We start from the raw sequence: 144179 nt of genomic DNA, 5'->3' as shown, positions 1-144179 counted from the left end.
AGACAAGTGGTTTGAGATTTGAACCAGAGCACCTCAAAAAAAAAAACCAAAGTGTAGTTAGGTAGTTAGCCAATCGTTCAACTTAATTATTATCAAGAATGATTATCCTTCTTAACAAAGCAGCATTACTGATGATCTCAGTGGGTGCTGAATGAAACAATGCCTGATGTCTTATCATACTCAGCTTTTCTTGCACCTTTCATTGGCCTCTTTTATAAAACGAATAATTCATTTCATATATAAGCATCTTCCTTCAGAGGAGGTTTGGTTCTGTGGGTCGGTGCTTGAGAACAATGCCGTCTCTGCTCTTTCAGAATCTGATTTCACTGTTCTTTTAAAACAAAAGGGTTGCAAACACTGTTGGAAACGTGGACACTTCTTAGTGTCATAATCAACTCATTTATACCACAGTTCAATTTTATTCATATTTTTGTAGCAATGAGGCTTTCTTCATGGGATCTGTGAATATGCTAAGAAGATGCACATGGAAATGCTAATTACAAGGCAGCATAACTGACACTGTGGTTAAGAGCAAACACCTTCTCTGAGGGCAACAACAACGGCTGTAGAAGCACCAGCCTCTCAATGAGATATGACTGGTTTGGCAGATGAAAAGGAGCTCAGTGGACTCTGTCCAAATATGCCCAGCTTGAGATGAGCAAATTTCTCCTTGGGAGATAAGCTATGATAATTATACAGATTAATCTTCTGTTACCCATCTGCTCCAAAATCAGTTTGTCACATCCATCTAGGATTGTGCTCTTCCAGCAGCGCTTTTAGCCATCATTGCTCTTCCCCTCCTTCAGGGCTTGGTGGGGTGTCTTTGTAGACCTCAAAGAAAGAAAGTCGCTTGCCCGATTGAAAGCAGGATTGACATTTCAACTACTGGACAGCCTGAAGGGGAAGTGTGTGAGGTCCAGAGAGCCCTGGTGCTACTCTTCCTGCTCTAGAACCGTGCCAAATAACGCTCAAGTACAAGGCTGAACTCACATCAGTTCATCAATATGTAATTGACTGGCACTGGTACAGGTCCCTGTTGAGTGCAGGCTCTGGGCAGAGAGCCCTGCATCCAGCAGCGACCGAGTTCGCAGTGCCAAGTGGAGAGCTTTGTGCGAAAGAAACTTTTGTCATTCATTTGCATTGTGGCGGTAGAAGCACCCGCTCGCTATACAATTCAGTTTGAAATGCTGGAACATTGTTTGCTGTCCTCTGCCTGGGTCTTTGAAAAGACTCAGGCAAGAAAATGAAATGTGTTTGGGAAAATGTGGGGGGGGGGGAAACACGAGATGAAAAAGAAAAAAAAAACAGACATCTACAAATACAATAATTACAAACTGTTAATTAAGTCAAACATACGTCTATCTGAACCTCCTTACAATCACTGTCTCTCTAAGGTCTCTATTTATAATTGCCTTGGCAGCTATATAAAGCAAATTTACAACCAGAGAAACTGATGCATAAAAAGTAACAGTGACACAGCCAGCAGTGCAGAACTTTTAAAAGACCCTTGGCAACCTTCAGTTGTATTTTGATGACTGGATGATAGGAGTGATTTCAGAGGAATATCATTGTCTTAAGAAAAAAGATTACAACTGGCTATTTAAGTTGAGTGGGGGAGCAGGAATGTACAGTTTTCTGAAGATGCACGTCATCAGAATGCATCTGACACCACCAAACAACAGAGTTCAATGGCTCCAGGCTTGTAGGGTTTATATAGAAACACTTGTTCATTATGCTATTCAGAGCCCAATACTAAAGTAAGCATGATTGTTCCTTTACACATTCCACACAGTCTAAAATTGTTTCCTGACAGGGTAAAGAGGTTATTTGGACTTTCAATCTTTCCTCTCTCGTTATTTGCATTGTTGAATGGAAAATTTGGTATTGTGCTGATGGACATAGGGAGAAAAGAGAAGGGTAGACGGAGTTTCAAAAGATGATTCAGAAGCACAATAGCACTGACCTAGAAATGCATCAGCTATTGTTGTTTATGGATGCTGTTCTACGAATCACAATGTGTATGGTAACTTAAAAAGCCAACACAACAACACAAAGCACTATTAGTGTTTATTAGTGTTTAACAATAAAGGTTAAAAATTTGGAAACAGACAGACAGACAGACAGACAGACAGACAGATGATTGTATGAATGGATGGATGGGTGGATGGATGGATGAATGGTTGATGGATAGATAGACAGACAAAATGCAAATAAAAGCAGAAAGCAATGATGTGTAAATGTACTTTAACCTGCAAATAAATGAAAAACAGTACAAAGACAAGATATTTAACCTTTATTTTATTTTTCAAATGTTTTCCATAATTTTTTTGCAAATATACATTCATTTTGAAACTGCAGCACATTCAAAAAACATTGGGACATGGCAATTTAAGACAAGAAATGTTAAAGCGATCATGCTTGGGTATAAAAGGAGCAACCAGAGAAGGCTGAATCCTTTATGAGTGAGGATGGGCAGAGGGTCCACCTTTTTTCCTTTTTTTTTTTTTTTAACAATGATTCCTGTTCATCAACAAGCATTTGCAAGGATTTTAGCTATTTCAGAATATTTTCAAAAGATTCAGGGAATCCAGAAAAATTACTGTGTATGAAGGGCAAGGCCACAAAACCAAAACTGAATGCCCATGACCTTCAATCCCTCAGGCAGCACCGCTTTAAAAACTGAAACAAAAACCACATGGGCTTGGAAATATTTTGGGAAATACTGTCAACAACCACTGTCAGTCGTTACTCCACAAATGCAAATTAAGACCATCAACAACATCCCGAAATGCTGCTGACTTCTGTGGACCCATTTTTTTGTAAATAATGAACATTGTGTTCTCCGGGCAAAAGAGGGAATGGACTGACTGTTGAGCTGCTAACAAACCTCTGTCCCAACTACTGTGGAACGTTGCAGACAATTTTGAATAAGCGTATACACAAAAACAATAAAGTTAATTAGTTGCAACATTAAATACCTTGTCTTCTTATTTTCAACTGAATATAGCTCACAAAAGGATTTTCAGATCATTGTGGTCTGCTTTTATCTACATTATATCTTCTGTCTCAACTTTTTGGAATTGGGTTTGTAGGACTGTAAAATTGTAGGTTGGTAGTTTTGTAGGTAGACAGGATAGAAAAAAATCGAATCAGTCTGAAAATATGTAACTTTACAGGAGAAGGAAAATGTCCATTTGTAATGGCACTCAAAGAAAAAAGGATATTATGAAATAATTCTGGACCATTTCAAATTATCGTGAAATTTTCACACAATGTAAAGGAGCGGCTGGTGTATACAAAAAAGAAAAAAAACAAATAAGACATGGGGACACAAAGTTTTGTCCCAGAAAAGATGATATGTTAGTTCAGCTAAGAAGAATACATATTACAATATGGATTAGAGCTGTTTTTCAGTACATGTTCTTGTGTGTTCTTGCTTAACGTCATGTTCCACTGCTCAAGCGCCACTACACAAGAACCAAGGACAGTTAAAGTATCTAGATGTGTTCTTGATCCATCCAGAATATTGAGGATGAATCGCTTTATGACTTGCCAACGAGAATGACACAAAAAGTCCCTTCATTTACTGAAGCATCATCACACCTGGCAGAGGATATTGACCCACAGCTGTATGCTTATTAATTTGCTTTTTTAAGTAAATGGTGCACTTAATTCTGCATTATGTTAAAAAAAAAGGATGAGAAATAGACAAAGTTGTCAAATCACATAGATATATTGAAAATAAATTGAAAGTCTTTTTGGCATATTTACAGTTCATAACACTTCACATCATCCATCAATAGTGAAATAATAATATTTAAAATGTTTTTGATGATTATGAACTTGATAATGCGTTGGTGTCTGAGACATACACATTACGGATGGAGGTCGACTCTGGAGGTGTTTATTCTTAAGAAAAAAAGAACATTTTACACTAATATATTTATTAATTAGGTTGTTCCTTATACATTTATTCTTTGAAATTACTCTTCAGAATTTCAGTCTGTTAGCCTCTTAATCATATTTCCAACATCTTAAACACAGCCGAATATAAATGTCACTTCAGCAGGTCATCTGTCCTTCATCTTTCTCCTTAGCCTGGCTCTCCTTTGGATCAGCTCCTTGGCTCAGGAGTGATAGCAATTGCACCTTTTCCCTCTCTGTTTCTTGACTTTTACTCTGTTTATCCCAGACCACGCAGTTATCTATTAAAAATCCCAGGTTTTAATCAGTTTATCCAGCTGTTGGCTTGTCAACATTTAAACAAAATGAATGCCGTCATCATGGTCATAGCTGAACTTTGGCTTTGTTCTAGCAAAGACAAAGAGCACACATGTGGCTGCATCAGATCCTGTTTTGTCATTTGTATTGTACAAAAGCAATTTTGTATTGCACGTGTAATATTCTGAATTTATAGGTTACCAATTGATAGCTTCATCAGCTGGGCTCACTGGAGTGAGCTATCACACAATAGCAAGTACACAGCACATCTCAAACTCCTATGTGCATTGTCTGTCCTTGTGTTATTGTAAGTGCATTCGTGCAAGGTCATTTTTTAAAAACATTCTTCCCAAGAACAAAAATCCATTCTGCATATTCTGTGTATTGAGAAACACCCTACAGCATAGCTTTTCCTAGTGCATAATAGAGGTCTAGACAATATACAATATAATATACAAGCCTTATACAATAATAATAAAAAACCTGAACTGGTTGAAACAAAATCTTATATAGCATGTCTCAGTGCATGTCACCACACCTAACCTGATTATCAAAATGTAACAAACATGTAACATGTCCAGTTAAAATATGTGTAATACTTCCCAAGCCTCACCATAAATATGAAATAAAATTAATTTATTATTCAACTTTTCATATTTCCAAGAAAGACAGCAAATGTAAGATTGCCAGTTCTGTATTGAGATTGTTTGACTTTTATGAAACTGATACATGGATAGAATAGATAGAATGTTTAAAGTAAATGACATTAATTGATGTAGGGTTTTGTTTATGAATATGTAATTTTTATACATGTTTATTTATTTTTAGATTTATCATTATTCTTTACCATTCTAATTCATATATTAATTGACAGTCATTTATTTTTATTTTTTTGGCAGATCTGGTCCTGCATTTTGTCCGGGCAATTTGTAATAGAGAACATTTTGCCAATAACACATACCACATACAACTGCCAAACCATAGCCTTCAAGTATGCAGCACTGTGTAAAAGCTATTTTAAATAGTAGCACACATCTTTCTGAACAGAATGGCAGTATGGAGCACAGTGCGTTCTTTTTCATATAACTTCTTTAATAACATTCAGCGACAGTAAGACAATTCTCAACCACGACAAAAATGTAGTAATTAATAAATACTTTTATAACTCACTCACTTTCTCACTCACAATTAGTGAGCTAAAAATTGTCCAACAATAATATTTTAGGGCTCAAGTAGTTTTTGTATGCATCACTGAAGGTGAAAAAAAAACTGGTATGAACCCCAGCAGGGTCTCACGAAGGCAGTGTCAGTCAGTTACACATTCATTTTGGACATGTGTGAAGGAAAAGACTTATACACCCTTGATGTTAGCATGTGTATATTTGAAGCTGCTGCCACTGAAGTACAACACCTGTTCACTGCAATTAAATATACAGTAACTACCTGAACAAATGAGTATTAAGTCAACTAGTTTGGCAACAGGAACTACATTTACATTCACACCAATGCTACAAGACTGCTAGTCATACGTGACAATGTAAACAGCACTGTTAGTTATGGTCTTAGTCAATCTAAGCTTAGTCCTATATAACATGTAGTCCAGGCCAATACTGACCAAACTATAGATAGATTTGAACATGTAAATGCTTAGATCGCTCCACTGACTCGTGACCTTTTCCAGTAATACCACACATGTGATGACAGTGTTTTGACACCATAACACTAGTCACAAATGTGAAGGGGAAGAGACGCCTCTCATGTTAGTGTTAGTCAGAAATAGACATAATTAGATATTTAAATAGAAGGAGGGAAAAAAATAAAGCAGCAGTGGAAAACTTGCACATGAATAGACGTCAGTGCGTCATGCAGGGTGAGTATAAAGTTAGATTATGCCGGTGTGCATATAAACAGGGTAATAAATAGTCTAGCATTTTATAGAGCTCTTATAAATATCTTCATTCTGCCCAGTTTCTTAGACTAACTAGGAACTCAAGCAGGCTATTTTGTGCATGCAAATGCATTTACTTATGCAACATGTTTTTATTTTTAAAATGACTTTTTAATTCGCATAGTTACCTAACCATCCCTCCAGCCTCTTCTTAAGAACTGGGCCTGGATGACATATATGCAATGACAACTTTTCATGCAAATTCTCCCAAAAAACTCCCACCTCCTCACACAAAGATATTTTACACTATATAATTAATAAATGCTTATTCCCCCTTAACAGTTTATTTTACAGATTTCTGTGAGAAAATATAATGTAACGTGTCGTGAAATGCCCTTTGAAAAACTCAAGTACTACCAAATGTATTTATGACAATATTTTTATGTTTTGTCTCTCTGGTCCTCGGCACGCCACAAAGATTACACTTTGGTCCCTCAGGACAAAAAGTTTGGGGACACCTGCTATAGACTGTTACTGTTTTCACAACTTTGCGGATATGTAGGTACAGATTCTAAGCCAGCAAGATGTTCCATGATGCTGCTTAACTGATTAAATTTGAAATAGCCTTAATCTGAAAATTTTTTTTTTTTGGGGGGGGGGTCACCCTTATCACATTTAAATTAAAATTGAATTAATTCAGTTGACTTCTCTGTGTCTGAGGTGTCACAACTATAACAAATCCTTCATTATTCTATATAATTACTTATATTTGTGACACTAAGCGATGACATTTGGCAAAATTATTTATGTAATCAATTACTGAACTGATTAACAATTGATTGGTGCCTCGACCAACCCTGCAACCTTAGTGATACGGTAACTTCAATTAGAGGTAGAGGGTTGTGTCGAATATATACATTTCTCAAATAAGCATCTGAAACCTTAACTGGCTAATCATACATGATTCATTGAGCCTATTTGAATAGACAGTTCAGAGGAATACCAGTGCCGCCTGAATGCCAGATTTTTGCAGCAGCTGCCTAATAGTCAGCCAATATCATTTATCATTGTAGCTTTAAGGATGTCTAAAGAAATATGCAGTAGCAGAATAAAGCGAGATTAAAAGATGCATACTTAAAAAGGCAGCGTTTATAGTCATGGAATGCACTCCATAAACTGAGCTCTTTTTTGCATGAGGGTAAAAGATTAAATAAATGTCTGGGTTCTTCACAGTGACAGAGGCTAAGAAGTGCCACACTTCGTTTTGCAGTGACAAAACTACTGATCATTCACTATCATAAGAGAACATCAAGTGCTTTTAAGTATAAATCCATCATTTGGTTAACGTCAGGGGTGGTGGATGATGGCCAGCTTCCTGGTTGTACCCCCCAGACATGTGGCTGGTCTGGTTTTGTTAAGTTTACCAAGAAAAGTACAATGCCATCCTTATATTGCTGCCATTCACATCATAAAAAGAAAAAAATCTGCTACTCTGTGATGGCTGTGAAGAACTCTAAATAAAGGACATGTTAAAAAAGCACTATGGCACATTTTCCTCTGGGACTGGGTTTTGTGTTTCTGACTCACATTACACCCACATACAAAGCTGTAAATAACTCAGCAAGCAGGTGGGCCTGGTCTTTAAACAATCCAGAAGATCCTATTATCAGCTGGGTAGCTCATAGTTAATCCAATAAGACCTAGCTAATATGCCCTTGTTCTTCTATACAGCAGAATGCATACAGCAAACATCAGGGGCCAGGCTGTCATGAAGAGCAACCACAAACCGACATATGTCAAAAAAACACGCCCGCCAATCACAATGTGTTCACACCTGCTCTGGCAGACTGGAGCGATCACCCTCCCCTGCCCACCTGATACCCACTCTCCCTCATCAACACAAATGAGTTTGGATAATTGAATTGCAAGTGCAAAATTAAATCAGCCTTTTATAATTCATGACTCCAGGATCCTTCATAAAACGATCCCACCTGTTTATTTTGGTGATGTCCAACCATATGGGGAGCTGAGCTTACGGAGTCAAACAAGTGATGTCTCATTTATCAATATGGAGGTACAAAGATACCAGGTGCTACACAGATTCAAGATGTACTTAATATAAGCAAAAGGACTTTTCATTAACTCAAAGGCATTATATTTCCAAATTAAAATACCTGAGCTGGTGTGTTAGCTGTGTTCAGGCCATGTAATGGTGTGTTTCACATTACCAAACCATAACTACTAGCTTTTGTTTGGGTTGGTATTTAAAACTAGTAGATACCTTACATGACCAACGGTAAAGGTTGATCTGCAGGGATGGACCACTGTTACCTTTGTCTATAGTGATTCTAAGGTATCAGAGAATGTACTGGTGTTACTCTTCTTGTCCAAAAGTATCCAAATACTCTTCTCATTAGTGAATTTAGCTACTGTAAAAGGCAGCCACACTGCAAAATTCGATATATAAGCTAGTAAAGTTTTATATTTAGATTATTTAACCTATTTCTATGCATTTTTGCTTGTTTTGAATAATTTTATATGATAAAAGTGTTTTACTCAATTTGAAGATAATGACTAGATTTAACTTCAATCAATTACTTCAACTATCACTTTTGGTACTCAAACAGCTTGTATAGTCTCCATTGAAAAGCAGTGAAAATAAATGAAGCAGTTGCACATAAGTCTAAGATTATCATGCTCAATGGTAAGCATCAGCTAGAAGGGTACTAAGTCCCCAGCACAAGGCTATGGTGCAGAAGAACTGTTCTCTGGAGTGATAAAGCATCTTCAAATATTTTCAGGATAGTGGTATTTCTGATCCAGAAGTAATCATCCAGCATCAGCACCTGACCTCACAATTGTTCTTTCTCTGAACGTAATCAAATTCTCACAGCAGTGTTCCAACATTAAGTGTACAATCTTCTCAGAGGAGTAGCAGCTATTGCTGCTGGAAGCTCTCTGTCAATACCCTTCATTTCCAAAGAAAGACTGTATGAACGAGTGTCTATACATTTCTGGGTATATAGTGTAGGACACAAATCCTAAATTCAGCTAAGATAGTTTTTGCCACTTCATCACTTGTATTTATGACTTCATCCCTCATTTAAAATAAATGTCTTCATGGTAACCCCTGAAAATTGGAAGTTTACAATTTGATTAAACACACTATTACCAGTGAATAACAATGTTTTTCACCTAATGACTCATCACCAGTAACACATCTTTTCTGCTTCTATTAGCTCTTAGCAAAGTCTCAGTGTTATCTGCAATTCTAAGCCTTGTTTTTGTGATTCATTGGGTTTTGGTTTTGTTTTCACTGTTCTTTTTGACACGTCTCTGGCTTATATTTATGGAATTGCTCATGATGGACTTGCTTACCTGTGTTTTGACCTCTGCTGCTTGAAATGACAATGATTCTTAGATTAGCCCAAATTAACTCACTTGGTGCATGCATCCTGCTGCCTGTGCCTTCTGTTCATTACAACTATTATTGTTCTTGCTCAAATGCCACATCCAAAATAAACATAATAAATAATAATAAAATAAATTATTACCACAGGCGATCTCACATCATGCCACTGACTGTCATAATTTATTTGAATAAAAATAGTCTTAGATAGTTTCTTTATTTAAACAAGTGTGGACTACTTGAATTTCCATAATACCCCATGCTGCCACTGAACTGAGCATGAAGGGTACACACCCATGACCACATGGAGAGAGTCACACACATGGGCTACTGTAAATTGGAGAATTTTTAGAAAATCTGAACATTGGCAAAGGCTAGACATATGGGTTTCCTTCAAAATGTTCCTGGAATGAGATGAAGTCTCTCTAACTTACTTTAAGACAATGCGTCTCTCTTCCGGTGGGCATGCTGTCTGAGTTATTTGACGTGTAAATGGGGTGGCTCCAAGACGTCTAGTTCAAAAATGCTTTCAGATTTGCTACTGAAATTGGCTCATAGGTAACAGTGACTGTGCTTTGACTGATAAAACAGTGACTGTGCTTTGACTGATGAAAAAAGAAAGTAGCAAATAAAAAGAACAAAATGAAGACCTACAATATGAACCAAATAATGTATTCTTGTATTAGAATTATGGAGTTGCATTGCAAAATTAGCAACAAAAGATTCTACGTGGGAAATGGTTGTTAGACATTCTGACTGCATGTACAAGCCAGCAGTGAAGGTACTTGGCAAGTAGACTTCAGTGCTTAGGAATATATAATGATAAGTGACGTTGAGAGACTGTCCTTCCATGGAAGGCCTAGAATTTACTGCAGATAGAGGATATAAATGGTTATTATACTAGGTATTGTTAGGATTTTATTGATACCAATATCAATACTGATACTTTTCAATACTGGCTTCCTATCCACTTTTTGTTCCATTTTTACCATTCCACCTTAAATGGTGCAGCAGTTATTAAGCAATTATTATAGTGTCTGAGGTGCCAGCATGTAACTGCTGCATCACTTTAGGTGGAGCAGGGAAATTAGAACAAGAAGCTGGCAGATAGGAAGCTGAATTGAGCTTCATAGTTTTAGTGCTGATAGCATTTTGATAAGGTGATTTCAAAATATATCAAATATCCTACCTAGGGTTTTATGTAGGGGGCTACCTATAAATATGCATTACAGAAGGACATTGACAAAGTAGCACAATTCATCCGAACAACAGGAGGCTGCCCGTTCTCAATACCCATCCCTTTGTATTAATATTATAATTGTGATATTTAATCACAAAGGTAGTTATCACATTGGCTTTGGATTCACATTCTGTATCCACAGAGTCTACATGTTCAATGCTTTCTGTTTGTTTCCACGTCACAATTTGCCAAAGGAAAAGGAAAATCATTTTTTTTCTCTTGCAAGACAAGAGTGTAAGACTGCATCAAATTCAGTATCATATCATAAACTGTCTTCTTTTCTATTTACAAACACAATTGCAGTGTTGATTTAAAGTTTAGAACACTTTTAAGACACTTGTTTGAATTACATATGAGAGAGAAATAACTAATCCTGAATTACAGCATTTATTAATTGTTAAGTTGGAAAAAATCTAATTAAGCACGGGCGCTACATAATTTCAGGTGTGTGAATTAGAAAAGCACAGTAATCAGCGCATCAGAGGTCTGAACTTTGCTGGGTGTGCTTGTACAGTGTCAATGCCTGCAGACAGCAGGCTAGACAGAGACTGGTGCTGACTGTCAACAGTCTGTTGTATTCAACATTTGCTGGTAGCAGCTTATGCAACAGATTGTTTCTTGATAATGTGAGCACATAAAAGAAGGAACAGTGCCAAGGTAGAGCAAATGGGAGACTATTTTGAGAGAGAAGTCAGTGAAGTACAAGCCTGGAAGTTGGGAAAGTGTTAGTAGTAAGCAGATGCAATTATTTTAGGTGTTTAAAGTTAAATTGTAATTACTTCTGCTACACAGATTTAATGGCAAATAGCAATGGCACAGAGATCAGTGCACTGGAGTTCAAAACTCTGCATGGCATGAATTTATGTTCTAGCTAATGTTAAATTCACATACAGTTCACGTATAGTTCACATATTTACATGAGTCGATACGCATTATTTTGTTTAGGCTACACATTTAAAAGTTTCTCTTCCCTAAAAAAAATACTGGTGGTATAATAAAACAGACCTGTTTGACCATGAAGTACACCGAGTCATGTCAGACTGCCTTCGACACTAAGAAGCCTGAATATATTCGACTAATCCCGACCAATGGAGTGTAAGAGCACAATCTGGAATGGAGTACATCACTGCTGCATGTGAAGCAAATCGACAAATTGTCAGCACCTAAAACCCCACATAAAATACCATCTATCAGTCAAATCCCCTCTGATAGGTAAAGAGGAAAATCCGCCTCAGTGGTATATCTGCAATTCAATTGTTATTTGTCTAAGATGAAAACTAGACTGGGCTAGGCTGGCACTGGCTAAATGGATCATTTTAACATTTGGGATTATCAGCTTTTGCATTCGTGAAAAAACATCTCACGGATGAGACATCATACCTGTAATCATTTCATGTAATAGTTTTCTGTGAGGTAGCTCTTAGAGGCATTATTCACTTTGGACATCTGGTTCCTATCAGCACTATTGTGAATGATCCTGTCTTATCAGGTTTCTCTATAATGGTGCATTTCTAAATCAAACCACTCTAAATTAACTTACATCTTAACTACTTATGCTGACATTCTAATTTGAGTGTAAGCATTCATTCAACATGAGGTGGGTGGTGCACAGTAAGCCAACTGTGTTCGATTCCTTTTGATATTCTCAAAGAATATTATACCAATATCTGCTTACAGCTTATTTTATTTGAATGTGAACAAATTCTAAGCCACACTATTAGAAATAAGATCAAAATTGACTGGTATAGAAGTAAACTGTCACTGTCACAAGAGAACCTTGTATATTTTACATGAGAGGAAAACATGTCCTTAGCTTTTAATGGAAGGTAAAGAAAAGTTATCTTGCTCCATTCATCATGAAATTGTAACACTTTATAAAGAACATATGGCATTTTCAAAAATCATTAGCAGATCTTTGTGCTTCAGAACATTTTGTACATGGTGTAAAGTGGATATGTTACAGAACTCGCCTCACCACTATCACACACACATGCAAATTCTTTTCAATGTATGCTAAACTATTTTTGCTGAAAAATGGATGAGTAACAGTCTTTTATCACTACTTTAACGAGTCTTTTCATTTGAGACTAGTTCCTGCTTGTTGCACTTTACTCATTTCTTTTTTTAAAAGAGCATCTCATGCCTTCTCTTTAAATCAATTCCTCATTTGATTCTAAGCCTTCATATTTTAGCAAAAGGTCACCCCAATCACTGCATGCTGACGAGTATGATTTAAGATGTCAGTCTCAAAGCCTAATCTGGCTCTGTGTAGCCGGACACATCACATAAATTACTACTTGATATCTTGCCCTATCCTCTCTGACATTAGTGTACTGAATATTCTTATAATTATTATGCAGAGATTAAAAATCTTCTAAAGATATCTGATCTGTGTTATTTTGTAAGGTATTATTACAAGTTCATTATTTTTGCATTCATACATAGAGTTCAAACTACACCCCTTAAAAAAGGTTCTTGAAAGGTTCTTCAGTAAAGGTAACGTCTATATTTAGAACTGTGACAACCATCTGAATGCATATTCTGCGTTCAACTCTGTTTCTTTTTCTCTTGGTGTCTGCAGTGACATATTTGTCTCTAGCAGTATCTGAGCTCAGGACTGTCTTTTTCTCTAAGCTATTGGTAACTAGCAAAAATACTTTCTCTAGCTTGACAAAGCACTTCTTGTAAGTCGCTCTGGATAAGAGCGTCTGCTAAATGCTGTAAATGTAAATGTAAATGTAATGTGGTTAAATGGATCTTCTCTATGAAGGAAAACCTGCTGTATGCTGATCTTTAAAGAGCCTTTTTTAAAAAGTACCAAAACCTTCTTATAAATACCTTTTTTATTGGCACTATATCAACAATCATATGTATAACTCATGACTATACTATTTTGATATTTTGTTAGATTCAATAACATAAAAATACTCAAATTCAAGGTAGAACTGAGAAAATTCCAAAATTGGGAATTGCATTTTACTGCTACTGCATTAAGAGTGAGTTACTAATTTGAAATGTGACAGTACATTATACCCATGGCATAATACCTCACATTACTGAGTTACTAAGCTGGTGAGCTGAAATAGATTTAAGGCTGAACTAATGAGATTAAGAGTAAGTAGTTTTAAAGAATGATACGATCAATGAAATAATTTGATATCTTAAAATTATTAGCTATGCAAGAAACAACTTGCATCTTTTACAGCAGGATTTGAAAGATGTGATGAAAAGTAGAGCAAATTCATCTCCTATAAAAAGTTTCAAGTCAATGCTGTGAGGTGTGTGTTCAGAGTTGATCTCCCCTGATATGCAGCAGTGATGGATGTGGGAATGAGTGAAAGACTGGCCTAAGGCTTCTTAAATTGGACTGGGAGAGATTTTCCACCACACCTGCTCACAGCACACTGTGCTATTAATGAAAGTCTTCTGCTCTAACTAGATTTTCTCTGACTCTATCAGCACAGTGTGACTGACCCCAGACAGCATTCAATAGTAACTGGACAGTGACACAGTCTACAGTCATAGAAAATCTCAGACCTGGCAGGATCTTTGCAAACTCTGGCTTCTTCGTGTTACAAATTCTACAGCATACTACGGCCACGGTTTTCATGTAGCAGTATTGCCTGCATATATTGCACTAGTGAACTGGAATTAACTGCCCCATTTTGGGGAAAGGCAGTCCATATTTCAAGTGTAAGTCAGTCATTTTTATACAGTGAATCACACAACCTCAAATGCTGTCACACAAACCTACTGGTGTACAAGGAGAATGGCACCAATCAGATTTACAGCAGTGGGTTCTAGAGTGAATATATCGTAAGAACGTTGCTTTCATGCAATTTCTTTTGATTGTACAGCTTATAAGTGCACAGCAGACAGAGAGACCGAGAGATGCTTAAAATAAGGCAGCTTTTATGATGAAACTGTGCTCTCCTACTCCATCAGGCCTAATTAGACTCCTAATCAAATTCCACTTAAACACAGGAAGATGAGCTGACCAAGCCTTTTGGCCTCAAACCGAAAGTCTTTCCTCAGTAATCTACGCACATAACAATGAAGCAGGAGCTGTGGAGGAGGCTGACCCACAGCCTTGTGTATATAATTAAATCCACTAAACAAGCAGGAACTCCACTGCATCCTGAGCACAGTACACAACTTTAATGATGGAAGAGGAAGGAGAGGCACGACTCAGAAGAATGAAAGAATGAATACATTACAAAATCATTAGGAATTTCTGCCTTTGTAATTTGTCTCTTTTCAAAGCATCCGCGCACAAAAAGGCGAGGGACCAGCAGGTGGCTAAGTCTTAGCGGTTTTCATGGAAATACTTCTATAATGAAGACCAATTAAAGTTTTTTGGGGGGGGATGAGATTACAGCAGGGGTGGATGGAAGAGGCGTAGCGTTAGTCATGCATCATGGCACCTGCATAATTAGGTAACAGTCAGCTTAAAGGAAGACTAGATTGTGACTGAGGAATGAAGGGCTATCCTGACATTTTCAATGCTCTACTGCTAGAGGAGGAAGCTCTGTGGGGAATCAGGTGTCAGACAGGTGGCTCCCTAAGGCACAGACCCACAGGAGCAGAAATGCTACTTTCAGGTGCAAAACAATGGTGCAGTAGAGTCCTCTGTCATTGTCTCACTTGCCATTGGGCAGATTAAACTCTTATGCAGTAGATAAGGCCTTGAGTGTCAGGGTGAATTGAGATCAGGACCATGCTTAAACTGCTTCTTTTACAGTAGCTTCCAAGTTAAATAGTTCACTTTAGTTGTTTCTAACTGCAAATCTGCAGTATTAAATCTAGTCAATATATCTAATACTGCAAGAATATTATAAGTTCTATGAGTCTATTTCTAGGCTTTTACTTTTTTTTACACTTTTTACTTGTTTTAAGCAAATACAGTGAAAGTTTCATTTCGTTGGCAGATCATTTCTTGAAATGAGAAACTAGCTGCCAATGGAACAATCAATTCATTAGAAAAGAGCATTTTATTTACCAACACACGTTTTACAATGCAAAAAAGTCCTTGGCCAAAGGTCAACCATGGTATCTACACTCTATCCGAAACCCTGAATGATTGATTAGCTGACTGACTCAGACATTTGCAAAAAACATCCCACTTAGTCTAACAGCATTTTTCTTCCTGGCTTGATAACAGGAAAAAAAACCCAAAAAACAAGCAAAAAAAACATTGCTCTTTAGTATTCTGAAGAGCGAGCTGACCGGCCCAATATTTCACACTCTTATTAACAGTTGGTTTAACTTGGTATTAACCAGAGGTTGCGCAATGAATTAGAAGCGTAAGAAAGACAAAATGTGTTGCATCTGCCCTCATTCTGTTCTAAAAAAAAAAATGAATAACTATCACTGAACACCATTAATTGTAATTGTGCTTTTTTGGCTGGAACACATTCTCATATTTTAGAGATAATTAGCCGGTCATTGTATCACTATAATAAATCAAAAATACTCGTTTCTTCTTCGCAGCTGTTATCTGCAGTAAAAGCTTCATTAAAAATGGCCTGAATCAATAACCTTTAAAGATGTCATGTGATCTCATGGCACAGTGCAAAAACAAAGTGTTCTATTATATTCATCTATTGATTTATCTCCATCTTAGGCTTAAACTGTCCACTTATTATTTAGTCTTAAAGGTCCCGTATCATTAATATCTCACATTTCCAATATAGTACACGAACCTATTTCAAAATACACCATTCACCCCCAGTTCATAAAGTCCATATAAATGATGCAGCCAAAAGTATGTGGATACACGACCATCACACTATTGGCACTGTGAATTGGAGTAGTGGGTTATATACCGGTTCATACATTTTTGAAGTACTTTTTAAGGTATTAGTTTGGTCAATGTACCAGTATGCAAAAAAATACTCTTCCTCACTTGTTGTGTAGTGAGTTGCAATCTGATGTAAGTTAGTCAATTTATTGTAAAAAGAGCGGACATCAGATTCTAATGAATTAATTAGTTAATTTGGGGAGGGTTAGAAATGTAGTCTCTTAGGGTAAGCTTTTAGCTATTAGCCAAGAATAGAGACTAGCCATTTCTTGGTGTGAGAATCTTGCGCAGCCAGCTGTTGTAGGCAATGCGGCAGTCTCAGCCTACAAGTCAGGAGGCCCCACAGCTTTTCAGCTAAAACGGAGAGTGTGAACGGCTTGTAATATTTAATAAATTCCAGCAGCGTCTGAAGGTCTTAGATTAAAGCTTGAGTGTAAGAGATGCACATAACAGACAACCTCCGGATGCAAAACAACATTCTTTACATCCACTCACCTTTACATTGATGTCAAAGCAATATTATTTTGTTTTTACTATTTCACCCAATAAAGACATCTTAAATTAATTTTTTTTAGTTGCTAAACATCGCTCTTATTAAAAGCGAAGAGACATCCAGAACAATACACAGTTGTTAAACCTTGTTTCGAAAAATAAAAAACAGATTGCAATGATGTGCAACAACCTACTTTATCAGGGAAGTCCTTGCTCATTTCAATTGTGACGATGTGACGATGCCGTTCAGCATGTTTTACAACAGCATGGCTCGTAGTAAGAGTCTGGGTGCTAAACTGGCCTGCATGCATTTTTTTTTAAAATGTGATTGCACTTAAGTATCCAAAATGGTTAAATCATAATTCAATCCATAAGCACACAAGACCAGGGGTCGGCAACCCAATTGTTAAGTATAGCCATTTGGTCCTTTCAACAAAACTCAAACCACTTTGGGAGCCACAACATTTTATGTCCATGTTACCATCTTGGCTGTAAATATGTCTCAGTATGTGTTATATTACTAGTATAGGCTAAAAAATATAAACAAAAATGCAGCCTTCTTTGCTCTGCAAAATCGAATCATCCACTTGCTGTGGAACCACAAGACACTAAAAGAGTTCAGTGTTGCCGACCTCGCACTATACCATGATATGTAGTAAAACATCAGTAATCTTAATAATACTGTGATATAAATGTTTGCCCAGTACCGCCAACAACTAGTACAAAGTGATCTTAGGCTGGTGTGCTTTAGGTACACCTGCTTGGTCATAGAAATGCATTTCATGAAGCTCCTGATGCACAGTTCTTGTGCTGATGCTCCTTCCAGAGGTAGTTTGGGACTTTGTCACGAGTGCAAAAGAGGATAGGTGACTTTTACATGCTACACACTTCAGCACTTGGCTGCCCGACTCTGTAGGTTTGTGTGGTCTACCACTTCATGGCTGAAATGTTGTTGCTCATAGACACATTTCACAATGTTTCAGCTCAGACTGCTTTTTAAAAATGATGCACAATACAGAGCAGCCAGTCAGAACAGAGATCATTTAAATGTATCAGAAAGGCAGAGAAACAAAAGGAGTCTGTGTAAGTCTAACATATAAATGAAATTAAATTACTGTTTTTAAAACATAAAACTACACAAATATCAAAGTAGATATCAGGGGGGAAAATACAACAAAATTCAGTTTAATCAGGTTAATGTTATTCTGCATCATTAAACCAAAAATCTAGAGAGCACTACAGACTGATTTTGTGCCAGTCTGGCTGCTAGTAATTGTTTGTTGATTTTGTCATGCAATTTGTGCCATTATTACTTATGATTAATGGGAACCATTAGCTTCTACCTCTTGCCTTGTGACGCTGCAGCTCCAGCATACAAAACTAAAGACGCCACACAAAACATCCTAGCTGATCAACTCAATGTCTTAGCTGATCAGCTACACTTGGAATAAGTGGGAAATCATTTTAAAAATTGTATTTTTTCTCCTAACCTTGATTAATCATGGAACAGCCATCAAGTCCTTGTTTCATCTTTGTAAGGTGACCCTGACTGAACAGAGCCATATTGTGGTTGCATCTCTTGGAGTCAAGTGCCTTGTTCAAAGCCACCGAGGCAGTGCTCATTGCAAGAATGATGACTTCAGAGCCAGCAACCCACTGTTTTACCTCCTTTACCCTTACGTTGAATTAGCTCTGATATTATCACAGCATATTAAGTTTTAAGCAGCCACTGCAAATGACTCCTAATTGCAATAGTTGTCTCCCACAGAGCTTGTGAAGGGCAAGAAAAGAGAGTGAAATGCTCATTCCCTGAGGAGAGAGGGCACTGCTACAAACCAGCCTGGGAAAAACACCAAGGGACCCTCAGGTCCCACAGGACATATCTCCACCACAAGGAGATATCAGGAAAGAAAAGGGAGAGAGAAAAAGAACACTGTCACCTGAGCTAAAGGGCCAATATGAGGCGCGTGTAGAAAACTGACTTCCTATAGAGAAACACAATGTGAATAAACAGTAATAGTGGGCGCTGGTGAGGCATTATGACTACTGCTGTATCAGATTCTATACTGAACTGCCTCATAATGTGGAATTGGGTTTTCATATGAGACTCAATGCAACAAGTCATTATCAGTGCAGGAGCAGATACAAAGTTATAAAGCAATTTTTGATACAATTCAACAGCCTCAGCAGAGCACAAATCTCAAAGCTTAAAATGTTAAACTGTTGGCTGTCAACAGATTTAACTTAGTGGTGTGAAAAAGTGTTTGGCCCCTTCCTGATTTCTTATTCTTCTGCATGCTTGTCACACTTAAATGTTTCAGATCACCAAACAAATTTAAATATTAGACAAAGATAACACAAGTAAACACAACATGCAGTTTATAAATGAAAATCTTTATATAATTTGTATATTTGATGGGCTTTTTTCATTGCTCTGTTTTTACTGGATTTACACTTAGACATGCCTTTAAAGAGGTTATTTCAAATCTTCTATCAAAAGTTCACATAACATCTTTCACTTAATCAAATGAGTGCATTTACATGTACAAAATATTCTGAGAAAAAAAATCTGGGGGCACCCAAACGTTTGCAGACAAATGTGGATATTGTAAAAAATACAGTTTTGGTATTTCTATTATTTTTATCAGGGCCTAAAATTCATTTTTCAAAATGGGGGAATTCCCTTCTTAAATGTCTCACATAGGGGGGGATTCATACACTTTGAAGGGGATACTACTTGTGAGCTCAGCTATAGGTCTTACCTTGTCTTGGTCTTTTTGATAGCGTTTTAAACCCTGCATCTCTTTCATTAAGTTAACCAGACCAAATTTTGAATTAAACAACTGGTTTTCTGCTAAAAAGTAGGCAGATTTGAGAAGCCACTTCGTTTCCACTTCACACTGCAACACAATGCATTAGCCATTATATTCTTTGTTGAATCTGCCTCACGCTTTCTTTTCAGGGCTGCAACATGAGAAACACCTGTTTGGCGCACTAATGTTGACATTTTCTAACATCGGCTGGTAAATAAAAATAAAATCGAGCAGTTTATTTCACCATTGTTAATCCAGTTAGTCTGAAACCTGTCTTTGGACTGCTACTTCTCCTTGCTAACATCAGTGTTACCAGACTGAGGATCCTGAGGATTAAAATTGTTAATGTTAACATCGGTAGCATTGCTGTTTGCGCTAGCCCTTGTGGGTTGTGGTGTTTTTTATGAGTGGGTTCCACTTTAGATGATGTAGATTTATGTTTCAGCTAGCAGTCCACATTATCGAACCCTGTCTGTAAATGTTAGCGAGAGTGTGCTTCTTCTTAGGCTTGTATATAGTGGGAGAGAGAGCGCGCCAAGTGTGTTGTCCAGAAGAGAAGTTGGTCCGTTCAGCCAGTCTTCCTGCATTGCACACTGGTGCACATGTTAGCTGAACACTACTGAACATTGCTGTAAATGTCTGCAGGAAGTTCCTGCATTGTAAGTGTTTGAATGGGGGGAATCAATTAAATTAGGCACAATACCCACAATTCCACACTGAAATTCAGGTCCTGTTCATATGTTGGTGAAGGCATACAAGTGTTACAGTAAATTCAGTCTGTGATGTTTACTGCTTCTTGGGCAGCTCCATTTCTACATTACGCACATTCAAATGTAGAAAAATTAAGGATACCAGTTTAACATACATGCACTGAATAACCTGATAGCCAACTAAACTCTTTAATATGTCACAGTATGATGACCCTAGGCTACCTGAGCAATACAGTAACTGTTGGAATTGGATCTTATTCTTAGTGTGCATGTAAATATGCCTACTGATGTGGAGTGATTTAGCATTTCAGCCAAAAAAAAGAATATATGTTACACAGTAGATGAGACAAGAGAAAGAAAGGACAAAAGAGAAATAAAGAAAGAAAGAAAGAAAGAAAGAAAGAAAGAAAGAAAGAAAGAAAGAAAGAAAGGACAAAAGAAAGAAAGAACGGACAAAAGAAAGAAAGGACGAAAGAAAGAAAGAAGAGATGAAAGAAAGAAAGAAAGAAAGAAAGAAAGAAAGAAAGAGAAAGGAAAGGATGAAAGAAAGAAAGAAAGAAAGAAAGAAAGAAAGAAAGAAAGAAAGAAAGAAAGAAAGAAAGAAAGGACAAAAGAAAGAAAGAACGGACAAAAGAAAGAAAGGACAAAAGAAAGAAAGAAGAGATGAAAGAAAGAAAGAAAGAAAGAAAGAAAGAAAGAAAGAAAGAGAAAGGAAAGGATGAAAGAAAGAAAGAAAGAAAGAAAGAAAGAAAGAAAGAAAGAAAGAAAGAAAGAAAGAAAGAAAAAAGAAAATAACGAATAATTTAAAAATATGGACAGTATGCCAAATGTTAAAAAAGGCACTTTATCTTACAGCAGCATAAGATAAGAGCAATAACTTACGAGCTGTGACAAAGATTACAACATAACTTCACGGTATCATACCACAGTGTGGTGCAACACAGCATCATTGCAGATTTGATCACATCAACCTGCTTCCCTAGTTTAGGCTACTGTTCCAAAGTAGTTTAGCAGTATTAATGTAGGTGTCTATCCCGCAGTACATGTTGTCTCAATTCTGAGTGTCAGTGAGCAGACCGGAGTCGACCAGAGTTGATGGAGGGGTCTGACGCAATTGCAAAGGATCCATCAATGGACTATAACAGAACTCTCCAAAGCTTCAGGTAAAATCATCAAGACTCAAAGTGAAAAGGACACAACACTGGTCTGGATGGAAATGGTAGAAAAAGCTACCTAGTGTCCAACTTGTGGATCATTCGGTATCACACGCAAACAGTAATTCTTATTTACTGGACCTTCATTTCTTCACTTGTGTATATAGGAAAGCTTAGTGTGTAAATAGGAGATTAGTTCTTAGTTAATTTATGCTTACGCCTGTATAGTTAACCGTGGCTCTAATCTGTTATTTAATTTGTTTATATTTTAAAACTTTTCTATTTTATATTTAAACTTTTCTATTTCTATTGCACCAAGAGGGGGGGGGGCTGTAAACCAATTTCGTTGCGCAAATGTACAAGTACAATGTGTAATGACAATAAAGGTTCATTTCATTTCATTTTCATTTCATTTCATTTCATTTCACAGTAAAATCCCCACTGTGGCATTACATGCAGTACTGTGCAAATCATCCTTTCTACAACAAAAACAACCAAAGAAAAAAGGAAGAACAAAAAGTAAATAAATAAATAAACAACGAAAATGTATTACAATTTCCAGGAGATTGACTTCAGTTTTTCAAAGAAATCTGCAGGGACATTTTTTTCCTCATTTCCAAAGTTCAGTCTTGATTTAGGTAATCCAAAACACATTCAGTGATATTGAGGAATGGGCTCTGGGCTGGTCAGTCCATTGTTCTGTGAACACCACCAATTGTGTGTGATTTGTATTTTTTTGTATTTTCTCAGCTTTTTGACAGCTACATACCCTTTCAGAACCACAGTGTCATCTACAGCAGAGGGATGGACAGAAACAGCTCTCCAGAGGGGAGTTTTTTCCCACTCTCTCAAAAATTAAAGCCTCATGGACTGTTTATCTAATGGCCACAGGCTTGGTGGTCCACTAGGTCAGGTCTGTGCAAATTTGTAAGGAGTTCAATTTTTTTTCCCATTTTTGATCATTTTTAAACTCTTCTTTTGGAAACTCTTGTTTTTTTTTTAACTTGCTTTCCTTTAGCTCTTCTTTATTTAAGGCGATCATCATGTGGAATATCTAATCTCCACAGAAATTTCTGCTAAAAAATGAAAAGCTTGTATTCATTGGCCATTTTGACTGGAAATAAAATGAAAAAAGGGCGACCTCTGACTTTTACACAGTACTGTATATTCAGTTAGACACAAATGAGCACAAGGAGAGTTCAGTCAATGTTTGCAAAGGTCAATCTTGTCTGGGATTCTAGGTTTCAATTGAACTACAGAATCATGTTGAGAGGGCAGAGCTCAGGAACTGTGGTAAAATTTTTGAGAGAATAACATTTGCCCAGTGATATTAGAGGAATCTGTACATTTACATAAAGCTTTGTGATCAGCCCACAAAAAGCACAGCTCATCAAATATGAATGCCAGACACTGGAAAATTCAAGAGAAGCTGTGATTACTCTTCTGTCTGCTTAATGAGACTAAACACATGTTCCTTTCTGGTGCCCAGCCACACAAACGCCCAACAGTATGCTGCATAAAGTCAAAGGAATACATAATGAATGCAATGCTTTACAGTACTTCACAGTTGGACATGACCATGTAGCTGGTCTTACAATACAATTTCATGACCAGTCCATCCAAAATCCCAGTTAACGCTTTATTAAAACAACATAGGTTACTTATTGTGTTTCATATGTATTTATGAATGATGCCTAATATTCCAGACTTTCTGTTCAAAAATCAAGGAGCAGGTTGTTGAAATTCAATGTTTTTGATTTACTTGTAGACCATATGTTATCCTCAAAAGAAGAAAAAAAAACACCCTGCATCATCTGACTGCTGATGTCAGTCAGCTGACTGCAGCCATTACAAATGTACAATGTAAAATCTACATACTGTCCTGATGTTAGACTTGTTTACATGTTTCTTAGTTCATGACCTGCTACAATTTGTTCATATACATTGTCCTCCACACTGGTAATAATGAACATAATGAGCTGTAAAAAATATTTTGATCTTTCATTTAAAATATTAGCAAAAAATATCTAAACTTTATTGAAGGTATAATAATTATAAACTAAATCCTGTCATGAAATAAATAAAAGCTATCTGTGCCTCGAGTGTTGGCATCCAAGAAGCTCTTAAAGAGTTGTATCTAACAGTTAAAAATGCCCATTTTAACCATCAGTTAAAAATTAAGAAGCATAAAACAACCGGAGATGTTAAGAAGCTGCTGAGAAGAGGACGTATCTACTATAGTCTACGTAACTATAGTCTACTATAGTATCTATAGTAGTGCCACATACAGTTAGAAGGATGGTTCAAGTGGACATATAATCTTCAAGGATCACAGATGGAGAACTGCAGACATGAATTAGGTCTTGGGGTCAGAATGTCCCCTAAACTACAATCAGACACCAGGTACCTAACCACAAGTTGTTTGGGGAGGGGGTGGGGGGGTGTCAGAAGAAAGCCTCTGTTATCAAGGACCAACAAACTCCACAGTTTGCCAAATGTTACTGGAACTTTCAGTGGGATAGTGTTTGGTCAGTGTCACGGTTGGCTCCTCCCAGTCCTGTCCATGTGCTCATGTTTTGGTCTTGTAACTCCGCCCCTGATTGTATTCACCTGTCCCTCATTGTTCCGTGTATTTAAGCCCTGTGTTTGCCCTTTCCGTTTGCCAGTCTTTGTACCTTTGTATCGTGTCTTTGTACCTGGTCTTCGTTTGTGTTGATTCTTGAGATGTCTTACCCTAAGTCTGTACGTGTCGGCTCACTGACCCTGGAATGTTCTGACTACGACCCTGGATTTGCCCCTAATAAATCTCGCTTATCTCAGCGTGTGCGTCCGCCTCCTCGCTCCTCGTTACAGTCAGATGAGATCAAAATAGAGATCTTTGGCAACAAACACCAGAAGTGAGTTAGGTCGTCACCAAAAGACCGCCATGCAGAAAGAAAAAAAAACATCCCTAACATGAATTATGATGGTGGATCTGTAATACTGCAGGGCTTTTTTCTTCTTCCCTGGACTATGTATTTTGATACAGGGTATCACAGACTCCATCAAGAACCAGCAGAAAAAAAAATCTAACCCTGACTGCCTCAACCTAGAAGCTTAAAGTAGGCCATAGTTTGGAATTTGGCAGAGATGAACCGAATACCATTCACCAAACGTATAGTCTCATCTTCAGAGTCTGACCAAATCGGACTGAGCCATATAACTGCTACAATATCAAGTTTAGCTCAGTTTTGTCAATCTTTGCTAGATCAATATTACTGTTTTGTTCCAGCCAGTCCGTAAAGCATTTTAAAGCCCATTTTGTTTGACAAATGGTATTCGGTTAATTTCCGGCTAATTCCAGGTTGTTTAGGTGTTCTTCTGTCAGAGCTGCCAACTGAAAAACTAGCTCAGTGGTAATGACAGTTTGGTAATTTAGTGTAGTCTCATCTTCAGAGTCTGACCAAATCGGATGCAGGTCAAATGTAATCTTGTGAACAAAACAGCTTGTGTGGCTATAACTAACCTCTGTATAATAACAAATAAATTGTAGACATGTTTGGGTGATGTCAGCATAAATTAGTTAGCACATCTGCGGTATTAGCACAGATATTTGATGCTCACATTGAGAAATGTTGGCACACTGTCACTGTTTGATCCACTACTCTTTGCCCATCATTATTGTATTTAACTGAGACACCAAAGCGTTTTCAGCTCAAACTCACTCTCACCATTTTGCCATTTTGAACAGTTGCTAGTCAACCCTCCAAGGTAGGTTAATCAAACTAAAAGTATAGTGCCTTTTTTCAGTTGAGGACAGCTGCATAGCAGTAATGGTTTTCACTTCTAGGAACATCATGGATTGTGTTACCTAGATCTATAGAAACCACATCAATTATTTTAGTGTCTGGTGTCTTACACTTTTAGGAGAGATTTCCAGAGCTTTGGCTCTTAGTAAAATGCTAGCTACCCACTTTCAACCCTGTTTTGGGGGCTACCACCAGATTGCAATGTGATTGGAAAATATTTAACAATCAATTCATTAAGATAAAGTCAAGCAAGACCACGGAGACATTTTAAAAATAAACACAAGAATCTTTAAAATCAATTCTAAAAGACACAGGTAGCCAGTGGAGTGACTGGAATGTGACTGGAACCCTTCTTTTTCTTACAAGACAGAACCCTAGCGGTCAATGTAATGTATGCAATAGATTTATTGGGTGGAACAGATGAAAGAGTATTATAGTAGTCTAATCTTAACATCCCAAAGGCTTGGACAAGTTTCTAAGCTGTCTCCTAATTCATGGTTACTTGACAATGACACCATGTTCTAAAGGAACTACATTTCTTGGTAGAATACCTGTTTACATCGATTATGAATGGTAATAATTCACTGAATGATTATCGACCGGTTGCGCTGACATCCTACTCAATGAAGACATTGGAAAGGCTGTTGCTAGCTCATCTGAGACCTCTGGTCAAAACAGCTCTTGGCCCTCTGCAGTTTGCATACCAGGATGGCACTGGAGTAGATGATGCAGTTATCTACCTGCTGGACAGAATGTACTCTCACCTGGACACATCAGGCAGCACTGTGAGGATCATGTTCTTTGATTTCTCCAGTGCATTCAACACTAAACAGCCTGTGCCATTAGGGGAGAAACTACGGCTGATGCGATGCAGGTGGATGAATCCACCATCTCAGACAGTGGACTATCTGACTGGATGACCTTAGTATGTGCGACTGCAGGGCTGTGTCTCAGACAAGGCTGTGTGCAGTGTTGGGGCACCTCAGGGGACTGTATTAGCCTCATTCCTGTTCAACCTGTACAGGAAGCTGGTGAAGGACTTTGTTGACTAGTGTAAGCTGAACCAGCTTCAGCTAAACATCAGTAAGACTAAGGAGATGGTGCTGGACTTTAGGAAGTCCAAACCTGCCTTGTCACCAGTCTCTATTGATGGTGTTGATGTGGAGGTCCTCTCCTTACTGCAGACATGGTACTGATCTCCTGCTGTCTGAACTGTGCTGAACCACATCGCTGTATCTCCTCTCTGATCAATACACAATGTGCAATATATCACAACTATTACTGTAATGACACTTTTACTATGCAGTTTACACTATAATATTGATGCAACTCAGTTAGTTATGTCTATAATATGTGCTTTTAGTTTACCTCATACCACACAGTGCCTACTGTCTGTAAATACAACAAATCTGTCTCATATGCCATGCAAATATGTAAATGGATATACTTTTACTTTTATTTCTCTGGTTCCTTCCTTCCTTCCTTCCTTCCTTCCTTCCTTCTACTGAGGTTACAGGTTTACAATAGCTGTGGAAGGAAAAAGCACTTCTAAAATAAACAGATATGTCATAGTGCAGATACTTTCCATTTAATGAAATCAAAAGTGAACCAAAACTAATGGAAGGTAGCTGCTCTCTATCTTGATGCATAGCTTGGAGGCACTTGCAGCATTATGGCTGCCTCCAATCATCAGTACTTTAGCTGTGTGCAGGGTGCTGCATTAATCCCATTTAACATGATTAAGATCCCTGCAGAGTGAAGCACAAAAGCTAAAGTCAGAGGTGATTAACTGACAAAAAAATAATACAGAGACAAGACTTGGCTCTATATTGTTCTTCTCAGGGAAACTTTAGAAAAATGCAGAGCTACAGCAAAATCACCCGTTTCAAAAGCAAGAATAAGTTGCAATTTTCCCCCCAGTTATAGAGTAATAGTTGCATATAAATAAATGACAACTGAACAAAACTTGTGAATAGATCAGTCACAAGCTGATAGTGAACGCATTGCATCTTACATTTTTCATACCCTACAGCATACAGGCATAATTTCAGGGAGGGGATGGGGTAGTTACAACATCTCCAACAATAATTACTGGAGAATTATTATTATAATACTTATTAAACCTCTGGAGATCAATAGTGATGTTAAGTTTGCATGTGTTCTTATAGTAGACATCAAAAAAGAAAGGAGGAAGATGCAAGGCAAAGGCTGACACACATGGGGTGAGAATGCATGTGTTACGGGCAGGGGTTCAGGCTTGGGTGCTAAAAAAGTCTCTCTCATTAATTGTGATGTTTATTCTCATTTCACTCTCATTTCACTCTCATTCACTCAATGTGATATTTAGATAAGGTAAAAAATCATGAGGTTTTATGTATGTCTCAGTAGGAAAAGATCTGGACCAAAGAAATATATATTTTAGTCATTTTTAAATACATGCAACTTGTCACTGTCTATCCTGGTTGAAATAATTGCCCACAGCTGGACAACTAATGTTAATATACCCTCTAATATCACCCCCTGAACCCCAACCCAAAGTTATAACCTTGCCAACAGAACTATGATGGCAAGTCTTCATAGATTTATGCAACCCCATTTCCAAAAAAGTTGGGATGCTGTGCAAAATGTAAATAAAAACAAAATGCAATGATGTGCAATCATTTAAACAGTATATTCCATTGAAAATAGTACAAAGAGAATATATCAAATGTTGAAACTGGTAGCTAATTGGCAACAGATCAGCAACATGACTGGGTTTAAAAAGCGCATCCCAGAGATGCTCAGAGTTTCAGATTTTAAGATGGGGAGGGATTCACCACTCTGTGAAAGAGTGAGCAAATAGTACAACAATTCAATAATAACATTTCTCAATGTAAAATACCAAAGAATTTTTGCTTTTCGTCATCTACATAATAACATTAAAAGATTCAAAGAAACTCTGCATGCAAGGGATAAGGCCAAAAAGAAGCGTTTTCTGACCATGATCTTTGGACCCTCAGGTGACACTGCATTAAAAACTTTCTGTAAAACTTTCTGTAATGGAAGTCCTTTTGTGGACTCAGAAAGGACTAAAAACCAAATCTGTGAAAACAGTTTGTCACTGCATCCACAAATGCAAGTTAAAACTCTAAAATGCAAAGAAGAAACAATATATAAACAGGATCCAGAAATGTTGCCATCTTCTCTGAGCCCAAGCTCATTTAAAATGGACTGAGATGAAGTGCAAAAGTGTCCTGGGGGCCGACAAATCAACACTTGGAACGCTTTTTGGAAATTATGGACACTGTCCCCTTGGGGCTAAAGGCTAAAAGCTTTTTATCAATGCACAGTTCAAAAGGCAGTATTCATCAAGGTATAGGGGGGCATTAGCACACATGGCATGGGTGATGTGCAGATCTGTGAAGGCACCATTATTGCTGAATGATATATACAGGTTTTGGAAACATATCCTGCCATCCAGACAATGTCTTTTACAGGGAAGGCCTAGATTGTTTCAGCAAGATGATGCCAAACCACATTCTGCATATAATACATCATCATTGCTCCGTATTATAAGAGTCTGCAATAACATTTGGTGCATTTTGAAATGACTGAGCAGCTGAAATCCTATATCAAGCAAGAATGGGAAAACATTTCACTTTCAAAACTACAGCAGTTGGTCTTCTCAGCTTCCAAACACTTAGAGTGTTGTTAACGGAAGAGGTGATGAAACACAGTGGTAAACATGCCCCCATCCCAACTGTTTTAGAATGTGTTGTTAGCATAAAATTCAAAATGGGCATACATTTTTCAAAAAACAATTTTTTTCAGTTTCAACATTTGACATATTGTCTTTGTGGTATTGTATAGTACATGATTTGCATATCTGCACATTGTCTCAACTTTTTGGGAAATGAGGTTGTACCACACACACACGCACACACACAGTGTTCACAGATATGCACTGAACCGTCCGTCTTTCAGGAGGCCTATATTATACTGTAGAGTTTTGGAGGAACATGGAACAGATATTGGAATCTAGGCATATTCTTTTGCTAGATAAAATACAAAGAATTTCATGACTTGAAATACAGAAGATTTAAACAGTGGTGTCCTCATAATCTCTCTACTTTGAAGTAGGTAGGCACAACAGAGTCGGTGCAGAAATCCTAAAACAGCCAGGCATGCATGTTTATCGCTCATTGTGTCCCTGGTATTAGTGGTATTTCCCCACACAATACTAAACTTTCTTCAGTTTTTAAGCTTTGCTGAAGTTCTTCTATCTCAAAATGGACCATGAAAATAATGAGATTTCACATTATTTTACACCACAAGACCCAGGAAGGTAAATTATCACTTCCTCTGGTTAAAAAAAAAAAAACAGTGCAGTTAGGAAAAAATAACTACAGGGAAATTGTTCATATTCTGTGTCTATTAGGCCTTGACTGCACTTGGGAAGTTATTAACAGAGAGCAGACCTTCATGTTTGCCTAGAATGAGGAAGAGAAAAAAAAACACATTTTCTATTCAAAGCTTTAATGTAAATCAGCCACATTCTCACAGTGATGAAGGAGAGAGCAAAGCTAAAATCTGCATCTCATTGCATGAAGAAAATGGCATTTGCAATTGGCTTTTTTAATAACTGTATGTCCATGGCATTTTCAATCAGTGCAGTTTGTTTGTCTATTAGTCTGCTCTTAGTGTCTCAGTATTAGTAAAGCACTGACTGAATCTTCTAAAATGATACATCTTCTATAAAAGGAATGATGAACGATAAATGATAAAAAGAAATGCCATTCGGGAATACGAGGCAATCATCAGTGTGCAAATTTCACATGGTGGATTTCTCCAATGTGTCAACTAGAAACGTCACCTGATGTGACCGCATGTGTCACAGCACTGCAATTTTTCATATATGATTCATTCCTCTCTCAACAGTAAAGCAAGACGTCTCAAATGTGTGTTATTATCTGCACATCAGATTCTGAAATGTGTGGGGAAGTTCACTGACGTGGGGGTGGAGTGTAAGAGAGAACAAAAACCTCAATACTACACATCCCCACCATTGTTAAATAACTGCACTTTAATTCATTATTAACATTTTCACAGACTTTAAAAGACATTCATTCTACTTTTGGTTCCAGGGTAATTATCTAACACCTTATTATTCTGATGATTTCAAAACTATCAAGAAGACTCACGCTTCTAGTTAGCCTTACGCAAAATCTTGTTTGGAGTTTCAAAACGAATGAAGCAAACCTCATAACAGCAGCATAGTCAGAAAAATACTCTGATCAATTCCACAGCTTATGCACAAAACCCAAAACTGAAAGAAACCATTTTAAATGCTTCCCAGTACGTTGTATGATCATGTCTGAATTCAAGTACTAAAAATTTTGGCCAAAGAAAGAGCCAAAAATGCAGAAACTGCATTGAGGCTACTGGGAAGTATGTAAATAAAAGCAGGTGATGTGGCAAAAATACAACATTGCAACATTTTCAAAGAGCATTATATTTAAGTTTTCTGAGGTTTGATATATTTTTATTCAACATTTAACTACTGGACTACACTAAATCTAATTAACAGGACCAATTGTGCCCTCTTTTTAATGAAACATGGTGTTCTTTGAGCACTGTCAATATCTACAGTATGCACAGAAATGATTTTTGTGACATATTTTAATCACCAAACAATACAAAATTGTCATCCTGTCCATCTCTTCCTGTTAGACCTGCCCTAACACACTCACCTCAACCCAATGAGGGCTGTGTTAGCTGGCTGATTGGTTGGATCGGGTGTTTTAGAACAGGGAAAACACTGCCACATGCAAAGCAGGGGAGGTGTAGGACCAGAGAGGGAGCCACATCTTATTTACTAGTCTTACCATTGAAAGGTTATTTAGAAATTCAGATTGGTTCTTCATTAAATGAACCATTTCTAAAGAGCACACTGTTCTATGTGCTTCACAGACTGACTACTGAGCCCAAGGCAAACTTTTACAGACAACGACTGTAAGGTAAGTTTGCCTGTGGAGCATTGAATGGTGGATACAAATGGAAACCAAAGGAAAGAGTGAAACGATAAAATAACTTTAGGCATATTTTACAGGTTCAGTATATACAGAGTCCCAAGTTTAGCTCATTTAGGTTTGTTTAAGGACAAAAAAACAAGCTAAGCTGAAGCTTCAAATGACCGAGAGTGCTCAGCTGCTATCTAGTGATAATTACAGTACTTTGTAATTATTAATAATTACAGAACAGCACTATGTAGCTGAAACTGCATTGTATAGGTGTTACTGACGTTAACAGATGTAAATTCATATAATAAGAATAACTTCCAGACTGGAAAACGTTCCATATAAGACAAAAATGTAACAAAACCACTTTAAACAAGAAGTTTAAGGCCAGTATGCTGGCTGGTCTTGAAACAAACAATTTTGGACCTATCTCTGGCATAAACCATACACAAACACTAGGCTGGGGGGGTTAAATAAATGAAAAAATCTACAAAAAGTGGACATTCAAACGATAACAAGTCAAATGCCCAAACATTAGCAATTAAAAGAAAAAAGCTCTTTTTCTACTGGTTTTGGGAGCCAAAGTAGAGATGATGAATCAGCGTGCAGATGGCCTGGGTCAGCAGGGCTCAGTCTCTTCACAGCTAAGCAGCCCTCTCAGTGGCTTGGAAAGCAGTGCTGTTTGATCCCTCTACGCTAATAACATGATGCCAAAGTAACTCAGTGAAGTTAATGTTGATGCCTTTGTTTAACCCCAGTATGTGAGCATGTATGTCACATACAAATATCTACCCTGTGTAGATATTTATCCAATTTTATTTTCAAGCGGTTTCCATTACTCATGTCTACTTGATTTCTTTTTCATTTACCCTTATTATGAGTTTCAGTTAACCCCTTAACTAGTGGGTCACCAGATGGTCCAGGCTTCCATTCCACTTCTCACTGCTATGACTTAACACTAGGCATATACAGTTATTCATTTTAAGTAGGCATGCATTAATACCAGTACTGGTATCAGTCAAATACTGCGCTTACTTACTTGTACTTGTAAAATATGCACCAATACCAACATCCGATGCCACCTGATACCATTTGACGTAAGTCTAGTGTACACTGCCATGCTAATTAACAAACAACTCAAGCTGGCAGTGAACAAGGGTATGCTGCACAACAAAGAGTTGCTGACATTGTGGCATTCGGATGCAAAGCTGTTGGTTGTTTTAAACTCTTGGTATATTACCGCCACACACACTGAGATTTTAGCCTGTTTTAGCCTCACAATCACAACCATTTCTCCAATATGGATGGAGGGATGTAGGCAAGCAAAATGGAGGCAAAAAACATGCTTCCTAACATGTTTGCTCAGTTCTTGGATGGGCAGCATGATATTTTGAATGAGGCAGCTTTATTGGAAATATTTAACAGTCAGAGCTGTCTGTACGGACTGCGTTACACACAGCATGTCAATCTGACCGATGACTTTTGTACAGTGTGAGCATACAAATCACAGGCTTTGGTCATAGTTGATGGTCTATTAAAACATATACATTGTGAATCACCAAAGACCTGGGTAGCAAGTAGTAGTAACTGACCAAGATAAAAAATAATAATAATAATAATATTAATAATAATAAATGAATACAAAAAGAAAAAAAAAAAAAAAAACATGGTTCAATACTTTGAAAAAGTGACATGAATACTGCAAATCTTCAACTGTGCATCCAGGACATCTATTTTTATAGAGCTGTAAAAATCCCCTGCCATGCTTATTCGCCAGCTTCTTATTTGTATTTTCCATTCCACCTTAAAAGGTGCAGTAGTTAGGTTTAATAACGCTGTTAATCAGTTTCAGTACCATTTACAATAGAATAAAAAAGAATAAGAAGCTAAGCAATCATGTGTTTAATATTCAAAATGTTTTATCTGATTATGCTAATGAGCTAAGCAATTTTGTAACAATTTAGCTACAACAAAGTTGGCTAATTGGTAAAAGTTATCCTCACTATAGTGAAGCTTGATAACTTGCCCCTGAATCTGTTTCCAGGCTACTAAAATGAAACTGTGGCTAATCCACTGCTCTGATGGTGCTTTAGAGTTTAAGGGGTTAATGAATGTTAGCTAAATAGCTTTAAACTAACTACATTATGAATCACATGTGAAACGTTCAGCACGTTTTTTCTTCCAAGTTAGATACATACCACTACCACTATACCACAGCTGCTCCTGTCTGTTACTGTCCACATCAACAGCCTCATACTTCATACTGATGAGCACACAGAAACAGTAAGAATATCAGCAACTGCGATCTCTCTCTCTCCCTCTCGCTCAGAGAATATCAAATATAGCTGAGGGAGAGATGGAGCCAAATTACATGAGCATACGCTCGCACGCACGCGCACTCACACACACACACACACACACACACACACACACACACACACACACACACACACACATACGTGCGCACACACGCGCACACACTATTGAATTTCCCATTTCCCCTATACCAGAACACAGGGAATCAATCTCAGATAAATAATTCACCTCTGAACATGAGGTACCTAATTGTTTTCAGTCTGACTTTTGGTTTGGGGTCCAGACATCGATGTTTCTCTGCTTTGATTCTGGCTTTACTTGGACTACAGGCTCTGTAAACAAATGTGGCCTCTAGAGATTCAGTGCAGTTTTACTGTCACCCATCTTGCCAGATGATTAAATTTCATCTACAGTTATCAAAGTGCATCACCGATTGAATTTTGCTAAATAATTCATCTTGTTATTTGAGAGCATTTCACAAAATGACTTGTATTACAATGACAGAGGTCATTTAAACCTCAAATAGATCACCAGGGCAAAACAATATGACTGTAATCAAATATGATAAAGTTTGGACTCCTGAAGTTGTCAATTAAAGCATCAGGTGTCAGTGTTATTTTTGTTCTGTCAATCATCCTAATAAATATCCACTATCACAGCCTCAGTTCTTCCCTCAGCTTCATTCGAACTGTCACTCATCGCGTGAACCAGAGGACGTTTGAAGGTGGATGGATCGTGAGTGCCCTGGACTTTAATTACAGAATTTTGGGCTCTGTATTAAACCACACATAACCCACCCACTGCTTTGCACTGCTTTATAATTCCATAATATAAAGATTAAAAAAATGATCATCTTGTCTTTCAGGTAATGCTCCCAGGGCATTGTGGTCAAAGATCAGTCACAAAGTAAAATGTATTGCCATGACAAATATGTACCCTTGCATAGTAGATTTTCCAAAATTAAAATAACTAGGGGTGATGAGGAAAAGCGTATTTTTTTCTGTATTGAAAACAAATGAGCCTTACTTGTTGGGGGGTTGGGGGGCTGTAGAGGAGGGGTAAGCATGGCTCTTATGCGTCTGTCAGTCGCTCTAATCAAATCTGAGGAGCTGTTTAGAATTACCTTCACCCACGGTGGTGTGCAGTCAAATCAAATAAGCACGCTAGAGTGGATGTTGAAATTTTCCCACACAAGCTACAGGCATAATTAGCACAAAGGTAGTTTAGGGGAAACAAAGCTCTGCTTGGTGATTCTTACTGTGTAAAATTCTGGGAAAAGGGTTCCTTAGGTTCTATATAGAACCATATCTAAAAACAATTTGAATTCTTAAAGGCTAAAATCTTTATACACAGTACATGTAATGTTTATTTACATGCATAAAAAACACAGATATTGCTTATTAATTTTTTTAGTACATTTTTAGTCATGCACACCCAAAAAATTTCCCAAAAACAGGTGTGATATAATAGAAGAACTACTTTTGGTTCCCTAAACAATCTTTCATTTGATGGCTCTTTCCAGAACCATTTTGCAAATGCTATTGGGAGTGAGAGTGTGAGGAGTCTTTTTAAAGTTTAAAGGACCTCCGCAAAATGTAAAAGTTACACACTGTCAGATAAAGAGGTACAGTACAGGTAGAGATACATTTTTGTTCAGTGACAAACTATGCAAATGTACCCTTAAAGGTTTTGCAACAATGGTCAGGTCCAACTGTGTATTTATAAGGTCAATGATGGACGAGAGAGCCTAGATTACAATCTCCAGTCTAGTTCATCCCAAAGTGTTCAATGGGGTTGAGTTCAGGGCTCTGTGAGGGCCGGTCAAGTTCTTCCACACCAAACTCAACCAGCCATGCATTTATAGACCTTGTTGGGTGCACTGGGTCACAATCACAGGCTGGGACAGAAAAGGGTCATCCCCAAACTGTTCCCACAAAGTTGGAAGCACACAATTGTTCAAAATGTCTTGGTCTGCTGAAGCATTAGGATTTCCCTTCACTGTAACTAAGAGGTCTAGGCCGACCCCTGAAAAATAACCCCATAGCATTATCCCTCCTCCACCAATCGTTAAAGTTGGCACAGTACAGTTAAGCAGGTAACATTCTCCTGGCATTCGCCAAAACCAGACTCGTCCATCAGACTGGCAGTTAGAGAAGTGTGATTCATCACGCTGCAGAATATGTTTCTACTGCTTCAGATTTCAGTGGTTGCATGCATTACACCACTCCATCTGACATTTGGCATTGTGCATTTTGATCTTAGGCTTGTGTGTATTAGCCTGCTTGGCCATGGAAACCCATTTTGTGAAGCTCCTAATGCACAGTTCTTTTGCAGATGTTGCTTCCAGAGGCAATCTGGAACTCTTTAATGAGTGATTTAACAGAGGACAGGCACAGCATGCTGCAGTCCTTGACAGCGCCGCTCTGAGTTTATGTGGTCTATTGCTTCATGGCTAAGCTGCTGTTGCTCCTAGGTGCTTCCATTGCACAATAATAGCACTTACAGTTGTCAGGGGCAGATCTAGCAGGACAGACATTTCACCAACTGACTTGTGGCAGAGGTGGAATCTAATGACAGTGCCATGTTTAAAGTCAGTGAGCTCATCAGTATGACCCATACTACTGCCAGACTACAAGGCTATGTGCCGAAAGCTCAAAGAATCCTTAGCATCCCCCTGCTTGGAAGAGTGTTTATACCAAACTATTTGCTGCTAAGAGTTAAAGCTTATGGGAGCAGAGCAGAGGGTAGCAATATATTGAATGAATTTTTGATACTTATTTTAAAGACTGCACCCAGGGGCATTCTGTCAACACATTAGGTCACAGAGGACAGGTGCAGATTGGATGTCAACATCCCTTGGATGCCCTCCTACGCCTCTTTCCTGTCTCCCTGCTGTCCTGCAGTCTGGCTTTGTCAGAAGCAGATTGCACACTCTTTGGCATAAACAGTCACACTGCTGAAAACCACGTTGTGCTCATAATGACTCCACAGAAAAATATAACATAAGGCATATTTCACAGGCTCAGTGCTTACGTGCAGGTCTTTATATAGCTCCTTGAGGTTCATCTGCAGACAAAGAGACAAGCTAATGAGAAGCTGCAAATCTAGAGTTTAATTCCAGGCGATAACTATAAACTTTTGTGAGACAACATTAATAGCCCAGCAATCAGAAGGGGTGGAAGACTGATGCTGTAGGATTGGTCACATTTCTCTTCTTCCTATGTGACATTATCCACATGCCTTACATAAATTGGAATTTAACCTTGATATGTATTACATAGCAGGGTTCTTTAATGTCAATATTAAGATTAGACTATTGTATTTTCAATATAGTTTATGTATATATTATATTTTGACCACTGCTGTGCTATTTCACGCAGTTGGCATTTACATACTTTTAACTCACTACTTTAAATCAATACTACTACTCTCACATGATCTGAACACAAAGTGTTTGTGTGAACATCAGCCAGTTAACAGATTCATACAAGTGTGCTTTCTTTAAACTCCTCAGATAAAATTGATTAAGGGTGTTCTTTCTGGGAACATGAGCTCATTTGTAGAATCTAACATTAAGTATCTTACTTGATATTGACCTAACTAGGTAATTAATATAAAACATAATAAATAAATAAAAATAAAATTCCACATGTGAAACATGGCTTGTTTTGGGGAATGTGTAGTGTAGGTGATGGGGAGGTGAAGGCTGACTGGAAGAACATTTGGCACATTTGGGAGAACACAGGCAGCAAAACTTTTCAGCTTGTTGTGTGAAATTGGGATTGTTAACCTTTTTGTGGTAGAAATTCCAATATGTGAATGAACAAATCAACTATTTAAAAAAAAAAAGATGGGTGAGTAATGATTGATGTTGGGAGCAACCGGCATTTCATATTTGAAAGGTATGGATCTACAGGAAAACAAAAAACCCGAATTTGGTACAGAACCATAACACTATGTAGAAGTTCTTTATAGTTTGAAATGTTCTTTTCACTTTCACATCCTCTTCTACATAAATCATTTTTAAGGGCCTTATTCATTCTGGAATAGATAGTTGGGGAAGCAAAAGTGCTTCTTATATAGCATCACTCCAAAAAACTCCTTTTGCTACTCTTATTTTTAAGAGTGTAGACCCACTGTTATTCATCTTATCCCATTTTAGTTATGGCCAACTCCAAAATGTTGCGAGTTTCTCTTCTATTTCATGACAATGGCACAGTTCCAGCAGGTTGACATCTTGTATACACCTCTGTGAGGTCTTTTGAGCTACCAACCACGCAGTATTGTCAAACATGTCAACACGTGCACGGAAGAATCTTAAAACTCTCCAGCATTCACCTGACTGGTAGTTAGCATTAGGAGAGGGTTATCGTTCTGTATTCCTACCACATCCAGCCATGGAGATGAGAAGGTACAGTTGGAACTCAATCTTCAAGCCAGTAGTGGAGATCACCTCTAGACAGGCAAGTCATGCTTTCACCACATGCACCACATGAAGAGAAACAGCAGGAATAACACAGAAAGAAGGGAGCAGATGAGCATGTAGAGAATGTCAGTCATCTAGCAAAACTGTCAGTTACTATTATAGACGGGTGTGATCACGTGATTGTGCCTTGTTTTAGAGGCTCGCAGAACACATGCAGGGACAGAGGAAACAAAGAGGAATGGTATGTTGTTATACAGAGGTGAGGATGAAAAGAGAGGGTGAGCAAGAATAAAATGTAAATTTGACCTTTCTTTATTATTCTAATCCAATCTTAGGTCAGTGGTTTATCTCTTGTAACATTTATTTGCATTCAGTAATGACCTTACCCTCAAACACCAGGGGAATACTGATGGGGGCAAAACTTCAATAGCTGTCAGAGGCAATAAAATCTCTCACTTAAAATGACCATGTTCTACAGTGGGCTATGTGAGGAAGCCAATAAATGCAAAATATCTATTCAAACTACTTTAAAAAAACATATATCATCTGTCTTACATTCAAATTTAAAGGGATACATGCAGAAATAGGCCTAGGTCAATGCATTCACAGTTTTCCAGAATTTGCCATAATGACGGTCATTAAGGACCATATTTTCTAAAAGCATGTATTGTGAAAACCTATTAAAGCATTATTACTGGACTCTATTGATTTGGTGACCGTTCCATTACAGATTTATTCAGTCATATTTTTCTTCCACCTGGGTCCTGTGTTGATGCAAAATGCTAATGTTTGTAATATCACTTCAAAAATTAAATTTAGAAGCAATTAAGGACAGCGGTAAGGTTAGCAAGCGTTGGAAGTATTAAAGCGCTGGACAGTCTGCACTATCGCCCAAAATGAAATAAATTGGAAGTTAATTGAAGCTTAGGGAAAGGCTGAATCTCATCTAATTTAGTCTCATTATCATCACTATCTAGGAGACCTTATCCACATTCTTTATGCAAATTGGACTTTAACCATGATAAGTATTCATTAAGTGGCAGGGTTTTGTTTTTTTTTGTTTTTTTAATCGTAAACAAGTGCAGGATGCCCTTTGGGATGAATATTCACAGTCATTCAAAAGTTCAAGTAATCAGAAACAGTGATCAGTGTGCTCTTTTGTTATTCTTCATCAATCATTTTCACTCACTCTCCTTCAACGGTGCATTCCAAACTTGTGTTTTTTCACCTCATGATGTTCAGTGTGACAGCCTCCATGAGTGAAGTGTCACCACATGACCATGTCACTTTTCTGGGTGGGTGGACTGTCACATTTCCACTCTGTCACATGAAAGCAATGAAGACTGACAGGCTCAATGAGGATAGATTTGTTTTTCTGTCCCCGCTGAACAATGATGAATGTCTGTCAATCTCTCCCCCTGACTACCATCATATGGCTCCCCAGACTTCATCACCTGGGGTTGTGGAGGGGCGGGAAGGGTTTTCTTGGGTTACACTAGGGGATGGAGGAATAACATAACAGCTAGTAGCTTTATAAATCAGTTTGCACCATGAATTGCATTGCGAAAATGAGATTTAGCAATGGATGTCACAATAGGTGACCACGAATGGGTCATGCACTGCGGAACATCTTCATAAGCCGAGCTTTCAAAATGCAGAAAATTGCTATATGAAGACTTGATTAACCAAAGCATGAAACTCCAAGCAAAGCAGACTAGTCACGACAGAAAACCACTTACTAAACCTTTTAATCATCGCTGTATGAAAAATGCCTGAAACCTTCTTTTACGACCACGCACAGAACACTAAGGCAGGAACACACGCGCACACACACGCACACACACGCACACAGCAGAGTGGCAAGCTGATGATAAAGCTCATCCTGAATCTTCCACAGGTAAACATGGCAGTGATGTATGAGCTCCATCTCAGACTCTGTCCCAGATCATGATAAATTACCTTTAACAGGTTCACATGGTCCAGTCCCCAGTGGTGATACAAGAACAGCCTGAACGTGCTTCAGGTGTAAAATACAAATTAAACATTGTTAATACAGTTTAGTGCTGAATGAATAAATTGGAACTGAACCGCTTTTATCTTCCTCACTAAGCACTACAGCTTTTCTTCCCCCCTCACTAGGGTTTATGTCAATAGAACATGATTTTGTGGTAATGACCAACATTAAGCCATTACGAATTACTACCTTTTTTTAGGACAGCTCTCTCATTTGTATTGCAAATGGGTCTGTCTCTGTAAGCTGCTACACTCTTCAAAATAAAGGTGCCTCAATTGTTCTTGACTTGTGTGTACAATTCAATGAAAATCTTTAATTGGTATATAACCTTTACATTATATGGAGGTCCTTTAACCCTTTCAACTCTGCAGGGGCTTGTGCCGGCTGCTTTGTTTCCCTGTAACGATTGTACGGATGGCCGCAATTTACTGAGGCAAGTCAGATAAAAATGGGATTTACTACTGTCGGCAAACGCTTAATTTCGTACCATTAACTATTAACATTTCAATCAGAAAATCCAAACTTTTGATAAACATATTTAGGCATCTGCCACTTGCTCCATGTTTCAGAAGGGGCTTTAGAGGCACAGTATGCAAAGCTGTGCCATGCCTGCTGCCCCCTTCATTCCGGTTAAACCACTATTGTTAGTTTAAGATGGGTTTATATGTTTATACATTGACTGTGTTTTATTGTATTGGGGTTTGTCAGTGTGGGTTTGTATGTCTACCATAGAGAGAAACTGTATGGCTAGAAGTGACCCATCCTCTGGTTCTTCTTCACTGTCAATGCCACAGTATATTTCATCATTTACACTTTCCTTTTTTAAAGGAATTCACAGGAAAGATGTAAAAGTGTTCAGATATGCTGTTGATTCCTGCTTACTTTCATACCAGTGATGACATTAAGAAGCTCAAAACATCTGTTCTGAACTCACGTTCTATCGCAAGTCAAATCGCTTCCATAGGTGCATATAAATCTCTTTCACCATTTATGGCTTGACAAGGTATTTTAGAGATGAATTCAAGTCTGCATAGATTTATAGGGATATTTCATAGTCTATATGGAACAGCTGAACCAGTTAGCTAGCCTGTTATTTTAGCCTGTTTTCCCACTTTGTTCTTTCAGCTGTCAAAACAAACTAATTTGTAGAGACAAACTAATTTGTATTTAGTTATTGCCCTTTGTGTACACGTTAGTTATCATATTAACATTTAACAAAAGAGCATGAGAGTTTGCACTATTAAAAGGGCCTATTATCTACATTTGTCTTTTGACGTCCACTTATCCAGATCTGTATGGTTTTATGTACCAAAACAGCCTTAATTAATTTCTATGTGATCAATTTTCCAACCTGTCTTTATGCCTTTTTACTGTGGCCCATTCCAACAGCAGGCTAAAACACTCTTTAAAACTTCAGTGTGAATGGGTAGGGATAAGCTGCTGTAGGCTGAATACGCAGACGAATGTAAATGAGTTGGATTTTGTGACATGCCAAAAACAATTATTTCCCAAAGCCTACTCTTGCAGCTTGGTTTTCCTTGATAGACCATTTGAACTGAGAAGTGAATGTTTTTTTGACAATACTGGTCTTTAACTATGTTTGCTGGCTTCATTAGACTCTTTTACTTCAACAAAGTGAGTAAAATTTTTATTTAAATGTGATACTGGTCCTTTTTTTAAACTGACACCCATTCTGATGGGATAATTTTGATGTGGACAAATGGGATTAAACTCTGAGGCTGGTGTGAGCGTGTGTAGTTATTTGGCTTTGCATGAACGTGTTTTGGGAGTTGAAAGGAGAGCTGGGATGAAACGGGCCTGAGGGTGGCAAAGCACGGGATGAGAGATGAGAAAGAGTGCACTGCGGTGACACCACAGCATTCATTACTCCAACAGCACCATTTCAACACTTCTGGTCCTCCAGTGAAGCAGCCTGAGCAGCCATTACTTGGCATAATCTCCCCAAGAGCGCCGGCTTATCCATTACTAACAAGCAGAAAGCGTGATTAAGCTGAACGTCTTTGGCCCTGTCTCGTTCCATCCAACTCACTCTGTCTCTCTCTCCTTTTCTCTCTGACCCAGTTCAGCACTTTGATGAATGTATAGATCTGCTCTCTTGAGAATGAAAAGCACCATTCATTTAAATAGAAAGCCAGTGATTGGCTGACTCCTGTGTACAGTTACTGTGGCACTTAATGACTTGCGAGGTACAAGCATCTCTCAAGAGGGTGTACAAAGTCTGTAACGATCTGTCAGCGTTAGAATTAGCCACTGATTTACAGTTCATGGTTCACACATTAACACTGTGAAAGGATGTCACACCACCATAAGCTCTTTTTTACAGCATCCACTGTCAGCAGCTGTAATTACTCACACAGGAGACTTTATGGTAGATAACACCTTTGGAATGTCCTGCTCTCACTGTTGCCTCTGCTCACATAAACAAAAACACATTGACTATCACTCTCCTTCTCTTTTTCTCTGTCTGCATGGCTTTTGTTCTCTTTCTCTCATTCTATTTCTATCTCTCTCGTTGTTCTCTTTCCAATTTTCTTGTCTCTCTTTCTCAGCCTATTTCTCTGTGCAGCTCTTTCTAAATCTCTAAATCGTTCTCTGTCTATGCGTCAACCATTCCTTCTCTCTCTTTCTCTGTTCTTCTTTCTCTCTGTATATATATATATATATATATATATATATATATATATATATATATATATATATATATATTGCCTCTCCCTTTTTTTCCTTGTCTTCCTTTCTGTCTGTGTTTATGTATCTCCACTCTTTCTCTCACTGTCTGCATCTATGCTTTTTATCTCTCTTATTCATCTCTATATGTCTCCATCCCTTTTTTCCTCTATTGCTCTCTCCTTTCTCATTGTTTTTTGTCTTTCTCTCTTTCGTTCTACCTCAAGCTCTGTCTTCCTCTCTCGCTACTGCTTTTCTTTGTGTTTTTCCTCTCCATTCTTTCTCTCTCTCACTGTTTCCTATTTTTCAACCTCTCTCTCTCCCTCCCTCCCTCCCTCCTTCCTTCATATTTTCAGTATAAACCTTGACCCCAGCCAGTGCAGCCTGCAGCCTGACAAGCACCTGCTGATGGAGGCCTGAAAATCTCCCACCACCAGCAGCAGCAGTGTTGGAGCCTGTGTTTAAGGCTCTGCTGCCACACCAAACACCAACATGCTTTTTCAGGACTTACTCAGCACCTGAGCAGCTGTGTGATCGTTCATACGTTGACTTGTGATGAGGCAAACAAATCTCGTAATAGTGTACTGGTGTAGAGCTTGTAGCCCCCTAAGTGTGCCTCACAGCTGACGTTCTATCAGATCCTGGAAGATTTATGAGCAGTTTTGCAGCGCTGGGAAAACTGTGCCACTAGCCTGCATCACACCTGCAGCAGCTAAGGGGTGGGAAGGGTGGAAGTGGGCGATAAACACCAGCGAAAGCCGTAAATTCACAGAATGTAAAAAAATTAGCAAAATACCACCAACACTTACTGCATAAACTGCAAATAAGCTGTCTGTTCAGTGTAACAGACTCCATGAGTCAAAGGACTGTAGCTGCTTACTTGCATGTAAGGTCTCATGCCTTCAATGCATGTCAAGCATTGAAAACATGAGACATTACAGTTTTCTCCACACTGAAATGTCAATGAAGCTAACACTAATATCTTTCTTTCTTTTTTCTTTACGCCTTCTTCAACCTAGATGAGGTGCCAATCATCAGCACTCATGTGTCAATCAACTGAGATCAAATGTAAAATATCTTTAATAAAAAAGACACAAGGATCAAGTAGAGAACACGTTCCTTTCGTATTTGGTTCTGGATATGCCTGAGAGCACAGTTGCAACTAGAAGAAAAATAATTAAGCATGAAACATATGCTCCATGTTCCAGAAACGAAGCAACACCAGAGCTCAGTCTAGCGCAGTCTAGTGAAGTAAAAGGCAGAGTTGCACGAGTCTTACCAAAGACAAGCAGCTTATAGCTCAAAAAAGGTGAGAGGTGTCAAACTTTATCCAGTTAAATCCAGGTATCCGGGTCATCTTTATTCGAGTACATGTTCAATATTTTTCCTTTTTGGCTTCATACTTTTGTAAAGAGACTCAGAACATGAGAAATCTCAGGAGATGATTCAGAGAAAGAAACACATTATTACTGAATCAGAAGTTTAAGGAGCTAGAGGTCAAACTGTCCTTTGAGTTCTCTGAGCTTGCTTGAGCCCATATTCTGCAGTTTTTTTCTTTTTTTGTGTTTAATCAATTAAACCACCTAACTAAAAGGTACACGTTTAATCATTTGATTATGAATACATGTATGGCAATCACATGTAATAACCAATTCACATGGGTAACGTTTAATGTTAATTCAAGGTATAACTTTACAAAAATAGTCACTTTAGAATAATCAGAACAAGTTCTCTGGCATTAACATGTTCAGTTTTTGGGAGCAAATGGGTTGAAAGAACATTTTGTTGTCCTTTTTAAGCAAACAGAGAAAGCCTGTATATGAAGCAGGGGAATGAAGAGTGGCAGTGGGAGGTGTGAAGCAGCAGTGCTGGTAAGCAGGAACAGAACACACACAGAAAGAATTACAAACAGATGCAAAATAATTAAGTGCAAAGAAGAGGCAGCTGCAGCCAACATCTGTAAAGGTGCATGGTCATGTAAAAATAAGTGTGAATGCTGAGTGCTGTCGGCTGCTGTTCTCCTCTGCAGCATTGAACAACAGTGAGAAAGCTGAGAAGCCTGGCTTATTAATGTACATAATTTATACTTCATAAATGGGCCGTTTTTTCTGAGGATGAAAGTCAGCACTGTTCTTTAACATTCACTCATCACATTTCCATCAGTGTAGTGATCAAAGCTCATAATTTTTCTGTAGATTTCTGTAGCTCACCAGAACCCCTTAATATCTTCATCTCTGAGGGCTGTGAAGATCACAGACTTGGATGAGTGACGTTTCTCTGTATCACAATCCAAGTGACTATGACTTCTGACTTCAACAGAAATAGTACTACTATTATGATTACATTTACTACTACTACTACTACTACTACTACTACTACTACTACTACTACTACTACTACTACTACTACTACTATTATTTGAGTAGAATGTTCTCCTCCTGAAGAAATTCCACAATGTTCTGTCACAGAGGCATCTAGTCGAGTTTGTTTAGCCAGATACAACCATGATAGCCAGATATAATGATGTTTAGCCTACTTGCTTGACTTGATAATTGCACTCCAAGTCACACATTAGCCACACAAAGTCACACATAGCTAGCAAGCTAACAGTGTTTGCAGTTTAACACTGGTAATCAGAGGTGGTTAGTGATGTTTGGTGGGAAGACTGAGGTTTAAAGTAGTTTGAGAAGAACTTTTTTCAAATTTGACTGTACGGCACTGAACGCTTGGAGGTAAGGAGGTAAGGCACAGAATGAAGTGTACTGTCTCTAAAACTGGTCTGTTAAAAATAGGAGGCAGCTGTTCTAAGCAAACAGTTAAAAAAAGGATAGGAAGGGTTCTTGGAGTCTAATGGGAAGGAGATTTTAGGAGCAGTTCATTTTTCCTAGATTAAAAGCTTAGTTTCACTTTCACCTTTGTCAGAAAAAACAAGAAGATATGCTGATATAATTCTGAATGCAAAACAGACAAACAAGGAATACTTTCAGATTCAGATTCCTTTATTGATCCCAGGGGGAAATTGCAGTTGTTACAGTTGCAGCCATTTATGTAAAAATAAACGCTTTACTAATAATTTAATAATAAATTAACTAATAAATCGGCCACAACTGTTGGGGTTTTGTCAGTTCCCTTCTAGCTGTGCGAATGTCTATGTGAACGCACTTCTGTGGATCACTTTCATCAGTCTAATGGTTAACCCAATTTTGCAACTAGTTACTCTCACTGAAGAGTGTAAGAACAGTGAACATTTTATAGTAAGATAGAGTCGCTAGATAATATAAAAAAGATGACGTTTACAGCATTTAAGAGAATTTATCGAAGAGGTTTCCTTATAGCACTGAGCAGCTCTTCCATTTGCCATCATACATCCTAGTTTATTTCCTGTAACCTTGTGAAAACTGGAACAAAAGGCTGTAGTTCTTTTTTTTGCATGCAAGCCAGATGGCCTTTTCCTTTCAAAGTATCTCTCGCTTGTGAGACTAAGAATTGACGCGTATTGTTTACATGTAATGTAAGAGAACAGCTTTTACATAAAACAAGACTGTATGCTCAACAATAATGTTTCAGCCAATTATAATCATAATAAAACATCTCTTCTACATATGAACACAAATGAGGTAGCAATTAAAAGTTATGAATCTACACTTTCCTCATAATTTCTTTGGTTTCAACAGTGAATAAAGAATTCCCCCATGCTTTTGTTTATTGTTGATGACAACTATGACATCTATGGGTAAAAGTACCACTTCTCAGCAGGCATAAAGTTGCCCTGAGAAGTGTTGTATAGATACAGATACTGTATCTATCAATGCTGATACTAGCACTTAAATGCAGTATCAGTATCAGTCATGGGGACACTGATACATATGACCAATACTACAAAGCCATTTCTGATGGGTGCATTCACACCAGCACACAGAACTTAACAACACCTCAACAGTGTGGGACGACAAGCAGCAGTAAAAATGCTCATGGCAGAATCTGTAACAGCAGTTGGTAATGAACCACTTACCTGAATGCTGAGCTGCTTCTTTCAGTAATCACTCGTTTGCTGCTGCATGGTCACTTACAGTCTGAGTCTAATGTTACTGAGAGAGCGGAAGGAACCGCCACACTCTCGGCGTATATGATAGTATTCAGCCTTAATTTAACCATTAGCATAGTAGCCCAATAGCCAGACCTGTGGGACACCAGCCCCGCCTGCGGTGCACCTACGTCGATCAGCTATATCACTCAGCAGTGGGGATTCATGGCCCGTTACTTGAACCAAGCCAGAAAAAACTGAAAGCTGCTGATACTGACGGTGTGAACGATGCTCAGAGATGCAGCACAAGGGAACAAGACTTACATGTGAGACAACTGACTTGAGATATTTGAATGTGAAAAAATATTCATCTCTGTTTTTTTGCCAGAGAAGCTGCTGTGTGCTGATGTGCAAACACCCCAGGTTCATCTGTGCACTGTTCAGTTCTGTTCTTAACTGTTTTACACAAAGATATTTTACATTTACTTGTTAAACATGGCTGTAATTACTAATTATATAATAGTAAAACCTAAATATATACAGTAAATGAACAAAAATGATGTTTCTTTACCAAAATACAATATTGTAATTCATATCAGGACTTATACCTTATGGGACTTAGGTTAGATAGAGTTATTGGTATCTTTACTCTGCGTTGCTGATGCTGAAGGATCAGGTATCGGTAGGGAAAAAGTGATATTGGTGCATCTCTCAACACAGTGCTTGAAATCCTTTGTCACAAAGAGCTTTAAAGGTTAAAAGAGGTAAAGCACAGTTATCCCTCTCAGGGCTTACAGTCTAAAATCTGGACTGGGTTTCAGGCTGACGCTGAGAGGAGGATTTGGAATGATGTACAGCTTGTGTGTGTGTCTGGAGACTCTTTAACCCTCAGCATTACTCATCACATTTACAATCTGCTATCAGCAGCATGAAGATGAAACGTAGAGTCCATGAATAAATGTAGAGTTCAGTGTGTGTTTGGGGTGAAGAGAGGGAAAAGGGCAATAAATCACACGAATGCCTCTCCAATGATCTTTCTATGATATGTATTAATCTTATGCCAGGACACATGCATAACTTTGTTTGCACACAGTTGTTTGTTGACAAATCCTTTTAGTTGGTTATTTTTGGTAAGACATCAGTCTAGTGAAACTGGAACCTCAGCTCAACACTGCCCCCCTTTGGTGGTAATTAACATGACTATATTATGTCTTAAGTGTGTGTCTCTCTCACACACACACACACACAAAGTTGTTGATCTAGAGACAGATATGAAGTATCTGTAGACAAGAACAAGCTCACATGCCTAAAGCATCAATGCAAATTATTAAGCATATGGACCTGACATTACAACATGGAGAAACAGACACACAGGAAAGTTAAACCCTCTTCACACTAGCCATAAAATGCCTGTTGTGGAGGGACCTCAGTTAAACTACACTATTTAGTGGTGTTTTTTTTTAAAATAAAACTAATGGAAAATACTTTAATGGAAATGGACATACTTCACAACAGAAGAAGTGAACTGGACTTTGTGGGACAGCATCATTTATAAAAGTGTGACACTTGTACATAATCTTTTGATAAATAAAGCTTTAGCATCATTTTATCTCAGCACATCTGTTCCTGAACTGTTTTCACAGCAGGGGGTTCTCGCCCTTCACTTTGCTCACTAGCAGCCCAACACACGGAGATCCAACAGTGTCCACAACAATCTGATCACAGATGTATTGGGAGAAATATTTTATTTTATTAATTAAAAATATCAGTCAGTTGTCCTTTCATTGGCGAAATGGACAACTAGTGAGCCTGCAGAAAAAGGCTCCCCTCTAGATAACACTAAGCTATCCTTATTTATTTAGAACAGAAGAAACAAAATTGCTAAACTGCTAGACACTATTCAGCTCTAGACCTGACATTGGATTACCAACAGCCTTATGCAGCATGCTCATTCTGAAGCTGTGTGTTTAAGTGCTCAGTAAAGAGAATGAAACTTTCAGCTCAACCTTGAAGTTAATAGCACCCTTTCAGAAGATATATGACATTCTATGAAAAGTAAGGAAATCTGTTGTGTGGAGGAATGAAAGTGAATTTATGTTCTAAATTCATGGATTTTGTCAGGTATTACCTTGCTGAAAATGTATTAACTCAATGTCACAGCAAAATTACACCTCAAGAAAGCCACATAAAGAAACAGTCACAAAGGCATTTGAAGCCCCTGTGGTGTGTTTGCTCTAATCCTCAAAAAGTGAAAGTCTTCAGAAGTCACTCGTGGCCTAAATCAAAAATGACACTCGCCCAATATGATGTCTGGCTCTAATGCCAAGCATCTAAGGCAGCCTTTGACAGCATAGCAAGCACACTGGGATTCAGTCATTAATCCTAGTTACCTGGATACCTACGGGGGTCTGTCATCTAAACTACTCCTATCTGATGCATTCAACATCATAATAAAAAGAATAACTGGTGAATGATGATGTGCTACTAAAACCAGAGCAAACCAACCCAACAATCACCAAAAACACCAATGGATTGTTTGGAGACTCTAGAATGCTTTTCTCCAATTCTACTGTTCTGTTCCTTCTTATTTGAAACATCATACAATAACTTCCAGCATTAGGATGTTGGCGTTTCTTGGAGTCGGTGCATCAAATTCTTAAAAGGAGGCATTTTACTTTTCTCTATCTCTTTTGATATAGTTTCCTGTGTACTTTGACTATGAGATTGTGAGACACACAAAAAACAAACAAACAAAAAAAACTTTTATTTAATCCTATGTACATGCTGTCATGTCATCTACTCCCATGTAAAGAAATGGTCATTTTCTTGGTGTAGATTTTGTATGCTAATCACCAGCTCAATAATGGCTACAGTAGAGCGCAGTATAGACAGAACATATGTGTTTAATTTTTTAAACTTGTTGATGCCAAGGGTTGCACACAGACACAATTCTTGGGCATATATCAGCCAACATGTCATTACAACATAACAATGAAAAAAAGGCACAATAACAGATGCGTAGATGGGCCGATGCATGGTTGCCACAAATGGATGGATGAACGAAAGGATGGGTGAGGAAACACATGAATGAAGCAACAGATGAACAACCAATGTTTCTGCATGGACAACCGAATGAATGGGGGACATGCAGCTACACACAGGTGGTCTATCTTGCTAGCTTTTGATCATGCTGGATTCACTTTAGCTAGCTAAGCTTCTCCAACTTAACTGTTTTTGCATTGCATGCACGTTAACCTTGTGACTGGTAAGGGGAATGCTCATGGAAGGTTAATACTGCTCAGTTTACATCAAGAGGAGAGAAATATGGTAAAATATATTGGTTATTTATTGGTCTTTGGTCATTGTTCAAAGGGTGCACGGTTTTCCTGCAAGAACAAGATTAACCTAATCAACAAAAAAAATACAAAAACTTGGGTTCCCTGGGTCTTTAAGACTTCCAAAATAAATGTTTTGACTAGTTAAGGATTTACATCGTTTTCATTAAAGTGTCAGTAAAATAATCTAAGAAATATTTTTATCAAATATTTTTGTTTTTATTATTTATTTGATTACAATTAAATAAAACAATAAAAATTAGGAAGTGTGACATTTTATATCTTATTACAGACCAGACCTCGAGATTCACATATTTAATGTGAAAGGGTTGACCACTGGTGGAACAAAAGAGTACTGCTTTAGTCTCCTGTCACTACTGCTTTAAATTAGTCTTACACAACCATCCAGAAGCTCCTGACCTTTTCACTTGGTTTCAGGTTGGCATCTGCAACACAGTGAGTGAGAGTTTCCTCAGCCCATTTTCACTCAGACCACACAGTATGCTCTAATGACTGAAGGGGTTGGTTCGACTGAGCTCAACGATGAGAAGTAGCCATCTTAAGCACACGCACACACACACACACACACACAAAGACAACCCGATTTGATAAACAGGTAAGATGATTATAAACAGGTAAGACGCAAAGCAAGTGGGATAAAGTCTGCAGGTTTTGCTGGATTCTTACTAGACGTAGCCCGTTTTGCACATCCTTGTTCACTTTAAATACCAGCCAGCAACAGAAAACCGATGTACTGTGGTTTGATTCTGGGTGGAAGGCGGGAAACACCCTGGATACATCACCAGGCCATCGCAGGGCAGACACACACACACACACACACACACACACACACACACACACACACACACACACACCTACAGGCAATTTAGTAACTCCAATTAGCCTGACTGCATGTCTTTGGACTGTGGGAGGAAATCGGTGAACTCAGAGGAAACCCATGCGGACATGGGGAGAACATATAAACTCCACACAGAAAGGACCCTGTTCATCCGCAACCACAGAATCAAACCCAGGCCCTACTTGCTGTGAGGAGACAGCAATACCCACTGCGCCACCATGTCACCTGGCCTCCATACATCAATGTTAATTTCCCAAAAGTACAAACAGAAGCAAAATATCCCATAACCCAGAGATGTAGACTGGCAACCGGGCACAGACATTTTCATATGCAACTTGCTAATTAATGATTAATGTGTGGTTGGTTAGTGTAGTGGGTAACATCTCTGCCTTCTACACTGTAGACTGGGGTTCAATCCCCACCTGGGCAAACACCCTACACTATACCAATAAGGGTCCTTGGGCAAGACTCCTAACACCGCCTTCGCCTACCTGTGTAACAATAATCAAATTGTAAGTCGCTCTGGATAAGAGCGTCTGCCAAATACCGTAAATGTAAAATTATTTATGCATGTGTATACCACTAATTACTTGAGACAGACTCCTCTTCCTAATACCTTAGCTGACCTGTGACTCAACTCCGACTTGAGACCTTCAGCCAAAAAAAACAACAAAAAACAAAAAGAAGAGTAAAGGAGATCCACCAACCTAAACTGCTGAAGAAAAGAGACAAAACAGTGCAAGCCAGCAATTTAGCTGGAGTTGTCAATTTATCTATATGAGGTTTTGGATACAGATCACATCTTACTAAAACTCCAGCTGAGTTAGCCATCATGCCAGCTAATATTAAAAACTATAGACTAACCTATTGTTTCCTTTACACATTGCATTTACCGTGTGTAATGCTTCAGTCAAAGCTGACAGTTTTTTAGTTTACTTTTGTACACTGCAATGCCTGAAGCTAATAATGAGACCAAACTAAAAGTCTGTAGCAGTGACTCGAATCGCACTTGTGCTCCAGAAATTGACACTTTGCTCAGACCCACATGACGCAACTTGTGAACATCTCAGGTGTATAGCCCACCCTAGACTTAACCTCAAAACCCCAAAGGAAATCTTATTTCTTTTACTCTTTGCATTTGCAATTTTCATCACAGAAACCAAATAATCCCGCAACAACAAAAATTTCAGGCCTTCCATCTTCCTGGGGATATTTGGTCCCCACAAAGAGTTACACGTATACACACAAACGCAGACACACACTCTGTGTAAACTGTGGAGGATAAAGATTTGCCAAAACAGAAAGCCACAGGCAAAGTTAATTAGACTCTGCATTACTTTGCATTGAGGAATCTTCCCTCACTCATTCATTCATTCTTATCTGCTAATTTGTTAATTTAGTTGGATAATTTTCAGATGGGGCAGGCACAGTAAATCCATTCTCCCTGATACGCATGGATAAAAACGTTAGGGGCAACCAGTCACCAGTGACTCTGCTGATAAAATATTCATAGAGACCTCGTATCACGGCTGTGGTACGTTCATCATTCCACAATTCCTCCTCATTTTAGATCATGATCACATTACTCTCCCTCTCTCTCTCTCTCTCTCTCTCATAAAAACTTGCTCATATTCTCTTAATCTCTTATTTAATTATATAGCTAAAGAACACAAAAAGCATCAGATGGCTCGGTGCTTTGTTATGCTCTTGGACGTTGATGTACCTCCAGGCTAAAACATGAAAGTTACACCACTTTCTCTTGTTGCTGTGGGCTGTGATGTATTTGTACGTGGAGGTAAGGGGAGACGGTAATGACGGCATCAAGCTGACTTCAACACAATGCCACAACTCCATCCTCCAAAAAAAGGGCCGACTTCCAAAGAGCAGGCCAGAGTGAGCCCTGCGCGTTCCTCAGGCTCACTCCTTTCTCTCTTGCTGCTGATTTACATCTTATGGGCTCTTTCTCCTTCATCCTGCTGTCATTGAAGGTGGATTAGATTGGGCTTAGATTGCTTTAGACATCAAGCATCAACGGGTCCATCCATCATGCAATGCCTTTTAGCAATGGATCGTTACTGCCATCTATTGCTTGTGTGCTTTCCTTTGTCCCCTTCTCCTTCCCTCTCCTTTATTCTCTGCCCCCCCAACCCTTGCTCTTTCTCTCTCTCTGTCTGTATGTCTCTCCTTTGCCGTTTCTATCCTAACCTCCTAGTGCCAGTCTTTATGTATCCTTTCACCCCCACTGAGCTCTGTGGCAAAGCTAAGTCAAAACCACAGCTCCAGGGGACTAAAGGCTCTCCTAACCCCTCCTCTTTCTTCTTCTTCTCTCTCTCGTTCTCTCTATTTCCTGCCGTCTTTTACTGGGGACTTCTGAGTGGCAGCCAATCATGAGCTGAGTCTGCTCTCCCTCTCTCACTCACTCTTTCTCCCTGACAGCGCTAGAGAGAGAGAGAGAGAGAGAGAGAGAGAGAGAGAGAGAGAGAGACAGTGAGGAAAGAATGCACAAAAGCGTGGCAGAGGCAAAGTGTGAGAAAAAAACAAATATGAGAGAGAGAGAGACAGATAGTGAGTGAGCCAGAGACTCACCAAGCAAAGCAGCACACACAAAAAGCAGCAAAAAGGTAAAAATGACCGTAAAAAGAGACAAAAAAGTGACAAATAACAAAGCAAGTGTGAAAAGGAAAAGAAAAGCATCAATGAACAAGCAGAGCTAAAGAAAGCAAGCAATGATGAGATGGTGACACTGAGGGACAAACATTGGAAAGAGAAGCAGAGTCTCTCTCTCTCTTGCTCTCATGCCCCCATCCACACACACACTCGTACACACTCGCAGCGCGTACTCAGGCTGGGGATGTAAAGGTGACAGAGCGGAGACTGCTTGGCTTTGCTAAAGAGGGACACAGCAACATGCCTGCTAACGCATAGATCAGCAGCGGAGCATGAAAACTGAAGGTAAAACCTCTCTCGCTCTCTTCTCCCTCCCTTTCTCTCGCGCGCGCTCTCTCTCTCGGTCTCTCTCTCCATCCGTCCTCCCCTTCTCTCTCTCTTGCGCTCGCTCTCTCACTCTCTTGCTCTCAGGCGGATGATAGGAGCTTCCTGAAAGAGGGCAGTCATGTACGTAATTCCTCCCGCGTCCGCCGAATCTAAAGGTTATCATTAAGACAGATGTGCCCTGTAGACCAGGACTTCCGTAGTTGCTGTGGAGATATACATCACATTAAACCAGGGGGGAAATATTTGATTAAAGTTTTGCCAAAGAAGGATCTGAAGCAACTGAGAGAAACCTCATCGAAGCACAAGACAAGCATGTGAGTGGATAAAAAATTATATTTCATATGCTGGGAAGAGAGCTTTACTGAGAAATTTGGAGAAATTTTGTTATGAGTGAGTCTGATAGTGCATGCTCTTGGTTTACATCTATAAAGTATCGTTCCATTGCCTTGTAACCTGATTTTAAGGTTTGGAAAGCGTTTAGAGTTTAGAAATGCCTAACTGGGCTGGTGAAGGTGGCACTGACCAGGCTTTTTAAAGTGCAACTGATTCAGAAAAGAATGCAATAAAATTTCAGTCGTTTGTTCGGTGCACGTCTTGTCGAACTTAGTGCATGGGCAGTCTGCAGAGAAAGGTTTTGCAGTTGTTATTCCTACACCTGCGGGAAATCTCTCACCACTTCCCCACTGGACACGGCTGAATTTGCATAATATTTGATTTATATTCATATGCAAATGTCCATGTTCCTTTTTTTTTTTTACACTTTGCACATTTTAACTTTTGATTGAGTTGACTTAATGTCCTTGAAGACAGCCTTGAAATCGAGGGAATAAATGCAAATGTGCATGCTTTGAAAGGTTTTGAATTTCCTTAAAATCAGTCAGAGAACTTCAAATAGCTTGACACAGGCTGATAACAGAAATTTTGCTTGCTTCAGTGGCGTTCTCTAAGAATTGTTCTGATAGGAATTCTCCAATTACACAAATGCTTTCGTGTGATTCCAGTAAGCCGATTATTACTGCAACCGGTGTGTCATCTGTCCACTGTTTCGCTGCCTGGCCTCAGGTCAGATAATAAATGCTGTACGTGAGAGAGTGAGAATGAGTGAATGAGAGAGAGAGAGTGCAGGTATAAGCTTTGGAGTAGCGTCTATATATATCTGTTGTGTTATGTATTTACGATTAAAGATGTATTACCGCCACTCTAACAGAATCATAAGACAAAATCTGAGTTAAATAGTATGTGTATCAGAGTCATACTAGTATCAGCAGATACTGCATACAAATAAAATATGAGACAGATGTTTTGATGTGATTGATTTCAAACTAGTATCCGATTATGCATTGACTGATGTCTAGAAGAGCAGAATGTTAGAATGCTAGAATCTCTGCATTTTAATTATTTTACGTCATTTATAATCCTACAGAAATAAGTGTTTTATTGTTTTGTAAAGCTAATGCAAACAGATTTAGTCTACATTTCTGAAATGTGTTATATTAGCAGATGCAGAAAAATATCGGATCAGCCCATAATTCTTATATTGGTGCATCCCTAAACATACATTTACACACACACACACACACACACACACACACACACACACACACACACACACACACACACACACACCTCAAATATGAATTAGATGCTTTCTTCTGTTACTCATCCTGACATTTTCAAGTTCTCACCATAGTCAGTCATTATCCAATAAACAAATGACCATACAAATGTGTGAAATGCATCACTTTCAAGCAGAATAGCTTCGTTTTACCTTTTCTAAAGTAGACTGAGCTATTGCACCTCCTTTGCTATCACAGACACACGTGCACACAACATGAAACAATCAGTAGTAAACATACCTGTGACATCTGCTGCTTCTATTTCTACTACCTTCTAGACTGGTTAAATGTTCAAGTAATTTGTTTTGCATAGACACTTGACTGGTTTGCATATTAAACATGTGCAAGTTTGGATCGGTGCATTTCTGCTAACTTTTGTTGAGAGTCACTGTCATTTTAAAAAGATTTCGGCTGAAGCATCATCAGTGAATAGTGAAGAAAACAGAAATCTCAAAAAGCCTCTTATGAGAAAGTGCATCCTAATCAGTGTCCCTTCAACGCAATTTACATTTTATAATCAACATTTGGAGAGAAAAAGAAAACAGCAGCAAAGAGGCAGAGAGAGAGCAGGCGAGAGAGAAAGAAAGCGATAGAGGAACATAACTGTGGTGCTCTGTAACTGTGTGAGAGATGGTGAGCTCCACCAAGTGGTTGAACATTTCACTACTGCGTACAGCCCAGCATCCTTACCTACAGAACTCCTGCTCATTTTAGATCATCATCACCATACACGTTTTCTTTTTCTGTCTCTCTCTCTCTCTCCCTCTCTCTCTCACACACACTTGTGCTTCAACAGGCTGGCACGTTATCTAGATAAATGCGGAGGTGTACTGGGTCAGTTGTAGTATATTTTGTACTCGATCAAACATTCCAGCTCTCGTAATCTGCTGGGCCCGACCGCTCTGGGCACAGTGCAGGTGTGCTCAGAGATATCACGGAGGTTTATCTGAAAGACTTCAGGCAGTGTTTCAATCTTTTATGCCGCATGCAGTCTGTAGCTCATCCAATATATGTTTTGCTAGTATACAACTTCCCTCTCTTCCTTGCGTTCCTTCCCACTCCATTCCTCAATCCGCCTCACCACTCAATCCCATCAGAGCTTCAAATCCATTTTCCATCCTCCGTGTTTGAGCTACGTCAAGGTCATAGGGAAGGTAGACAAGAAGAAGGAAAAAAAGGGAAAAAAAAGAAAAAGGAAAAAAAAAAACTTTCCTCCAAAGGCAATGTGTAAAATGAATGTGCGGCCACAGACAGCGCTAGCCCACATATGCCTACAACCATCAGTCAGCTGCGAGCCAGGCGTGGACAGAACTAGCCCAGATCTCCTAAATGATCCATGTCTGGGGCAGTCTAAAGGGGGAATTCTGAGAGAAAGAGAGGGAGAGAGTAGATGGGGTTGAGCAAACGAGGCTGTGCTGGACTATGGGAAATGTAATCCCAGTAGAGGCTACTGTTCCAGACTGATTTTATAAGTCTCTGGAGAAATGGAGCAGTACCTCGCAGACAGGACTACTGCAATTACAAAGACAGAGTCTTGCTAGCCAGGGTGCAGCTGCTGAACTCCCCCAACTTACTACCCACTCTGCTGCTAAATGTGCTGGTTTTCACAAATTTTTTGTGGACAAGAAATGTTTAGAATTGTATGAAAACCAAGAAAAACATGGTAACATGTAAAGTGCTTTCAAACAAAAGCTAGACATTTTATTTTGTTAATCATTTCTTTTTACAGATTAGTCTTAGATCTGCTTATTATTACACATAGGTAGGTACACATGTATAATACATATGGGTTTAATACAAATAAGAAGTTACATACTGTGCTGTGCAGATGTAAGAGACCACCCTGCATTTATTTATTATCCATGATTAAATGCAATTAATCATCAATTGATGTAAATTATTCTTTAGTATCAGAGAAAAATGCAGAGAGAAAATTATACAGAGGTCTCCACAGTAAAACATATCACATTTTTCAGTAATAGTGTATCCACGGAGTGCCTCTTTTCAGGAGACTTGATTGTTTTTCAAAGAAATCTATAGGAATATTTTTCCACACCTCCAAGTTCAGTCTTAGAACTTGGTTGCATTTTGTGCTTCTCACAATCCAAATAACACATTCACAAACACATTCAATGATGGTGGAGGTCTGGACTCTGGGGTGGCCAATGCACTGCTCTGCAAACACCAGCAGCTTCCTTCTTTGATTTGAAAATGTTCTTATTTGTCTATTTTATGTTCTCCATGGCAGCTTTTTGACACACAGCTCCACATCCTTTCAGACTCATTGCATTATCCTCTCACAGTGAAAGGATGGACAAAAAACTGGATTTTTCAGACCTGAAGCAAGAGCGGAACTTGATTTTCTCCTCTCTCTCTAAAGTGAAAGCTTTAAGTGCTGTTCATCTGATGGCGACACTTTTGGTGGTCTACCAGGTCTTCCACAGTTGTTAGGAGTCTCCATTTTGTATCTTAAGAATTTCAGTTTTGGAAACTCAACATTCAGTCAACTCCAGTTTTGGAAATTCCTGTTTTTTCACTTTTCTTTTTACAGTTCCCTGCCTTATGGATTGTGTCTAATCTACTTTGAAATATCTCGTGAAAATGAATGATTGTACTTAATGGTTGTTTTGACCAGAAATTCTATAAATGACACATAACACATAGTTACAATACACACAGTACATTGGTTGTTGCATATGAGTAGCTGAATGTACATTACACATATTAAAATGTATGACCTTAAGTCCTGATACTGCATAAAAACAAACCTGTGTGTATATGCGCATTGTGTTTTTCTCCTGCTATTAGACTTTTTTTTGACTTGTTTAGTTTGGTGTGCCAATGCAGCAAATCTTTCCCCAAAAGACTAAAACTCCCAACTCCCACTGACAGTGCAGCTGGTTTGGCCACAGAAACACCTAAATGCAGTGCATTCCTCTTACATCCCTCATTAAGGCAAAATTACCAAGCAGTGCTCTAACCAAGCATGTTTGCACACACACAAACCTACCCGTCCACCACATAAGCCTGGGTAATGGGACAAAGTCAGGCTACAAATCAGAATCATTCCTTCCTTCTCCAGCTCTTAATATTATTATTTTCTTCATATGAGGCTACAGCGAAATCCTCCCACACTAACGCCTTTCTTCATAAACAACTTTTTAATACGCTATGGACTTTTAATACACTAATCAAGTTGAGATAATTAAGCGAAAGTCCCGAACATCTGGTGAGGAGAATTTTTTTTTCCCTTTTGCGGGCCTCCCCACCCCCCTTCGTGGGGCAGTAAGTGGAATTTTAAAAAGATACGCTGGTTTAATGCTTAATAGGCATGCTGCATCAAAGATTAATATCCAGAATGCTATTAAAACTCAAGGACAGCCTTGAATGATAATTAGAAAATGCAATCACAAGAATCACCATGCTTTAATTGCCGCAAACGTTTTCCGCGGTTTTTCCAAAATGCGCTTGTCATCGCTGTGGCAGAGCTCAACTCTGAGTGAGGCCAATAAGAAGAAGGCAAAAAAAAAAGGAGAACTTTATCAGCTTATGGCTTATTGGCATCCTGTGAGTCAGCCAATCTCCACACAACCACATAATCTCCTATCTGGACTCTTCCACAAACCACATCCTCTAAACAGTCACATTACATGACAGCAATGTCAACACTTTCTCAGCAGAACTGGTTACGTGCGCAGCACTTTTTCTTAAAACGACTGCTCCAAAGCCTCTCAGACAGCACGTGTGATGCACACTGTGATATCTCAGTGTCACCATGCTTAAGTAAGCAGAGCTTCATATGTCTGAGACAGCTTAACATTACCACAGGGCATGGAATCTTTATACTGCAGACTGCTTTATATATGCAGGATGCTGGTCTAATATTAATATAAGGCATGTAACCTTTATACTGCAGAGTACAGCAATGATGTGCAGTGATTATGTCTAAAAATAAGTGCTTTTGGAGGGGACAAACATGTACTCAAACACATTCAGGAATAAGAGAACTGAAGTGTTGAATGATGGATTGCATTTACTCCCATAAATGTCCTTGAGGTGTGATCGTGGGTGTTGTGCTTGTCATGGAACCCATCAAATCCATCAAACCTCAAGGGTGGTCACTCCACATGATGGATGGACATCCAGCTCACTATAATGTTAGCACTAAGGCAAGTGAGTCTGTATTAAACCTAATGTATATCTACCAAGGTCAGAGAATAAGCTTAAACAGACCCCTAAGGGGTAGCTTTACATTCCATTTCCTTCTTGGATATGTCGTCACCGGTGTGACCTTATGAGCAATGAATAGGGCACAGGCCATGCACATGTACACTGACTCTATACCTCATTCTAGGTATTTAATATATCGGCAGTACCATATATGAAATCTTGACCATTATTTTATGTTTGTCATGTTTTATTCATGAAGACCGCTACAGTGGTTCTGAATGTCAACGCTTTTTTTTCCGGATCTCTAACCCTGAGATGCAAGAACCGTATGTCTGAGGCCCACTGAGGCCTTCCCATGCTGGGCCTGCGTGAATTCATTACCGACATCAGCAAAGTCAGTGATTCCACAAATTACAGCAGTCGGCACACTTTCAAACCCCTTCCTTGTGAGTAATGCCCAGTTTCATCTGTATCTCATTAACTAAATTATTTCCCTCGCACTCATAAGATAATGTCCTTTTACATGCACTGCTTCAGTCACGTCGAATGGAACCATAGTGCTAATTTGTTCGTAGACAAAAAAAGACGAATGGCTTTGTTCTTCTAAATGCCTCCAATGACATTCTGCCTTTTTAGCCTTCCCTCTTTCTCTTGTTGATTCAGATCGGTGAACAAGAACGACAAAATATTATGAATCTGCTCCTCATTTGCTCGCGATCCCCCTAGAGATACATGGGGTAATAAATGCCTGTCATGCTGGCTTGGCACTTTGGCCTTCTACATTTTCCTTAAAACTGGGCTCCCATGGAATGAGGGAAGGAAGATTTATTAGGATTAAGTGCCAAAAACCCATAAATTATGTATGCGCTGCCTAAATTACCTATCAAGAGTGGTCCTGGAGGACACTGTGCATCATTGAACCATTACAGGTCTAGCTAAGCCGTCTGCTCTGTCTATTGTTTACCATAGAGGAGCACATAATTAGATGTTTGGCCAGAGCACTACAGTTTGCTGTAGACTTTTCATCTACTGCGGTGTACACTGAACCTTTAGGGAAGGAGTAAAAGGAGGGTTTAAATAAGCTTAGTGCTGAGTAAGTAGTCCAAGTACTGGTCACTCATTAATGCAGGCCGTTCAGTTTGACACAGCTTGTAACTTTGTTTACCTGCCTCTTTGGACTGCTGCGTCAGCTTGGGGTTATTCAATTATTGTTATCTTAGGCTGACTTCAAGGGGGAGAACAAAATGTAGCATTATGCTTAACTTTGTGCCTCATCAATCTTTTCTTGTCTTCTCCCAGGCCTGAAGACGAGAGGAGAAAAGGAGACTGAGGATAAGATGTCCTATTCTGACACCATTTGCATTCAGCTGTATCTCTCATACAACACTCAATTCCTTAATTGATTCCTTATCAAGGACTCTCCAGGAGTGATTGGATACAATGATAACCAATCAGCTCGCTTTGCTCATGTTGTTGTCCATCCCGGAGTGGAGCTCCGCCCTGATCCGCCCCGTGCCTGGAATTAGCACGGCCGAAAGGGACGGACGGACACTTCACCGCACTAAACGCGGCTGGATGTGGAATAGTTTCTTTCTCTTGGAGGAGTGGACTGGAAGTGGAAAGCAATATGTAGGCAAGGTAAGGTCTATGTTTTGAAAGCGATTAATGCAGTTTGGAAGCCACAAGGAGAACGATCCTAAGGGAAGACAAATAAAACATACATGAGGTTACTCAGTGTCAGTGCAAGAGAACTGGTTTGCAAAGCGTTGCCCATCCATCACCATGTTCCAGAAATAGGGAGAGAAAGAAAGGAAAAAAAAATGAAACCTGCAGTTAAGGGGCTGTAGAAGCGGGATACAAAAATAGCAGCAAAACAGAGCAAGCACAGTGATATTTTAGAGAACAAATATGACCTCCTTTGTTCTACAAGCAGACATGTGAGCAGGAGAAATAACTCACAGGGGGCACCAATGCCATCACATCATCATAAAAGCAATGTTCACTACAAACCTCATATCTCAATGCAGTATAGGTGTGAATAAACCTTGAGAAACAGCAGACATAAGTGAAAGACCCCTGAATGCACTTTTTAACACAGCAGAGAAAGTCGCAGGCCTGCGTGCCACAGTGTGAACTCCCTGCATTCCACATTGACTGAAAAGGTGTGCCTGGCAGCAGGCTGCACTGCGATAAAAATCACAATAGCGGAAGTGTTCTTCACAGCCCGCATGGCATCAGATCAGAGCGAAGCGCTTGTCAAGCCACCAGCGTTAGCGCCAAGCTCTGAGACAGCCGTAATTTAGAGAGCAGCAGTTACACTCCTGAGGGGGAGGGGGAAATCAGGGCGACTGTCGGCAGCCAATTTTCTGTTGAGGAAGCTCGCTTTCATCACTCCCTTCATCTCTCCCCAAGTAAACAAGTGTCATGAGTGGGGCTTCGGGGCGGAGAGGGGGCCTGAGACTGCGAGAGCAGCCTGATAGCATCGCTTCTTCTCAAATCTGTAAAGTGCGAATGAGCAGATCACTGGGTAAAAAGGAAGCACGCTTGAGAGTGCAGCGACAGAGAAGAAAGCGAATAAAAGTGCGAAAGAAAACAATAAATCAATCAAAAAGAAGGGCAAAAAAAACAAAAACAAGAATGAAACGCTTCCATCCGTAGCATTGTGTTTATGTGATGAAGCAGCAAAGCAGTGCTGACTGGGACGAGTCCATCAGTAGAGGAAGTGTTAGACTCAGCAGTGGCCTGGCCTTCTTCCCAGTGCTTTGATGCTTCTGTTCTTTCTTTCTGTCTTGCTCTCTCGCTCTCTTTCTCTCTCTTTCTCTCTCTCTCTCTCTCTCTCTCTCTCTCTCTCTCTCTCTCTCTCTCTCTCTTTCTCTCTCTCTTTCTCTCTCTTTCTCTCTCTAGCTGGCAAGTTTCTCTGGCATGACAGCAATCACATGCGTTTGGCCCCAGTCTCGCCCACTGTCCAATCTCATTCCCAATTAAAGTGCCAAAAAGACATGGGGCCGCCATAAATACTGGAGAAGGCAGAAGGGGAGAAAAAAAAACACCCACATGCTGTTTCAAGGAGGATTCTGAGGAGCTGCTATATCGTTAATTCCATCAGTTTCTATCAGTGTGCATGTGTGTGTGTGTGTGGGAGCCTGTGTACTGCCCGATGAATAGGCACTTAAAAGCCCAGCAAGAAGCCATCAAAAGCCATTGATGGTCCTTCTCATAAAGATAATTCAGCAGCTGTTGCCCAATCCTGCGGGAGGCCATATTTATTTCTGTCCAATCAAGGCCTCCACTGTCCTGTCATACTAAATTCCACACAGTGGATTTATTCTTATATCAGTAAAAGAACAGACAAAAATCCATAAATATACCAAGAAAAATACACCAAACAAAACACTCCCTGTGATGCATTTGCTGTGCATTATGAAACCCATGGAAAACGACATTCTGGCAAAAAATAATAACAATAAAGCTCTTTGTGGTGTTAAAACCCTGATTATTCATAGTATACTTCTGCAATACGAAGAAAATCCTTGTAAATTCATCAGTTTAACACCTACCCTAGCGTAGTTCACAAAACATATAAAAGAATCTACTAGGGGTCATCAAAGATATTGAGGTCAACAAAAGGATACTGATACACAGGGGACACATACATTGCCATCCAGCATTCAGCAAAATAGCAAATCTCCAGCACCTTTTTGCTAAACACGCACTTGGCACTAGATTGCCATTAGTCAGTGGAAGTACATAAGCACCCTGGCCCTGGTGAGTAGCAAGACGCTCAGAAGTGCTAGTGCTCGGCATGCAATCTGCTGCCTTTTGTGGCTGCAGTTTGATGCGAGGGCAGTAGCTCACGCGCTGTTCCATCAGCACTATTGATGTGAACAAAATCCTATTAACCTTCCAGAGCCCTGTGATTCACTGGGTAAGTAAACAACCTCATACTCTCCCTTCTTCCCTTTGCCCTCGTTCAACCCCTCCTTACAAGCCCCTTCCTGATCCTGCACACTTGACTTCTCTATTGCCTGTTTGGAAAATAATAAAAATAATAATAATAATAATAATAGTAATAAGTCTCATCAGTCATTGATATCCTGGATAATGGAGATTGTGATATGCAAGCACTTTTGAGGAAAAGGGACTGCTAACTATATGCATGGTTTTTAAGATTTTAACGTGACGTGGTCGAATGCAAGTCATTAAATGTGCTACAATTTGAATTGAGTTCCAACTTAAAATAGGTTTTACTGTAAACAAAAAGATAAAACTCAACTACTTGATATATGTTTATCAGAGTACAGTTCAAATGTAGACTTGATTCTATTCAGCTAAAGTGTCAGCAAAAAGTGGGAGGGAATTTCCAAACATCTAATGCCCACTGACTGAGACCTGAAGGGACATTCAGGTCTAAAATTACAGCACAATATGTTATTTTTTTGTTCTGCCTGTAGGTCAGCATCGTGTCCATCCACCTCATTATTTTGACAGAATCCATGATTTGAAATCATTGTCAAGTATTTATTCAACAACGTTCCCTCACTTCAAAATCCGGGATGCGCTACAAAAGTATATCATACAAGTACTAAGAATCCCTGCAGTGCTCAACCAATCCTGACTGCTAGCCTAGCTATTGAGCTAATAAATACAACCAAGCTAGAATTCACAATTCAACTGAATAATACCCATGGAGTGCATTATATCTGGATGTGGAAAATGCAGACGCAAATGCTAAAGCCAAAGTGATTGGCTAGGACATTGGTGAACATTGTGACCTTGAACGTGGGACAATAGGATTCATTAGTGAGATGATTAACACTACTGTTATCTCTTTTTGAGTAAAAGTATACATAGTTTTTGAGTATGTCTGTGAAATACAAGAAGGTGCTTTTCTTCATTTTCTAGAAAAAATATGTGGTACTTTGTAAAAGGTGGTTAATGTCTATTCAAAAGAACATTAAGTCACAGAAAAATGAGCCAACCTTACATCCAGCATCGAAACCAGAAAACTACTCAAGACCAGACCTGATGCTTCATGAAAGTCCAAGTCTTGAGTCTTTAGTATAGAGTTTTGGTTTAGTTTCGGTTTAGTTTCATTATTAGCTGCAGGCTTTGTTTGTCGCTATGAAAATCCTGTCAAGCTACAGATACAAATCTGAAGAACAAAACTGAAGCACTAAATGGCAAAAATGCAGTGGTTAAAAAGAAAACAGCAAAATAATGAGACAGTTTTTATAAGAAGCATGCCAGCTAGGTAACATAATAGCTAATCCATCTGAAGTTTTATTTACTTCTACATAGATGTAAAATGTAACTTAATAAATCTTCAGCCAGATTAGCTTACAACTACAGTTAAATTAGCTAATTACTATCTGAACAACATGCTAAAAAATGCAGAAAGCACTGCTTTTACTACATATGGAGTTTCGTTCGATCCATCAGCCTGAAGGTTTTTCTATGATGAAAAGCTTACTATAGGGTTTGCTGGGAGATGCAGAAGAAGAACATTGCTGTAATGACTGTGAATCACTGCAGAAAAATTGACAGACAAAGTCACAAACGTAACGTCCTAACAGTTACCACAGTTATACAGCGGCGATAAGTTATTCAGCCTTCTAGCAGTAATGCGTTCTTCTGTATTTACCAGCTAGAAGAGAAAACAAACAAACAAACAAATCAAATAGTCTGACCCAAAAAATTTACCCCAAAGCAGTTGTAGTTTATCAAAAGGTCTTCCCACGTAGAAATAACAAACAAGAGGAGGGGGGCTGGGTGGGGGGGTTGGGTCACACCAGAAAATCTCCAGACTACCATGTTACAATGGTTACATTTTTCATTTTGGCAAGCCTGTCCCTTCAGTGAAAATAGAACAAATGAGCAGCAGTTTACAGTTTAGGCTTCACATGGATTGAGGCATTTGCTTCAGTCACATTCACATATTCAAACGGAGCTCCATTTGCAGTACATATAGACACTCTACTCATGCATCCTAGACACCTGTTGCTACTCATTAGCTAATTGTCTGGTTGATGATACATGATTTAGGTAAACAATTGTAAACAAGCTAATGGAGTGACTTGAGCTTCAGTGCCTTGATTACAAAATGCCACAGAAATACAATTATGTACATCAGATTACGCAATCACTTGGAATAACGTGTCAATTACAGACAAGGCTAAAATGTCTGTTTCTGTAATACACTGCACCATCTGCAAAACAGAGATATGCTGTCACGCACAACTGTTAAGCAAAAAGCATAGTTTGCACATACTGAAAGCAATCATGCCAACATTTTTCCAGACACTTCTGCAGACAATCTTGCAAGGAGAGTGTGCTTGCAGTGTTAGTCCCTACCAGTGTCCATGGATGTGATAGAGCGGAGATAATTGTTGATGTTCAGGGAGTTTTCAAACAAGATGTTCTATGCAAGACGAAATGCACTGGGAACTAGAACTAGAGAGTATATGGCTCTTTCAAAAAGGCCCATATGCACTGGATGGATGAACCTGAGCTCAGTGTAAAATACACTGCAAGGAGAAAGAATGGAATGTAGTGTCACTGCCAGAACAGAACTTTGTATTTCCAAAACACACACACACACACACACACACACACACACACACACACATACATAGCAGCATATATATATATATATATATATATATATATATATATATATATATATATATATATATATATATATGCTGCATTCTTATTTCATATATATATATATATATATATATATATATATATATATATATATATATATATATATATATAAAATAAGAAAGCAGTGCAAATTGTAGAGGCCAAACCAGCCCAAAAGAAAGAGGAAAAAAACAAAACAAAACTTTGGTGTGACTGTGGCTCTGTGCATTAGCACTTAAACACACATGACTTTTTTTGGGGGGGGAGGATACATAATAATTATTCTGTATCCGTTCTGGGCTCATCACTTATTTTCCTATCTCCTCTGTGCAGCACTAAGCAAGTGTTCACCACCGACCTGACAAGAATTGTCAATGATTTCTCCCTTGCTCTGCTGACAATCCCTCTGTGTGTGTGCAAGGGATTTAATTCCTCAAGCTGCTCCGCAGTCAAAGGCTAATTTTGTGCTACGCAAATTAGCAAAAGCAACTGAAAAGCCGAGGACGACATAAACCCTGGCTGCCATCTCTCTGAATCCAACTCTCAGCTCATTATAATCAAGCACATGCTTCAAAAAATGCTGCTGCCTTCCCTCCAAAATGCAGGCATACTCTATATATTACACCCCGCTTTATCTTGAGGCACACAGTTGAGCTTTTTAGTGTTTGCAGCACTCATACTGCCTTTGTCATATAATTATTCCAGCTATAGAACAAAGGGTATCTGTTCACGTTTGCCAATGCCAGAGAGAGTGCAGTGTCGGGCCAAAAAGGGCGCTGGGTTGTGCCAAAAAGTGTTCACTGAGCAAATGAGTTCGCTATCAGTATTCCTTGCCATGCTGTGCTCTCCCTGTAGTGTCTCAGAAATGAGCAGAGGGACTGCGGCTGGCCTAGAACGAGGATCCAAATGGCCAAAAACACAACAATGATATTTTTCATGAGTCACTGTAAATGGCCGCCACATGGATGAGGGATATTTTATTCTGAAATGTCTTTTAATTTGTCCCTAAATCCCTCGAGGAACCTTTTTTTTCTTTTGGTGGTGGCGGTTGGGGGTGGGGTGGGGGGGGGGGGGGGCAGTAATTAGGACACCCAGTGTGTTCCGCTGAGGCCATGGAGAGCAGCCGAATGGAAAACATTGGCTACATTGTGGAAAAGAAACATCTGGAGTATTGTGATTCAGAAGCATCGGAAATGAAAAATACAAAAGGGATTATTATCAATTAGGCCTGTTACTAATGCCCCTGTAACTGCAGTAATGGTACATGTTGAGGTTGACGTGCATGGGACTGCACATACCCGAGGGCCATTTTAGTGCATTAGTCCATAAAAAAGATAAATGACCAACTGTAGTTGAGGGACAATTCAATTAAATAGCCACTGCTGTTTATATACTTGTAGAGGGCATTCACCCCTGTACAAGGCCTACAGAGGTTATCCTGCGTATAAAGGATTGTTTTGCTTTTAGCTCATATGCCAACGAACATCAGAGAGTGATAGTGTCACAGGGTTTTATTTAGATAGGTAGTCTAACCATCTGCATTATTTTTCCACATATTCAACACATGCTGAATCTAGCAGTGTCTTCTGATTTTTAAAAGCAAACAACTAGATTCACAAAGCCATTCATATATTGAATTAAACAGCATTCATATATCTACACTGCCACAAACATCTGGTCAGAAAGGAAAAAGAAAACGGCACATTTGATTTAAGCATTTTGACATGTTGCGCTAATGTGGTATCTGCTGCTTCACTTGGGCTTGCACTAATCAGGAACAGCTAAGATGAAATATGTCTCCTGTTGAGAAGGAAAGACATGGCATGTGTATATGATTAACTCACAGAATGCAAAGAATGCTAATAAGAAGTGAATCTCAGTCATTTCATCAGCATTGGCTGGCTTATGTTCTTTCACATTTGTACAACATACAAGTCAAAGATAACCTGCCATAAAATACGTTATACATCTTAAACTTGCTGTAGAGCATATAGTACTGTGCAAAAGTCAAAGACCACCCTGAACTTTTGAATTTTCAGCCATAAAGTACATGTTTTCTATCTTTTCAGGGGATATTTCTGAGAAGACTAGATAAATGATAAGCCTCTTAGGATTAAAGGGAAAAAATTATTGCAAGAGACAGAGAAAATAGGACTCCTAACGACCATGCAAGGCCTTGGAGACCAGCAAAACTTTCACCATCAGATAAACAGCATTTAAATCTTAGAGACAGGAGTAAACCCAAACTCCATTCCTGCTTCAGATCTGAAAAAAGTCTTTCTGTCCAATCTTCCACTGTGAAAAGAAAAACTGAAAGCATGTGAAGCTGTTAAGAAGCTGTTACAGAGAAAAGGAAACAGGCAAAAGGGAAGAGTATCTGATAGTGTTACTATAGCAATGGTCCTCAATATCATTGGATGTTTCTGGGACTACTTCAATCATAAGAAGCAGAAAATGCAATCAACTGAACTTGGTTAAGACTGAACTACTGAGATTTGTAAAAAATATTTTATATTTAATACACTGATCAAAAAAATAAAGGGAACACTTAAACAACACAATATAACTCCAAGTAAATCAAACTTCTGTGAAATCAAACTGTCCACTTAGGAAGCAACACTGATTGATAATCAATTTCACAGCTGTTGTGCAAATGGAATAGACAACAGGTGGAAATCATTGGCAATTAGCAAGACACACCCAATAAAGGAGTGGTTCTGCAGGTGGGGACCACAGACCAATTCTCAGTACCTTTCTGCTTTCTGGCTGATGTTTTGGTCACTATTGAATGTTGGTGGTGCTTTCACACTCGTGGTAGCATGAGACGGACTCTACAACCCACACAAGTGGCTCAGGTAGTGCAGCTCATCCAGGATGGCACATCAGTGTGAGCTGTGGCAAGAAGGTTTGCTGTGTCTGTCAGCGTAGTGTCCAGAGGCTGGAGGTGCTACCAGGAGATAGGCCAGTACACCAGGAGATGTGGAGGAGGCCGTAGGAGGGCAACAACCCAGCAGCAGGACCGCTACCTCCGTCTTTGTGCAAGGAGGAACAGGAGGAGCACTGCCAGACCCCGGAAAATGACCTCCAGCAGGCCACAAATGTGCATGTGTCTGCACAAACGGTTAGAAACCGACTCCATGAGGATGGTATGAGGGCCCGACGTCCACAGATGGGGGTCGTGCTCACAGCCCAACACCGTGCAGAACGCTTGGCATTTGCCAGAGAACACCAGGATTGGCAAATTCGCCACTGGCACCCTGTGCTCTTCACAGATGAAAGCAGGTTCACACTGAGCACATGTGACAGACGTGACAGAGTCTGGAGATGCCGTGGAGAGCGATCTGCTGCCTGCAACATCCTTCAGCATGACCGGTTTGGCAGTGGGTCAGTAACGGTGTGCGGTGGCATTTCTTTGGAGGGCCGCACAGCCCTCCATGTGCTCGCCAGAGGTAGCCTGACTGCCATTAGGTAGCGAGATGAGATCCTCAGACCCCTTGTGAGACCATATGCTGGTGAGGTTGGCCCTGGGTTCCTCCTAATGCAGGACAATGCTAGACCTCATGTGGCTGGAGTGTGTCAGCAGTTCCTGCAAGATGAAGGCATTGAAGCTATGGACTGGCCCGCCCGTTCCCCAGACCTGAATTCGATTGAGCACATCTGGGACATCATGTCTCGCTCCATCCACCAACGCCACGTTGCACCACAGACTGTCCAGGAGTTGGCGGATGCTTTAGTCCAGGTCTGGGAGGAGATCCCTCAGGAGACCCTCCGCCACCTCATCAGGAGCATGCCCAGGCATTCTAGGGAGGTCATACAGGCACGTGGAGGCCACACACAATACTGAGCCTCATTTTGACTTGTTTTAAGGACATTACATCAAAGTTGGATCAGCCTGTAGTGTGTTTTTCCACTTTAATTGTGTGTGTGACTCCAAATCCAGGCCTCCATTGGTTAATAAATTTGATTTCCATTGATAATTTTTGTGTGATTTTGTTGTCAGCACATTCAACTTTGTACAGAACAAAGTATTCAATGAGAATATTTCATTCATTCAGATCTAGGATGTGTTAGAGTGTTCCCTTTATTTTTTTGAGCAGTGTATATTATATCCCCACATATTACTTTAAAACTCTGAAAGCAAGTCTCCTGAAAAGAATGGAAGCTGCTAAAAAGGTGACTTGTGAACACATTTGATAATGAAATAAATTAACATTATATTTAGTTGAGGCTTCTGTGTAGTTTTTACGTTAATTTTTTTCTGCTTTTTTACTGGTGATAATGAATAAATTGTACGGAAATGAAACAAAGGGGTGTTCTCTGACTTTTGCACAGGACTACATCAACTGTGTCACAATTCACACAACTTGATCAAGTGAATGATGGGCAAATTTGATTTAAGTCATGTCTGATTTGAGCCATTGTACCATATAGAGTAGCATATTCCATCACCGAGATTAGCAGTTGCAAGACAGTACTCAAAGAATGGAGTCTGAGTCATTTCATTAACTCTGGCTAGTGTAATGCATTTATAATGATCATAAATAAAAGCTGGAATAGAAATAAATAACTTGTTAAATTGCTAATCGCATGCAACAAGCAATATCTGCAGTGCTCCTGGTCTTTTCTATACATTCTTTAGGGTATGTAAGTTGGACCACAATCCACCTCATATTTATGACCTACCAATGCAAGCAATTGCTGTTCAATTGTATGTTTACTCCAGAGATTAACACAATTATTTTATATAGATCCCATAAGCCAGTATACTCTGTTGTCTGTCAAACACCAATTAGCCTGGAGACGCTTGTGTGTGCGTTAGCTTTATGCAGTCATCTTCTTTCATTGTGTGTCTTTGTCTTAGACGTCTTCTTATGGATTTAAAGCTCACATCTGAGAGAGCCAGGCTGAATTGGAGGATTTTTCCATAATAAAGGACACAGAAAGTCTAATTATGGTGCTGTCAGGGGATTTTATACATAGCTGTGATGAAAATGGGATCTACATTATTATAGCAGCTCCTTCTGATCAAAAACTACATCAGCGGTCCCTCTCTGATTCTCTAGTATTTTAGTGAAATATACTGTTTATTCTCAAAGGTATCTGCAATTGAAAACATCTCTTACTACTCTTGTAATTATGAGGACTCTCTGTTCGAAATAATAGCCTAAGCCATATGCTACAGAAAATGTTCGGCCTCAATTACGTTCAGAAAAAATATCATTTTCTACTGATGATGTGCTCTGTAAAAGCAATAACAGTAAGCGAGGTCTGAATCTCAGGTGGACCATGCACACAGCATGGCAGGGGGTCTCCAATAACACAATTTTCTGTGTTCATACTGGAAGCTCCAAAAAGATACAGTGGCAGGTAAACATGCCTGTACTTTGCTATAAACCCAGTGAGACATCATCTGAAAAAGAAACACTTAACGCAACTCTGGATGTCAAATGAACGCTCAAAAACTGGTTCGTCCCACATTACAGTTCTATGAGACTGAAGTTGTCATCTGTAAATATGTGGAAAAATAATTAGATTTTATCTGAAGTTATTTATATCTTGCTTTGGCTGGCATGCACATTGTGGCCCTCTCTCTCTCTCTGTCACTCTGGAGAACATGGACCCGTGAGATAGAGCGCACAAACATTTCATTAAGCACATGCTAATGAGCTCCATGCTTATGTTTGCATACATTACTGCCTGTGTGCTGAAACCTCAGACAGTCAACCCAACCCCTTTTTCCTCTTTGCTTGACAATTTCTGCTCAATCAAAAGATTTATCATCTGGGTTTGCTCGACAGGTCAGAGGAGGTTAATTACAAATCACACCCAGGCTACTGGAATGTAAGAGGGTGTTTTCTTGTTTAGTATATATTATTACACATTGGCTAAATGGAACTAGACATCAGCCTTCAGTTGGGGCCATGAAGAGTAAAACTCAAAAACAGGAAAAAAGATTTACAATAATGCTCATATCTGCTACATGAACTTTTTTGGCCAGACATTTGAAGTTTGTAACAGACATGTTAACATATACGCTGGTAGAAATAAAGGTTCTGTGCAGGCACATTTTTTGTTCATCAACGTACAAACAGTGTCAATGTACCCTCATAAGTGTAACAGTAGTTTTAAGGTCCAATTGCGAACCTTAAATAAGTTTTATTGATGTGAGAAGTTCATTTTTGTACCTAATGTTTTAAAACAGAACAATAAAATTGAGATGAGTTGGGGTGTGGGGTCAATACAATTTAGAAAATTGAATTTCAATGGATTATGGTACAATCATGCTCCTTAATTATAGGTTCTGAGATGTACCCTCAATGGTACAAGAGGGGTACTGCCCCAGTGACAGTTTGGTACCTTTTTTTTCTGAGTGTATTCTGCCTTATATGTAGTGGTTTTACAGTGAGTTCTTCGGTAAAGAGCCCTCACACTCAGCTGCCGTAGTCTTCCATCTCTAACGACTGACTGAAATACACTGGCCAAGCTTTCACTTGTATTTGCAACCAGTAACAACAGGAAAACTTGACTGACTGTATCTATATAGAGATAGATACATGGAAAATAATACTGACTGCACAATTTTCCAGTGGATGTTTCAAGAACTGTTTAATGGACGTTAGCTCAATTTCATTCAAAACTTAACAACAGTATAACTATAACAAAATTACAATACAGGTTTAAATACAACAAGCATTATATTTCCATCAATTTTAAATAAACCAAAAATGACAGACACATAAACCATTAGGCCTTCATTTATGGCCTGGAAGACCCTGAGAGTTCTCCTCTGCTATTACTCTAGAAAACCATCTAGTTGCATTGCTTTTCATCTAGAGAATGAGTTAAGCCTAGATTAAATTGTGTCATTTCAGCATCACTACAACCAGAGCATTTCTGGCTGTACTGACATGCAAGAGAATATTTCTAACCCATAATGAAACTCACAGTTTCCAACTGTACAGAAGCACCCAATGTTTTTACCTGTACCAAAAAACAGAAAATGTTTCTGCCTGTACTGAAACACACAATGAAAGACCTTCGTATGAGTCAGCCATAACCTCCACAAACCTGACTCCATCATCACCTGCTGCGATGGCACAGAATAAAAGGATGTCTCAAGCAGCCGTTCCATTTCCTGAAGGTCTTAATAAAAGAATTCAGACAATGACAGGGCAGGAGTGTTTTAGCATTTAAAATTTTGCAAACATGTAAATAAGTCTCCAGCATCTAGCTTTCTGTTATAACAATAGAAAAAGTCCTTTTTGCTCTAACAGCAAGAACAACAAGTCAGATAAGTCAGAAAGTGGTATTCAGACTCAGTAAAAATCAATGTACTGTTCTACAAAGCACTGAATGCCGACCTCCAGTAAGTGGAGGTCTAAGCAAGTCAAAACACAGTATGTCGCTTGCTACAAAAGCACATACTTGCCTAAGGAAGGCATAGTTGTTTCTTTAAAAAAAAAAAAAATTAATATATGGTTCTACATGCCCTTAGCCCTTGATCTAGCAAGCTAACAATATGCATCTGAAAATGTGTTTCAACCTAGCCACCTACAGAAAAAGAAAATACATACATGCAAGATGACAGACTTGAGTAATGCACTACTATGTAGATTACACCGTATAATGCCCATGTATAATGGAGACCTAATGTAATTTCATGATTGGAAACACTGATAGTGTGTGGTGACGCAATCCTTAAAATGAAGTATGAGCCACTCAAATTATCTGAATTCTGATAACCGAGAGCAGACCAAAAAAATTATATCCAATTATAGCCTGCATTCAGCTGTAATTACTCTAATCATGAAATTGTGGCCTCCAATGTTTCCCAAACCACTAACATAATAGAGGCAATGTTCTTTTTGTTGCCTCTTATAGTCCAATGACTAATTTTCTTGTTTTATAATGATTTTAGTGAAATATTCATGACAAAACAGATAAGTGTTGTATAACGATCTCTGGACCAATCGGTTATTTCTGTCCAACGGGACGTGTGTAGTTCCAGAGATGGCCTCTTCAGGTAGCGTCTTCAATCAGGATAAGAAGCATTGCAATCAGTTGGAGAGGAAGCAAGTACACAACTACTCTTGTTGCTAAGAGACAGGTGCAAAAAGAAAGCTTTCTTTGGAGAAAGAAAAGAAAAACGATTATTTATGGTTAGGACAAATGTTTCTGAGCTCATATACAGGATATTTTAGCATTTAACAAACAAATAAAATATATGTTGAGTATTAATTAATTAATTAATTAGGTGTTATCACCAGGAGCCAACCAAAATTGTATTCTACAGTGAGGAAATAAACCTAGAGTAGTTTACCCAAAAGATGTACTACCAGCAAAGGATTTTCTAATGATTCCAAATCTAAAATACATGTAGAAATCATACTTTAGAGCAGAGGTGGACAAGAAGTAGTTGCATTTATTCAGTTTTTACTTAATTTTACTTAAGTAAACATATGATGGTTCTGCACCTTCCTGGGTATTGCAAACTTTAAGGAACTGCTTTAGATTACTTCATAAAATGTTTAACGTAATGATATTTGCTTCAGAGGAAAACACTTTTAGTACATCACCAAATCAATGGTAGAGAATGTGTGTGGAGAACGTCTGGAGAAGAGTTCTAACCAGACTGCACTAGGAGTACTGTAAAGCACAGCGGTAAAAACTTCAAAGTCTGGGGCTGCTTTTCTTACAAGAAAGTCTGTGAACCTGCAAACATTTATGGGATCATGAACTCAAGGGAACAGATCATTTTGGATGCAAACTTGCAGAAATCTACAAAAAAAGGATATAAAGGACATAAAATAAAGGAAATGAAAGGATATTTACCATAAAGAAAATGACTTGGAACGATCTCTTTAAAACAAATGCCACTTGGTTTGACATTTTTTCTCCAAACAAAGCAAACTAGTACAGCACACATCCAAATATTTTTGCTTTTTAAGAAAAGTCTGTCTTCAAAGTAACATTTAGCTTCTGAACTATTTTTAGCTTGACTGCATTAGGTTAGTGACAGCATTTGTACTGCTTTTCAGCTGGTGATACATCTTATTAATCTCTTCTTTCTAAACCAAAAGAATCCCAAAACAGAGGAATAACTCCTAACACAATTCGGTTGCTATGCTGACAGATGCTGGATGCACTAAGAAGCTCTGCTGCTAGGAGCTACACAGTACTTGAGTGTTTTTTTTGACCTGGCACTTTCGTTGTTCTTCTCAAGTTATAAAATCACTTTTCCTTTTTCTTAAATCATTATTTCAGTGAAGTATCGATATTGGAGTATAAGTTTAGGCTACATTGTCTATCTTTAGGCCTTAAAGAAAAATGTCTATTTTCCATAGTACGAAAATAAATGGAGGTAGAGGCAATTTTGAAAGGAGCGAAAGGAATAATCTGAAATAACCATTTGTGCTTCTTTTTTCCCCCAGCTTCATTCTGACATGGACACAGAGGACGGCTCTGTGAAGTATGTTCTCACAGGAGATGGAGCCGGAACAATTTTTGAGATTGATGAGAAATCGGGAGATATCCATGCTACCAGAAGACTGGATCGAGAGGAGAAGTCCTCCTACACGCTGAGCGCTAAAGCAATCAACAAAACCTCCGGCCAGGTCCTGGAGAGGGCCTCTGACTTCATCATCAAAATCCATGACATCAACGACAACGAGCCAAAGTTCAGTAAGGACACCTACGTGGCGAGTGTTCCTGAGATGTCCAGCATTGGTGAGTTTGCTTTTATCACCATTTTTCATTTTTCCTCTGCTTATTTAACGTATAAGCAGCTGATGAGGAACTGGATTCATTCAGACTTCAATCTGTTGTCATTTGTGTGTGCAACAGCAGACAGTTAATGTTGAAATGTCTGTTTTGCTGGTTCTGGGTGTTGTGTGTTTTGGTATATTCTGTGATGCACTTCAACTGAAGTACATCTTATTCAACAAGAAGAAATGCATCAACAGCCCCACTGAATTTACCAACCCGGTCTCACTCCCTATGCGTATGAAATCGTACGCAAAACTAAACACTGGGATGCGTACTCATGCGTACGCAGAGAGCTGCGTACAAATGTTACGCCGCTATCAAATACATGTAAATACTCGCCGATTCCCGACAAATCGATCCCTAGGCTATATTTAGGTGTCCAAACTGATCGTAGTATCTACTCTGTACAGTATATTAACGCAAACGCTAAAAAAAGATGAGACATTTGACGTTTTACGAGTTGAGAGAGAGAGACATAGAGAGAGATGCACTTACTGAGCGAATGCCCAGAATACAGTGGGATTCGGTCAGAATTCTTCACTAAAAAGACCAACATAATCGCTTTATTAAAACCCTTCCTGAGCAATGATGTCTGAGGTAAATATAAGCGTGCTATACACTGGAGCACAGTATGTTCAGGCCTGCCACAGAGTAAGGGACGGAGATACACACCAATGAGCACACACGTTATTATTAATTAATAATAATAATAGTATTAATATTAGTAATTAATATATTATTCATAATTCTGTTATTAATTAATAAACTATGAGAGTTTAATAGTTTCATAGTTTAGGGTTTGTTCGGTTTGTTTTTGGCTACTTTTTTCTGATGTGTGGAGACAAACGTAATTTTCACCTAAACGTATTCCTTCTTTTATTCTCTGTTTCTGGTTCTTCTCAGGTTCTGATATGCCTAAATGAACTGATTAGTATCCAAGCTCAAATAATGATGGATTTTACATCTTCAGAAGTGATGTGCGAGGTTGCCAATTTAACAAAGGAATTTACTTTTAGTCATTCTTGTTCGTTTTAGTTAACCTCACTTGTAACAGGAATTCATTCATAATAGACCACGTATGGAAACATCCCAATATATGTATGTATTTAGTTAACAAGAATGTGCTCAGACAAAGACTCTTACTGTGAAGTTCTGGTTGCATTGGTAAGGTTGCTATCCAATTTGAGCGCGATTGCGACCATCGATATCAAGGTTTTGAAGCAAAGATCGTTTAAGGGAGGGTCTAAGTTAGGGCACTACATTTCATACAGCCTCATTTATGAAAGCTAATGCATTGAAGTGAAAGTGAGCGCCCCCCATCTTTCGGACTGTGTGCACTTCCGCCCGATCCTCTGGACACGGAACCACAGCTCGCTTTTCCCTCCACACGGTGAGTGTGTAAGCAGTCCGGTGCTTAACTTGACTTCGTTTTAATAACAGACACATGCAATTCTGAATACATTAACAGTTTTTTTTCATTAATATAAACTTAAATAAAATGCAATATTAAGTAGGAGCTCGATTTAACATCCCAAGAGTATAAGACAAATGTGCACAGTCTGGTCATGCTGCTAGCTAAACTAGTAAACTAGCTTAGATTAGCTAGCATGCCTTTAATAAACTTGAGATTTTAATCACTCTTCCTTTTGTAAGTATCGCAATTTCTATAAAGTTATGTTGCCCTGTGCACCATGTAGTAGTTTACTTTTGACATGCTAAGAATGCGTGTCGGTGTTTAACAGGTGAAAATGTTCTTTGCTAGCTAGCATTAGAGCTGGCCTAATTAGAGCATGTGCCTAATATGTATACCTAAATAATCCACAGGTCTACACTAACATTACTCAAACTGTATGTCCATTAATGAATGATATAGAAATGACATTACAGCTAGAGCTGGTTGATATGTGAATTGTGAAAACATGAGTAAGAAGTTTTCATGATACGTGGTAGTATTTAATAAATGAGTTAAAATATTTTCAGAGTATAAACGCACAATGATATTTTTTTAAACATTTCACACACTGTGCTCTACCAAATCTAGTTGGAGAGGCCTGATTACTTTTATTACTGACAGTATCTGCAATATGCTCCGAAAAATTATATGGTAACATTAAATGTTTTGACATCTATTTTTTTCTTTTCACAGACCTTTCAGATCCCTCCTCACATCCATCTATCTCTCTATCCTTTATAGCGACCCAACGGCACTTTTAAGAGCCACTCGTCTGTCTGTCTATCCATACATCCGTTTATAATCTGATTATAGATAATCAATTTGTCTATCTACCTATCTGTTTGTCTATCTATATATCTATCTCTCTATCTCTCTATCTACTTACCTACCTACCTCTCTGTCGTTCTACCTTTTTGGCTTTCTTTCTGGCTGTTCATCTGTCTGTCTGGCTGACTGGATACCATGCCAGGTTCAACCCAAAAGACCTGCCAGTCATGCAAGGCACAAATAAATGTTGGCTGTAAACACTGCAAGCTGTGTGGGGCTTCTCAGCCCCAGAAAGTGAAATTGCAGCAGGCCAAAGACAAAGCATCAAAGGAATGGGCCCAAAAAATGTTGAATGGAAGAAACACCTCAAAGCTGATAAATTCCACCAATCTTCTAGTAAGTTAACTAATAATAACTAATCACATGGACTGTTTACATACATGGGTTTTGTAATACTACTAATATGTACTTATTGTTAACTTACAGCTCCACAAGTTTCACATGTTGGGTTATTACCCCCTTCTTCTTCTTGGGAGGAGGAAGACGAGGCAGGCCACAAATTTTAGGGCAGATGTTTTTTATCCTCAGCAGTTTTCTTCAGAAATGGAGAGGACATCAATTTCTACAATTCGTTTGCTGTATGAAGGTCTTCTAAAAGGCATGTTGAAATTAAGTGCATTGAGTATTTCACTCATTCATTTTCTGTGTCTCTCATATCTGCTTATCAAATCAGGAGGAATGAATGTTAATATGTCCTTCAAAGGACTGTAATTACTATAACATTACATTATAATAGTGTGGTATTATAATAACATTATAGTAATGTTTTTCTTCACGTAGTGGCTCTTAATCCAGAAGCCAACCCCAACTCTTCAAATGCTCCTGAGACCAACACCAGCTCTGCCCATACTCCTGAGACCAACACCAGCTTTTCACATGCTCCTGAGACCAACTTCAGCTGTTCAGATGGTCCTACAGAGAACCCCAGCTCTTCAGTTGCTCCCCTTCATACTGAACCTACATACACCTTAATTCTTACTCCTGTTACATCTGAAAAGGAAAATTCCACAGGTGAGACCCTTGCAAGCAAAGAACACAAAAGTTCCTGTCAGATGGTAATATTCACTATTATTACTCTTTCAGTTTATTACATTGAACTGTTAATGGTGTATCACTACGCTCATAAATGTGTTTTATATTTGTGTATTTACACAGTCATTTATACATTGTTTATAGATACATACAGATTAGTCACAAATTTAAGCAATAAACAATAAAAATGTTCATTTGTAAGGTGATCCCAAGCTGCTAGAAAAGTTTATTGCCCCTTGGCATAGATGCAACCACCTTTATAATCCAGTGATTATTCTGGTCAAAATGCATCATTCATGTATGTCTCTTAACTAAAATCAGTCCTTCTGAGAGTGAAAGCAAGTACCAAAAAATAATGCTTAACATTCACTGAATGTGTTTGCGGGTCCAGACTTCTATTTCTCACTCATATAACATAATTTATTAAGGTTTCTATAAAGTAACTGAGTTAGAACATAGATGTTCGTGAAGGCTACATTAACTGGACTTTTTATCTTACGCACTTACTATATGGGCAATAGGCCGACACAATTAATTTTTTATCTTTGTTGGTCCAGTATTGTTCCCTTTCTGTTAATGGAAATAGAAGAGGTTTGCTGATAAATTGTGCAGCACAATCTACACAACGGTCAATTACTGTAAACTTGTAAAATATATTGGCGATGTACTTGGCACCATGAATGAAACACGAGAGGTTTGTATTATCGGTCATGCATTCTGTGGAACTGTAGTTAATAAAATATTTTCCTCAACTTAGTGGTTCTTAATCTGGAAGTCAACCCCAGCTCTTCAGATGATCCTGAGACCAGCCCCATCTGTTCAGATGCTCCTGAGACCAGCCCCTTCTCTTCAGATGGTCCTGAGGCTAGCCCCAGCTTTTCAGCTCCTCCTGAGCCCCGCAGCAGCTCTTTAGATGAACTCAATCCAATTCTCTCCCCTGTTACATCTGGAAATGGGAATTCCACAGACAAGTACCCCTGCAAGAAAAGAACACAAGAAGTAACACCAAATGGTAAATTATTAGCTTCACTATACTTTTTAAGGTTATTGCATTGAACTGTAATCAGTCATTATGCAATAATACGACAGACAAAACAATCTAAGATTACATTTTCACTTTCAGCAGAGAGTTAGCAAAAACAGCTAGCCTCTTGTTTACCATGAAAACTTGATAGTCTGTTTAATTGTTGAACAATGGCACCCATGCCCATCATTTGCCTATTAAGCAACTGACACCCGCAATGCAGACCTAGCCGTGTTTAAATATCCCATAAACTAGTAAAGTAGATGAATGAAACGTTTGTCAAATCGTCAAACAATTAGCACCCACATCGGTACAGTTAATAAAACTATTGTATCATTGGAAACAAATCTAACCTTTATTAGATTCGTATTTGTGTAATCATAATTTTATGTATGTATCTGTAATGTATATGTATATTCAAATAATAATTCTGATGAAGAAATAATGTTGTTATATTTGTCATTGTTTCAGATCACTCTTATTGAACTGCGAATGAAAATAAGTATTAGATTCCTTAACATTCACTGAAGGAACCAGCAGGTTCAGACTTGTAGTCTTCCCTCCTTAAACTTTATAATACCTTGGTTGTTTTGCATTGTTTTCTATGTAGCAACTGAACAACAATGACAGTGCAAGTGAGACAGTAGTTTCTCCAGGTTGGAACCACATGGGTGACCATGTGGTTTATTTGAGACATGAATAGAACACTGAGATGAAATGTGTTTATATGGCCTACTTGTTTTGAACTCATATGAAGCAGAAATAAAATGCAGGGTAACAATACATGTAAAAAAAATATTTAACACTACTATTTAGACTAATTTTATGTGTAGTTATATAGATGCATAGTTATATAGTTTGCCTGTTTACTTCTAAATAAGAGTTGTGTTGATGTCTTCACTCAGCCAGAATGCATTGATGTCACAACTCAGCCAGCTTGTGCTGCAGCGAAAATTTCGATGTCACAGCTCTAACTACTAATATGTTTTCTTTCATCTAGTGTCCAGCTCGACATTTAATCGTACTTTTCCCTGCAAGAAAAGAAGAATAAAGATCAACCCAAGTGGTAAAATCATATTCTCACAATCTGGGGTTCTATTGGGTTCATCTATTTAATTGAATTGATGTATAACTGAAATTGTAATTATTTTTACCTAGACTAGTTTATTTGATTATATTAAGAAGAATGTAATATTTCAGAAATATTTTCTCAGGTGCCTGAAACATTTGCATAGTACCAAATACTGGTGCATGCAGCTCAAAAATTATAATTTCATCAAAAAGTTCATTTATTTCAGTAATTCAGTTCAAAAAGTGAAACTTATATATTGTATAGATACATGACAAACATAGTGATCTATTTCAAGTGTTTTTCTTTTAATGTTGGTAATTCTGGCTTACAGTCAATGAAAACCCAAAAGTCATTACCTTAAAAAATTAGAATATTATATAAGACCAATTTTTAAAAAGATTTTTAATACAGAAATGACTACTGAAAAGTATGTACAGTATATGCACTCAACACTTGGTCAGGGCTCTTTTTGCATGAATTACTGCATCAGTGCGGCGTGTCATGGAGGCGATCAGTCTGTGGCACTGCTGAAGTGTTATGGAAGACCAGGTTGCTTTGATGGCTGCCCAAACCATCACTGATTGTGGAAACTTCACACTAGACCTCAAGCAGCTTGGATTGTATGCCTCTACACTCTTCCTCCAGACTCTGGGACCTTGATTTCCAAATGAAATGCAACATTTACTTTTAGCTGAAAACAAGACCTTGGACCACTGAGCAGCAGTCCAGTCCTTTTTGTCTGTGAACAGCCAGCTTCTTTAGCAATGACCTTTTGTGGCTTACCCATCCTTGTGGAGGGTGTCAACGACTGCCTTCTGGACATCTGTCAAGTCAGCAGTCTTTCCCATGCTAGTGTAGCCTATTGAACCAGACTAAGGGACCGCTTTAAAGGCTTAGAAAACCTTAATTTTCTGAGATAATAACGTTTGGGTTTTCATTGACTGTAAGCCATGAACATCAACATTAAAAGAAATAAACGCCTGAAATAGATCACTACGTTTGTCTATCTATACAATATATGGCTTACACTTTTTGAATTGAATTACTGAAATAAATCAACTTTATGATGAAATTCTAATTTATTGAGATGCACCTGTACATTACAAACACTGGATATCTGGTAGGTTTACAGCAAAAGGTTGGCCCTGAGTACTAGAACCACTGCATTATAGGACATTGCTTTAATTAATCTAAATATATGACTACATACATTAACAAAGCTGGTCATAATGAAATTTGTACTGTTTGTACTTTAGAATGCCCTGTCCACACTATGGCTGACACCTACCCAGTCCAAAAAATTTTATCACAGAGGGTATCAAAAGAGGTGAGTGATCATTGTTTCAGTGTATAAGATAAGATAAGATAACACTTTATTAATCCTGAAGGAAATTGCAGATCCTGAAGGAAATTCATCTTTTGAATGCAAACTGAGATAAAGGGTCCTATTTTTATGATGTGTTAGGATAAACACATGCACAGTGGGAAAAAATATAGGCTATATTCCAAAATGAATGTCTCATCGTCACAAATCATCTACGTATCCAATCCAAGAACACATTAAAAGTAATTCAGCTCTGACTTAAGACTCAGTTCTACCCTGGTATAAACATGTTTAAAGCTACAGGTGTTCTCTGAATGTCTGGTACACCAAACACCCTGATGAGGTAAAATATTATGACCACATGCCTTATATGCTGTTGACCATATGCCGCATGCCACCACAGTAACTCCAACATGCTGAGGCAAGGCCTCTGAAGGTGCTCCGTGGTATACGGTACCCAGACATTAACTGCAAATCCTTTGCATCCTGTAAGTTGCAAAGTAGAGCTGCTGGATAGGACCTGCTGTTGCAGTACATCACAAATGCTTAATGTGATGTCACAAATGATTAAGCACAGATGCTTAATCTGCTTAAGATCTGGAGGTCAGGGAACTCTTTTGCATGTTCCTCAAACCGTTCCCAAACGGTGTGCAGTGTGGCAGGATGCATTATTAGGAGTCATCCTGAAAGATATCACTGCCATCAGGGAACCTGTACCTGACCCATAACAATGTTTAGGGAGGTGGAATGTGTCAAATTGAGCAACCCTCAGACAACCTTCTTTCATTGTTCCAAGGTATGATTCTCATGACGCATTGTGGGCGCATGGGACAAGCCTGGACACTCTGACAGGACTTTAGCTACAGCTAAACAGCCACATATAAGATAAGATAGCCTTTTATTATCCCACAGGGGTAAATTTGCAGCAAGGTGCAATACATTGTGTAGCTAGTATTAAATGTTTTTTTTTTTTATTATTATTTGTGACCCAGTAGCCCAGACAATATAGCCTTCATTCTCTCATCAATGAGCTTTGAGCACCCAACACCTTCTTGCAGGTTTGTGATTTGCCATTTCTGAGATGCTCCAGATGCCCAGGCTTCTGATGATTTGGTCACTCAGGTCTTCAATCTTGCCGATTTCTCCCTAGAACCAACATGCTGACTATGAGAAGCAACTGTTCAGTTGTAATGTATCACAAACCTTGACATGCGTCACTGTCATAATATCGGTGTTTGCTTCATCTGTGAGTGGTCATAATGTTTTTTACTTTGAGGTGTATAAATCTTGTGATTTTATGATGAGTATTATCTTGAAACTGATGCTGTTTATTGTTCTGTCTTTGAGATGACAATATTTGTAGCCAAGTCCTAGACTGAATGAAACCACTGTGGTATTGTGTGTCGATTCAGCATAATGTCTTAGAAGATGTTGTGGTGTATTTGTAGCGAGACCAGGTCAGTAACACTGTAATTGGACTGTGGAGTGTAATGAATAATTTATATTTCATCATAGGGCACAAAAGAGGTCAAAGTCCGTTGGCAGCAGTGTTCTGGGTGGTATGTGAACTTTGTCATTTGTGATTTAATTCTGAAATTAAAATGTGAAAGTTTATGTACTTACATAAGCAAGTCACTGCGGAGGATAGAGAGGATTACAAGGCTCATTTCTATTCACACTCCGATTTATAAGAATGTATTTTACGTAATGTGATGCCTTATATTTTGTTTTCTTTTTTTGCAGTGGCATCAAGTGGAAAGACACATGGGAGCCTTTCAACGAGATATTCCCGTAGTAATGATTTGAAATAATACTCTAAATTATTCATTTTGGAATTTTGATGTTTAGCATAACTATTTCTAGGTGATGTGTTATTTATTCATCATTACCCTTGTCATTCATAAGGTTATTATTGTTCAATAAAGATATTGTGCAACATCTTAAAACAATACTTGTATGTGGAATTAAAGTGTTTACCCCACACACCTTTTCTTTACCTACATATCACTTAAAATTGATATAATATTGTAAAACTTCATGTTGTATTTCTAATTGTTCTTAACTTGTAGCACCACATTCTCAGAATCAGTCATGTTCGCAATTTCAGTGATACACTATATTGTCTGTTTTGCCAAAAGTAACAATCAAAACTTTTGGTCATACAATTACCTGCAGAAAGCTCTGGGGCATTGTTGGGTCATTATCACTTATTTTATTGATTAGTCAGTCACATGCTTACACCAACATTAGATTTGTAATGATTTTCACTTATTCTAAAACATCATTATACTTTAAAATTAATGGTTGGGTTATTTTTGTACCATGAAGTGTATTGCGCAGGTTTATAGACATGGCCCTGTTCTACACTGGCTGTGTACTTCAACATAAACGATAAAGTTGTGTAATGATAAAAACAGATCAGTAACACGATTGGATATAAAAGAGCATCCCAGAGTTTCAGAAGTAAATAAGGAAATCATGGACATGGATCATCATCCGGGCTAGAGGAGGAGAGGGACCATCTGGTTTGTCATCGGAACACAAAAGGCCAGCATGCATGGTGGTATGTGGTAGAGGGCTAAGTGGATAAGTGCATATGGCATTTGGCATTGTGCACAGTTTGGCAACGACAAATGACATTTGATGCATTGTGAAAGGAAAAATAGGACAAAGGACACCCCAAACCATTCATGTATATACCTGTGCCCTTGTAATTCAGGGTGTGAGTTTGAAGAGGATTGGAGAAAGTCAAAAATTTGGTCCAAAGGGTTTTTTTGGACCAAAATTTTGACTTTCTCCAATCCTCTTCAAACTCACACTCTGACTTAGGGAGACCCAAACTTGGACTGTGCTGGTCTTATTTTCAATGTAGGTCACTCCAAAGCAGAGATCTCATAATCCCAATTCCAATCTACTCAAGTCACCAAAATAGGTGGGTTTTGTACAGTAGAATTTTACAACTCTGAAGACATATATGGCTTCAGTGAAACATGTACTATGTTAATTAATGCTTAGTTTGTGAGTTTTAAGCTCATTTCTTAAAATAAACTAGCATCCCATTTCTTGATCCTACTTCACATCTATATGACATAGTTCAAATAGGTGTGAATTTGCATCCCAATTGACATTATTTGACACAGTTCATATAGATGTGAATTTGCATCCCACTCACAAAGAATGTTCATGTGGGCAGGCCCTTGTTGCTAGGTGCTTGTAACAATGGACTAACCATGTATATATAGTGAAGAGTAACACTCTATGAGGGGGTGCAGCTACCTCCATCCATTGGCCCGCACCACCCAAATCCATATTACATTATGATATATGATGTAATATATGTATGTATGTATCTAATATGATGTATCTAAATTTTGGTTCAGCTGCGCTCAGCGGTTGGCCCTGTCTGGCCCTGTCTCCGCCCTTTGACCTAGGGGTCCGTGCTTGCAGTATGTTCATCTAGGGGGACTTTACAATGCGTCCATGCAGCAGCATGTGACTGCATTCATGCGTTGGGCCACAGAAGCATGTTATATGCCTGATTTTGCCCCTATAGTGCTCTATATAGTATAGCCCATAAGGGCACCTTGAAAGGTTTGCCACGTGTCTGCCCTTTGATCTAGGTGTCCGTGCTTCCAATATGTTCATGTGGGGGTCCTATGCAATGCGTCCCCGAGGCAGAAACTGTTGAGCATTCTGTTTTTATTTACATTTTTAGGGTCATAAATCATGTCACATAATTCAATATGTGACATAATTCATCAGCATGATAAAACATTTTTTTATAAACTTGATATTTTCATATAAGCTTGAAAGGTGCCTCCTACTTTATTTCTTATATAAATAATCAATGTATGAAATTTCACATTTATATGTGAATTAGTTGCTGAATTAGAGTTTTTTAAAGTGTGCAAATTTTTGTTATTCCTGGGGGTGTTGCTGGACCTCCAGGGGTCAAATGGCATTAAGAACTGTATATATGACTCTTCTATCATGCAGAACAACCTAGGCAGAGATACTGGGAGTCTGATACCAAAAAATGTTCCCTTCTTCCCAGTTCTTATGTTATTGCTTCTAGTGGCAGTTTGGAGTTGCACAGGCACAAGGTCACCAGGCACAGCGCTGCATTCATATGCAGGCTTTGCAATGCGCAGCGCTGGACTGGTGAAACCTGTGGAAATAAGGGAGACAAGACACCAAACCCAACGAGGACTAGGTGTTTTGGATTAATACTCAGGTGATTGGGAATTGGGTAGGGATGGTGTAAAGTGTGCTCCCCTAGAGGTGGAGGCAGGAATGGAGGGAGTAGTCGTGTCCCCAGAGCTGGGACGCCGACCCCCCGTGACACCGTGCAAACACACAGTGGGGCTGCCGAGTGCTGAAGCATGTAAAAAATACCTATGTCCTCTGTTGCATGATATTCCAGGCAGTTGCTAGGGAGTTACTATGTCATTGCTAGGGTGTTGCTAAGTAGTTGCTAGGGTGTTACCTGGCAGTTGCTATGACATTCCAGGTGGTTACTAGAGTTTTACTATGTTGTTGCTAGGGTATTACTAGGTAGTTGCTAGGGTATCCCAGGTGGCTGCTAGGGTGTTACCAAGTGGTTGCTATAGAGTCCTAACTATGTGGGTATGTGTGTGCATGCATGTTAGTGTATATGTGTATTTAGCAGAAGTGTCATGAGTGTGAGGGAGAGGGACCCTGCGTGTCTGTGAGACTGAGTGGCCTACTGCTGCATCATCGGTTTAAAAAACTGCCCCATTCATTCCTATGGGGATTTTAAAATATTTAAACTTAAATTTATTAAAAACTATAAATCCTATCGGATCCAAAAATACACAGCACAGGTCTCGTCATGATTATCTATGTAACGGTGTTTGCACAATTTTCCATCTGTGTTGGTGACCTACTTTTCCTGCACAGCATGTTTGCCCATTAATATAACTTGAAGATTAATGTAATGTATAGTGCATTTTCATGGTGAATAAAAAAAGACAAAGTTCTCTACCATAAAGATTCAGATACAGTACCATTTATTCACAATGTAAAGCATTTTTTTTCTTGACAATTGTCCATATTAACATTAGACTAAGGATAAATGCACAGAATAATACCAATTCAGCAGTATCCATTATGTGCACTGGAAAGTGTACAGCGCGTTTCATGATAGTATGCAAATTTAACTGTATATGCACAATGAAGACTATATACAAGCTTCAGGGGTCTTGTCTCCTGTGCAAAAACTGCCTCCTCAATTATATAATTACACACATACACACAGATATAACAATGAAATTAATTCAGGCTATTCTCAGGCCTGTGATACATATATAGTAATTCAGCACAGCTCGAATAAGACGTGAATGAGTAGGTGTCCTTTGTAATTTTTGTGATCAAAAGAACAGATTATAAAATTTAATAATAAAAAGTGTTTTTCACTCCCAGAGATGTCTTCTCCACCCAACACAGAATTGGCCAAAGCAATTACAGGTAGTTCTCGACTTACGACGACGACTGGTTCCAACAAACCCGTTGTAAAGCTGATTGGACGTAACTCGAGTAGGCTATATGTACAGTACTGTGTAATGATGTTATGAAAATCTTTAAATCATATTTTATCATCATTTTCCTTATTATTGTTATATGTCATACTTTTCTTTGTTCATTTTATGTCATTTGAAGCGTCTATTAATACACTTTCTTTTTTTTTTACAGTTAATTTAAAGTAAAACACTAATTGCAATTCAGAACATAACATATCTTCCGGGATGATGGTCAACCCCTTGTTATTCCGAGTGCCGATCGTGATTGTTTTTTTCCAGTGTCAATCAAAATACTCTTCTCTTCCATTGTGCGCTCTTTAGCTGAATCTCAAACCGCGTACTACAACACTAGAAAGCAAGCCTAAGTAGTGCACTACGCCAACGGCCGCTACTATTTAGGCAAGTCTCGGTTGTAATTCGGCTGTTGATTCGCTTTTCATTTGAGAAAAAGAACTAAGCACGAATTATAAGTTAAATTCTTAATTCTTAAATTCGTAGCTCACCTTTCATAAAACGGTCGTAAAGTCGAATGGACGTAAGTCGAGAACTACCTGTAAATGATGTGGTGATAATGCACCACATCATGCACCATAAGCTGTTTTGAAGCCCAAAGAACTAGACATGGGTATTTAATAATCTCAATGTACTTATGAAGAATCAATGTCATTGTCATCATCAGATGTGTCCTCCACATCTGACACTTGTTCCTCCCTGTCCTCAGACAGCATATCTTGGGATGTCATTTCTCCATGAAGAGCCAAGCTGAATGATGCTTTTGTGTGATGTACTTGGGCATTCACAACACTCAATCTCCTCCTCAACATGCTGTGATATCCACAGTGTGCGCCATTGCCTAAGAATTGGATGAAAAAGCAGATTAACAATGCCCCCCACACCAGGTTTTGCTGAAGCACAAATAGTCCTTCAATCAAGTTGCATACTCTTGACTACATACTACAAAAATGCTATTAACTGCAATGATGAAAAACTTACTTTGGTCCAGCAGTAAGGTTTTTAGACTCCCAGCAACACCTATGAGGGAGTTCAAGTGCCTCCTCATCTCCTGAACTACAATTTGCTCCTCCTCTTGCATTCTCCTGATCACCATCACCTGGTCAAAGATGGCCTTCTTTGTTCTGAGATCAGCTGTTCATAGAAAGAAATAGAAATATGTAAGCTTACAGCAAGTCAGACCTGCCAACCTGGGAATTCTTTTTGAGTAGCAACTTCTTGCGGTGGGGTGGCACAGCACATCACAGCAAGGCACGGCACAAGGTCAGGTACATTTGCACTCGGGCAACAGGTATCAGTGAATGCATGCATAAAAAACAAAAACATCTCAATCCAATACTCGAACATTTCACAAACATTTCACTCGAGCACAGAAAGCAGTCGAAGGTGACACATGGCGTGCGAAGACAATCGAGAATGAAAAAGGCGGTTTGAGCGCAACATGATGATAAACACGCACGCAGGACTTCTTGCTGTGCTCACGAGTTTCACATTCACGCTCGCAGGGGGATATTTACACAAGCGAAATGCTAAAACTTAAAAAAAAAAAAAGTTTATATTTTGCATCTTGTTTTTGAGTTGCCTAGTTTTGACATTGACAATTCACAATTCCCATATCCTGCCAGTTACCTCTGAAACTGTTTAGTACAGTCCTCCCTTTAAAACCAGTCACAGTATGAAGATGGACTGAGAGGGATGAAAACTAAATTCGTTACTTTCGTTTTGACGGCTCTCCGCTTGTAGCCTGTTTGAAGAGTTTGAAGAGAAAAACTACCACTATGATTGGTCAAAGTCTTCCCAACTGGTTGCTGCCCAATGCAGTTACACCCATAGACAACCTGCCCAGTGCGCAAATGCACAGACAGTTGAACTCAAAGCCATCGATGGCTTTTCTCGTATTTTGAAGTGACAAATCGTAGCAGCGTAGTTTGATGTCTAAATGCGTATCTGCTATGCAAAATGCGTAAAGGTTGGCAGGTCTGGCAAGTGCTGGCTCTACCTATTAAGCAACACAAGCAGTTATTTAGGATGTATTTAGTATGCAAAAGCTACATTTGAGCTCTGTATTGTACATGTTCTTACTGGGTCCAAGATAAGTCCAGGACCACACAAAATTTTCAGTCAAGAGAAGCTCATCAACAGCAGGCAGAATGATGTCCGTCTGTTCACGTAGCTCTTCAATAGCAGAAGATAAAGCTGCCTTTTCCTCTGCAATTTTCTGGCGCATCTTATGTCGTCTCTTGTTGCTGTCTGCGGAAGAAAATATCAGTCTACTTATTCAAAGTTTACTTAATCAATATCACTATTCACTTTCACTTCACTGGAGAAATAGGCTGACAGTATTTTGTTGTACTGTACAATCCTATATAGGCATAATGACAATAAAGTTGACCTGAATTGAATATAAAGACCTGAATAACATGCACAACAATATTTACATAATTTACATGATGTTATGTTTAGTACATTACAAAAGAAAGAAACAATCAGTTGGCTGAAAGAAAAATTGCTAAATAATGAGGAATCATACCTGTCTGACGGTAAAGGCGATGTTTCCTCTGCATGACACTAAGGTACAGTCCTTCAATTTTCTTCTTCAGAATGACCTCCCTTGAGGCTTCACCCTCCAAACTAGAATTTGCTATTAGGAAAAAGTGACTTTAGAATAAAATATTACTGAATAAGGACACAAGATCAATATTTACTTCAGTATATTACCTTCAGGCCAGTGTTGCACCTCAGTGACCCACTGTTGGATAACAGCATCATCAATCCTTAACTCAACTTTGAGCTCCTCCAGCTTAAGCTTATCATCTGCCACTCTCTGGACGGCCTTTAATATTACCAAATCATATCACCAAACATTTTTCAGTATTCAGTAACATTTTAAAAGCGTTAAGAACAGTTCCAGTCAGTTAAATGGGGTACCTTAGCATATCTTTGGGCCAATATTTTGTCCATGTTACTCATTTTCTTTTTGTTCCACCCCATTGCCAGAACTGTGAGCATGTCTGTTCTTCCTGTAAACAAAAAGTTTGAAACATTTAACTTCATTGTAATTTCAATGGCTGTGTATCACAAATACATGTGATGGGTTTATTGTATACCAAAAAATACTTACCACCTTTAGACATGTATTTTGTGGAGATAGCAGCCCTGGACAGGAAGCTATTTACCTAACATAGATATAAATGTCAGTAATTTTTCATTATCATGCTCGAACTATCAAGTCTCATTACAACCTCTACACTTCAACAGCTACATAGTGCTTTAAATTATCTTTACCTGCTCCACTTCCTCACCAATGGTATTGCCAGCGCCTTCTTGATTGCGTCCACCCCATTTCAACTGTAACACAGTTTTTGAGAAATCTTGGGAATAGTTTTCAAATTGATTTAAAATTCATATTTTGGTTTGTTTAGCCAACAGTTTTCACATAGCTGTTGAGATTTTATACAACCTTTGCTTACCTCACATGTCCAGGAGTGTGCTTTGGCATGCATCACTGAAAGAAGTGGATGCATCTCCAATAGTCCCTGCAGTTCAGAGCACTTATTGGAGACCTTTTCCAAATACGGATAATACTTGCATGCCACATCTGAACAGAAAAAGGAAACATTTGAGGGGGACAGTTCCTTCTGCAGATACAGAGGGTAAGCATAAATCTCCCCTCTGAACATATTCAGTGCTCTCAAAAGCACCCCATGCCGGCACACAGCGATTTCCAGCCCCTCCTCATCAATTTTTGAGGCAGATTTCCCAGAATGCTCTTTTGCAGCTGTCCATTGTGATGATCCGCACATTCCTTTCCCAGGAGTCTATAATTAAATAAAACAGCACAAAAATGCAAGGATTAGAAAAGAAAAACGAATGTGTTACACAAATAAGTAATTAATTTAAACAGATCAATGAACACAAAATATAAATTCTTAAAAAAAAAAAAACATTAGTGTACATTTACATGTTTGGTTGCCTGCTGGATTTGAGCAACAAAACTTGACACCTCCTCATCTCTGGCCAGGAAGGTGCCATCAAAAAGTCCCTTTGTGGCACTTCTGCACAATAGAAAAAGCTAGATTTCTGTAATGCTACAAACATGAACAGCTTTTGAAACAACATGTGTTCTGTTTGAAAAAAGAAGTATTCTGAACACAACTTCATACCCTGATGCATTCTTAAATCGGTATAATTTTCTATTTCCATCCACTGATACAGCATGCATTTGTGGTGAACATGCTGTACACCGGAAGGGCTCAACTTCCAACAGTTTGTCCACCTCATGCTGCGCGTAGCACCACTCCAGAAATGACCGCTGGAATGTGTCACCACATATTTTTCCGGTCTTGCAAAATAACAGAAAAAACACAAAGGTGATGAACTAATTGTACACATACATTTCTTCATTACATGTAATTAAAAAATACTTCAACACATTGTGTACCACACATTATACACCACACTGACGGCCAGAGTACAGCACAGTAAAGTAATTAGCTGATGAGTTAAACCAGGGGTGCTTGAGCAGGAATAAAATTACCAAACTGTGCAAAACTATCAGGGCATCCAGGTCCAGAGTTCCTTACCTCAAAATATAACAAGAACCACCAACACATTTTAACCTGTAAATGGGCATGTAAAAACCTCATGTGGGCATTTTTCACCCCAACCAAGGTCGCATACCTTCTATGTACAAATTAGAGAATAATGTAAAATAGATAAATGTATTCTACAGCACCTTTAAACAAATAGAAATAGGTTCTGCTTGATTGGAAAGACCATCTGCAGCCACAGTGACCCTTTGTGGATAAGACTGGCCCTGATCTACAACAAAGAAATATGATGCACGCTTACTCTGCCAAAATACTTTGTTCTTTCATCAAGCATTCCAATAAATGCTTGACGAGAAAGCCCAGGAGCCAGCTGCTTCAGATCCTGGAAAGACTGGAACAGGTCTACATGGAAGATGGTCTGGTGGTTGATGGTAGCAGGCCAATATCCACATTGTACTAGTTCATCAAGTCCAGTGGTCCAGCTTTTCATGCACTGAGAACAGCTCAATGTTGGCAAATTTAGTTGGTACCGTCCTGAAATCAAAAAGAGCTGTGTAAGCAGCATGAATTCAGTCGTTTGCATTTAATTGAACTGAACCAAGTACTTACCATTAATTCCAACAAGGATGACCTCTTTGCCACAGGTCAGCTTTAGCTGACTGGGAGAACAGGTACACTGTTGAGGTAGACGAACCGGCAACAGTCGAACTAAAACACAGAAGAAAAAAATTAATGGCAACAAAATTAATCAGAGCTGAAAAAACAGATGGCAAACACATTGCACAACTATTTAAAAGAATTTAAAACCTTCATGCTTTATCTGGTGTGACCCATCATTTTGAAGTTGAATGATCATGTTTGGGGCTAAGGGTTGATAGAATCCCTCAAACATGGCTTCTCGGTTATGGAGGATGTGCTGATGTATCTGTGTATCGCAGGAACTGCACAGGAACTGTCTTGGCAAACAATCTCTGCACCTCACAACAGATGTGTTTTGCAGGCAGATGTCACAGATATAGGTGTCTGTGTGCTCTGCGAGAAATATGTTTTTAACCATGGCTGATCTAGAAGCATTCCACTTCTCTGAGCTTTGAGCTTGCCGTTCAGCCCAGCTTAGTGGCACAGTGCCCTTCTCTTGTGGAGGAATGTCCCTGAGAATGTCTTGCAGTGCATTAAGTTCTTGAGCACTATCTGTAAATGTAAGACAAAAAATATTACTAAATTATTAAATGTGTGACTAACAGTTAGGTATGTATAATCTGTGTAACAGATTTCTACTGACCATAAGGTGTTGGCTCAGGCTGCTGAAATACTGGTTCAGCCACTTCAGAACTGCTCCTTTTACCTGAGTTTGGAACAAAAAGCAATGTGAGACCAAGGTACATTTTCATTATTAAACTATCAGAAGACCTGTACAATTCAAATTTAGAGACCAAAAAGAACATTTATTACGTGTAGTCGAGTTATAAGTCTTTGGGGGAAATTTTGGAATAATTTGTCCTGAATTATCCCTCTGTCTCCAACTAACAACACCAGATACGGGTTTTGCCGACCTTCTTTTCTTTGCCTATGATTGTAAAATAAAAATTAGTACACATACCCAGGCTCATTAAACTGCTTCAGTAAATATCCATAATAAAGATCATGCCATGCTCATACTGTTACCACAACATGTAAAAAGAAAAAAAAACACAGTATTACCAATTTTGGATTGAGCTCTGCTGCAAGTCTCTGTGCTTCCTGAAGAAGCTTGTGGAATTTATTACCAGAGTCTCCTTCAGAGTCCATGGTGTAAATGAAGGCAAAAATATGACACCTACAGATACACAGACAGACAACAGATGCACACACACAGACAATGCAGACAGATAAACAGGTAGACAGATAAACACCAAGACAGACAGACAGATATATGGATGGATGAATGGATGTATGGATAGACAGACAGACGAGTGGCTCTTAAAAGTGCCGTTGGGTCGCTATAAAGGATAGAGAGATAGATGGATGTGAGGAGGGATCTGAAAGGTCTGTGAAAAGAAAAAAAAAAGATGTCAAAACATTTAATGTTACCATATAATTTTTCGGAGCATATTGCAGATACTGTCAGTAATAAAAGTAATTAGGCCTCTCCAACTAGATTTGGTAGAGCACAGTGTGTGAAATGTTTAAAAAAATATCATTGTGCGTTTATACTCTGAAAATATTTTAACTCATTTATTAAATACTACCACGTATCATGAAAACTTCTTACTCATGTTTTCACAATTCACATATCAACCAGCTCTAGCTGTAATGTCATTTCTATATCATTCATTAATGGACATACAGTTTGAGTAATGTTAGTGTAGACCTGTGGATTATTTAGGTATACATATTAGGCACATGCTCTAATTAGGCCAGCTCTAATGCTAGCTAGCAAAGAACATTTTCACCTGTTAAACACCGACACGCATTCTTAGCATGTCAAAAGTAAACTACTACATGGTGCACAGGGCAACATAACTTTATAGAAATTGCGATACTTACAAAAGGAAGAGTGATTAAAATCTCAAGTTTATTAAAGGCATGCTAGCTAATCTAAGCTAGTTTACTAGTTTAGCTAGCAGCATGACCAGACTGTGCACATTTGTCTTATACTCTTGGGATGTTAAACCGAGCTCCTACTTAATATTGCATTTTATTTAAGTTTATATTAATGAAAAAAAACTGTTAATGTATTCAGAATTGCATGTGTCTGTTATTAAAACGAAGTCAAGTTAAGCACCGGACTGCTTACACACTCACCGTGTGGAGGGAAAAGCGAGCTGTGGTTCCGTGTCCAGAGGATCGGGCGGAAGTGCACACAGTCCGAAAGATGGGGGGCGCTCACTTTCACTTCAATGCATTAGCTTTCATAAATGAGGCTGTATGAAATGTAGTGCCCTAACTTAGACCCTCCCTTAAACGATCTTTGCTTCAAAACCTTGATATCGATGGTCGCAATCGCGCTCAAATTGGATAGCAACCTTACCAATGCAACCAGAACTTCACAGTAAGAGTCTTTGTCTGAGCACATTCTTGTTAACTAAATACATACATATATTGGGATGTTTCCATACGTGGTCTATTATGAATGAATTCCTGTTACAAGTGAGGTTAACTAAAACGAACAAGAATGACTAAAAGTAAATTCCTTTGTTAAATTGGCAACCTCGCACATCACTTCTGAAGATGTAAAATCCATCATTATTTGAGCTTGGATACTAATCAGTTCATTTAGGCATATCAGAACCTGAGAAGAACCAGAAACAGAGAATAAAAGAAGGAATACGTTTAGGTGAAAATTACGTTTGTCTCCACACATCAGAAAAAAGTAGCCAAAAACAAACCGAACAAACCCTAAACTATGAAACTATTAAACTCTCATAGTTTATTAATTAATAACAGAATTATGAATAATATATTAATTACTAATATTAATACTATTATTATTATTAATTAATAATAACGTGTGTGCTCATTGGTGTGTATCTCCGTCCCTTACTCTGTGGCAGGCCTGAACATACTGTGCTCCAGTGTATAGCACGCTTATATTTACCTCAGACATCATTGCTCAGGAAGGGTTTTAATAAAGCGATTATGTTGGTCTTTTTAGTGAAGAATTCTGACCGAATCCCACTGTATTCTGGGCATTCGCTCAGTAAGTGCATCCCTCTCTATGTCTCTCTCTCTCAACTCGTAAAACGTCAAATGTCTCATCTTTTTTTAGCGTTTGCGTTAATATACTGTACAGAGTAGATACTACGATCAGTTTGGACACCTAAATATAGCCTAGGGATCGATTTGTCGGGAATCGGCGAGTATTTACATGTATTTGATAGAGGCGTAACATTTGTACGCAGCTCTCTGCGTACGCATGAGTACGCATCCCAGTGTTTAGTTTTGCGTACGATTTCATACGCATAGGGAGTGAGACCGGGTTGGAATTTACACATCAGCTATCCCCACCGGTTATTGGATTTCACTCTTGAGGAAAAGTGCCTCTATAAACAGGCCTCATACCATGTAAAATAAAAATGTGTGTCTACTAAGGACAGGCTTGTAAATAAAACATCCCTATAGTCCTGTTGGGAGTAGACTTTTGACCTCCTAAAAGATTACTTTCCTAACTGAACAACGGCACGTGTGGCACTGGGGGAACAAGCAATGTCGCCGCAACTAGCATATTCAGAGCAATACATGACACACTGTAGGGCTGAGAATGTTGTCATTTTTAAGCGCGCACCTAATAAATTTTCCAGGCCACTTAACTGTTTATTATTTATTTAAACTATGACGAACATTCAACCTCTGATAATTTGCCTTAAGGGCAATGAAAATTTAACTTCATCCAGTTTAATTAATCCTGTTATCATCAATGAGTTTTACACCTATTAAGACAAACAGACTAAATCAAAGTAGATGAATGCAACAAAGCAAACGGAAATCCATTACTCGTTATGAAGCCCCAAATTAACCTGCAGCTTTATCTCAAATGAATCAAAACACATTTGCTGATGAGATAAAGCATGACAGGCTGGTTTGATTAGAGATTTTGGGTTAAGATAACATAATCATTATTGATCTTAATGATTATGACCTGCAAATGAATCAACAGCCACGAAAAATTAATCAAAATTAAATGAGAGTCACGCAAGTGTGTGGCAGTACATGCATTTTCTATTTACAACTCTAAACTCAGTCAGCTCTTTAATTCGAAGACATAATAGGCTCATGCAGAAGCCATATGCGTTGCAGGTACATTTGATATGCTAATCAAAATCTTGTTAAAGTTAATTCAAATCCATAAATAATGAAATAGTGTTTCTTCATATATTTCAAGTCTGTTATGCAGCTGTGCTACTTATCTAATCTTCTTGAGGGTAAGATTTAAGCACCAAAGCAGCTAACAGTTTTTCAATACGTGTGAAATACGCAGTGCTGCACAACTTAAATTACTAGCTCCATATCACAGAGATTTTTTTCTCTTTTTGTAAAGAAAATATTCTGATGTATTATGTAAACACTGAAAGTGTCATCATGTACCATTCACTGTCCAGGCCATGCATACCAAAAAAGCTTCTTCTGCTGTTACAATGTCAAGCTTTTTACAATAGAAGAACCCTTTTTGGTGCTATATAGAACCCTTTTCTAAAAGAGTCTATATAATACCATCAACAGCATATTCTCTGTCAATCTTAAGTTCTTTGAAGCTCTTTACTGAACCCTTGATGAACCATCCTTTTTAAGTGTGTACAGTTCTTATAGGAAATCTGCACTGAAAACAGCGTTCATTTTGAATTCATCACAAAAAACGAACTGCGAACGGTCACCCAATAATGTCTTCCAAGTGTGTCAAACTCTAGAGGGCGCTCCTAGGCGAGTCCAACATGAACTGCGCTTTTGGGTAATATCACAGTTTGGAACTGCGTAATCAGTCTTAAATATAAACATGCAGTCATTTTCATAGAATAAGACACAATATTTCAACACCGCTGTTACATTTCTGTCACTTATAGGGTTTTCTATTAGTGCTCTATGCATGTTCATGATGTCAGCACAAATTTTTGTTGTGGCTTTATCTGTTTTATCATTCATTGAAGACTCCCTCGTGAGCACCCTTTATCATCTTGCCCTGTTTTTGATATAATTGTAGAAACAGGAAGTGGCTACGCTCCCCTTAAACAGGCTCTGACAAAATGAATTTACTTATACTTATTTGGCCTACAACAGTTCCTCTGCCCATTCATCTTGACATAGTAATGAGAGTGTCAACCTGGATTGCTTTTTGAATGAGGCACATAACAAACCAGTCAATCAGAACAGAGGTTATTTTAATACAGTACTGTGAAAAAGTCACCTAAGCAAATTGTTTAAAACAACTGATTTGGGCAGTATGTTTTACTAATAAAAACAACAAGTGATATTTGAATAAATCCAAATAAAAATAATTACAACAGAACATAAGAATTTCTGGTTTTCAAAAAAGTAGTTGTGGGTTGTTAGAAGAACACAGGTTTCAGATTTCTCCTTGACGCCTCCAGCCATCACATGGATCGGTTACATTTCAATAACAGCACATCTCATTTAACTTGACTGAACTAAATACTTAAAGATTCTTCAAGAGTTCTTTAGTAAAGATAATGGTTCTGTTTAGAACCATGAGTTCTACGTAGAAGTATTTTATGTTAAATGGTTCTTTGAATGGTGAAATGGTTCTTCAGATCGATGGAGAATGAGTTGCATATAGTTCTATACAGAAGCTTTTTTAAATGTTTCTAATAATAGTTCTTGACATTGTAACAATAAAAGAACTGGTTATAGTGCTACACAGAACCTTCAGAATTTTCAAAGTTTTTATATAAAACCATATACAACACATTCTCCATCAACCTGAAGACCCATTTCACTGTGCAAAGAACCATTTAAGCATGAAATGGATTTATTAGAGCTTTTGTTTCTAAACAGAACTATTCCCTTTACTAAACAACCCTTCCAGAACCATCCTTTTTCAGAGTGTAGGTACTGGATGAGAAAACTATGCTTATTGATCAGATAAATAGCTTTTTAAATAAGGATCCTAAAATCTTCCACAGTACTGTATATCTGTTTTTAAAATATCCTGTTTAGTTCAAAGTTAAAGAGAGGTTAGTAAATCAGTCATGGCTGTTTTTAGCATTTGAAACCACAAACATTGTAAATGAATAAAACAATTAAATTCAAGAAGAAAGGCAGGATACGATCTCTATAAGAGTACCTTCACTGTTCTATGCAGAACCTGACTTTTATTTGCGGTTTCCGTGTGATGGGAAGTCACATATATACAGTAGGCTGAGGTGAAAAAGAAGCAGTCTTAATGGACCTCTCTCTGGCTCCCTGAGGCTGTGGCACTTGAAACTCTCCATGTCTCTGTCTCCCCCCACCCCCAAGCTCCTGCTCTCCCTTTCATTTGTGTATTTCTCTGCGGGGTTCAGAGTTACATCATCCACAGCACTCTGACTCTAAATGGGACACTGCATTCATTCACTACCACATTTTTCCTTCCTCCCTCCTTCTCGTCCCGATCTGTGCTGCAAGGATTTAAACACACAACATGTGTCGAGTCGATGGGGTCACGGGTGGCACTCGCGTTTAAGCTGAACAAACTGGCCATGTGTCGTGAACGTGCTCTCAGTTAATCAGGCCTGGCCATCCGTGAAGAGTGAGCCAGTGCCCGCTCCATGTTAGCCCAGCGCCATCGGACTGCGACAGATGTTTCTGCGTTCATTAGTATTCTCCAAGCTGGTCAGAAAGTGAACGCCACTCAACAGAGGTCTCCAGGATGCCAAGGACGGCGTGGATAGGTGGCAGAGACAGCATGTGCGCAAGGCCCACCTTCAGAGACGAGTCTGAACAGGGCCAGGTCACCTTTAAAGTCCATTTCCGAAGTAGGAATAAAAGTTGTTTATGATACATGAATGGAAAGAGACATTTAAGCCAAAACAAGCAGGGCGTGACTGCGACAAATATCCTTTGAGTGGCTAAAACATAATGAGAGGAGTTATTCGTCTTCACATCAGGGCTACTGTCTTCTCAAGATATCAAATATTTTTATTCCGCCCATATTTGCATTTTTATTGCAAATGATGGAATCTTCCCTCTAATTGCAATGTCTAGATGCAGCAGTCATCTGAAGCAATTGTTGAATGGAAAATGAAAGTCTAAAAATGTCATGCTACAATAATGTGAAATAGCCTACTTTCGGTTTAATTAGGCTAATTATAATGTTTCTTTGAGCAGATCAGACCATATTACTCGAGTTAGACGATCTCAAGCAGCACAGGGTATCAGCAGAGCATAAAAAGAATGGGGTGACCCAGTAACAGCAGACAGAGAAAATTTTGACTATCAAAGAAATGTCCATCTCATAGCAATGTTGGAGTAATTATGAGATTATGATCTAGATAAGAAAACCACAAGATAAGCTGAACAGGGATAAAAGAGCGAGTGATCTAGCAACGACTCGCCTTCATCACTGTTCACACTGGGGGGTGCACACGCATTTACATGTTTTAATTACAACTCAAAGGGTGTGCACATATGCTGGATTCACACTACCAAGATTTTCAACATGGTGGCGGCTGTGGAGTTTTTTTTTCTTCTTTTTTTTTTTTTTTATGTTAACACAAATCATACAGACCAAACCATAAATCATAGGTACACAACTCTTGGTCAATAGTCTTAGGTAGTAGTCCCACCTTCTAGTCAGGCACTCAATACCTCGTATTGGCCTCAAGGGGGCGCTGTAGCGCAGCCTAATGCATCTGGCCTTATATCTATCTTATATCTACACCAAAGTTTTTAGAAAAAAAAATCTTTTTTTCCTACATAGACTTTTTGCTCATTTGCAAAATATGCAAAACTTATTTTTGCAAACAAGTCCTGGGTTTTTCACTCAATCGTCATGTAACATATCAAATAATTCACAAGGCCTCAGTAATTCAAGTACTCAGTAAATCAAAAACATGCTCACTTTTCTGAGTAATATGGTTGCCATGAGCTATTTAACCTGGATCAGACAAAACCAGCTAAACATTCTGTAACTTGACAATGCCTCAACCAAAATATTTGAGACTTCATGGCCTTACATAAATGATTCTAAGATAGTCTATCAATGTTGGCACATGTACATCATTAGAGTGCGCTGTAAATGCTAAATTACTCAGTTGCTCAGCATCTGTAGATCCAATTATGGTGAAATTTTGCATGCTTCATCTTTAAGAAAGATTATAATTATAATGATTCTCTAAGGATGACTTCATAAATAGAAATTTATGGCCACTATCAGCCAATTTTATTTCAGCAAGCATTTGGAATGCTTAATATTGACTAATCTTTATGAATGTGTGTGTCTATGCAGGCACCACCTAATAACCAATGAAGTTTTCAAAGATTTGGTTGCTGGGGGCGCGACTGATAAAAAAATCAAATATATATATTACATATTCTTAATTAAGGTCAGAGAAGTGCTTTCAGATGATGCAGCACAGTTGTCCAAACAACTCTGCAATTATAAATGCATTTTAGAAAATGCATAATTGTTTCGCAGTTGTTAACTGGTTGAAAACCAAACTTTTCTAAGCAGCCCCAAGTTTTAATCCTAACTTTCAGATTTGGTCTGGTCTGTAGCATCTGTAGATAAGTAATTATCCCTCTACCAATTAATCATTACATCCCTGGCACATGTACCTTAAATTGCTGTCACTCAAATGTAATTGGTCTGATTGTCTCAAAATTTGAAACTCTTGTATACATTGAAGCTATAATGAGATTTCAAATTTTAATACAGGGTGGCCTTCAAGGGGTGCTACAGCACTCAAAAACACTTAATCCTTAAAAATCCCATTACAATTCTATTACAAAGCCTGCAGAAACACAATTGGCTCCATGTGATCCAGTTCTCTGTCCTGAATAAGTTTGCAATTACATTTTATGTTCAAACTTTTATTCCTTGTCTGGACTTTTTTATACAAAGACTACAGCTTATTCTATCAAGGTCAAAAGGTCAATTGGAACAAAACCCAAGACACATCTCTGTCGAACATGCCTGATCAATACTCCTACATATGGATACCATCTGATAAGTTCTGACTCCTTTTCACTCATCTTCTTTCTGCCAAAAAGCCCCTTATATGTGCGCTGTGCCTCATTTTGGCAGCTCTCTCAAATGATTAATCTCTGAGAACTAAAGACGTTTGCAGAACCTAAGTTCCCAAATTTCATGTGTCATGTATTTTGACCCCTTTATTAAAAACCATTGTATGTTATACAAAGCTCAGTATATATGATCAGTATATATGAATGTTCATGTATATCATGTTCAAAGACCACTGCTCAACATTTATGGCTAATGAAGACCTTGTGGTGCACACTGACTCCATTTGATTGTTTTTGTTTTCTGTGAATAAGGCCCAAACTGCAGTAGGCCCCATAAGGCCTCACTGGCCCAAACTGTGTAAGTGCTTATTGAGCTGTTAGTGCTTGGACTTGCCCTCTGCCTCTTGAAGCTATTATTATTATTATTATTATTATTATTATTATTATTAGTAGTAGTAGTAGTAGTAGTAGTAGTAGTAGTAGTAGTAGTAGTAGTAATAATAATATTATTTTCACTATCATGACATTTTTTTTTTTGCTTTACTACATTTGGAAACACCAGCAGTCCTTTACAATGTGTGAACACATCATGACATATGAACCAACAGAAAAGCTCCAAAATTGCTTGGAATAACATTTTTATATTAACATGTATTCACATTATGTACTTTTCATCTTCTACACAGTTATAATTTTAGAGATCCAAGGTTTTGACAATCATGACAATATTCATTGTCTTATTATAGCAAGTAGGGATGCAAATTATGGCAAATCCATTAACTGATAAAAATCTGACTGTAATACAATGACAGGTTACTCACAGTTCTATATTTTAAAGTTCTAAAGTTAAATGTACCACCGAGTACCAAGCCCACAGTAAAACGAGCATAAACACCATGACCTGGGTTAGTTTCGCACCTCATTAGCTCTTGAAAGCCATCTCTGTCCACCACATCCTTCTCTACAATTGTACATACCTATGCGTGAGTTCCTCACACCACAGTGCATAACGCTTTTGCTCAGAGAACACAGACCTAATAGTTGTCAGTCTTATCCCTATTCAGACGTGTCCTTTCGATATGGTACATCACTGTAGACGTGCTCTTGAAAACTGAAAAAAAGAACACCATCATTTTTAGCTGCACACTTAAATCATCTAACAGAACCAACAGCCTACCGCACCATCACGAGTACAATTCAAAAACATTCCTCAACTTTTATTCAAAATTTATTCAAATAGGAAACGGTGTTTACTGGAACTAAAGTAAAATTAACAATAGTATTGGTCAAACAACTTTTTTTTTCGTTTTTTCACTGATCAACGGGATCAATCATTTTCATCCATAATAGCAACACTGATTTTTTGTTTGTTTGTTTGATTTAATGTACAGTACATTAGAATTAGCATATCTGAGTTTTACAGATCGAGCATGTCTCTGTGAAGTAATCTCACCAACTCTCTTCTCTTTCTCCCTCTGCCATTTTCTCAGGTCTAAAAGTGTGTAATTTTTTTTTTACATTCCTTTCCTTTTCTTTCTTTCTTTCTCTCTCTCTGTTTCTCAGGTGCATTTGTGATGAGAGTAACAGCTACAGATGCTGATGATGAATCTTACGGAAACAGTGCAAAACTGGTATACAGTATATTACAGGGACAACCCTACTTCTCTGTGGAGCCTGACACAGGTACATAGATGACAAAATAAAATGTGGTCTGTTTAATTTCTGCTCAATTGTCCTTTACTCTGGATTTCTACACTGTGATGGTTGCAGCCTTTTCAGTCCTCTGTACACTGGAAAGCTTCCTCGACACAGCTTTTCACTTCATCCCTTCAGCTTGGGCTGTGATGTCAGGTAGTCAGAATACTCAGAGCACTTTCTGCCTAAGTGAACAATTAGAGTCTTTCTGGGGCACTGTACTGAAAGCAATGTGCTCCAGCTACAGTCTAACTCCGCTGGATCAGAAGACTAGTCTGACCAGCCCACACTGCTGCTTTTTCCTTATCCCATTCAGATTCAGAAATGCAGAAAGTTGCACTTTGAATGTACAAGGTCAAGGTGCTTTCCCTGAACCAGAGAACCATTTAATACATATATGCTGTATTCCACACCATTTTCCTGAACTGCAGCTCTGTATCTCAGCACACATCTGCCTGAACATGCAAATATAAAGAAAATACAGAGAGCTGGTTAGGAAATTAAAGGGCATGTTAAATAATTTGGGCAAAATTCAGTGCAACAAACTTGTCAGTCCAGTCACTTGAGTGATATCAATTTGCTTCTGATGAGGCTAAAATATTTGGCTGATTATCTGCTTTACTGAATAAGGTTTCTGTCCAATCGAATAAGCTTTTTGTCTAAATCCACGTGAAATGACTGACAGAGTAAAATCAATGTGGTGTAGCAAGGGCTTAGGACACCCCGTCCTCCTAAAGAGGAATTCCACCGATTTTTCAAATTACCTGCATAATTCAATCATTGAGATGTGAACAGTCATTTGATGTTATTTGCTGCATTGCAGAGAATCTTTCGAACTGTATGTACTGTTTATAATGGTCAAATGGTATTACACCTGCCAAATTATGTTTTCTTCACGGACTATTTTGCCTGACATTGCCATATATTTGCACCTCTGCGATTAATGGAAAGAAAAAGTCAAAATATTCTCAAAAACATGCTAACAAAATGTAAACACAACACTTTTTACTGAAAAGATTTTACTGAAAGCCAGTGAATCAGAATTCCTACATTAGTAACTGGTGTAACCACAATTTGCAGAAGTGCAGCACATCTGTAGAAAAACACCAGGTTTTTTTACTGCTGCAAAATGGAAACAAAGTCAAAAGTCTTACATTTATATTTTGCTGAACAGATCATAAATCAGTGTTTCAGACATCATTACCATTTTATCTAATGCCTGTGAGGGAACTTTTAGAGGCATGCAACACTTTGGACGCGTGATTCCCATCACCACCACTGTGACTCCAAGTATCTCTAGAATGGAGCATTTCACATCAAAACCACCCAGAATGTATTGGTTTCCTTCTTAACCACTCATTTTTGCAGATTTTTTTTAAATCAATGAAATCCACCATATAACGCCTCCTAAATAATTCTTGTCATAGATGTATGGTTCTTGGAGAAACCTTTAATTGAAAGCATCTTTACATGATGTAAAACTTCAAAGGTTCCTCACTCTGTTTTACAAAAACTGGTTCTTTAAAGAATCATACACTAAAAGGTTTATTAGAGAACAATGGCATCATATATTTTTAAGAGTTTAAATCTCTTTACAAAAACAGGTTCTGAAAGAAAGATTCATTGAATCTTTCATTGGGGAACTATAGCATTACAAGAAACCCTTTCTGACAGTTTTATTTTTTGATAGTCCAGCACTAAACACATGTGATATTATGAAAGTTACTGCATTAATATGGCAATATGAACATAATCAACAACTCATGCTTGTTTGTTTCCTATCAGGTGTTATACGGACAGCTCTGCCCAATATGATTCGAGAGAACAGGGAGCACTACCAGGTGGTGATCCAGGCTAAGGACATGGCAGGACAGATGGGGGGTCTCTCGGGGACCGCCACAGTCAATATCACGCTGCTGGATGTCAATAACAGCCCTCCACGCTTCCCTCATAGTATGTGCCTCTATTTATATGTTGGACATGTAAAGGAATAGTGAAAGGAAATCAAATGCACATTTCCATCTGAATGAAACTGTACAGAGTTATGTTACCAATTATCCATGAGGTGAAATTTGCAGTCCTTATGATCTTTTTACTACTGATCTTTACGTAAACATCTCTTGGTATCAATGGCTAAGATGAAAAAGACAGTATCAAAAAAGAAAAAAAAAACGCTCAGGGCACATTTCTATGCTGACCCAGAGGACACATTATGAACAAAAGGGGCTACTTACAAGAGAATCAGAGTGTGCATGTGTGTTAGTGAGAGTGAGAAAGTGAGACAGGGTGAGAGAGCACAGTTGGAGCTTCTTTTAGCTTGATAATCCCTCTTTTTGCTACACTCTCAAATCCAATACATGAAGCAACATCAGAAACACACAAGCTTGGGAACTGGGGAGGGAAAAAAAAAAAAAACAAATATATGAAAAACTCAGGTGCTTCATTGGAGCTGAGATTCTATTAAACAATAACCACAGAGAGGCAGCTTTGCCTCTCCCCCGAGACATGGGTAAACAAATAGACAAATGCACTCTGAAGCACCGGCATAGATAACAAAGAGTTCACTCAAACACCTGGCTGTTTACTCAATTTATTCACTCCTTTCTCTTCTATCCCTCTCCCGCGTTCCTCCTTGAGGTGCCTACCACCTCTCCACGCCTGAGTCGGCTGAAGTGGGATCTTCTGTTGGGCGGATCAAGGCCAACGATGCTGACGCCGGTGTGAATGCAGAAATGTGGTACAGCGTTTTGGACGGCGACGGGCAGGACGTGTTTAGTATCGTCACGGACGCCACCAGTCAGGAGGGGGTGATCACAGTCAAGAAGGTGAACGGCTTATGTTTCAAACATGCTGCAAATAGCTACCCATGGGCCCTGTACTTATAAACAAACCCCCATCCTCCACACATCCGCTTTGACTGCCCTGCACATATGTAGATTCACATATGCATGTGCATGCACACGCTTCTAGAGCTGAGGGAGCTGGGAAAGTAATCCCTTAAATTGAAGCCATCTTGTCCCATTAGCTCTTCAAAGGTGCTTAATTCTATTCACTCCAAAGGCCTCCCTTATTCTCTTCTGTATAGTATCGGGATCTATTTGCTTGTTGAAATCTGCCTATGGGGTCCCCTTTCTCTTGCACTCTCTCTCTGTAGGGTCAGGCTTTGAAGAAGCTCTAGCAATTATTTAAATTTTATTGCTAAAATAAGAATCAGAGGTAGATAGTGAAATACAGAATAGAAAAAAAGGAAGAAAAAATCTCTAATCTGCACGTAATTAAAGGGATGTATTAAGCCCAGTCATTTGTGCATTAACAAAAAAAGATACTTAACACTGAAGAAAAGGAGCAGTGATAAGCACCATTCAACAAGAGTATCACATAGTGGCTCAGCTTTAGAATGAGAAAAGTTCAAGCCCAACAGCAGCTAAGAGATATCATTAATCCGCAGTCAAATGCACTATTCTGGCCGAAGCTCAAAAGACCTAAAGAAGTAAGGCTTCCTTTTAATCCAAGAGGAAATGGGGCCTATTCAAACATCACACCATTTCTCTTTTAACCCTCTTTTCCAGCCACTAGATTACGAAAGCAAGAGGACATACTCACTGCGCGTACAGGTGACGAACACACATGTGGATCCGCAGTTCGGTCACTTAGGTCCGTTCAGTGACACGGCCACAGTCAGGATTGCGGTCACAGATGTGGACGAACCACCCGTCTTTGGTCGTAGTCATTACATCTTCGAAGTGGACGAGAATGCGCCTCCTGGGAGCTCTGTCGGCACGGTATCTGCCCGGGACCCTGATGCCACCAATCACCTGGTCAAGTGAGTCATAGTTAGATTTTTTTTTCCTCTCTAAATTTCATTGAGTACAGCTAATCCAAAATGCACAGGTTTTATATAAAACCTCTTTTACATAAAGATGTAGATTCATGACAAAAGTATAATTCTTTTCATCAGTACTCGTTTAGCCCACTTGATTTATGTGTGTGAGAAGATGCAGGAGATGATATTGTAGATACCCTGACTGCAGCTCAATATCTACTGGAACTAGATATATTAAAGCAGGATATTAGATCTTAGCATATTTACCATATATGCTCAGGAGAGAAGACGTTATTTATTATATACATCTGTAGCTCTATTTCCTGTATATCATTGAAGTCCTATTTCTTAACCTTGAAACATTTTACTGCAACATAACCACACTCTTTGGTGAACACCCAACACAAACTTGCCATACTTTGAAATAAAGGTGCCAAATGAAGCCAAAAATGATTCATCAGGTTCACGAATAGAAGAACCTCCTTTGGTTCTCTTAAGAACCAATATATAGCCCTCAAAAGGGCCGTTTTGTAACAAAATGTGCGAAAGTGAAGAAACTTAAGATGTCAAGAACTTCCACATGACAAGAGGCATTAGAGCAGGGGTGGACAGCTCCAGCACAGTTTGGTAGTTTCCCTCCTCAAACACACTCACTAATCCTGGCAAATTACAGGTGAGTCAGATGTGTTTTGCACAGGTAACCCACTAAAATGGTGGCCCTTGTCCCAGAGCAATTTGAGTTTTTACTTGGCCTGCTCATTCAAGTCAAAGACCAATTAGGAACCTTCAACCTTTTAAGAGTGCAGTGTCATGTACACCTGTTAAAAATAAAAGTGCCAAAAAGGGTTCTTGGTGTGATTCCTTAGAAGAACCATTTTTCCTCCCTATGAGTGTGAAGGACAAAGTTTAAAGAACCTCCACATAAACGTTCTATGGTAGTTAAAAGCTGTTCGAAGATCCATACATCCAAGTCATATACCATTCATCTCCTTCATCTCTTCTTTGAAATGGTGCCACAAACCACTTTTGTTCCCAAAAGAAATGTTTTGTAACTAGGTGTGCTTGCACATAATGCAGAGAGGTTCTAAACCAACTGAAGGTTTTCTAAGAACCATATATCCAAACCAAGAACCTCAAAGAAACTTCTTTTTATTGCGAATATGTGTTTAGCACCCATGCTGGGCTATCTTCTGTTCCAGCTGAGTGCAGCCCTGGTGTCTCTGATAAACTGAAGGTCTAGAGAAGAGCTAGGCTATACTGAGGAACAGTTTGAAATAAATAATGAGCTACCATGTCACACAAGAAGGCACTCTACACTCAAAGTGTATTCAAATATCAAATGTATATGTTTAATGTACAAAGCATAAATTTAAACCATAAACCAATAAACTTCCCGAGACGCAGGCCTCAGTCAAACTGGCTCTTCTCGTCACATTCTCGCTACTGCAGTTGTGTCTTTGATCTGATGCTCTCGGCTTGGTTAAATCAAATCTATCAACATGTCCCCAAGTGAGCGTGCATGCATGTGTTTATGTGTATGCGGTTGTGGTGTTGTATTTGTGTGTTAAGGGGGAAGGAAAAGCAAATTATTCATGGGGTCTCTGCTGGTGATTTCCCTGTGGAAGCTGAGCAGGATGAATACAGACAGTGTTTATCACACCATCCCCCACCCTCTTGAATTCCTTCCAACTTCTATAAGTCACAAACTTGACGTGAAAGAGCCTGCATTGTTTTCTGTTGCCTCCTAACCACACACACACACACACAATGAGCGATTATCTGAAATGTGGAGAGCTGTCGCTCCGCTTCTGGAATGCATGTCGTACTCTATTGCATATTTAAATGTCAGCAGAATATATAAGTTGACATTGATAAATGGTTCTAATATGAACGATTTCCTTTGCTTCCTTCTTGACATCAAAAGGAATAGGATAGTAAGAGTGATCAGCACTTGAGCTCTTTCAAATGAGATGTATGAAAATGCCACTTTATACCAGCAGCTGAACATAATTGATTATTGAATCACAGTCACTCTGAGGTGAACAGATTTACATCTAATCATAGATAACTAGTACAAGCAAGCAAGCAAAAAGATAAATAAATGCAGTAATGGTACTAAACAACTTGCATTTTTGGAAATAGTGATTAGCTCAGTTGAAACACCTTTAGTAGCTGAACTAATATCAATTTTCACCACTACTGAGTTTGACTACAACAACATTAGTTCCAAATTAGCAAGTCAAACCATATACACCCCAACATTTATGAATATTAAACGAGAGTCTAAGTGTTTATTTGGCTGCATCCCAAATGCAGGCACTGTTCCAGATCATTAATGATGACTGTAGGATGAACTCTGCCTGCAAAAGCGATGTGCACTAAAACCTAAACTAAAACCGTGCCTTCTCCCTCTGCCTGACCATGAACACTCTTCCTCTGCCTCACATTCATTATGGCCATTCTTCTGTGCAGATACACCATCGATCGACACACAGACTTGGAGAGGCTGTTTAATATCAACTCCAACAATGGCACCATCAGCACTCTGCAAGCTCTGGACAGAGAGACGTCCAAATGGCATAACATCTCGGTTCTAGCCACAGAAATCAGTGAGCACAGTTTGTTTCTGTCCCTTCAACCATGATGGTAAGAATGAATATTTTGCAATTAACAGTAGCACGCCTTCATGTTTGCTTTAGATGGGAAGAAGATTCTAGCCAATTATTAAATGTGAACAAAAGGCAGCTCAAGAGAAACTCAACTGTCAGCTAAAGCAGCATTTATTGGAGAGCACAGACGCAGTTTTGCTTTGTCTTGTTCTCAATAAAGTTCACATACACCAATGTGGAGAAATATTTCCCCTGGGCTCAGCATTCCACTTCAATTTTGCGCCCAGGATAAACAACCTGCTTGCAACGAGACAAACAAATTATATAACCAGTCGTAACTCAAAAGCCCATAATTATCACTTTTTCTCCTCCAACCAATAAAAATGTATTTATTACATTTCTAAAAGAGCAAATACTCTGTTGAACATGTAAATTCATTCGTTCTGAGAAATCCATAAAACCATAAATGTTTCGAATTCATAAAATGTTTTGAAGATAAACATCAAGCATATTGTATGCTGTGCTTAATTACTGTGTCCTCTGTAAAAGGATATTTGCTGGCAGTAACGCAGGACTGGAAAAAAAAGATGGATACGCAGTCCATCAGTAATTGGACAGTAATTTTATTGTTTTGTTCTGCGCTCCAGCACACTAGATTTGAAAAAGGAACATGACTATGACTATTATGATAAAAAGCAGAATGTCAGTCTTATTACAAATGCATCTACATCTATATTGGGGGCACTCTATAGGAATCACAGCCCATTTTTGAACATGATTCCTGTAATTCAGGGGATTGTAAACAATTGGACAATTTGAATTTGGACAAACGGCTAACAGACATATCACAGCATTACTGTCACGCACAAACGCAACTAGAGTTGAATCTAGATGTGGTGTCTGCATCTAGGCTATTATTGTTGTAAACTTGTGGACCAAAGAAGATTTGATGTCATTAAAGCAGGAAATCATGGTTGAAATATCATTGCACTCCTAACAAAACCATGACTCTACAAACTGATAACTTCACAGGCGAAAGCAAAATGTTCTTAAGCTCTAACGATTTTATTCCAAGCAAATGTGGACCATTTCTCTCGGTCCACTCATCGTAAATTGCTCACATAATATGAAAGACAGATATTATGCTCAAATGATGTAGAATAATGAAATAAAGCACGATACATGGTTATAATAACAACATAAAGCCTTATGAACCTTATGACAGAACAAAGTCTTATAAAAGAGCCGAGATTAACATGGAGCGCTGATGGAGTGAGGAAAATGTGAATGCAAAAAGGAAAAGTTATTTATCCAAAGAAAACCACCACAATGGTAAAACACTGCAGACATGTATGACTGCCAGAGGAACTAGTTCATTTTTTGATAAAGTGAATGCTGAGGACAGCAACAGAAAAATCTTAACTGCCCCTGTCTAACAAATGAGTGAAAACTCTGTACATCAACGTACCTTAAAAAGGGGCGGGGCTATATCAAAAATATATTTACCCAATATACATGCAAAATTACACCGACATTGCATTTTAATGGGAATTCTACCACTTTTTCCAAATTTCCGGCATAATTAAATGGTTAAAATGTAAACAGAGTCCTTCAAAGTGGTTTGATATAAATGCTCCAGTCTACAGAATCTCAGTGAGTTATAACTGTTCACCATGATTGAGATGAAGGGAACCAGAAATGTTTAATGCCTCTAAAAGCAAGATTCTATTCACGCTGGCTTCTTACAGATATACCAACATTTTTACCATTTTCAACATTACATATAAATCCCTATAAATCCCAGAAAATAAATTTAGCTTCATGGTTTATTTTTGGAAGTAAATAAATGGCTATATTTGTGTTGGAGACAATCTGACCCCTAATTCCCATCACCACCACTACAAAGAAATCTGGTATTTTCTTTAACATGAACCATCTCAGATGGAAACATACTGAATGACTTTGTTTACATCTCAAAGACTGAACATCTGGAAAACCAACCAAAACTCAACCACTGTTCCACTTCAGAGTACAAACTCTGTGTCCTCACTGAATTAGATTTGAGATTTGAAGGCATTATACAAAAATTTCATTATATAAAAGCCTCTGTATGTCTGTGATTGTTTACACAAACATCTCTCACTTTCAGGTACTTCTCTGCAAACCAGAGTGCCTGTGTTCATCAAAGTTCAGGACGTGAACGACAATGCACCTGAATTTGCCATGTATTATGAGACCTTTGTCTGTGAAAATGCCAAAGCTGGTGAGGTATGGAAACACTGTCTTGTTGGTGTCTTTCAGAGCCAAATAACTAAATCTCAGTAACTTATTTTCATCATATGCGATTCTGTAGTTCAATAACCATCCAGTGAACTGCGTGTGGCTTTAGTTACTCAATATCTTCTTGAATAAGTGATGAAAATGAACTTTGCCTACACCCCTTCTACATTTCAGCTCATTCAGACCATAAGTGCAGTGGATACAGATGAGCCTGTCATCGCACACCAGTTTGTGTTCAGTCTGAGCACAGTCAACCCTAACTTCACCATCTACGACAATGAAGGTAACTATCACAAAGCCACACCCAATACACAGTGAATCAGCTGGTAACATGAAGTTTCACAACACAGTGTTATAAGCATCTCAGTATTCAGCACCTAACAATTAGGCCCAGCAATCAGGACGACATTCACTGCCCTGTGTCAGAGGATCATAAATAAGACTTGCACATTACTAATATGCTAAGATATGATCACTAATGAATCTCTTTGGGATGAAGCCAGACAAAGATCAGGCAGTTGTTATTCAGTGCTGATAACAGAAATGCCCATTAATGCTGGCAATGTTGTTTACTCTACAGATAACACAGCGCGGATACTGACACGCAGGGGAGGCTTCAGTCGGCATGAGATGAACTCGTACCTGCTGCCTGTTGTGATCTCCGACAATGACTACCCCATCCAGAGCAGCACCAGCACTCTAACCGTGAGGGTGTGCGCATGTGACAGGAGCAGGAACGTGCAGACCTGCAGTACTGAAGCCCTGCTGCTCTCTGCTGGACTAAGTACTGGAGCGCTGGTGGCTATCTTACTTTGCATCATCATACTGCTCAGTGAGTAATGCCATAGATTTTACAAAAGTCCCACTGCACAACATTGCACCTAATATCACCTCCAGCCATTTCAAAAGTTTGGAATTACTTTTATAAGCACATAAGTGGCATGTTATAAGTAGCGCTGCAACTATATAAGTCTATAATCAATAAATCAGCACATTAAATTTTGGATTAATCAGGAAAAGGAACAGTGCAGCTATTAGTCACTTCTTGTAAGTCGCTCTGGATAAGAGCGTCTGCTAAATGCTGTAAATGTAGTCAAATCACAGAATATTTACCAATATACACAACACTGTATCTAAAACATATCAGCATTATTTCTCCTTTCGCACAATGCTCTTTCAAAATACCTACCCCTTTTCACGTTAGCAGCAGTTTAGTCTCAGTTTAACACTGATTTGGGTAAACCGGTAACTTTAGGGGCACAAGTCCACCTGATCCACTGCTAAATAAATATCCGCTAAACCAGATGCACTGTGATCAGTCATGATACAACCTCATTTCCAAAAAAGCTGGGACACTGTGAAACATTTAAATGAAAGCAAAATACAATAACGTGCACATAATTTAAACCCTATGTTTCACTGAAAATAGTAGAAAGACAACATATCAAATGTTGAAAATGCCAACAACACGTTCCAAAAAAGTTGGGACAGGTGGCATGTTTACCACTGTGTTTCATCAGCTCGTCTTTTAACAACACTCTGTAAAGCATTTGGGAGCTGAGAAGACCAACTGCTGCAGTTTTGAAAGTGAAAGGTTTTCCCATTCTTGCTTGATAGAGGATTTCAGCTGCTCAATAGTTCAGGGTGTTCTTTGTCATACTTTCCATTTTATAATGAGCCAAATGTTATCAGTGGGTGACAGGTCTGGACTGCAGGCAGGCCAGTTTAGCACCCAGACTCTCAATATGGAGCACTGCTGTTGGAATATATGCAGAATGTGGTTTTGTAATGTGGTGTTGCTGAAATGAGCACAGCCTTCCTTAAAAAAAAGACGTCCTCTGGAAGGCAGCATATGTTGCCAAAACATTTATATATCACTCAGCATTAATGGTACCTTCACATCACCCACACCATGTTTACTAATGCACCCTTACGCCACCATGAACTGGCTTTTGAACTGTGCTCTGTTAACAAACTGAGAGGTCTTTAGCCCAGAGGACGCAGTATCCATGATTTCCAAAAAGGTTTTCAAATGTTGGTTTGTCAGTCGACAGGACAATTTTCCACTACGCCTCAGCCCATTTTAATGAGCTCGGGCCCAAAGAAGGTGGCAGCATTCCTGGATCCTGTTTATATATGGTTCTCTTTGCATTTTAGAGTTTTAACTTGCATTTGTGGATGCAGTGGGGAACTGTTTCCACAGAGAGCAGTTTTCAGAAGTGATCCTGAGTCCATGCAGTGATTTCCTCTACAGAATCATGTTTGTTTTTAATGCAGTGCCACTTGAGGGCCCAAAGACCTTCGCCTATACTGGTTTTTGGCCTTGCCTCTCACATACAGAGATTTCTCCAGACACCGAGTCTTTTAATGTTATGCACTGTTGATGATGAAAAGCAAAGGTTCTTTGCTATATTATGTTGACAAATGTTATTCTTGAATTTTTTCACAGAGTGGTGAATTCCTCCCCATCTTAACCTAAAAGACTCAGCCTCTCTGGGGTGCTATTTTTTTAATACATACCCAACCATGTTATTGACCTGTTTCCCATTACCACTAGGCTTTTTTTTTAGGCATTACACAATTTACCAGCCTTTTGTTGCCCCGCCCCAACTTTATTGGAACGTGTTGTTGGCATCAAATTGAAAATGGGCATGTATTTTTTAAAAAACTATAAAGTTTATCAGTTTTTCTTTGTACTATTTTCAATTTTATATATGCATTTAAATGATTTGAACATCATTGCACTCTGATTTTATTTACCAAATGTCTTTGTAAACAGGTTGTATATTAATTGCATAACAATCTAACAGTATAATTTGTGAAATTGTATTGTGAATTTAATTATTTCTCAGCATTCGAGCCTCTTTTGGTGTAATCCAAGTCCATAACTGACCCCACAGTGATAAACTGCTTAACAACAAAAATAAGTGAATTGTTCATCCTTGCTAGTGCACTATTTTCCTATCTTTTGTGGGAGTGGGGAAATGAAGTTCCCTTTTACATCGGTAAGAGCTATAGTCTAAATCCAGGTCAAATTTAGCTTTTCTGAAAAAGCCTGATCAAGACTGCAATGATTAACGCTTCCTCTAGTCGAGTACGGCACCTCAGTGTGTGTTTAATTAAGCATTTAATTAAAACATGCCTTTAAGTCAAAACATTATAATGTAAAGTATATGGGCCGATAGGTATGGAATATTAATATCCAAGACGATGTGCTTCAAATACAATAAACAATCTTGCTAAACTTCAGTAAAACCACATCTTTAGCAAGTTGAAGATAAGACTTAGTTTAACCCATAGACTATACAGATTACAGCAGCATCTACTGACAGACTAGGTATTATTAGCCAGCTAAATGAAGCAACAATTAGACTCAGTTTAAACCACAGGTGTGGTTTAAAACGCAGCTTCCACGGGAAAAAGACAGCAGAGGGGTTTAAGAATCCAGTTTCAAGGTTTAAATTAGAGGGAAATTCTCTACCACAGCTAAAAAAAAAAAAAGGTGCAGCTTCCTCAAAGACATAGTTAAGAACAAAACAGCACCAAGCAGGCCCGTTTTCTGCCCACACAAAACAAGACGTTTATTTTTCAAGGTTTTAAAAATCTTAACCGTGGAGCGCGTTTCAATGCCTCACCGATGACGCTGTTTTCTGTGGACGGGAGTTCAAAACGCGTTTTCGAAACGTAACTGTGGTAACGTTAAAGTAGTAGCATAGCACAGCCTTGCCTCGCAGTTCAAAGTACAACAGAGTTTAGAATACAGCTTTTCACTTCAGCCATAGTCTAACTCACACCGGCCGTCCCCCAGTATCGGCCACTTCCACGTATCGCGCATTTCATTTCTCTCTCCGCCAACTGCTCAGGCGAATTTCAAAACACGTAAGCTCCCTCCTTACAAGGGCATTTAAACTTTATTCTAGCAAAAAAATCATAACTGAAAATAATACTTAAGTCTCACTAATAAAGCTGTAATTCTGCGTGTACAAAACCGCGTGAACACAGCTCATTTCCACTGCGCTCGGTGTAGAAAGCTCTTAGCGGTTAGCTTTCTCTGCGCTGAGGTAAAACTAAAAGGTTGCCGCCATGGTAGTGTTGCGTATATGGCGTAAGGGTGCCCACAGAGGACAAACTTAACCTCATTAGCCACGTTTACATGCAGCCTGATAATCCGTTAATAATCCGACTAATAGCTCAATCGGAATAGAATACGTCCATGTAAACACCTCAATCGGAATAACCTAATCCAATTGAGGCCATTCGGAATACAATGAACGAGGCGGGTAAACATCTAAATAATCCGTTAAATAGAAGAATAATAGCCATGTGAACGGTGTAAGTACATTCTGCGCATGCGCGGCGCGTCATAACGAAAGGTTTATACCGTTCAGCATGGCGGAGCAGAAACTGGTCTGTAGAGGAGACGAGGTTTATACTCTGAGCTTTAAAAGACGGCGGTAGGACGGACGACCAGCTTATGTGTCTCAACACGATGTCTTCCTTTATAAGTACATGTGAAGGACGTTTTTCTGAGTCTGACATCAGTTTAAAGCGCGTCAACTGGAAACTCATCTCACGCCGACTGGACCTCACGCGATGTTCGCTGTCATGGTAACGTTTACTCTCACCGCTGCTCCACGCATGCGCGTCATTCTGCATCGGATTACCTGTAGCGGGCATGTAAACGAAGATTTTCATCAGATTGTTGAGCAGAGTGAGCATAAACACCTCAGTCTGAGTCTGTAATCCGATTGTATTCAATCGGATTGGCAAAAATCTTTGCATGTAAACACAGCCAGTGTAAACCATTGAATCTGGTAGGAATGATGTGTAAACGCGATTTCTCATTTGACTGGCACAGTCAGGCACGCAGCAAAGAGCTGTGCTCTATACTCAAACAAGCAAACCATGTTGAATAATGAAACAATACAATAACGTCACATTTTACTAATAAATATATGCATATATTTGATGTTTTCTTATTTGGTGATGAGTTAAGGAAAACCTGAAGTGAGGTGGCCGACATTGGGGGACCCTCCATCATTCTAGCGATGGTGCCCAAGTAAATAAAAACGTTATTATTATAAAAAAAAAATGTTTTCTCATCATGTCAAATGACTCGAACATTAATCTACACATGCATCTTTCCCAAAAAACATTTGGGTGAGTAAAGTGCTTTCATTTATTTACATTCAGCTTAGATTCCCGGTGTTTTGTATTGAGGTGGCCGATAACAGGGCTACCTGCGCAACGGTGTTCGCTAAAAGGAGACAGTGGCACTCTTTAACTTCTTACTATGGGCTCCGTATATTATCCACTCACCACGCTGAGCTTCTGCTGTGGATGCAGCGTAGCCGGTCAGTCGTGCTGTCGCGCCGGGTGGGCTCGGTTTTACTCCATAGTTTCAGAGGAGGTTAAAATGCAGCATTTGTTTAGATTGTTGGGTCGCGTACAAACAGTCACTGCAATCAGTACTTTCCCTCTTTGGATCAGCTGATGTAAACGTCATCAAGCCGACTAATCGATAACACAATTCGTTGCCAACGTTTTAATCGACGTTAATGATTATGTCGACTAGTTGCAGTCCTATAAGCGATCATATTAATTTGTGTTATTTTATCTACAGTTATAGCTTATGTATTGTAAATGTGAACCGTATAAACTAGGCACAAAATGTATTTTTTTAGATGTTTAAGTATTTTAACGATTATGAATTATTATATACTGAAAACACTACACTGTATTTATACTACATTTGTCATATTATCATATCCTCAAGATTTGATCATCACCTTTTAAATATGAACCATGGATGTTCATTTCATTACAAAGTCAATATTAACGCTACACAGCTTTCTCGATTAGAATCATTTACAGCTCCAATCATCTGTAGCACTAAACTGGTTTTATATTATGGAAAACATTGATTCCAATGGGAATTAGCTGGAGATGATGTGAGAACACAGTGGGTAAATGTCGGTTAATACAACGATTAGGACCAATGGCATGCTTAAACCTTGTCTATTTTTTTTCTCAATTTATAAAAGTGTCAAATATACACTCAAGCTTTTACCCTCATAGTACACGTATACCTTTAAATAAAGTCGCTATAAAAGGTTCTTTGGATAGATAGTCAGAGTACCACTTTTTGGTCCTCTAAAGCTGTGTTTCCCAACCCTGGTCCTGGAGGCCCAGTGCCCTGCACATGTAGTGTTTTCCCTGCTCCCAACACACCTAATCTAACTAATCGGCTCATTAACAACCCCATACTGAGTTGATGTGGGTGTATTACAACAGGGAAACCACTAAAATCTGCAGACAGGCCTTCAGGAGCAGGGTCAGGAAACACTGCTCTAATGAACACTTTAATGGATAGTTCTTTTTATTAAAAAATGTGAAGAATCATATCAGTTCAGGCCAAGAATCATTCAGTAAGCTTTATTTTTAAGAGCATACAAATCTACATTTACCTGTCCATCCCCAAAACTGATTAGACCATCCTTTAAGTATGTCAGAGATATCTTAGTCTATGCTATCATGCTGGGCTCTGACCTACATCTACTCTCTCCTTGATGAATGATGGAGTGTGGATCACTGTAAGAGGGTTTTGAAACTCACAGCCAGCTACTGGTCACAGCAATGCCTAGCACCACTTCATCACACCCTGAAGTTGCTTGTCGATATAATCAAATGACTTAGTATTCTTAACAGGTACTCATCTACCACCACCATGTGCAGATGATGATCATGGGTCCCTTTTAACTGCTACAGAACAAATATAAAGTGTGTTAATGTCCAGGTCTTCTTAGCACTACAGCAAGTCGGGTGTTACAGTGTAATATTTTTCCTGCTGTTATTTATTCATTTCTCTTTTAATTTCCTCCAAAATACTTCAGATAATCAAAAACTAGGGCACCCCATTAAGACATTACTTTAGGTGATGCTTATAGAAAGTCTGTTCCACCCCCCTCCCTCCCTCCCTCCTCCTTCCCTCCTTCTCCACATCTCTGAAAGTGCAACGGTGGGGGAAAAAGGAGCTTTCATTATTAAATGCTTGCAATTGACAGAAAGGCCTTTGTGTTCTTGCAAGCCCCTAAGTAGGTCGCATGCTCCTGCCTGACATCGTAAAACACCACGTTTACCCATTTCTAAGTTAAAGCAGTATGAACAAAGTACCGAGCTCTGAACAACATGGGTTCTTCCGGAGGAAAAGAGGCAAAGAGCTAAAAGATGTTGTGTCTGTGTCCAGAGGCACCTCAGTTTGCCACTTGACCAAACGTGTCTCATGGCCCATGTGGGGTAACATTATCTGCTTCAGCACAACTGCATTGATTACTGTGGTGTGTAGTGTTCTTGTTAATATGTAGGCTAATATCTGCTGTACTCATTGCTCTGAACCTTTTTAAAAGCCAGGATTCAACTCCTCAGTCATCAATCAATCTCTTCATCAGCTGAGTTGAGTAGCAGAGTGGAGTGGTGCAGTATGGGGAGTCCCTGGGATTGAAAAGGATGAACACTGATTTAATGCACTTGCTCCATAGAGGGGCATGATAATAGCACAAATGTACATGCTATGCATGTGTATTTATGGATGCATCAAACATAATGAGCAACATTTTGTTGATATTCATGTCATCTTGTAGTGAGTGTCAGCTCATTATATTTAACAGGCTCTCTCCCTATATTCCATCTGCTCAACTGCAATAACTAGCACACATTATTTTGTTTCGCATATCAAGCACAGTCAGGCCCACCGTCCCCTCTCCTTCTCTTCCTAAATAGCCCTTTCTGCCAGTCCTTCATTCCTGAGTAGACAGGTTATAGCACCGGAGCTTGAACCTTAGTGCAATTGAGCTCAATATCATGGCATCTGCTTGTTACCCTCTTTCCCTCTCTCCATCGTTGACTTGCTCCAGTCTTTCTTTCTGAAGAGCTGTCTAATTCACCGCAGCCCACCACGGCGAAGGGGAGCATTGGGCCATAACAAGAGATTGCTACTTCCACCTCCAACCCCCCTCCAGACCTCAGAACAAGCCCTCCCCACCCGGCAGCCCTCCAGGCTGGGCCGAACACAGCATGCAGCCCCCCTGCAGGGCCTCCTTCATAATTAACACCTGAGTGGGAGGCAGGGGCAATCTCTCCGTTTACCTGCTGAGAGGAGAGAGCAGGCGCTGATCAGGAAAAACAAGCTGCAAACTGGAGCACCTGCTCTCTTTCCCGACATAGAACTCCCCCCCAGCACTAAAAAAGAAACCGTTTTTCTCTTTTTTTGATGCCCAAGCATAACGATCAGTCCCGTTCTGGTGCTTACAAAAGTTCAAACAAAATGCCCAATGAGATTTAAAGAGTGAAAAAGAAGCGGAAGATCCTTCGACATGTTGGGTCTGCTCAAGCCGCATCACATGTGAGCTTTCTTAAAGCCTTAAAGAGCATTCAGCAATATGACATGAGCGCAGAAGAGAAAGAGGGAAACGCAGAATAAAGCTCTTTTCTTTTTTCGTTGAATCTTTAATACTGCGAGGTGATCGCCCCAGGCAGTACTAAGTCTTTATCAGCAACAGAGTGTGGCTCTCTCCTCACTCTATTCATGAGGATCTTAAGCGCATGACACCTTTTGAAACACACTCCTCTGCATCTTCTGCTAAGCCCGCTGCAGTGTTATGCAGTGCTAGTTCCATTCTTATCTCCCCTCTCTGCCTTAGTCAACCCACAGCCGCGCAGTCTCCGGCTCTTTGGCACCCCCTCTCTTCTCTCTACTAAAATTGATAGCTTGCTCTCTTACTGTAAATCGACAAACTAGAACTTGTCGTTAGATGGCACTGGATTGTTCACTCTTTTCTGTTTTTTTTTTTTTTTTGTGGCCTTGAACTGGGCATTGTTTCTCTGGTGGCTTGCTCAGTGAATGTCGCCCAGTTTCGATCCCAGTGTTTTCTCTCTCTTGTTGCTATAGTGATTTTACTGGGTTGTCAGGCCTTTTCTCCATAATCACCGATCTGGCTGTTGCTTCTTTTCCATGGGCAGAAAGCTTACGCACTGAGAAGCATTGTGTATCTCCACTGTCGCCATAGTGATTATGATGTTTTGTTTATCTGTCCCGGTCTCCATAGTGATTGTGGTCCTGTTTGCGGCGCTGAGGAGGCAGAAGAAGAAAGAGCCTCTGATCATCTCCAAAGAGGACGTGAGGGACAACGTGGTGAGCTACAACGACGAAGGTGGAGGGGAGGAGGACACGCAGGCCTTTGACATCGGAACCCTGAGGAACCCCGAAGTCATCGACACCAACAAAATGCGACGTGATATTATCCCAGAAATGCTGTTCCCCTTCCGACGCATTTCTCCAATAAAAGACAACACAGACGTGAGGGACTTCATTAACTGCCGTCTTCAAGACAACGATTCGGACCCCACAGCACCTCCTTATGACTCACTGGCCACCTACGCCTATGAGGGCAACGGCTCGCTAGCAGAGTCCCTCAGTTCACTCGAGTCCTCAGCAACTGAGGGTGATCAGGATTTTGACTACCTTAGCCACTGGGGGCCACCGTTCAAAAAACTGGCAGACATGTATATAGGAAAAGAGACACAGAGAGAGACCTAAAGACAAGTTGTAACGCAGTACTGTGTATTCTGACTCGTGTCACTACATGAACTTACACCCACCAGAATCCCACTATTACTCAGCTGTATAATCCAGTTAGAATGAAGACTTGAAAATCTCACTCAGCTACTGGGGACATTTTAAACACACACACACACACACACACACACACACACACACACACACACACACACACACACACACGTTAGAATCAATGAAGACTTGAAAATCTCACTCAGCTACTGGGGACATTTTAAACACACACACACACACACACACACACACACACACACACACACACACACACACACACACACACACACACGTTAGAATCAATGAAGACTTGAAAATCCTACTCAGCTACTGGGGACATTTTAAACACACACACACACACACATACACACACACACACGTTAGAATCAATGAAGACTTGAAAATCTCACTCAGCTACTGGGGACATTTTAAACACACACACACACACACACACACACATTCTCTTTTCAACCTTCTCCTCTTTCTTCTAGTACTTCTTCCTCTTTCTCTTCTTTCTCTATCTTTTTTTTATTCAGTAAAGATGCCTTCGAAGTTTAGGACTATGTTGTGATCAATGGTGTGAAAAATGTGTTTTGTATCTATGAACAGTGATAGCAGCTTTCTATACTATTGATGTTTATTGCTAAATAAATGGATGAAAATAATCGGATTATTAGCTTAGCTTTTCTTGCCAACCAAGTCGAAAATAGGTACATGTATACAAGTTTTACAATTCTGAACATAATGTAAACTATTTGGTATCTTTGTTTAAGAAGAAGTGTTCCAGTGAAAGGTTTGTATGGGTTCTGTCAAGCTGTGCATTCATTTCAGCACATTGAATTAGATATGTAAAATGAAAAGTGTGCTCTTGTAGGATACTGATCATACACTCTTCATGTTGTCTGAATGCTATCATATTGTTTTATACTGTATTTATATTTTTATACTTATTTTGATAATAAAGTTTTGAAAATCACTAATGTGGTATCAATGTGTCCATTATTGATGCATATCCAGAGCCAATCCTGACCTCCTTTGGGCCCTAAGCAAGATTCTACAAAGTGGCCCTACTACCTGACCCATGAGACATGTTAACCATTTGCAATTGCCACACGGTCACACCCGACACCCCAGTGCTCCCACTACAACCCTGTCACCTTTAAAAGTGTTTGCTCCATCTGTCTGTCCAAGAATTAGTAGACCTAAAAAAGAGAAGGAGATATTAAGAAAAACAATATTTATCAATCGATATTTACTCCTCTACTGATAAACGTAAGCAAAGCACCTAAAAAATTAAAGATAATACTATCAGCTGCATCAGGCTCATTCAAATTGGTTCCCCCAGATTTCCTTTCATACATTTTTAAATAGAAAATACTGTTAATACTATGGCTTGACTGAGTACTTGATCATTATTGCTTACTGAGAGACTTGCAGCCTGGTATGTCCTGCTAATCCACAGTATTTAATCAATTGTCAGTGTGAATCCATTGCTTTCCATATTGCATTAGTCCAGAGATGTAACTAAACCCTGACCGAGAGACTAGATAATCATCGTCTTGTTTTAAAATGACATATGAAGAGTGTGTCATCATGCCCATATATTATCTGGACTGGGCTGGTCTCCACAGAGGTTGCTTCTGCAAAGTGCGAGTTTCATTTCACGCATGTGCATATAAACACGTTCACATGTGACATGGTTTTCTTTTCTGAGCTGCAGTTTGTAAACACCGCTGCCCACCGGTGTTCATCAAACAGCACAACCATTTTTATTTGTTAAATGTTAGTTATTTACTGACATCAAACGTAGAGATGGCAGAACCCAAGTTTAGTGTTGTCCCTGCAGTCTTCTCTCATGGTGTTTTTCCTTTGTTCATGATGGACAGTTCTGCTTCATCCTCTCAGTGAAGTGGTAAATAATAAGCAGCTGTGACACAAGGGGGAGGCCCTTGCATAATTTGTTGGGCCCTACACAAAGTGTAGTGGGCATATAGGGCTGACCAGCTCTCTGCAGAACACATGCATTATTAGTACTCAAAATAGAAGTTCTCACCATATAGCTGAACACTGGGCATATTTTAGTTATTTCAGACAACACCTGTTGTGCCATTCTGACTACCCTCAGAATCCAACTCCTCTTTGCATGCATGCACATCACACAGATGTATGGACTCTAGATTACATTTGCGATTTCTATTGCTTATACTTTTAAACCTATACCTTCAGTTGGAATATTCAACAAGTATTAATAAAATGGAACAGCAGGAGTCGCAGGCGTAATATGTAACATTCACACATCTGTGTGATGTGCGAGCATTTCGCCACAACACTTGTCTGAAGCGGCTGTCAATGGAGTTTAGGACACTACAGTGACAGCTACTTAACAGTGTTTATTCTAGTGTTGCACAATCTTACTAAAGAAGTGGAGGCAGACTGAGAGGTCTTGGGGATGTATTTATCCAATTAGAGTGACTATAGACATGGTTAACTGCAACTGCTAACTAAAACATAATATAAATGAATTTAAAACATAAAATGACATAAAAAGAGCTGAATTTGAAACCACTGGGATAGGCTCCATGCACGCCCATGGGACCCAGAATGATAAGTGGTTTAGAAAATATGTGTGTGTAAAACTTATTCAAAGGTAGTGAAAACCTATATCTGCTTGTTTTAGGGTGGAGGTTGCATCTGTATGTTTTATTCATATATTTTAAAGAGCTGCAGTAGCTGCAGTATCTGTGCACTATTTAAGTGAACAATGCATTTTCATAATAGTGAACCAGATCGCTTTCCTCACTCACTGCTGGGCACTTTGGGGGCACATCACTAAAATATACAGAGGTTGAAGTGCAAAGAGGGAGAGGTGTACTGAGTCCCAGAGCAACCTCTGATGAAGTAACGATGTGCCACACTTTGAAAATATTCCTTTATTTGATCAACTTTTACATCTTCCATTTGGGCTGCATTTGAATGTGTGGTTTGAAACAACAGGTTACCACTCCACAAATCAACACTCTGATTGGACGTCACTGCACTGCATCAAAGTTCATTCTAAAAGAGAGCTTCGGTGTGTGGAGCAGCGGTCTAATGTGTCAGTAATGTGGGTATATTGTTGTATCCTCCCACATTATAGCACATCACGCTCTTTGATGTAAATGATCAAAACATTGAAAGAAAAAAAAATGCATTTTGGATAACATCACTTACATTCTGTTGAAAATTCCAGCATCCCTGGGCAAGCATATCTTGGCTGATAGACTACTAGATCTCGAGTAGGGGAAAATAGTGTATCTTTGAATTTTTTTGCCAAAAACATTCCATTAATCATATCATCACAGCACTGATATGTTCTCTTAAATATATTGTTAAATATATTACCATTTGACTTGTCCTGACGATGATGTGATGGAGTTTCTCTCAGGGGACACTCCAAACAGAAACCAGAATTGATTTTTTCCCTTTACAAAATAAATAAGTAATTCCGGTCTGCATTTCCCCATGAAAAATGATATCACTCAGGCAATGAAGCGAGTACTATAATGTGAAATTCTTCTAGATCTTCATTTATATGACTAGTTTCATTGTTCATTTGATGCTCTTTGCAAATGTCTCCATAAATCAGCAATTTCCTCATTAAATAAGAAGCCCATGTTACGCCATGGATGAACATGATGAAAACTGTAAATTTGCAAAAACAATAAGAATCTTAAACCACTAAGAAAAGCAAAAGAGGAAATGAAGGCATTTATGCTTATACCTGCACATAAGAGTGTTACCTATTCATTCCTGTGGTAGAACTTGTTTCATCAGCCTCTAATACACTGCTCAACGCTGTATGTCCCCAGATGATTACCAACTGGTGCAGCTTCAATTTGCACTTCAGATAAATGGAAAATGCTGTGGTGGCAGAAAAGTTGGTTTTCAATGAGAGGTTGTGAAGTAGAAAAGTAGCATTTTTCAAATTGCACTTTTTGCAGAAACTTCATGCAAAGAACTGTGTTAGGGGAAAAAGTCAAAACAGATCGAAAATGAACAAGTTTCATTTGCAGGATACAATTTTGGTTATTGTAACTCTGAGCATGAAGCTTAATGAGTGTAGAAAACGTCAGGTTGGAAGAAAAGAAAAATATATAAATAATCAAATAAATAACAGTGACAAGACATATTGAAAACCATCATATTATGTCAACATACAAGTCTGTAAATAAGATAAATAATAGGTGTCCGTATATTAGAAGCACTAGCAATCTGTTAGTGTTGCGGCATCACCAAAAGAAGAAACACAGGGCTGGCCATGATTCTGCTGCAAGAAGTGCTCTTTACTGAACACACCGGCAGAAAACACATACAGAACCACTGAAACCATGAGGGAGGTCACCAACTGCCATATGCTTCACCTCGACAGTGACCAATCCCAACGCAAACCCCACAGGACAGACACTAAATAGCACAGTAAACACGTACACATAGCTTAAACCAACAACAACACCAAACATCACAACAAGTCCCTTTATTGGAGGGCATGCCCTACCACAGTCTGTCAGTCAGCTGGTTCCCAGCTACTTACCAGCTAAAGCCAAGTTCTTGGGCGTGCGCAAACCATCACACACACAAATCCACCAATTACACATGGTGAGAGGCAGACGACATGCATCTCAGACCCTCTTCATAACTCTGGATGTGAGTCAGTGCAATCTCGCGATAAGGTGGAATTGAAAGGGCGACTCTACAGATTCAGGAATTGCTTGAATCACATTTCTGTTTTACTGTACTCTTGCAGAACATGCTAAATTGCCCCTAGACGTGTGTGTGTGTGTGTGTGTGTGAGAGAGAGAATGTATATGTCTGTCCTGTATGCCCTGTGATGGTGACCTGTCCAGGATGTGTCCTGATTTTTGCCCAATGACTGCTGGGATAGGTTCCAGCTCCCCCTTCGACCCAAAAGGATAAGCAGTTTAGAAAATATTTGTGTGTGTGTGTGTGTGTGTGTGTGTGTGTGTGTGTGTGTGTGTGTGTGTGTGTGTGAGGGTGTATTATTAGAAAGTAAAAAAAAAAAAAAGCACATATTGAAACATCAAATTTGACACATGGACGTGTCTGTAGACCCCAGAGGGTTTGTATAGTCCTTGCTGAACAGTACCTTTTTACTGGTTTATTTCATTACTCATGTGCTATTTTTGAAAGCTTAATGCATTCTTTAAAATATACATGATCAGAGGGAAAACTTGTCTTTTACACAAGTGCCTAGCAATATATTTTGCTCTGTGGCCTACTGTAAATCTCACACATACATATATACATGAGGCGAGGTAAGGGAGATAAGCTACAACACACATTAAATTTATGATCTGATCCTAATGTGCAATGTAAATCTGCTATTCTGTTACCTTGGACAATACATCACAAGCGAGAATATTGCCAAGCAAGATCTATTTTTCTTTTGATCAGCAGCTCTCCACTGCCTTTTCTCTTCACATGTACTGCATTGTTCAGATTTAAACACACAGATCATCTTTTGTACAAACAAAACATATCATCTTAGCAATACTCAGACTGTAGCACTGATAATGACTGAATAGAGATATGCATAATTCAAACAGAGAGAGAGAGAAAGAGAAAAAGAGAGAGAGAGGGAGAGAGACTTATCCATTACAACTGTGCAATGAATCATGTCATTACTAATTCATGCACCCTCACTGTCGTGATAATGCAGAGAAATGGTTAAGGTATACACATTAAAGTTAGCTGTCATAGTCAAATGCAGACAGTTTGTAATATTAAAAAGCAGTAATTATTTACAACCCATCCCATAACTCTGTACATTTGACAGTTACTAAAATTTAGAATCATACAGAATGGTCACTTCAACAAAACTGCAGTAAGGACATCATGTGCAACGGGAGATTTTGTTTTTGGAGAAGATCTAATGATTTCTGCAAAATAAAAAAATCTAAATTATTTTTTAGTTCATTTTATTTCATATAATCAATATGCATGCAGTATTAAATTAAAATAAACTCAAAATGACATGTATTTTTATTTCACAGAGATCATCAGGCCTTCTAATGATGTTCATTTCATTTTTTTAAGGTTTGGTTGGAAAAAATGGGGTTAATTTTTTAGAATGTTTAATAGGAAATTATATCATCAGGACATTTTTTCTCAGTGATATTTAGGCACATGCAACCAAATTATCTTTCCTATTGGTTAGGACCTCAGGAGCTCAACTGATGGCATAATGTGCAAAATTAACTACAAACATAATTAGGATGTGACATTGGGATCATGTTTTGTTTTACAATGGAGGGGGCCAATTTGTGAAAACACTCTAGGTCTTCTGGAAGTCCTAGATACATCGCTGATTAAGTGTATGAGTACAGCCTGACCAATGCATTAGAAATAGAAAACAGTGGCAGATTTATACCAGGGCTCTAATGAAAAAGTCCCTGTCAAACCGCTACAGGGTAAAATACGCACTGACTTACTCACTTCATTACACACCTCCTCCATATCTACACTCTTTTCATTTAGGCGAATGTATAGGTTCACTTTGCAGTTCAACAATTACAGACTGAAGTTCATCTGTTTCTCTGCATACCTTGTTAGGCCCCTTTCACACTGTTCTTCAGTGGTCAAGAGGATCATTCTCAGCACTGCAGTGACACTTGGTGGTAGCATGTCACTGTGTTATGCTGGTTTGACTAGATCAGACACAGCAGTGCTGCTGGAGTTTTTAAACCCCACTCACTGTCCACATTAGACACTCTTGCCTTGTCCATCTACATTTTAGATGTAAAGTAAGAGACAATAGCTCATCTGTTGCTGCACAGTTTGTGTTGGTCATCCTCTAGTCCTTCATCAGTGGTCACAGGTCGCTGCCCACAGGACGCTGTGGGCTGGATATTTCTAATTTGGTTAAGCCACTGATCTTTTGCCCTCAGAGTGCCCATGTGGCCTCTTGCTCAGTGTGTTTTAAATGGTCTCCACTATTGTGTGAGACACAGTAACGTATTCTTGCCTTGGGAATACAGCTTGTAGGTCAGCTTGGGTTCATCGAGCTTCATTGCTCATGCACCCCCTCTAGATTTCACTTTAGTTACTCCAACTTAGGCCTGTGCGGTAAGAATCCTCTTATTCATGTAACTGTGTGGAATTAACCACAGTAACCACAGGCAATTTGACATGGAATTTGAGGGAGGTTTTTTTTTTTCACTTCACTTTATCTTGTTTTTCCGTGTATAGGTTATTTTAAATTCATAGCAATAATAATAATAATACTAATAATACTAATAAATAATAGTAATAGAAACACTTTTTTGTCTGGTAATTTTGAGACAGAAATAAAAGAATATAATTGTTTAGTAAAACTTGTATTTTTATATACTCTTCTTGAATTTGGCCATGAAGCTGTAATTAATAATCGAGTAATAAAGATTGGAATTGCAAATGTCGTATAAACTTTCACTGAATTTCACTGAATGCTGTGTGACACTGCTTATTTCTCCTGATGTAAAAGATCAGGGACAGGGCTTCACTCCATTGTTTCTCCTGAGACTCTAAAACAGTTTTGTCTGGTGTCTGATGCTGTGTTCTTAGATGTCCAAAACTGTATAGGCTACGGTTCCATATCATCTGACTGCAGAGCATGATCAACCACTGCAGCTCAACAGCTATGTTTCTACCTTCTTAAAAAAGATGGTCCTTCAAACATTGTTTGATAAAGACAATGGATCTGCATAGAACCATGAAGACTGAAAGAACCATGTGCATACATAAACGTATAGCACCAAAAGAGTACTTCTGTTGTTAGTGTTAAGCTGATAACAATAGATTAACTGTTTTTGGTGCTCTATACTCCTTTCAAAAAGGTTCTTTATAGAACCATATACAACACGTTCTCCATCAGTCTGAAGAACAATTTTACCATGTAAAGAAGCATTTAAGCATGCAAATGGTTCTCTGAGCGTTCATGGTTTTACATAGCACCACTGAAGCACCCTTGAAAAAAAAACATGTTTATGAGTGTAAAACTAGCAACGTACACTAAACATGAAACGTTTAAATGTTATATTTATATTCACTCAACATGTTCAGTTATGCTGAGTATTAATAAACCTGCATGTGGGAATTTTAGTATCTTGCAAAGGGTTGCATTTAAGGTGCAAGGTGCTCAGGTGTTCTCGGACTTGTCGCAACCATCACAGCACTACAAATCCACCAATAAAGCACCAATGCTGTGTTTTTACAAAAGCATTACATTCCACAATGTGGTCATTATGAACAACCAAACATAAATGTTGGCAGTAAGGAGCACAAATAACTTACTAAATCATGTTTTTCATATCTGAAACATAACTGTCTGTTTGGATAGGAATGTCTGGCATGTGTTGTAAATCAAATAGCTCATAAAATCTCTGTGCACATGCTTGACCCACACATAACCCCACCCCACCATTGGACTGTGGACCAGTGGAACTGTGTTCTCTGGAGTGATGGACCACCATCCAAAACCTCTGGGATGTGTTGGAGTGGCAGTCCTGATCCAGAATGAATCAACATTAGTACTTGACCTCACTAATGCTTTTGTGTCTGAATGCAATCAAGTTCTCACAGTGATGTTTAAACATCTAGCTTCCCAGAAGAGCAAAGGGTGTTACTGCAGTAAAGGGCAGGCAAACTCCCTATTAGTACCCTTAATAACAGGAGAACCGTTGGATGAGTGGGTGTCTAACTTTTGAACACATAAGAGCAAACGTCTGCCTTAAAGTAATTACAGCGCTGTGATATATTTAAAGATGAATACTTGTTTAACAAATATAAGATGTAATACAGTGTAACACTACCAAGAACAATTTCATCCACCTGAACAAACCATTTCATTGAATTCTCAGGCACTACACTGTTTAGGGCTAGGTTTCAGCTCTAAGCCTAAATTAAAATTGCACTCATTACCTTCACATTAGATGTGAATATGACCGATGAGTCAGTAAAGGACCATCATAGCTAAAGGGAGTGCTACTCCAAAGCTGTAACTACGACTGGGCAAGGCCACAGCATGACCTGCTGCAGCTGATTCCGTAAATGAAACCCGAGGTCTCAAGTGAACTCAAAGTGACCACCAACCAGACATGGTATCACAAAATATTAATGGGGCATGGTTATTTAAGAAGAGATGCAACTTCTGGGCAATATTGTGGGAGAAATGTACCATTAAGATCTGAAATAACCCAGTAAGAATCCCTCATGCCATTATCTTTTGGAGGTAATGGGAATATGAGGAAAATACTGTGTTCCTAGGGCCAGTAATTTGAGCTGTCACGCATTGGCTGCATTTATTTTACGGTACCTTGATTCTGGAGCAGACCACTGCATGAAAAAGAACATTCTAATAATAACAACGGTGAAACTTCTTCAATCATAAATTTCGTGTCTAATTGGGATCATTTGTCTTTGATAATGTTTCAAATGAGCCTTAATGACACTGAGCAGCAGACAGTGTCACATTAAAAGCCCTTAAAACGCATGCGGTGCTCTCATTTATTTCTCAATCAGAAAAGGAAAATGTGACACGCAATGCCACCATTAGTCTGCCATAGCATAAAAGTGGCTGTCAAAGTCATGACTTTTTGATTTCTCTGGATATTCACCACCAGCGGGGCAACACTGACGCAAAGCATGGCTTCCTGTAGAGGTGGAAACAGTTTAATCACAGCTTTTAGAGTGGGTAGGGGACCAGGCATCACACAGCGAGCTATTTGGAGAGAGCAATGACCCATGCACTGCAATGAACTGTGGGAAATGTCTCGTGTCCTAAGGGACACTGCAGGGTTGCTGCGGTAACGTGATGGGAAAGATCCTCGCATACATCAGTCACGCAGATCGCAGGGGATGATCATAGGGATCAGGGTGGCAAGAAGCTCGCTCGCTTGCATAACACCCGCTCTCGAGAGGCGTCATAAACCACCAGTGTGCCACTTGGAATAATACATGAAAGCCCTCTTGTTAATGCTACATTGGCAGTTCACAAGTTGACTACTGGCAGAAGGTCGAACGGCCGATCTTCAATAAGCTGTCAATTACAGCATGCTGCACAGGCCTTAGATGCAGATTGGAGATCGGCTTTCATATCAAGCATTTGCTTTTTACCATTTTACAGCGTGGCGAAGGAATGTCAAGTCAGCAAGGACTGATGTGTGAAGTATACTACTTTCTTGTGTTTATTTCAGCGGCGTCAGCTCTCTCATTAAACCTACATAGGGGAGTGTGTATGATATGCTAGATAAGGCTACGACCAGTCACACTCAAAAGTGACTCAGATGATGTGTACAGTACTCCTGTGGTATTTCTTGTTTTAAAAGAGCAGCCTCAGCATTTAATATCTATAGGGGCCATTTTGTCTTCAGGTGCAGAACTCAGACATGATGGGAAACTTTTCTTTCTTCATTTTCCTAGATCTGCTCTTTGTTCTTCACAGCATGAGTGAAGACTACTTTGCTCAGAATGAATAATTCACAGTCGCTAGTTAAGTTTGCCTTCACTTTAAACTTTTACTGTTTGGGGCACATTCTTTCCCCGAGTCACCCACTGTTAAACTGGCAACCTGACATGTTTAATGTATGCCTTGCCACCATTATTTGACACAAACTCCTACAGGAAGTGACTGTAGGAGGCAGACTGCAGGTTAGCGATCAATAATGGAAGCGCTATGTGATGTGACAGGACAGGTCAGCCACCTGACTTAACCAGAGCAACCGCAGAAAAACTGTCACAGGAGAGATGAGAAATGAGTCAAGCAAAGTCAAAAAGTCCTACAGAGAGAGGGAGGATAGCATCCTGGCCTGGTCTGGCCTTTACCTTGCTCTTAAAATAATCATGTCAGATTTACAATACTGTGCGAAATTGCCATTCAAAAATCCAACAAAGAAGCTGCTAGTGTTCTCAGAACAATGGACCGGCCATCCTAGCGTCCAGGGGCCGTGTTACAGAAACTTCCTATCTTTTTGTCTTAGCTTAAGATCTGACAGGTCTAGATAAGATTTTTTACAAATTTTTATTAATAGAAGCAAATCTTAAATTAAGAATCTTATTTACAGTGTCTTATCTTCTCAAGTTAGGAAATCTTAACTTTCTTGGTTGAAGTCGGCAATCAACCGCCATGTCTGTTATCTAACAACCGACCACACAAGCACAGCTGAAACATAAACATGTCAAGTTAGTTAGCCAGACAGCCAACGTTAGCTAGCATTCATAGTAGATGCTACAGTTACGAATGTTAAAAAGATCACAAAACTAAATTGCAATAAACTGAAAGTTAATATTGTGTCAGTGCTTCTTGCTGTCTATTCAGAGCTTGGCCACTCTCCAGTTTCAGTTTCATTTCCCAAAAACTTTAGCCAAGCACACTAACATTATTCCTCTTAATAAACAGACACACATTCAGCTCCTCATTATTCACCACCATCACTCTAATACTGCATCTGACGAGATTTAATCTAACATTACCACCCAAAGGTACTAGGAGGTGATGGTGGAGATCGCTTGTGCAGTGTCTGAATTCGTAAAAAACACTGTTAAAACAAACCTTCAGGTCTGAGTGCAACCTTAAGTCTGAGTGCAAAGGGAAGCTCTACCCAGTATTACTGTTCCATATAAAGTGCTAGTTGAGTGTATATACAGTATTCAAACTTTTGCATATGACTGTATACATATACAGTGGGCTACTGTTAAAAATTTCAAGCATGTGAGAAAATTGTTTTTAAAAGGCTGTTTATTCAGGCAGTTAGTGTTTATTTGCTCAGGAAAACACTAATATTACAGTACATAAAAATAACATTATAACTTACATGATTAATAATTTGATGTATGTTAACATATTCATTTAACCATTTCCAAACCTCTCCTTGAGGAAGTCAAGTACTCTTAGTAGTTATAATTTAGTCCCTGGATTTTCTGAATTAATGCATCATTTAGTTCAATCAGGAGTGCTGGTGAAGTTATTCAGCATATCTATGCGATGGAACTAAGATGGTACTGTATCTGCTGGAGTATCAAGGAAAAATCTGGATACAAAATGTCCTCGGAACTAGCTCACAAGATATCAACTTTTCTAAAAACAAGGAATGCTTAGATGCCTAAGAGTACAGTACTGAGTACTGAATATAAGAGAGACCCACAGGGGTAGTAAGATTCTGTCCCCAACCCAATGACATCTCTAATATCATCTCAACCCCAACCCATTCAGCTTCAGCAACCTTCCCCTCCCCATTCCTGCCACACCCAACACTGTAGCTCTCCCTATCCATGAGCCCCATCACTCCCCACACCATCCCTGTGCACCCCAACGTTGTCACTATTATTCCCCTAGAAATATGTAAAATTATGCCATTTATCTAGATTAAGAGACATACAAACATTATCTAATGAAATGTGTCTCACTACAGCAATATTACTGAAGGATGCAGCCACATAAGTCTTATGTCAACAGGTAGTTATCACTAGTTTCAATAGTTTAAAACTAGACTGTATTATTAATATTGATTTCACATCCACAAAGATTTCTCTCTCACTTCTCGGCTTAGTTGAACTGTATCATATTACTAAATAAGCAGCAACTGAAATGACTCACTTTTCAGTAAACAAAAGTTAAAGTTTTTGCTCATTCTGTTCTCTGTGTTCAGCAGATGGTGAAGTTTACTAAACAAATGAATCCAAACCCTGACACTTTCAAAGTGGTTTTGGCTTTTAGGTAAAAAACAACATCCAGGCTCCCAGGTACATTTAGGATCAAAATACATATATACAACAAATGCTGGATAAACAACTAAAACTTTGAGATAATGGTGGATTGCTAAGCAGTTGATAGCAGTTGATAGTTGTGACCAGAAGAAATAGTATGAGATCGGTTTGAGAATAAAATCAGTCTGTTAAGAGATTATACGGAATACATTGACCTTAGTTAATGTAAAAAAAAAAGAACTAAATGAAAAAAGAAAACTTTCATTGCCATTTTTAATAGACATTTTATTACCATTGCCACAGGAATACCACAAGGTTTCTTTCTATTCTGTTGTCACAGCAGGAAAAAATAAATGTGGCTTATGCACAGTATTGTGCACAATTTTTAAGCACTGAAAACTGAAAAAATTAAAAAACTGTTTCAGTAAGCATTTAACTGCTCAGAAAAAGTATTAGAATAAATATGGATAAGGTGAATACAGTGAGTAATTTATGTATGTCAATGTGCTTATTTAACCATATCCAAATCTCTCCTCAGGGCAGCCTGGTATTTATTGTGGTCATTATCAAACATGTGGTTTGGCTAATCAGCGTTTCAATGTGTTAAACCATGTGAACTGGGGATGGAATTTAACAAATCTATGTGATGGCTGGGGACGACATCCATGAAATGTTTTTTTTTTTCCTCAAAATAATACGGATTTTGTTACTTTATTGTATTTATGTCCACTTGCATGTATTCAATAATGTGCTTGAGTGCCTAAAACATTTGCATATATATATATATATATATATATATATATATATATATATATATATATATATATATACACTGCTCAAAAAAATAAAGGGAACACTTAAACAACACAATATAACTCCAAGTAAATCAAACTTCTGTGAAATCAAACTGTCCACTTAGGAAGCAACACTGATTGACAATCAATTTCACAGCTGTTGTGCAAATGGAATAGACAACAGGTGGAAATTATTGGCAATTAGCAAGACACACTCAATGAAGGAGTGGTTCTGCAGGTGGGGACCACAGACCAATTCTCAGGACCTTTCTGCTTTCTGGCTGATGTTTTGGTTACTTTTGAATGTTGGTGGTGCTTTCACACTCGTGGTAGCATGACACGGACTCTACAACCACTTCTCAGGACCTTTCTGCTTTCTGGCTGATGTTTTGGTCACTTTTGAATGTTGGTGGTGCTTTCACACTCGTGGTAGCATGACACGGACTCTACAACCCACACATGTGGCTCAGGTAGTGCAGCTCATCTTTGCGAGCTGTGGCAAGAAGGTTTGCTGTGTCTGTCAGCGTAGTGTCCAGAGGCTGGAGGCGCTACCAGGAGACAGGCCAGAACACCAGGAGATGTGGAGGAGGCTATAGGAGGGGAACAACCCAGCAGCAGGACCACTACCTCCGCCTTTGTGCAAGGAGAAACAGGAGGAGCACTGCCAGAGCCCTGCAAAATGACCTCCAGCAGGCCACAAATGTGCATGTGTCTGCACAAACGGTTAGAAACCAACTCCATGAGGATGGTATGAGGGCCTGCGGTCCACAGATGGGGGTTGTGCTCACAGCCCAACACCGTGCAGGACTCTTGGCATTTGCCAGCGAACACCAGGATTGGCAAATTCGCCACTGGCGCCCTGTGCTCTTCACCGATGAAAGCAGGTTCACACTGAGCACATGTGACAGACGTGACAGAGTGTGGAGACGCCGTGGAGAGCGATCTGCTGCCTGCAACATCCTTCAGCATGACCGGTTTGGCAGTGGGTCAGTAATGGTGTGGGGTGGCATTTCTTTGGAGGGCCTCACAGCCCTCCATGTGGCAAGAAGCAAGAAGCAAGAAGCAAGAGGCAAGAAGTCTTGGTGTGACCCTGGATGGCCAGTTATCGTTCTCGACTCACATCGCGAACCTGACTCGGTCATGCAGGTATCTATTGTACAACATCCGGATGATCCGACCCTTCCTCACCCGAGAGGCCACCCAGGTGCTAGTGCAGTCTCTGGTCATCTCAAGGCTTGACTACTGCAACTCGCTCTTGGCTGGTCTTCCCATGCAGACCATCAAGCCTCTGCAACTCATCCAGAATGCGGCAGCACGACTAGTCTTCAATCTGCCCAAGTTCAGCCACGTCACCCCATTGCTGCGCTCCCTTCACTGGCTTCCTGTAGCTGCACGCATCAGATTTAAAACCCTAACGCTGGCCTACAAAGCCAAAAATTGACCAACTCCTACCTACTTGATGGCAATGGTAAAATCTCAAACTGTACCACGAGCCCTTCGAGCTTTGAGTACAGCTCGGCTTGACCCGCCATCCTTCAAGGTGCACGGAAGACGAGCGTCGAGAATGTTCTCTGTACTGGCACCCAGGTGGTGGAATGAACTCCCACTGGCTGTCCGAACAGCAGAGTCTCTTGCGGTCTTCAAACGCAGACTGAAGACTCATCTTTTTACACAGCACTTAAATGAGCATTGAACTATAAGCTGCACTTATTTTATTTATTGTATTGTATCTTATTGTTATTGTATTGCATTGAATGGCACAGAGTTCTGCGTTCAACTCTTTCTTTTTCTCTTGGTGTCTGCAGTGATTTATTTATTTCTAGCAGTATCTGAGCTCAGGACTGTCTTTTTCTCTAAGCTACTGGTAACTAGCAAAGATACTTTCTCTAGATTGACAAAGCACTTCTTGTAAGTCGCTCTGGATAAGAGCGTCTGCTAAATGCTTTAAATGTAAATGTAAAATGTGCTCACCAGAGGTAGCCTAACTGCCATTAGGTACCGAGATGAGATCCTCAGACCCCTTGTGAGACCATATGCTGGTGCAGTTGGCCCTGGGTTCCTCCTAATGCAGGACAATGCTAGACCTCATGGACTATGGACTGGCCCGCCCGTTCCCCAGACCTGAATCCGATTGAGCACATCTGGGACATCATGTCTCGCTCCATCCACCAACGCCACGTTTCACCACAGACTGTCCAGGAGTTGGCGGATGCTTTAGTCCAGGTCTGGGAGGAGATCCCTCAGGAGACCATCCGCCACCTCATCAGGAGCATGCCCAAGCGTTGTAGTGAGGTCATACAGGCACGTGGAGGCCACACACAATACTGAGCCTCATTTTGACTTGTTTTAAGGACATTACATCAAAGTTGGATCAGCCTGTAGTGTGTTTTTCCACTTTAATTGTGTGTGTGACTCCAAATCCAGGCCTCCATTGGTTAATACATTTGATTTCCATTGATGATTTTTGTGTGATTTTGTTGTCAGCACATTCAACTTTGTACAGAACAAAGTATTCAATGAGAATATGTCATTCATTCAGATCTAGGATGTGTTATTTGAGTGCTCCCTTTATTTTTTTGAGCAGTGTATATACATACACATATACACACACACACACACACACACATTATATATATATATATATATATATATATATATAAAATGTGTGTGTGTGTGTGTGTGTGTGTGTGTGTATATAAAGTATATAAACCACCACCACCTACCCACCCACAAAGATATAGAATATTGATATATATAAAGGGTTCACACATAAGCCCATAAACCTCAACCCTTGCAGGGTCATGGCACAGACAGTAAACAGGCACTTCAGTGCCGACTCAAAGGTGTGTGATGAGAGAAACGCCGACCAGCTGGGCGATTAATCATTTGAGTCATGCTGCTCCATAGTCCCAAAGGATGCACTCATTGCTTTTAAAATCTATCTTAAAAAGCAGCTCAGGTCTCTGGGGAAGTAGAGGGTAATAGTGGGGCAGAGGCTCTAGAGGAGCTTGGCTATGAGGATAGCAGCCTAACAAGCTGTGGAGGGCACCTCCGGGATACATTGAGGTGATGTTGTGGTGCTTGGGGGATTCTGAACCAATTTGGGATAGCAGTTTGATATATTGTCAAGCACTCTGAAAGGTCTAGCATCTCTGTGTGTATATATATTTCTTCTGCCTTGCCACTTAGTGGTTATGTTGCATGCACGTTTAAGGCTTGTCAGCTCTTAAGCAACTCATTTGAAAGTCATTGCAAAACTAAATGCAACAGGGATAATACAACATCTTAAAGGTATACTGTCAGGGGAGTAACACAGCATTACGATCTGATATTACGACCATTATTGATCCTAATTTATAAATGCTCTTCACTCCATAAAAGCCTTTCCTAGAGTACATATAATCTAATTTACCAAGAACTTGGCAATTACTCCCTGGGAGCAGACACTTACACCAGTGGAGGGAAAAAAGTGCTCAGTGTCTCCATTAAACCTTCTGCAGGGGCATTTTTAGATGGAGATGCTGAAACTTTGCCAGATGATAGTCTGTGCTGTGCGCTACCTTGGATCTAGGCATGAAGTAGACCTAGATTTATTCATGTCAATTCTTTTCACTTCATTGTCAATGCTGTACAAATGGATATCACCTTCAAATCTAAGACTTGGGGTTCGGCTGCCTCCTCCCTCTCTTTCGCAACACCAACACTCGTGATACTTTTGCAAGCTTCATTACACAAACATGGCAAAAAAGGAAGCCTATAACCATCAAACACCATTTTAAGTGACAGTTATGACCTCATTCAGTGACGCCCGTCACTACAAATGACTTGTAAGCACATAAAACATAGGAATAAGCCTGCTATATTATAATCACCGTCTTAAACAAAACAGAGTTGCTTTAATGACCACACAAATTGTTGCATATTTTGCCTCCATCTGGGCGATTTTCTTAGGGGAAAACTATAATTGCTGTTTTTGAATTCGGGTAGCCTGCCTTTCTAGCACTGCAGTAATATGCATTCATCACATCTCAGATGATTATGGAGGCAGTGGATGCCAATCATGTCATTTCCAGCTTAATGCTGATGCCATGGTCCTCTGACAGTGAGGATGTGCAATTTAGGGAGTTTAGGGAGAAAGCAAGGAGAAGACAGCCACAAGAGAATTGTAAGGGGGTGATTTAGATAATTATAGTTTCAGCTGCCAAAACCGAAGGCACACATTAGAGTTTTGCGTAAACACCAGGGTATTCAAACAGCAGAAGGTAAAATTGTATTGAGATTATTTTGGCTGGTGTAATATAACACATCGTTTTGGGCTCAACTCAGTCTCAGGTTCTTCTCTGAGGCTCTCTGAGTTAAGTTAAGGTAAAGTCAATTAAAAATATAAATTTGACAGCGCGAGAGTGCTCAGTGTCACCACGTTCTCTTTCACCACACACTCCCTTACGGGAGTTTGAGGGATGGTGCCATTTGGATACAACCAGTATCTTTCTATGATACAATGCCAAAATCAGGCATAACTAATCAAGATAGTTTACATATGGGTTATTAATTTGCCTGAAAGGTGCATTCCTTCTTCCTTCTACTTGCCTAATTTTGTGAGAACCGAAAGAAATCCCATTGTTAAAACGTTTTGTTTTGTTTATAAAAATCATTCCGGTCTTAAAATCTGATTTGCTGAGCCGCGTTCAAAGCCATTGTAAAATACATGATATACACACACCTATGATGGCCTCACAGCAACTGAACTGTATTACTGTACTACAGCATGAATGAATCATCTTTGGAAGTAATGCTGCTTGCATGGACCACCAAGCGTACTGATGAAGTAAGAAGCCATTTTTAGTTTAAACCCAGAAGCTGACAACTTATTTACTTAACTAGAACTAGGCTGGTCATCTAGCTAACAGGCTGAAAGTAGGCTAACAGCTTAAAAAAACTCCATTATTAATATCACACGATTGAATTAAAGTACTTTGATATGATTCACTATAAAGCTGCACTATAAAAGTATAAAGAATGTCACTTGAATCGCTTCCATGCTTCAAATGTTTATATTTCAGTAGTGTCAACCTTGGGCTGAATCCCAAACGGCTCCAAACTCCCTAAATAGTGTGCAATTAAGTAGTGCACTGTTTGTTGAGTTTGATGTGGCTGAATCCCAATGGACTATTGTTTAGTAATATGCACTATGAAGAATCAAGTGTTTAAAATCCTACGTAGCGCACTGTTGAACTGGTGCTATATTAGACGCGGTGGTAAATTGGTAACCCAAACATACTTATAAAGTGAAAGTCTTTGCATTTAACAATAATATGCTGTCATATGCTCATTGCTGTATAACAAAAAGAACAATAAACAGCGATGGGCATCCGAACCTTCTACTCCTCATTCAGCTGCTCATGGTTGCTTGGCAACAATACCGTACTACAAGGGAACTACATTTCTTGATGGAATACTTTTTAATGTCAGTAATTATTAATAATAACTTAAATTACTATGATTTTATTATGGGGAAGGGAGTTTTAGGAACTCTGCTTTGCATTGTGCCTAACAACACCCTTTCCTGTGATTAAACCACTGCAATGCTTGGCCTCTACTGGCTTATTGCTTTTTTTCTAGATCATCTGAGATCTATTTCAAAATGCTCATGAGGCTATTGCAAGCATATGCAAGACTTTTCTTTTGAAGTTGCACACACCTTAACATACATTCCATACAGAGAAGTAAATATATATACAGTGAATAAAACTTACATATATAGAGGCACATTAAATTAGTTGTGAGCATGTCATTTTTGTAATTCTTAAGTATTTAGGGATCACTGATTATCATTCCTTTTGCATCCTCTACCTCTCTTTTCAGTTTGCTTTTGAACAAGATAATCTATCTCAACTTATTCAGTATGTGGCACCACCTACTGTTTAAAGAGCCTCATGACTCATCCATCAGCATTCGTGCCAAACTAATCGTTTAAAAGGTTAGAAAATAAGCTTTCAAGCTGGCAAAATTAGAAAATCTGAATGTTGCAAAGGAGGAGCATGATTTATCCCTTACACGTCTCATTTAGTATCCACTTACCTAATGTTTAAAATTGATTGAGATTCACATCAATGTTGCATCCTACTTTTTCTGTGTTTTATGCCATTATCAGTGCTGAAATTGCACTTCGATTTATTATTTACTTAGGCTGGCAAAAAGGCAAAAGGACTGAAAAGTACATGCTCGATAATGTCATTTCTCTCTACAACCAGTTCTACAAAGCTTAGCATGTGGCACCACCTTGTGGAAAATTTGGACAGTTTTAAACTTTAAACTCAAAACATAACCATCCTATTCATTATAGAAGAGTCAGTCCTGCATGCTTTAAGATATCTACATGAACTATAGTCAGACACGTCATACATTTGAACACTTAAAACTGTAGAATTGCACTACTTGAACAGCCATCTGAAATCAACAGACCAGAGAAAGCCCTTGATGGAGACACTGGAACAAAATGGGCTCCTCATAAAAGCCCTCATATAAGTCTGCAAAGCTCAGCACTTTGAAGGAACATTGCAGATCTTCTAGCACCTCATTAAAAATGGGGTCAGCGATAGTAATTCATGACACTTCGTAATGCTTACGAATACTTGCTTTGTAAAATTCGACTCATATTCTAGCAGCCTTTCAAATACATGTGTGGAAAGAAAAATACAGCCTTTGTAGCTGTCCCCAGCTCAGTAAACAGGACACTAAAATATATGATGTAGACCACACGATTGTTTGGTCAAAAATATATAAGTACAGCACATAGAGAAAGCACATGGATGCTCGCTAAAATCCTGAGTCTAGGCTCACTAGGAGAGATTGCTCATTTTCCAAATAAATAATGACAGAGGAAATAATTCTAACACAGTCTATCATGGTGTACACTTCTAAAACGAACCAAAAAAAGACAGCAGAACAGAGATTACAAAACAAAAGAATGGGCAATGGCATGAATTTCCAATGCTGAGAGAGAGAGCGAAGGGAGATGAAGGACATGAAAAAAGATGGTGACCTTGCTCTACAGGTGATTATATTGCATAGCACTCTTCCTTCTAAACTGTGCACTTGACTATTAAACAGCCAAAGCTGAAGTTTGCTAACTTATACAGTGGCGCACAAACTCTGTTCTCTAACTTAGGCTACTACCTCTAGTTTATTTTCTATCTCAAGCTAACAAAGTGGGCTGGAAACAGTAATGTTAGCTGGCTTGCTTATTTCTGTGATGGATTCAAAGATGATCACCTTGTTGGGAAAGATATCTGAAAGAAATAAAGGATTGATTTTAAACAGCTTACTGAATAATGTCATTTTTTAAAAGTAAAATGATGAAAATGTAATACCAGAGCCAGGTTATGGGGAGCTTGGCCTATTCTTACTTCCCCCATTATATCAAAAACATGACAGCAAAACACCAGTGGGGACCTAGCGAGTTCAATTAATGCAAGTAAATGGAGCTAAATGGCTAAAAATAAAACTTAAAATAGTTTCAAATCACTTGTCCAGAACTTTCCTTTAATTTTATAAAGTACAAGGATGTATTTCACTAAAAAAGCAAAGAAAACTAGCATTACTACTAGTGAGTGCTGTTTGGTTGGTGTGAGGAGAAGCTCATTGGCTGTTTGTGCTCACAGACATCATGGATGTACATGAGATGCTGTTTTAAACTCCTATAACTTGAATTCTAAAGCGCTCAAAGTATAAGAGCAGTGTTAAAATGTTTTATGCTG

At 39.0% G+C, this 144179-nt stretch overlaps 3 protein-coding genes across 5 annotated transcripts; 2 read left to right on the top strand and 1 right to left on the bottom strand.

Annotated features, from left to right (window-relative positions):
- Positions 1–53923: 53923 nt before the first annotated feature.
- Positions 53924–123267, top strand: LOC108413004 (cadherin-10). Of its 2 annotated transcripts, none has more exons than XM_017685297.2 (12): positions 53924–54125; positions 61253–61591; positions 76030–76324; positions 104416–104535; positions 106333–106500; positions 107185–107372; positions 108117–108370; positions 110843–110979; positions 113129–113247; positions 113434–113542; positions 113840–114091; positions 122364–123267. In XM_017685297.2, the coding sequence occupies exons 2-12, from the start codon at positions 61394–61396 to the stop codon at positions 122852–122854; spliced, it is 2331 nt and encodes a 776-aa protein (XP_017540786.1). In that variant the 5' UTR covers positions 53924–54125; positions 61253–61393; the 3' UTR covers positions 122855–123267. The 2 variants fall into 2 exon arrangements, with proteins under 2 accessions (XP_017540786.1, XP_017540784.1); XM_017685295.2 differs by lacking the exon at positions 53924–54125 and adding an exon at positions 54234–54481.
- On the top strand, positions 78691–85039 carry LOC119265040 (putative uncharacterized protein DDB_G0290521). Its single transcript, XM_037544466.1, has 8 exons — positions 78691–78980; positions 79071–79242; positions 79425–79655; positions 80434–80688; positions 81701–81766; positions 83029–83099; positions 84612–84655; positions 84840–85039. Exons 1-8 carry the CDS (start codon positions 78780–78782, stop codon positions 84889–84891), a joined length of 1092 nt encoding a protein of 363 aa, XP_037400363.1. The 5' UTR covers positions 78691–78779; the 3' UTR covers positions 84892–85039.
- LOC119265039 lies at positions 88106–96882 on the bottom strand. 2 transcript variants are annotated; one of them, XM_037544464.1, is made up of 18 exons: positions 95983–96882; positions 94900–95225; positions 94651–94765; positions 94481–94543; positions 94006–94389; positions 93808–93906; positions 93500–93732; positions 92812–92990; positions 92604–92703; positions 92119–92466; positions 91934–91996; positions 91770–91824; positions 91577–91668; positions 91367–91481; positions 91179–91289; positions 90731–90898; positions 89630–89782; positions 88106–89489 (listed from the first exon to the last, which is right to left on the bottom strand). In XM_037544464.1, exons 2-18 carry the CDS (start codon positions 94984–94986, stop codon positions 89284–89286), a joined length of 2571 nt encoding a protein of 856 aa, XP_037400361.1. In that variant the 5' UTR covers positions 94987–95225; positions 95983–96882; the 3' UTR covers positions 88106–89283. The 2 variants fall into 2 exon arrangements, with proteins under 2 accessions (XP_037400361.1, XP_037400362.1); XM_037544465.1 differs by having other exon boundaries at positions 92610–92703; positions 94900–96882.
- Positions 123268–144179: the final 20912 nt, after the last annotated feature.

Source organism: Pygocentrus nattereri, chromosome 13, assembly GCF_015220715.1.
Source record: "Pygocentrus nattereri isolate fPygNat1 chromosome 13, fPygNat1.pri, whole genome shotgun sequence".
NCBI lineage: Eukaryota > Metazoa > Chordata > Actinopteri > Characiformes > Serrasalmidae > Pygocentrus > Pygocentrus nattereri.
Note: the sequence above shows the minus strand (reverse complement) of the source record. Positions and strands in the feature narration are given on the sequence as shown.

Excerpts from the sequence above, each read along its gene's own strand:
- LOC108413004 (XM_017685297.2), top strand. The coding sequence starts at position 61,394 with ATGATAACCAATCAGCTCGCTTTGCTCATGTTGTTGTCCATCCCGGAG. Across the intron at positions 107,373-108,116 it reads GGGTGATCACAGTCAAGAAG|CCACTAGATTACGAAAGCAA; the intron begins GTGAACGGCTTA and ends CCTCTTTTCCAG. Across the intron at positions 113,248-113,433 it reads AAAATGCCAAAGCTGGTGAG|CTCATTCAGACCATAAGTGC; the intron begins GTATGGAAACAC and ends TCTACATTTCAG.
- LOC119265040 (XM_037544466.1), top strand. The coding sequence starts at position 78,780 with ATGCCAGGTTCAACCCAAAAGACCTGCCAGTCATGCAAGGCACAAATA. Across the intron at positions 80,689-81,700 it reads ACAAGAAGTAACACCAAATG|TGTCCAGCTCGACATTTAAT; the intron begins GTAAATTATTAG and ends TCTTTCATCTAG. Across the intron at positions 83,100-84,611 it reads CACAGAGGGTATCAAAAGAG|GGCACAAAAGAGGTCAAAGT; the intron begins GTGAGTGATCAT and ends ATTTCATCATAG.
- LOC119265039 (XM_037544464.1), bottom strand. The coding sequence starts at position 94,986 with ATGGACTCTGAAGGAGACTCTGGTAATAAATTCCACAAGCTTCTTCAG. Across the intron at positions 94,390-94,480 it reads GCCTGAGCCAACACCTTATG|ATAGTGCTCAAGAACTTAAT; the intron begins GTCAGTAGAAAT and ends TTACATTTACAG. Across the intron at positions 89,783-90,730 it reads CTGGACTTATCTTGGACCCA|CTGATCTCAGAACAAAGAAG; the intron begins GTAAGAACATGT and ends TTCTATGAACAG.